Raw genomic sequence first — 144,179 nt, forward strand, 5'->3', positions numbered from 1 at the left:
GACAATTTGTGTCAGAATCTCTGAGCAGCCTGCTGTAAATAACTGCTATAAATGCTTCAGTCCAGATTTACTCATTTAGCGTCTTAGGGAGTGGGACTCAGGTCCTTAATTGATTCTGATGCCCACTAAGTTCTGAGGACCACAGCTCTACCAGACCCTTCTGATGACCCTGCTTAGAATGCCTTTCCCTCTTCTGTGTGCATCAACCCCCCACCTGGAGTTCCCCTGAATAGCAGATGCTCTTTCACACCTCAGAGGCTGAACAGGCTGTTTCCTGTGCTTGTCATGCTTCCCCCTCTTCTTGTCTTCTGAACTCCCACTGCCATCAGTCAGCTCAAAAGTCATCTCTGCAAAGACTGGGCCCATGAGGCAAAAGTTAGGTCTTCCTTCATTGTATCCCGAAGCTGTTAAACTCTTGTATCTCTTTCCTAGCGTAGAATTGCACTGCAACTGGTCTGTGTATTCTCTTACACAGGGAGTCCTTGGAGGTTGGGTTCTTTGTGTTGTCTATTTTTGTAAAATACCAAGATGATACCTGACCTGAAGTGGTAGGTGCTCTAATCATGCTGTTTGAACCATGAGCCAGTTCTGCTGTTTTAATTCTACCAAGATCATAGGTCACATACATAACTTTTTTCTGTGTGTGTATGACAGGTGACAGGGTCTCTCTCTATCGTCCAGGCTGGAGTGCAGTGGCGAAATCACAGCTCACTGCAGCCTCAACCTCAGGGGCTCAAGCGATTCTCCCACCTCAGCCTCCTGAGTAGCTGGGACTACAGACATATGCCACTATGCCCAGCTAAGTTTTGTAGTTTTTTATTGAGACAGTCTCACTATATTGTTCAGGCTGGTCTTGAACTTCTGGGCTCAAGTGATCTGCCTGTCTCAGCCTCCCAAATTTCTGGGATTACAAGCGTGAGCCACCAAGCCGGAATCATAACTTCTATTAAAAAATAATTCTACTAAAGTAGAAGAAAGGAAACAATTTTTGTCTTCTTGCACATTTATTCCATTTCTTTCTTTTCCTTCCTAAGCTTTACATATATGTATTTATAGGAAATATATGTGCATGGTACAAAATTCAAAGGATCCAAGATAGTAGACTGCAAGGAAAGCCACTCCCTCACCTACATCATCCAACTGTAGTCCCTCATAAGAAGGCAGTCACTGTCAGTTTCTTTTTTTTTTGAAACAGAGTCTCACTTGTCACCCGGGCTGGACTGCATGGCACGATCTCAGCTCACGGCAACCTCTGCCTCCCAAGTTCAAGTGATTCTTCTGCCTCAACTTCCGAGTAGCTGGGACTACAGGCACATGCCACCATACCTGGCTAATTTTTGTATTTTTAGTAGAGACAGGGTTTTGCCATATTGGCCAGGCTGGTCTCGAACTCCTGACATCGTTATCTGCCTGCCTCAGCCTCCCAAAGTGCTAGGATTACAGGTGTGAGCTACTGCGCTCAACCTGTCATTGTTAGTTTCTAGTGTTCCTTCCAGGGACATTTTAGACACATATAGGAAAGTTAGTGTGTGTGTATATATATATATATATATCTATCTCACTGTTTTGCAGTTTTTTACCTCTGTGATCTTTCTGGGTAAGTACATAAAAAGCAGCCTCTGCTTATTAATAAATACACTCTTTCATTCTATGAATATGTAATTTTTTTAAAAAAAAGACATCTCCTGATGTTTGTTACCAGTTTATTTATTTAATTATTTTTGAGATGGAATCTCATTCTGTCCCCAGGCTGGAGTGCAGTGGCACAATCTCCACTCACTGCAATCCCCGCCTTCCGGGTTCAAGAGATTCTCCTATCTCAGCCTCCTGAGTAGCTGGGACTACAGGCGTGCACCACCACACCCAGCTAATTTTTGTATTTTTAGTAGAGATGGGGTTTCACCATGTTGGCCAGGCTGGTCTTGATCTCCTGACCCTGTGATCTGCCCACCCCGGCCTCCCAAAGTATTGGGATTACAGGCGTGAGCCACTGCGCCCGGCAACCAGTATTTTTTCACCATCAATGATGCTGCAAAATACAGGTAATTTTACATGTGTGAGCATATTCATAGGATAAACTTCTAGAAATGGAATTGTAGGATAAATAGGTAGTGACAAATTTTGCCAAATGGTTTCTGATCTGCTATGGATCTGTGTCTTCACCCAAATCTTAGGTCGAACTGTAACTCCCAGTGTTGGAGGTGGGGCCTGGTGAGAGGTGACTGGATCGTGGGGGTGGATTTTCTTCTTGGTGCTGTTCTCCTGATAATGAGTGAGTTCTCATGAGATCTGGTCATTTAAAAGTGTGTGGCACCTCCCCTACCCACTTTGGTCCTGCTCCTTCCGTGTAAGTTGCCTGCTCTGTTCCTGCTTTGCTGTCTGCCACCAATAAAAGCTCCCTTAAGCGTCCCCAGAAGCAGATGCTGCCATGCTTCCTGTACAGCCTGCGGAACTGTGAGCCAGTTAAACCTCTTTTCTTTATAAATTACCCAGTCTTAGGTATCTCTTTATAGCAGTGCAAGAATAGACTAATATACTTTCCATAAATATTATATCCATTTTCACTCCCACTAGCAACTCATTCTGCTAGTGGTGTTTTCTTTGAGGTTCTAAAATGGAGAGTAAAGGAAACTCTTAAAATTAAGTGCAGCCTCATCTACTGGTCTAACCCAGAAGGCTTTTTTTTTTCTTTTTGTAAAAAACCAAGACAGGTGGTTGCTCTATAGGCCTTTTTCTCCTCCCTAGGCAGGCTGGTACTGGGGTACTCATTACTAGTCTAGCCCCAATATTATTCTCAACTCTAGAAGGCTTAGTGAGTCTTCAGAATCATTTTTACTTGCCCTAAAGTGGAAGACACCCCATTCATTCTACAAATACAATGCAGCAGGCATTGTTCTAGCAGCTAAAGCTTGAGTAATGAACAAAACAGACAAAAGTCCTTGCCCTCATTAAGATTACATTACAATGGAAGGAGGCAGATAGTTAACGCAACACACAAGTATGATATATGTTATGTTAGTTAATGATAGGTGGCATGGACAAAGTCAAGCAGGAAGCAGGGTAAGGAGTATGGGAGTCCCTTGGGAAGGATGTGAGGGAAGTCCTCCCTGAGGAGGTGACATCAGGCAGAGAAGAAAGGAGTGAGGGAATGAGCTACATGTTGTCTGAGGGAAGAGCATTCCGGGTAGTGGAAAAAGCAAAGGCTTGGAGTTGAGAGTGTGCCTGGTGCATCCCAGGAACAGTAAGAAAGGCAGCCAGTGAGAAGCCATGGAGTGAAGGGAAGAGGAAGAGGTGAGGGCAGAGGTCAGGGGGTTTGGCAGTAGGCCACACTGTTTAGGTCCTCATAGTGAAATAGGAAAGTTGTGGGGGAGTTCTAGAGGGCTACTGAGAACGCTCTATTAGCACTGATTTAGGGAAGGCAAAAACGGAAGGGAGGACCAGTCAGGGAACTTTCTTCAACCAGGTGGGAAATACCATGGGTTAGACTAGGCTGGTGGCCAAAGAAGTGTGACAGTATTTGGACTGTGAGTATATTCTGAAGGTGGAGCCAGCATGATTTTCTGTCCAATTGTATCTTGGGTGAGTGAGAAAGGAGGCAAAGACTCCAAGGTTCTTGACGTAAGTGGAAGAATGGAGTCGTCCTTTCCTCAGATGGGGGAGGGCTGCAGATGGAGCATGTTTTAGGGCAAGAAGGGGGAGCCGTTACTACACTTGTAGTTACCATGGCTTCCCAAGGTCTCTGGGCTCTCAGAAGGCCATGATTCCAAATAGATCAGTGGTCTGGACTAGGCCATGACTGAAATACCCTTTTAGGATGACAGCTCCAAGGAATATGTGCCCCAAGGGCTTTGTCTTCCTTCTGAGATATCCTGTTCCAAACCAGACTTGCAGAGATACTGCACTATATGCTTTTAAATGTTTTTTTCTCTGTGAATATATAAACAAAAGAATGACACACACATACATCCCTAAAACATTGAAAACAACTTAAAAACTTGGATTTCCTCCTACTAGAAAACTCACTGTCCTCCAAATATCAAAATTCAATTCAACTCTACATTTGCGGGGCTGTGATGTCAGCAGGAAGACACCAGTTTCTAGATAATGCCAGGCTAAGGCTGGTATAGAAACCGCATCAGGACCAATATGAAACGTGGCTGGTTGAAGAATGTAATTAGGAACTCATTGGGTGAATGATTCAAAAGGAAGGGATGCATTTAAAACAGTAGTCACTACAGCATCTGCCGCAGCAATCTGTAAAATGGAATATTTTAACAAAAATATGGAAAGGTGAAGGAAAGCAAAAAAAGCCATATTAGTGAGAGGAAAAAAGAGACCAGGAACTGATTTGTAGGATTACTTCAAAAGGCTAAGAAGAGACTGAGAAGAAATTTAAAAAATCGTGTCCTTAAACAGGAGCAAGAATCTATACAAGGCAACAATGTGAACACGCAGCTATTTTTTTATTTTTATTTTTTTGGTCTACCCAGCTCACAGGGCCAGCGGGTAGATTAGAAAGAAAACAACCAATTGCTAAGAGAGTAATCAGAACTTAAACAAGTAAGCGAAGTGGTGGCCAGACTAGGTGACTCAAGGCATGACTCAAACCCGACTCTGGAGGCTGTCTGTCAGCTCCCGGAGGCTGGGGGCCCGGCGTCTAGCACGTTTTAGGAAAGTACCAGGCTTGTGGAGGGCGACAGGAAACCTCCCCGGGAGATCGGCCTGGGGCTCCTCCTGCCCTAGACCCTGACCTCTCACTCTCCGCACCGGGAGCGACTTCCAACCTCCTGGCTTCCCCTTTGAGGCTCCCCACCCCTCGTCTTCCACCCAGCGTCACAGGGCGTGTGCGTGTGTGTGTGCGAGACGTCCGATCTCCTCCCCCGCTGCCCTCCGCCCCGTACTCCCAGCCACGCGCCCTCCCGCCCCGCCTCCGCGGCGAGCCGCTCCCTTCCCACCCCGCCCGCCGCCCGCCGCCCGCCGCCCGCCGCCCGCCGCCCGCCGCCCGCCGCCCGCCTCCCGGGCACGCGCGGCACGAACGGCGCCCGGAGCTCCAGACAAACACCTGTCCTGCTTGGGCTCCGCGAGATTTGGGGCGAAAGCCTAGGCAACAGTGGGCGCGTTCTCGCGGTGTTTAGGAAATTTCCCACGGCCGTGTTGTGTCTGAGCCGAGTAGTGGAAGGCAGTGGGAAGGAGGTGTAGCGTGAGACTGTACTGCCTGCATTGGCGCAAGCGCAGTACCGCTAGCGCGGCCGCGCCAATCCTGCAGCGCCTTCAGCAGGTTTCGGGAGGCGAATTCCAGTTCTCCGGGTTTTGGGGCTCCCTGAGGGAGGCAGTGCTGGATCTGGGAATCTCTAGGAAAGGAAAGGGGAAAGATGGGGGGCTGCAGGTAGGAGGAGGGGGCGGGGTTCGGGCCCTGCATCTTGCTGTTCAGTGCCCGGCCGGGCCAGGTTCGCCCGGGGGCTTCCGGGATCAGGCGGCCAGAAGCGCGATTCGAGCAACCGGCAGCGTCCTCCGCTGTGTCAGCCCCTCGGGAGGCCCGGCTCCCTGTGCAGTAGTGGCCCCTCACACACCTGGGCTCACACACCGTGGCGGTTGCGTTGGGGTCCTAGGGAGGCCACGCAGCACGCGAGCGGTGGGAGCTTTGATCGGGGCCTCTGGCCCGACTCGGAGGTGGGAGAATGTGGCTCTCAATTCTAAGGCAGTTTTCCCATCTGGAAAGAACTACTCCGCGCTCTGGCGTGTGTCTACGAGGTGGCCATTAGGCGTGTCTGCCAGAAGCCTTGGCCTGACCTCATTTCACACCCAAGGAGAACGCGAAGGCGAGAGAGCTCAACTGCATAAGTTTTCCGTTTGCGGAGCTCTGGAAGGGCCTCCTCATTAGCATGTGGGTGTAATGAAAGAAGACAGTTCCCGACGTGTCACTTGCCCGAACCCCAGGCACCTCTGACGCTCCGGCACCTAACGCCGAGATTAGCATAAAGGAAGCGCCCAGGGAACTTTTGAATGAATGAAAAGAGCTGGGAACCCAGAGTGAGCGGGAAGCCGCTTGGAAAACACCCATTTGAGGAGGTGTTTCATTTAGGCCTGTGAAACGCGGCCGATTTTCCCAGGACCCCTCCTCCCTTCCCCTCGGCCCCGCCTCCTGACCCCTCCATTCCCTGTCCCCGTAGTAATCCCCTCCGGTTTTCCTCAGTCTCCACGTACGTCCCTCAAGGCGCGTCCCAAAACCCGGATAACCGGAGCGCTCCGCATGGACCAAACGGAGGGCTCGCCCGCGGAGGAGCCGCCTGCGCATGCTCCATCGCTTGGGTAGGTTTCCAGGGAAGGCAGCGAGCAGGATCCCCTACTCCGCGGGCGGCGCGAGGCATCTGGCTCTTCGTGGCGGCTGCGAGGGGAAAGGGAGCGCGGGGGCTGGGTGGAATCGAGGAGTGAGGAAAAAGGGAGGGGGCGGGGGAGAGGGACCAGGGCAGGCGTCGGGGGGAATCTCGCGAGGGTTGGAGTTTTGGCGAGAGTTTGTGGAAGATGGCGCCTGTTGTGACAGGGTAAGTCTGAGGGAATCGGAGCGCTGGGAACCGGGAAAGTTGCGGGCGTCTGGCAGTCCGCGGCGGGCGGCGGGTTCGGGGGCCAGGGCGCTCTTGGCGTCCAGGGGCCCGCGGGGGCGGCGTCGCGTGCGCCGAGCGCGGCGGGGGCGGCGGCGTGTGGTCGTTCGCTCTGCGCTGCTGTGGCTCGGGCTCCGGCGCGTGAGGGCGGGCGGCGGCGGCGAGGCCGGCGGGTGCGGGCGTGAGTGCGGCCCGGGGCGCGGGGCCCGTAGGCGCCGTGCCTGCTCCGCGCCTCCCGCGGGCCCTGCCTGGGGGCCCCGTGCAGCTTTGTTCCTCGCAGCAGTCGTCGCTGCCTCGCCCCGCTGGTGCCCCCGGCCTCGGGCGCTTTGTCTTTCCCCGCTGCCCCCCGCGACTCTCTACCCCCGGCCCTTTGTTTCGCCGCCTTGGGCGCTTTGTCCGACCCGTGGCGCCCCGCATCCCATCTCCATCTCCTCCCCTCCGCTGTCCTTCCTCCCATGCCCCTTTGTTGTGCTCCACTCTTCTCGGTAGCCCAGTGACCTACCACAGCTCGGGCACCAGATTCCTGCCTTAATGGTTCTTCCATTGTCTTTCTCCTGTGGGTCCCGTCTCACCTTTCTCTGTGGTTCTGGATTACTCCCCGGGGCTTTGTCTCCCCCAAGCACAGGCTTATTCTCTCCGCATCCCCTTCCCCTCCCGTCATCGGTTGATTTATCCACTACCTACGGTGTACGTACGTCTGCTGAACTGTCTCAGCCCCGGGGACTCCATCTGCTGCCTCTAAGTGCACACAGACTCAACGGTTTGTTGTTGTTTTGTGGGTCTGAAAGATGCATGGGATACTTAGTTTCCTCCTTCGTACCCCTTCTTGCACCCCCCGATCCGCCTCCCCCACCGCCTCCCCTTTCTCTCGGGATTAAAGCGTCTCCAATTTTCATCGCCATCTCTTTAGTGCCGTGGGTTGTTTTGCTTGGAAACAGTAGCCCTGGAAAAAGATCTGGTCTCTTGGTGGTTCTTGCGCCCCCCGGCCCCCGCCCCGCTCCTGGTTCCTGACGGCCTAGGCCAAGGGCAGCTGTCTGTCGGAGCTTTGCATCTAGGTTACCTGAGGATGATTGGAGGGTATTGTAGGATGGATAGAAGGAGGCTCGAGATGTATATATACATTTCTGTTAGTATTTGAGAATAGTTTCAGATATCCACAATGGATATTCATTTGACGTGTGAGTAGGAGTTGCGTGAATTTCCATGTTTAAAACTTGTGAGTGTTGGGGCGGAGAATTTCAGCATTTTCTAGAATCTAGATTTAGAGTTTATCAGTGACTCCTGCCTCATAAGGAATGGAGAGGCATCCCGCTTGGGAATTTTTTATAAATGTTTTACTTTTTCTTAATCACTAGATAGTTTACAGTTATGTGCTTTTTGCTTTGTAGATTTGTGACAACCCTTCTGACCCACCATTGGGGTTGAAATAAGGACTGCACCGAAGAGTGCAGTTTCTGGTTGATGAATACTGCTTCTAGGATCTTTGTGGAAGATATTAATCAAATGCAGTAAAAAATAAACGTATTATATATATATAATAGCCTCAAGTGAGATTATTTTAAAGACAATTCCTAGTGTTAAAGGACCATTGAAGTGTTTCGAGTTCTTATTGTTTTGGTAATGCTGAAAGCTTGGGGTTCTGTGAATGGGGGTGGGGGTGTGGTGTGATGTATTTTAATGACTTGAGTTATTCTGGTGCTAGGAGTAAGAGGTATTATATTTACCAGGATTGCTATGTTGAATATATTCTTTAAGAGTTTGTTTTTTTCTACTGGTTGATCTCTACTTTTAGAAGGAAGGTATGTTACCCATAAAATCATTTGGAGTGTCATTTCATTTACAGACTGAAGTTCTACAATAGTAAAGTGTTGTTGATAGAGAACATACAAGATCTACTCTAACAGAGTATTGGAGAATTGAAAAGTATTTTTTTGTTTTTCTGGCTGTGATTAGAATTAGTAGTTTGAATTTTAATTAATGGAAAACCATGGTGTCATGATTGATAAATAAGCTTTTTGTGTGTGAAAATTTGCAGTCTGTGTCCCATGATTAGGTTTTACCAATAATCTTGTTTCCCTTACTTGTTCTTAGTACAAAATCGTTCTCTTAAAAGTAAAATCTTGAGCTCACTGGTTCCGACTGGGAGCAAAGCATAAATACTGTGTATAATAGGAGGTATTTTGCTCTGACTTGTACCTGTGTTTTTGTTTCTAAATCATGTAAGACTTTTACTTTGTGGTGGAATAAAACTGCTTTTAATTAAATTATAACAGCAGCATATTTCGAAATCTGGATGAGTTGTGGCTGGAGAACTTTCATTCTGAGTATTAACTGTTAAAGCTTTAAATTTATTATCCATGCGTATTACTGATGGAGCTGTGAGTATATTTTCAGAAAACAGGAGACTTGTAGTATTTTCAAATCTGTACTAATATACACTTGTAGGCATTCGATTTTAAGCAGTTAGGTTTGTTAAAGAATTACCATTGCCCTATACCAACAGATTTCTATCAATGTTTTTTTAAGTGGGTAAGATCAAAATTGGTTTGGTTGAAAGGCCGTTTTTGCCAGATGTAATTCATTAAATAACCTTTGGCACCCTTGATGGGTAAGGCATTAGGAAAAAATTGTTGTGTTTGAAAATTCTTACAAATCTCATTCTTCTGTTCATTTTTAGAAATATGACCCAGGACTTGGCTTTGAAGCATTATTTTGCATTTTGCTTCCTCCTAATACTAAATTTCGTGTTATTTCAACTAGGGGCAGTATTTTCTCATGGATTGACTAAAAGTTGTTATTTTTGGCATCTGGCTTTGTGATTATTTCCAAGTTACTCTACTTCCCCGGGCCAGTTTCCTAACTATGTAGTAAAATGGGAATTATAATAACTTGCCACATCTGCACAGGATTGCTACGCCTAAGATTCGCAGAGAGCATCCTTGGATGAAAACTGGTGAAGGTCTAGGAATTGTTACTGAAATAAGCTAATGTGAAGTAGGTCATATTTTATAGGAAGTCAAATAGGAGGTTTTTAAGTTCTTGGCAAGACACAGTGTAGTGATAGTGGGATTTTTAAAATCCCAAGTATGTATGACAGTATGGGTAATAAAACAGATACCTTTATTTCCCCCCATAAACTTTTAGGGAGAGAGACAAGTAGAACAAATTACAGGGTGATGTGTTTTGTGTGTGTGTGTGTGTGTGTGTGTGTGTGTGTGTGTGTGGGCCGGGGGGGTGTATGAGATTGAAGTTCTGTCAAACTCAAATGTAATAACATAAAATTATGGGATGCCTTTCCTCTTTTGTTTTCTGCACGTAGCAATGTTTTATTTATTATTCTATTTTATTTTTTGAGACAGGGTCTCATTGTGTTGCCAGGCTGGAGTTCAGTGGCACAATTTTAGCTCACTGCAACCTCCACATCCTGGGTTCAAGCAATCCTCCTGCCTCAGCCTCCTGAGTAGCTGGCATTACAAGCTTGCATCACCAAGCCCAGCTAATTTTTGTATTTTTAGTAGAGACGGGGTTTCACCATGTTGACCAGGCTGATCTCGAACTCCTGACCTCAAGGGATCTGCCCACCTCAACCTCCTAAAGTGCTGGGATTACAGGGCTGAGCCACTGTACCTGGCCTGCGTGTAGCAATATTTAACAAATAGTAGCACAACATGCTTTCATTAGACTCTAAGCCAAGTCTGTTAGTAGCAGTGACTAATTTTAAATATGCCTTATATTTTCTAATGCTTTCTCATTTGCTCTTAAGAATAATTTCTAATAACCATGACTATAATTTCAGACTCGACTCTTGACCTTAAAAAAGTGTTCTGCATTTGAGGGACACTCTGTAGATGCTTACTGATTGAATGAAACCTGTTGCTTCTCTGTTCTTGGTAGATGATATCATATCCCATTTGATTCCCAAAGCCAGGATTCCTGATTCCTTTCTCACCAAACCTTTACATTTAATTTCTGAGGACTGATCATTTTTCCTCCTAAAAATATCTTGAATCTCTTTCCCCCATCCTCAGTGCTACAGTTCATGCTGTCATTTCTCACCTGGTTTACTGCGACATACTGACAGCTCTTTCTGCTTCTAGTCACCTCCTTTATCCAGCTTCTACATGTAGCAGAGCAGTCTTTCTAAAGAGCAAATCTGATCACTGCTTAATCTAAAAACCTTTCAATGGCTCCCCCTAGCAGCCTTCGTTAAGAGAGGCAACAGAGTGGAGGGTTATGAGCTTATACTTAGTGTTTAATCTGAACTGGGTTCCAATTCTGTCTCCGGCACTTAAAACCCTTGCCACTTAAAACCCTTGTAGCATTGACAAGTTAATCTCTTCATCAGTTGCAAAATAATTATTCCTAACTCAGAAAGTTATTATGAAGATTAAATGAGATAATGTATGAAAGCATTTAGCAGAATACCTGGCACATAGCAGTTACTCAAAAGTTGTTAGCTATTGTGGCACATAGGATCTTCCATAACTATTTCATTTGCCTCTTCTCCAGCTGAATTGTTTGCCATTTTCTCTCTATAATCAGTGCTCCGGTCATATTTAAGAATTTTGACGTCCCTGCATGAACCCGGAGGTTTAATGCCTTCTAGTGTGTGAAAAGTAGTGGTAGGTTATTTCTCAAAACTAAGGGACTATTCTAACCAGATCTACCAAGCTACACTTGGTGCCTGGCTGTATAAATACTATATTTAATATAGTACTAAATACCGTATGTAATTCTCTTGGAAGCATGATATGAAGTTGTAATTATTCCACCCAAATACTGTTACTTAGTGGCAGGTTAATGTATGTGTTCTTATACTTAGAAGATTGTCTATCACATGGTAGAGACTCGGCAAAAATATTTTTTTAACACAGGACTCACTGCTTTGAAACATTGATACAGCGTAATTCGTGTGGCACCATTATATATATGTGTGTGTGTGTGTGTATGTATACAGTGTATGTGTGTATAATTCATATATATATATAATTTATATGTATTTGACTTTGGTTCTGTAAGGAGTAATTGCTGAAGTACCCAGAGGAATTGATATTTTCAGCCACAGGAAGTCTCATAGCCCCCGAGAACATTATAGTAAGGCTCTTAGGCAAGTGTTTAAAATTATTATTATTAGAAAATACTACATTATATTTGTACAAAACTGACAAGTTTAAATTTCACTTTTGGTTTTCTTATGATTGGCTCTCAGTGTTTATCAAAAGATTCCATTATTTTTAATTGTTTTCAGTATCTAGATAGGGATGTACATTAGATTAGACCTTAGAACACTGTAGTCTGCTTTTTGGGGACTCCATGCCATAAAACCAAATAATAAGTTGATAATCTACGGGGAGACTCAGGTCTCGTGGACGTATTACTTATAGATAATTTCTTTAAGCTTCAGGTTCTACCTCTATAAAATAGGGGATGATAATTATATTTTATCTGTCAGGTACATTGTGACTGTCAAGTAAGATAAATTTTGTGAAATTAGAAGGTCAAATGAAACAGTGTATGTGTAAGTGACTTGTAAACAGTAAAGCATTCTATACAAATATTTTATTATAAGAATCCGTTTCCTCTGGTAACCTTCATGAGCAGGGCTCAAGATGGACCTTTTTATACTGCAGGCTGTGGTTTTGTGGGTCATGTTGTAGGAAGGCAGCAGTGTATTTAGTGCAGAGGACCGCAGTCCTTGAAATATGTGCTTTGGCATTTTAAGCAGACATATTTGTTAAATTACTGCTTGACCACGGATGTTATCATTGAGTCACCCCCAGCTTTTTGGGGTCTACTTCTTACTGTTCTCTTCTCTGCTTGGGCAGCTGTAACAATGTAGGAATGTTGAATGCCCAGCTGCTACTATCTCTCAGGCACTTACCCTACCCACAGTTCTGGATGCCTCTTAGGCCTCGCACAACTTCATGGTGTTGCTTACGCCTCATTAAACCTGCTGCTTAAGGGAAGGAAATGATATCCTAATGGTCTAAAAAGGGTAATGTATTTCCAAAACATGTCACACTTACTGTAGGAGGTTGGGGAAGGCATCACAGGCACTGTAAGTGGTAGTAATTACCTATCTGTATAAATATTTGTGTAATTTTGTTGTGTTGAGACAATGCATAGTGATAAGCATGAGAGCTTTTCAGTCATATTGGTGAAGTTCATGGCAATCTTGGGAATATTTATACTATCTTACTATCTTAAGTTTACAAAAAATAAAACATAGAAAACAGATTTTTAGGCATTCTGAGTTGCAAAAGCATTGCAGTGAAAGCTGCATCTGTTTGATGTGAAGTGGAATACACTAGAAAATCAAGTTGACCCTGGAGTGTTTTCCTGTATTCAGTAGTCCTAGCGTAAGAGCTAATGATTATCTGTGCATTGTTAATTAGATGATAGGGTCGTAAGTGACTAAGAATAGTTTCTCATAAAAAGTTTATGTGACAAGAGAAAAAATGTTTACATTGGACTCAATAGCTCACGCCTGCAATCCCAGCATTTTGGGAGGCCAAGGTGGGAGGATCACCTAAGCCCAGGAGTTTGAGGCCGCAACAAACTGCACTCCACCGTGTGGGTGACAGAGCAAGACCCTGTCTCAAAAAAAAAAAAGTTTTTCACTCTATAAAACTTTTGTATAAGTATGATAAAGATTGTGTCATAGAAGTACAGTATTGCTTTATGAAATATAAATCTTGTAAATTTTTTTTAATAATGTGAGCAGCTTATTATGGACATAGCCTAATTTCCTCCAGCACATACTAGCTTTAGACTGGCTTGCATAAATAGAAAAAAGGCATTTGTTCCCTTTTGGGAAACTGCAGACCGGCTAAGATTGTGCCTGATTTTGCCAGCATACTTTTTCACATCTTTTTTTTTTTTTTAGTTTGAGTGATAAAATTTTTCATGCAAAAAATTACCTAGTGCTGGTACAAAGCTCCTAATCCATACACCATTTGGAGTAAGCAGAAACATTGGGGTCCTAAGACATGTAGGAAGAGTGTTAAGGAAAATATTAATAGTATAACCATGCTTTAATGGCTCTCCTTCTAGTATTGTTTTAATAACAATATATTTATTAAATAGTTGAACATTTATTAGGTTTAAGACACTGTTATGTGCTGGTCCTATGAAGATGGCTAAGAAATGGTTTGGTGAAGCTCATGACTTAGTAGAGAGTACACAGGTAATTATTGTGTAAGAGAGATTATGATAAGTGCTGTAACAGATACTTAGTGTTGGTGGGAGCAAAGATGTGAATGATTATCTCCATTTGGAGGGGAGTTCATAGAAAAGGTGAGAGTTGATAGGGAGTGATGGGAAATTAAACTGGAAAAGTGATTGGGAGCCTTTCGGAAGACCTTGGGTGCTAAGCTGATTATTTGTTTTGTTTGTTGTTTTTTAGAGACAGTGTCACTCTGTTTCCCGGGCTGGAATACAGTGGCACAGTCATAATTCATTGCAGACTCAACCTCCTGGGTTCAAGGGATCCTCCTGCCTCAACCTCCCCAGTAGTAGGTTTTGGTGTGTACCACCAAACCTAGGTGTGTGCCAGCAACCCCAGCTAATGTAAACTTTTTTTGTAGAGACAGTCCTGCTATGTTTTGCAGGCTGGTCCGGAACTCCTGGGCTCAAATGATCCTCCTGCCTTGGTCTCCCAACGTGGTGTGATTACAGATGGCCTAAGGTGATTATTTGAATATTAATCAGGGATTCAGAGGATAGGGGTAAGGTATTGAAGTTTTTAAGATGAGGTAAGGCTGGATGTAAACATTGTACAATAGATTGGAATTGGTGGTTACCGTAAGAGAAATATAATCAAAATCTGATTTTGGTGGTGGGCCTAGGAATGAATAGGCCAAGCAACTCTTTCTGAGGCAGGGTGATATAGGGAGCTTTAGAATAATTGTAAGTCACTAAAATAAGTTTGTGGCTATGAGCATGTCACTTAAGCTAGGTCTTTTCCTTTGCCTAAAAAATGGAAGACAGTAATATTTGATGGTATTGATGTGAGGATTAATAAAAGATAGAAAATGCCTAGCTTAGTTCTGGTAATAGTAGGCACTCAATAAATAGGTTCTCCTTACCCCCTTCTGAAGTGTAGAATTTAAAGGATAAGATGGGAGTGCGGTACACACCCACCAGAAGGGAAGGTAGAAAAAAACCTGAAATTAAAACCTGGGTGATAAAATAATCGGAAAAGGAAAAGTTCTGAGTAAGGTGAACAGATTTAAGAGAACCTACTTAACAAAGTGTTGTGCTTATTGTAGGTCTTTAATAAATGCTGAATACTTATTTTTGCATACTTCTGTTATACTTAACATTGTTCTGCAGTGATATAAATTTATCTGTAATTGACTATTTAATCTGTCAGTGAGCTTCATAAGAAAAGGAGCAATTATTTTACTTACCTTACTTGCACAATTGTGGAGCACCTACCATCTGCCAGAATGTTACTGGCTGGATGAATATGGCTTGAACAGATTTGGTAATATATAACACTTGCCACTAGGTGGCTCTTAGTCTAAGTGATAAGGCTGACATTCTGCATAGATAGGTTTTTCTACCTAGAACCCACATAGAAACTGATCCCATTTTTTGCCTTTTCTGTACCTATATTTTTTGAAGCGGAATATGAAACATATATCTTATAGAAAACTCATTTAGACTGTTGAAAATTAGAGAAGCATAATGCCATTAGAATATGTCCTGTAGAAAGAAGCTGAACGGAAGTACAATGAAATTCACAAGTGAACAAAGCACATTCCCCATCTCTGAATGTGCTTAAAGTGAAGCATGATAGTTTGATTTTAGACGGTGTTTTTTGTTGTTAAGACTGTCGATTGCTTTAAAGGAAGATATTGTGAGCATATCTTAGAGGATTTGATGAAAGATGATGAAGTGTGGTATGTACTGATGCTGAGCTATGATTCTCTGTGCTTTTATTTATATTGTACTCTCCCTGTTGAGGAGTAACATCCCATCGAATGGTAACTTACATAGCATAGAATGGTAACTACATCCTGTGTGACACATGGAAGTATATTATTAAATCAATTAGATTCAGGATTTTCAGAAATATCAGGAAGTTTTAGAGCCGGAGAAGACCTTACTAATCATATATTCTGAAAGTACCCACTCGTTTAAACATATGCACAGACAGGTTTGATAATGGCTGAGACACATTCAGGGACTGAGCTAGTTCCTGGTTTGTTTAAGGGGAGGGGAAGGCTTATGTTAGTCTTTTTTTTTTTTTTTTTAAACAGGGTTTGCTGTCATCTAGGCTAGAATGCAGTGATGTGATCATGGCTTACGGCAGCCTCAACCTTCCGGGCTCGAGGTCTTCCCACTTCAGCTTCCTGAGTAGTTGTGACTAGGTGCATGCCACCCTGCCTAGCTAATTTTTGTAGAGACCAGGTTTCGCCATGTTGCCCAGACTAATCTTGAACTTCTGGGCTCAAGTGATCTGCTGGCCTCAGGCTTCCAAAGTGCTGGGATTACAAGTGTGAACCACTGTGCCCAACTTTATGTGGTTGTTGTTGTTTTTCCATTCCTTTCTATTTATTCCACTCAGCTGCCTTTTAACATTACATTGCATTTTTAAAAAGTAGCCCTTTTTTTCATATGTGCAGTCTTAGACCAAGACTGCGGATCCCTCAGCTCCTAAGCTTTGTTGGGTAGAGTGCTGCGGCCAGTGTTGCTTCATAAAAGTTCAGCTCTGAACCTGCCTGCTCTTTCCTCTTTTGCTGTGTTCCTGTTCTTGGTGTTACTTCTGGTCTTTATCTTGTATTTCTAACTGACCAGGTGGCCTCTTTAGGAACACAGTAGTTGTCCTGAATGCACATCTCCTTATCCATTCCTCTTCAGTTGCTCCTACTCAAGAACTGGCTGGGTGCAGTTACCCCTGGCTCATTCCAGTCTCTACCTCTTATCTCTCTAGCTTCTTGGTTATGCCACCTGTAATACATTGCAGCTGGCTGTTTCCACAACCTCTGGCAGGAGGATGGAAGGACAGAGAGCGAGAAAAAGGCTGTCATACAGGGAAGAGAGGCTACAACTTGGAATTTTATACTGAAAGATGGTCTGGTTTATAAACATGATGATGATGTGTGTAGTGAATTTTTTCTAGTGTATATGCCAAGGCAATATTATTCTCTTGACTATGGAATTCATTAAGTCTGTTGTATCTGTCATTCATGCTTATCCACATGTCAAGGAAATGAATTAATTTCAGCATTCCAAAGATAGTGGTGATATAGTATATGGTAATTTACTTACAGCTTATAATAATGGAGGCCATTATTTGATTAAATGAATATTACTGAATTAATGGGAGTTGCCATGTCACTATTGTAATTTTTTTTTTTTAAAGACCTGGATTTCAAAGGTTATTTCATAATTATTGGTAAGTAAGCCATTCTTTGTCCTGGCCTTCCTCCCTTATATTCAATGTAATATGTATACTTTGCACACAGGATTTACTGACATGTCATTTACCTAAACTTACAGTTTCTTAGGTAACCTAACTCCTGGAAAGTGTCAGTTGCTTAAATAATTAAATAAAAATAAATTAACTCTCCACCTAAGCTATCATATACATTTTTGTTTAAATTCTAATGTAATTTAAAAGGCATTTATTTAATTTTTAGCTTATTTTCATAGTTACTTCAGGGAAATGACCATCTTGATATAGAAATTTTTCTTAGGAATTGATTTCACATCTTTATAAAATAATCATCTAGATTATTTTTCTTACTGGAAAAATAATGTTTGTTATAAGAAATTCAGAAGTTACTTATTTTTCGAGACAGGGTTTTGCTCTGCTACCCAGGTTGTAGTGCAGTGGTGCCATCAGAGCCCTCTGAAGCCTGAAACTCCTGGGCGCAGTCCTTCCATGTCAGCCTCCCAAATAGCTAGGGCTACAGACACTTGCCACCACTTTTGGCCAATTTTTGTATTTTTTGTAGAGACAGAGTCTTTCACTATGAAGCCCAGGCTGATTTCAAACTCCTGGTCTCAAGTGATCCTGCCACTTTGGCCTCCCAAAGCACTGGGATTACCGGCATGAGCTACCATGCCTGGTCTCAAAAGCTACTTAAGGTGAGCCACTGTAGTCTTATGTCAGGAAATAATCACTGTTAACAATTATAGGGGTACCTTTCACCCTTCAACAACACAGATTTGAACTGAGTGGGTCCACTTGTATGTGGATTTTTTCCTCCAAATTTGGATGGACAATGCAGTATTCATGAGATGTAAGAGTGGTATATATAGAGAGGTGACTGCTGGTCTTGAGTATGTGTGGATTTTGATATATGGGAGGATCCTGCAACCAATCCCCTGCAGATACCAAGGAACAACTATATATTCCTTAATTTAAAGAAATGGAAACACTGACATTCTATTTTATATTAAAAATTTAAATAGTTTCGCAAACATAATATTAAAGGGCCAGGGAGCTGATATTTTGTTGAATATCTACTCAGTCCTCAACTACATTGTGAGGGAAGTGGTATCTCCATCTATTAGATTACTTTAAATGAATTTCTAGGAAATAAACTTATTTTTAAAGTTACACTTGATTAGACTAGTCTTTGGACTCAACGTTTCTCTACTTATATCTTTAGGTAAAATTTTCTATTTAATTTTTAAAAAGTTTTTTAAATTAAAAAAAATTTTTTTTTGAGATGGGGTCTCGCTGTGTTACCCAGCCAGACTTTGAAACTGTGGACTCAAGCAGTCTTCCTGTCTCAGCTTCCTGAGTACCTGAGACTACAGGCATGTATCACTGTGCCTGGCTTGATTTTAATGTTACTTATTTCTTGGGATAGGATCTTATTCTGTCTCCCAGGCTGGAATGCAGTGGCAAAATCACGGCTCACTGCAGCCTCAACCTCCCAGGCTCAAATGATCCTCCTGTCTCAGCCTGCCTGGGACTACAGGCTTGCATCTTTTCTGCCTTTTTTTTGTTGTTGTTGGAGTCTTGCTCTGTCGCCCAGGCCGGAGTGCAGTGATGGTATCCTGGCTCACTGCAACGTTTGCTTCCCAGGTTCAAGCAATTCTCCTGCCTCAGCCTCCTGAGTAGCTGGGATTATAGGTGCCCGCCACAACGCCCAGCTACTTTTTGTATTTTTAGTAGAGATGGGGTTTCACCATGTTGGCTAGGCTGGTCTCGAACTCCTAACTTCAAGTGGTCCGTCCGCCTCCCAGAGTGGTCCGCACAGCCTCCCAAAGTGCTGTGCCTTCATTTTCTGTTTTTTCCTAATATTCCTTTTTTTTCTGCAGACCAATTTTTAGGTTTTAAATTCTGTATGCACCCTGTGTGGCCTTGGGCAAGTTAATTGCATTGCAACTTAAGTTTCCCCTTTTGTACAAAGGAGAGCATACATCAGAATTCTTCTGAGGATCAAATGTGTGTATGCAAAGGGACGGCAAGACTAGGCCTGGTCTATAAGAATTGGTTAATGTCCATTTCCTTTCTTTTTTCTTTCTTTCTTTTTTTTTTTTTGAGGTGGAGTTTGCTGTTGTTGTCAAGTCTGGAGTGTGATGGTGTGATCTCGGCTTATCGCAACCTCCGCCTCCCGGGTTCAAGCTTTTCTCCTGCCTCAGCCTCCCTAGTAGCTGAAATTACAAGCATGGGCTACCAAGCCTGGCTAATTTTGTATTTTTAGTAGAGGTGGGGTTCTTCCATGTTGGTCAGACTGGTTTTGAACTCCCGACCTCAGGTGATCCGACTGCCTTGGCCTCCCAAAGCGCTGGGATTACAGGCCTTGAGGCACCGTGCCCGGTCTCATTTCCTTTCTTACCTCTCACTTCAAGCTACTGCCATGTCTTTGATTCATCACTTGACTTGGTCTTGTTTTTACTTTCCCTTATGCTTACATATTAAAATCTGATTTTTACCCAGGCCATCAGTAAATAACCTCTTTTCACCAGATCCCCAAACCTCACTTCAGTCATCAGCCTATTTCATTTTTCCGCATCATATGTTTTGTTATGTTTTGTCTTTATTCTTGACTAACAGGCTACCATCTTCACTACTTACTCTCCTTTCAGTCTTAAGTATTGTGATTTGCAGTTTTTGTCTTCCTCTTGATATATTTATTCTTCGACTTTATGTCCGTGTCATTAGTGCGGATGTTTAGATCCGTATTTTAAAAAATTCCTACTGGTTGTTCCACAGGCTCATTAAACTTGGTTTTTCCAAAACAGCTTGTTCTTTTTACCACCAATATCTGTGATACCGTCCTATAAAATAGACTTGATATCCGTTAAGAATGCTGTTGTCCATCTGGCTGCCACAGGTAAACATTAACTTTAGTAACTTCCTTATTCCTCCCACTATCAGTTGTTCTTTTTTCTTTTCTTTTTCTTTTTTTTTTTTGGAGACAGAGTTTTGCTCTTGTTGTCCAGACTGGGGTGCAGTGGCATGATATCGGCTCACTGCAACCTCTGCCTCCCGGGTTCAAGAGATTCTCCTGCCTCAGCCTCCTGAGTAGCTGAGATTACAGGTATGTACCACCATGCCCGGCTAATTTTGTACTTTTAGTAGAGACAGTGTTTCTCCATGTTGGTCAGGCTGGTCTTGAACTCCCGCCCTCAGGTGATCCGCCTACCTCAGCCTCTCAAAGTACTGAGATTACAGGTGTGAGCCATTGCGCCCAGCCAGTTTTTCTTATTTTATTGGTGTCCAAATCTTTCCCTTCTGCATTCTTTCTTTTCTTTTCTGTTTTCTTGTCTTTTATTTTCTCTTTGTCTCTTTCTCCCCCCTTCTCTTCCCCTCCTTTCCCTTTCTCCCCCCGCTCTCTTCTCCACCACCTCTCTCTCTCTCTCTCTCTTTCTCTCTCTCCATTGCATCCATTATTTGTTTGTTTGTTTTGTTTCTTTTGTTTTTTTGAGATGGAGTTTTGCTCTTGTTGCCCAGACTGGAGTGCAGTGGCTTGATCTTGGCTCTCTGCAATCTCTTGGTTCAAGTGATTCTCCTGCCTTAGCCTCCTGAGTAGCTGGGATTGCAGGCACCTGCCACCACACCCAGCTAATTTTTTGTATTTTTAGTAGAGACATGGTTTCACCATGTTGGCCAGGCTGGTTACGAACTCCTGACCTCCGGTGATCTGCCTGTTGGCCTCCCAAAGTGCTGAGATTACAGGCGTGAGCCACCATGCTCGGCTGCATCCATTATTTCCTATCAGATATTCTGGGTTCTCTTCTCTTTGCTTACTGCTGTTGCCTTACTCTCCAGGCTGCTTCATCTCATAGACTATTGTGACAGCCATGTCAACTTCCCCATTCCCCATTTGCTTACTTTTTTAGTCTGAATGTTGGTGTTTGTCCCGCCTGTGAGTATTTGGGGGTTTATAGGCAGACCTGGTCACCTAATTTTGTTGTAAATGGTGCCCATGGATTTTGATTTTGCTATCTTAGTTTAAGGCTGTTTTATGTGGGAGAGATTGGAAAGCTATGCTGCTGCCAATGTTACCCTAAAATCCTGTCTAAATATCATCAGACAAATACAAATTAATTGTAAGCTAAATCAATGCAAAGTGAATAAGACAGTTCGCTAGATCCCAGTCCCCAGAGATATACATGCATGTTTACAGTGGTATAAATTTCCTTCCAAACTCAAAATTAGTTCTTTCCTTGACATGCTCATGTCTGTTTCTTGCATTGAGAAAGGAAGAGTCATGCTTACTTAGCTATGAAATATTATTTAGAGATCTAGGCACTGTGGCTTATAATCCCAGCTACTCCGGAGGCTGAGGTGGAAGGATTGCTGGATGGCAGAGTTGAAGGCTGAGGTGGAAGGATAGCGGGAGGGCAGGAGTTGAAGACCAGCCTAGGCAACATACAAAGACCCCATCTCTTAAAAAAAAAAAAAAAAAAAAAAAAAAGCGTCAAGTGTGGTGTGTGTCTATAGTCCTATCTACTTGGGAGGCTGAGGCTGGAGGATTACTTAAGCCCAGGAGTTTGAGTCTGCAGTGAGCTGATTATACCACTGCACTCCAGCCTGGGTGGCAGAGCAAGACCTTGTTTCTTTTAAAAAGAAAAAAGATTCTTTAGAAATTCAAGTAAGCTTTTGGTGTTTTTGCGTACATTAAACGATATGGGTAGGTTTTGCTTTTTAAAATGCTGTACATATAGTTTTTTTTCTCCTGATAACAAAAGTAACAAAATATAAAAAGGAAAGAAAGCATAAGTCTATTAAAACACGTTAACATTTTAAGGTATATTTATCCTTTCAAACTTAAAAATAAGTTTTACTACCTCCCAGAGTAATTATAAATATATTGTAAAAAAAAAATGCCTAAATGATAGTATAGTGCTTCCTTGCTTCTGCCACAGATGGTCTCTGTTTAACATTGTTTGTTTGTTTGTTTGTTTGTTGAGATGGAGTCTCGCTCTATTGCCCAGGCACTCCTGCGAGTCTCTGCTCGCTGCAATCTCTGCCTCCTGGGTTCAGGCGATTCTCCCACCTTACCACCACATCCAGCTAATTTTTGTCCTTTTTTTTTTTTTTTTTTTTTTTTTTTGGTACAGACAGGTTTTGCCATGTTTGGCCAGGGTAGTCATAAATTCCTGATCTCAGGTGATCCGTCCGCCTCAGCCTCCCAAAGTGCTGGGATTACAGACGTCAGCCACTGTGCCCAGCCTGTTTAGCATTTGATGTGTAGCATTTTGTAGATGGCTATTGAATGCATGTAAATGCATATGTAATCTTTTTTTATCTTGTTCTTCTATCTGTCCTTCCTTCTGTTGATCCTTTCCTCTATACAAATTGAATTATATCAATGAAACAGCATATTGTTCTTCATATTGCTTGGGTCATTAAACAATATCTGTTGTGTAGTTCTGGCTGTCAGTAGATGTGGCTCCCCATGCTTATTGGCTGCTTTGAGGTTGTTTCCAACTTTTTGTTTTTTTACATTGCTGCCACAGACGTATCTGTGCATGTGTGAAGGTAACTAAATATTGCGATACCTTTTTTTTTTTTTTTGAGATGGAGCTTTGCTCTTGTTGCACAGGCTGGGGTGCAATGGCGTGATCTCAGCTCACCACAACCTCCACCTCCCAGGTTCAAGCAATTCTCCTCAGCCTCCCAAGTAGCTGGGATTAGAGGCATGTGCCACCATGCCCGGCTAATTTTGTATTTTTAGTAGAAACAGTGTTTCTCCATGTTAGTCAGGCTGGTCTCGAACTCCTGAACTCAGGTGATCCACCTGCCTCAGCCTCCCAAAGTGCTGGGATTTCAGGTGTGAGCCACTGCACCCAGCTTTAACTTGATATCTTTAAGTGGAATCATTGGTTTTTCCATGAGGTTATTGGCCATTTGTATTTTCCTTGCGAAATATATATGTATAAATCTTTATCCTTTTTTTTTTTAAAAAAAAAGGACAGATTCTCACTCTGTCACCCAGGCCGGAGTGCAGTGGTACACCATAGCTCATTGCGGTCTCAACCTCATGGGCTCAGGTAATCCTCCTGCCTCAGCCTCCCAAGTAGCTGGGACCACAAGCACATGCCACCCACGCCTGGCTAATTTTTAAGTTTTTGGTAGAGACAGCAACTCACCACATTGCCTAGGCTATCTATTCATTTTGTTTATTGAATTATGTATTTTCTCATTTTGTGTAAGAACTTTTATTTTCCACATACTACTTTTGTCAGTTCTATGTTTTTTTCCCCTTGTTTTTCATTTGTCATTCATTTTTATTTTTTGTCATACAGGAATTAAAATTTTTTGGTAGTCAAATTTGTAGTTTTTCCTTTGGCTTTGTATTTTTTTTTTTTTTTAATCTTCTGCACCCTAACATGATGGAAACATTCTTATATGTATTTTTCTTTTGTGTGTTCTTTTATATTTTAAAAATCGATGTATCTCTTTAACCCTTCTTGGAGTTTGGCTTTTTTGTTTGTTTTGGTGCGTGTTACATGATGTAGGCTCTAACTTTATTTTTTTAATGAATAACCAAGGGGTTCAGCATTTGTACTAATACTCATCTTTTCTGTCTTCCCCTCTTTTGATACAGAGCAGTAGTTCTCAAAGTAAGGTCTCTGGACCAGGAGCAATGGAATCATCTGGGAACTTGCTAGAAATGCAAATTCTTGACCCACAGGACACCTTTTGTGTCAGAAACTCTGGAGATGGGGGTCCAACCATCTGTGCTTCAGCAAGCCCTCCAGGTGATTCTGATGCCTGCTGAAGTTTGCAAACCGCTGTGAGAACTTGCTTTGGGCAGCCTGGTTTTGTACTAGATTCCATCCCTTCTTGGCTACTCTGTGACGTTGGACTAGCCAGCTAGCCTTTCTTCTCTCTTGTCTCAATTTTTACCTTTCTACTGAAACATTCTTGACAATATACAGATGTGCTGGTATTTTTCCTTTGGGCCCCACAATCCCTTCTAGTTCCCTGTTTCCCTGTGTCCTTTTACAACAAACCTCTGCCGAGTTCTTTCTCTGTCTTTAGTTAATCTCCCATTCCATTTAGGTATTTGTCTCCATCACTTCAGCAAAATTTACCAGTTCCCTCTATGCAGCTAAATGTAGTAGTCAGTGTGTTTCGTTTTGTTTTTTTGACGTAGTCTCACTCTGTCAACCAGTCTGGAGTGTGGTGGTGCAGTCTTGGCTCACTGCAACCTCCACCTCGCTGGTTCAAGTGATTCTTCTGTCTCAGCCTCCTGAGTAGCTCAGATTACAGGCACATGCCACCATGCCCAACTAATTTTTGTATTTGTAGTAGAGGCAGGGTTTCACCATGTTGACAGGCTAGTCTTGAACTCCTGACCTCAAGTGATCTGCCTGCCTCGGCCTCCCAAATGCTGGGATTACAGGTATAAGCCACTGTACCTGGTCAGTGGTCAGTTGTTATTTACCACGTTATCTGACTTGACTTACTTGATTAACAGCATTTGATATCTTGGATTACTCCCTTCTTGTAGAGACATTTTCTTTATTTGACTTCCAGGATACTACACTCCTGTTTTTCTTCCTATCTCACTGGCACCTCTTCTTCATTCTCCTTTTTAGTGTTTTCTCATTTCACCACATTTAAACTTTGGAGTGTCCAGAATGTAGCCTCTGGATCTTAGCATTACGTTGTCACCAACACAGATCTTAATGATTATGGCTTTAACCACTATTAACATGCTGATGACTCCCAAATTTTTATTCCCAGCCTTGACCTCTTTTCTAAACTCCAAGCTTTACATCCATCTGTCTCAAAAGACATTTCCCCTTGTGTGTCTAAAAAACATTTCAAACTAGCACATCTAAAATGATTTTTTTTTCCTTTATGACGCTACTTTTTCCAGGGTTTCCCATCCCGGTTAGGAAATCCATCATTCCAGTTCTAGCCAAAACCATGACATAATTTCTTACTCCTCTCTCATATGCTCCTTTTTTTTTTTTTAACTTTACTTTTTTTTTTCTCTTTTTGAGACGGAGTCTCACCCTGTTGCCAGGCAGGAGTGCAATGGCACGATCTCCTCTCATTGCAACCTCTGCTTCCCAGGTTCAAGCAATTCTCCTGCCTCAGGCTCCTCAGTAGCTGAGATTACAGGCTTGCGCCACCATGACCAGCTTATTTTCTATATTTTTAGTAGAGACAGGGTTTCTCCATGTTGGCCAGGATGGTCTTGATTTCCTGACCTCGTGATATGCCCGCCTTGGCCTCCCAAAGTGCTGGGATTACAGGCATGAACCCATATGCTATGTTTCTTACTATCAGCATCATCTCTAGCTTGGACTGTTGCAGGATCCTCTTAACTTTTCTTTAGTTCTGCTCTTGTTCTTAGTGAAGTTGCTGAGGGATCCTTCTCAAGATCCTGCAGTAGCTACCCATCTCAAAATAAAAACTAACTTCCTCCTTATCTAAGAGCTTATACACTTTGGACTGCCATTTTATCCTTGACTTCAGCTCTTACTGTTCTTCCTCTTACTACTCTGCTCCATCCAGGCAGGTGCTGTTCCTTTTGTGTGGAATGCCGTTCTCCCACATACCCACAGGAATCTCTTCCTCTCTCCAGGTCTTTCTCAGATATCACCTCTGTGAAGCTTTCCTTGAGCGTCTTTGCCTGCTTTTTATTCCACATTTTATGCTCTTTCCCCGTTTTATTTTTCTCAGTTGCATACCTCACCTTCTAACATAATATTAATTACTTTTAAAATTTTGTCTTTACTACTACTTGGTAAGTAGTGTGTATTCAATATGTATTTGTTGAACAATTTTTTTTTTTTTTGAGATGAAGTCTTGCTCTGTCGCCCAGGCTAGAGCCCAATGGCGTGATCTTTGCTCACTGCAACCTCCACAACATGGGTTCAAGTAATTCTGCTGCCTCAGCCTACCAAGTAGCCGGGATTACAGGCATCTGCCGTCATGCCCGGCTAAGTTTTGTATTTTTGTAAGAGACGGTTTCACCATGTTGACCAGGCTGGTCTTGAACTCCTCACCTCAAGTGATCTACCTGCTTCGGCCTCCCAAAGTGCTGGGATTACAGGCGTGAGCCACTGCACCTGGCCTGTTACAAAGTTTTAATGGGCCTCTGCTATTAATTCAGATTGTGTGTGTGTGTTTTGAGACAGGATCTTACTCTGTCTCAATCTCAGGTCACTGCAGCCTCAACCTCGCGAGTAGCTGGAACTACAGCTGTGCGCCACCATGCCTGGCTAATTTTTTGTATTTTTTTTTTAAGAGGCAGGGTTTTGCATGTTGCCCAGGCTATTCTCAAACTCCTTGGTTTCAAGCCATCCGTGCACCTTGGCCTCCCAAAGTGTGAGAATTGCAGGTGCGAGCCACCATGCCAGCCTACAGTGTGTTTTAAATATGATCTGTTACTTGAATGTACTGTTTAGTAGCCAGGAGGTCTCCAGTTGCATTTAGACCTTGCTATAGTTTGGCGAGGGAGGTAGTATTATCTTATTTTACAGAAACTAGTCAAGTTTACTTGCTAGTTGGTAGGAGAGTTGGAATTCAAACCCGTATCTCCAGATTTCAATTCCATTGCAGTTTTGTAGTCTGAACATCTGCTAACAATAGTGTAATTTAGTATGTGGTGATCCTACTAGCATTTCCCCTCCTCCTTCCTTTCTCCCATGCATAGTTAACTTAGTCATCTGACAATACATGATTGAGTGTGCTCACTAACCAGATGAGCCTCTCTTAGTTCAGGCAGATTATAGATCTGAGGCAGGAGAGTAAAGTTGAACAGGGAATAGGCTTATGTGGAATTCTTTGTCTCCGCATTTCACTATGCACCTTGGAAGAAGGGTTTGTGCAGAAAACACAGGCTGCTGGTCTTGAAACACATTCTGCTCACCACTAAATAATTTGGGTAGTATCTCTGCTTCACTTTTCTTCAGTGTAAATGATACCTCTGACATGCTAGGGAGCTTAGGAAAATGATTCTAGCATTATATAAATGACAGGTATTGCTATTAACAGTGACTCAAGATTCTCTCTTTTTTTTTTCTTTTTTGTATTCTACGTGCCATTCATTCTTTCTATTATACTGGTGTACTTTTAATTTTGTTTTATGTAAAACTGTTGTATAAATGTCATTTAAAAGTCTCTGCTGTCAAATTTTGTTGTTTTTCTAAGACAGCAGCTGTGGATGTGGCTTAAAAACTGATGAATATCTACAATGATGAGCCTTTATGGAGCAATGAAAGGCTGCTTACAAATTGTAGCCACAGTTGCAATGAATTCTGTGTTTGTTATTGTGAATCCCTAAGGGTGACTGTTTTTTCAGCAGGGCGAGTTAGGTACAACTTGAGAGTTACTATTCTGGTAATCTTTACTTCTTATGACTTTGAAGGAGTTTGGAATATTTTTGCTTGAGTGTTGCAGTGATTCTCTAAACATATTATTTGGGTATGTGGGAAGGTAAATTGTAAGATAGGTTATAGACATGGTTTCTGTCATCAAATATTTTTGCTCACAGTAGCTACTATGTGTAATAGCACTTGTAGTTGATGCTTTACCTCTAGTTACTGTCTAAAGATATAAATGTTGGGTTATTTGAAGCTACACATTTCCAGCTTATACATACGAATAGCTTTAGGCATGATGTATGTATACCCACTTTTATTTCAGAAAAATATGGTTTGTTTATTTATTTATTGTTTTTTTGAGACAGAATCTCATGCTGTTGCCCTGACTGGAGTGCAGTGGTACGATCTCAGCTTACTGCAGCCTCCACCTCCTGGGTTCAAGCAATTCTTGTGCCTCAACCGCCTGAGTAGCTGGGATTACATGTGTGTGCCACCATGCCTGGCTAATTTTTTTGTACTCCTTTTCTTTTTTTTCATTCTTTCGACGGAGTTTTGCTCTTGTTGCTCAGACTGGAGTGCAGTGGCGTGATCTCGGCTCACTGCAACCTCTGCCTTCCAGGTTCCAGCTATTTGCCTGCCTCAGCCTCCCAACTAGCTGGGAGTACAGGCACGTGCCACCACACCCAGCTAAGTTTTGTATTTTTAGTAGAGATGAGAGTTCACTATGTTGGCCAGGCTGGTCTCGAACTCCTGACCTCAAGTGATCTATTTGCCTCAGCCTCACAAAATGCTGGGATTACAGGTATGAGCCACTGTGCCCAGCCTATACTTCTTTTTAATAGAGACGGCATTTTGCCATGTGGGCCACGCTGGTCTTGAACTCCTGGCCTCAAGTGATCCGCCCGCCTCAGCCTCCCAAAGTGCTGGGATTACAGGTGTGAACCACTACGCCTGGCCAAGAATATGGTTTTAATATGTTATTGAGACATATAGCTAACTATAATTATTAGAAGTAGTTTTGCTCTGAAAGACGTCACCTGGAGCTGACCTACAAATAATAAGGCAAATGTGGTATTTTTTGAATCAAAATATACCTAGAAGATAAATTTCTTAAAAGAATCTTAGGAACTGTGTATTTCTTTTAAAGCAGAAGAGGAAAAAGGAACGGTAGAATAGCAACAATGGAAACAAATGAGGGTCCCTGCTCCCCACCTTACCCCAAAGCCCCACTGTATATGTGGGGTTATAGTCAGTATTTCTGGTGTTAGAGTATATATTTGCAAATCTCTGAATTATGTATATGTATAAATCTCATAATAGATTCATATTCTGTTTAAAGGCAATGTGTAACATGTTTCCTGATCATAAAATGTTGATATTGAAGAAGTTCAAAAAATACAGGTTGAATGTGCTGCTTAAAATTAGCTGCTGCTTTATTTTTAAACATTTAAAAAATTTTGTTAAATTTAGTCTCATTCTTCCTAGTATTTAAAAGAGTTTAAACTTTGACAGTAACAGCTGTTCTTTTGTGTGGGACATATTTTCAGGAGGATTTTTGTGCACATTAAAAATAACCATTTTTGTGAATTGTAGTTATTATTCATAGTCATTTTAAAAAAGATATAAAAGCTTTCCAGTGAGTTACTTCTGATTCATAACCAAATTTTAGCAGAGCAGATGTAGACTACCAGTGGAATAATTAGCCAAAAAATATTAGGGGGCTAGAGATTCCTTTGTGTAACATTTAACTTTAATTTCTTGGACAGCTTATATGAATAATTAAAGCGTTGAGGCAGTTAAAATTTATTTTCTTCTCTTGGGATTTCCCAGTTGTCATAGATAGCTGTAGTCACCAGGGAAGTAGGAATATTATTTTCAGCAAACAGATGGCTTTCCTATTATTGGTCCCAAAAAGTGCCTACTGAGGTTCATGTTTATGTTGGATAATTTCCTAATCACACCAACTCAGTATACTTTTGAAAGATCACACCTGGTAACAGAATATGATGTAGATATTAATATGACTTAGTGAACTTGAAAGCTTCCAAAACTGTAAGTGTATATAGTTCCCACATCCCTGGGGAGAGTAGTCCATTCCAATGAGAAGAATCGCCTGGTAGCCAGTGCTTTCCTTTTCTTATCACGAGTCCCCTTTTCGTATCTTTCTGCCTCAGTTGCAGTCTCAGGGATTCCTTCGTTGCTACTTCTCCTTTTAAACTCTCATTAACTCTGTCATCTACGTACTCTTTTCATTTCTGCTTAGTCAGATGACTACGCCATCCAGTACTTTGAGGCATTGGTAGATTTCGTTAGAATTAAGGGTAGGATTCCATTGTGTATGGGGAAGACTTTCAGAGAATACAGTGATGCTGGGGCTTAAAATGACAAAATCACACCTTTTCTAAGCTCTATAATAAAGTGTTTTTGGAGATTTCACTTGTTACTAATAGGGTTACTTTCTCTTTTTAAAAGGTCTGTTTTCCTTCTCCCATTGGAAATTAAAACACACACACAAATACAAAATTGGGAATCTACATGTATATTTATGCTAGTGAAATTTCAAAAATAGTCAATTATTAGTGGAGCGGGTCTGTTGTCTGGGGTAAATACTTGGGGTTCATCATCTCACATCAGGAAAATTTAGGACATGGACACACACGAGGAGTTTAGGAGTGGAGGTTTAATAGACAAAAGAAAGATAAAGGAAAACAGCTTTCTCTCTGGTGAGAAAGAGGGGACTTCCCAAGAGGAAAAGACCAGCCAGCTGCGGATGCACTGGATTTTATGGACACACTGGATTTTATAGGTTTGAGGCGGGGATGTCTGATTTACATAGGGCTCACAGATTGGTCCAATCAGATATGACGCTTACAGTGGGGAAGGCTGGCTGTCCCACCCTAATTTTATTATGCAAGTAAACTCCCCCCTTGGCAGGTGCATCTTATCTGCTCCTTACTGTACACATGGCTGACAAAGAGAAGGGAAGAGGGAGCCGCCATCTTGAACATGATTGGCACAACTGCTGGCATCTATGACTGTAGTTCGATTTTACAGGCTGCTCTTTGTTAGAAAGGAAAATGATTTGGGATTGCTTTTCCTTAGAAGTAAACAGCGACGCTGAGATTCGTGGCGCTTTTTTGCCCAGGAATCTCCTGGCCTGGCTCCCTGTTTCAGTCCCCTTTTTAATCAGATGAATGGGCAACTCTGTCTCCCAGGAGCTCCAATAGCCAGCTAAAACGGTGCCCAGACCCGTGTATTTTGGATGGAGAACCGCCACGCTGGGGCGCTGGCAAAACAGCCACGCCAGCCAAAACAGCCGCGGGGGCCAAAGCAGCCGCGCTGGCGACCCGTGGGGCTCCTCCGCCTGGGAATCTCCTGGTCTGTGGGCAATAAAAATCCATCTGGAAATGCGGCGTCCAGGCACCCTCTGCGCTTTTGCTGGGAGCTGCAATCCTGAGCTGCTTCTAATTGGCCATCTTGGATCCCTCCCAAGAGATTTTCATGGTTACTTTCTGTCTCGTGATGATGTATTGTTTTATAATACTAACCATATCTATTACATCAGCAGTACTTTGTGCCATTCTGTCTTTATAATTTCTTGTCTTGTTAATGTAAGATGGAATGAATGAATGTCTTGTGTGATGGAATTTCAGTACACTTTCTACAGAAATGTGTTTTATTTTGGTTAAAGCAGCCACTTGCGTAGCAGATAATGCTCTCACTGTTTTTTCATAAAATGCTTTTATTAAAGAAGTCAAGAAGCTCCCTCCATGAAGACAGAGACCTTATCTTTTTGTTCAGTGCTCTAGCTCTGAACCTACAAGAGTGCCTATCATGTAAGACATAGTAAATTTTAACTGTGGAGTGAATTTGTAGTTAAGAATACGTTTTCCTGTAGATATTTTCTTACAAATTTTTACATTTCATTAAGAAGCAAGCAAAGACTATCAACTAAGATATATTAGAAAAATGATCTGTGCTATCAGCTTTATGGCAAATTTCTCACACTATGTAATTTTTCTAATATTAGTTTTCCCCCTCTATGATCTTCAGCAGCTTTTAATGTGCTTATTTATATGGTAATTTGCTGACAGAGAGATACATTTCGGTTTATGTCCATATTATCTCCCAACTCATATTTCAGTTTTTCTGTCATCACAAGAAAAACAAGTCTTTCCTCATGGTATTTCGCTACTTATCTTACACTAGCATAGAGAAGAAACCTTAAAAAAGACATCTGAACGTACATAGTTAAATTTAGTGAAGTTTCCTAAAGTACTGAATTGAAAATTATGACTTTAAATCTTGCTTGGGAGAAAAAAACCTACAACCTATAGACATATGATAGGTGACCAGTTGAGTAAAGGACATTAAGAAGGTGAGGATGGACAGCATGTAAGGGAGATAACAATCTAGCTAGAAGAAACAGCAAATGTAAAGACCCGCAGGCACAGTATGCCTGGATTAGATGTGGCATGTGAAGTAAAGACAGGATTCAAAGATGACTTCCTGGTTTTTGACTTGAGCAATGGTAATTATGGGGTTGCCATCATTTAATATGGGAAACAGGTTTAGGTATGAGGTTGTGAAATGAGGCTACATATAAATGAATGATTTGCTTTTTTGGCTTCTGGATTTTGCATTGTGACAGGTTTGAAAAATCTTAGGTTAGTCAATTCTTGGTAAGAAACATGGTTTTAAATCATTTATGCCAGAGGTTGCAAATTTTTTTGTGTGTGAAAAATCAGACCTTAGTGGTAACCTTGAGCAGTAGGATAAATAACTCCCACAAGCTTAGCGTTCCAATAATGGAATACTGGGCATAAATGTGTTAAATAACTGTTTTACTCTATTGATGATACTTAAGGAAGAGGAACTAATTTATTTGCTGAGGCTAAACATAATTATAAAGGAAGAGAACTTTCCTGGAGTAAACAGACGTGTTTTTATACGTTAGATTTGGGTTACCAGAAAAAAATTACTTGAGAGTATTTTGCTCTGCCTTTTAATATGCCAACTCCCTGCCCCATCCTGTGGATTTCAGAAGTACATGTGGAAATATTGTGTACATCAGTACATGATCTCTGACACTCGAGGAACATAAATACCTAGAATATGGAGATAATAAAAGGGAATTAGGGAGTCCTGAAGTTAAATATTAATCCTAATAGGAAGAAGACACAGAAGTTTTTGATTACATACTTATGTCTCCAGGCATCATGAGAGAATTTTTCTGAGAATGCTTTGTTTATTTTTTGGCTTAGGTGGGTGGGTCTCGCCCTGTCACCCAGGCTGGAATGCAGTAGCGTGATATCGGCTCACGGTAACCGCTACCTCTCAGGGCTCAAGCAATTCTCCCACCTCAGCTTCTTGAGTAGCTGGGGCTACAGGTGTGTTCCACCACACCTGGCTAATTTTTGTATATTTTTGTAGAGAGAGGGTCTCACCATGTTGCCCAGGCTGGTCTTGAACTTGTGAACTCAAGTCATCCGCCTGCTTGGCCTCCCAAAATGTTGGTATTACAGGCCTCAGCCACCATGCCTGGCCTTGAGAATGCTTTTTATGTTATGGTATGGTACTATACGCGACAATGGTGTCTATCAAAATAGCTGCTACATGTTACCTGTTTTCTCTACAAACTATGTGTATCTTCCTGTATGAGCTTTCTGTTTCTAGTTGATACAGATTATGCAGTAGGGTCACTCTCCATGACTATTAACTTCTAGATCTTCTACTAAGAAACAGTGTGTGCTAAGAGCTGCTTTGTCGGTGGGGGGGTGTGTGGTTGTCGTGGGGAGTTCCCTTTCATACCTACCTTAGGATCACAGTGAATTGACATTGATCTTTGTATATTTAAATTGTTTTCAATTCAGAGTAGCATTAATGTATACTTCTGTGTCTTTGTCCCAGTGCTAGCAGTTTTAGCTTATGTTCATTATATTTTCTATATAAGGGGAATTTACCTTACTGTCTTTGTCTATTTGGGCTTCTATAACAAAATACCATAAACTAGGTATCTTATGAACAATAGAATTTATTTCTCACAGTCCAATACTAAGGTGCCAGAAGATTAGTGTCTGGTGAAGGTCCTAGCTGTGGGTCACAGATGGTATCTTCTAGCTATATTCTACACATGGTAGAATAGGGGGGCAAAGGATCTCTCTCAAGCCTCTTTTATAAGGACACTAATCCCATTCATGAGAGGTATGCCCTTATGACCTAATCACCTCCCAAAGGTCTTCCCTCCTGATATTGTGACGTTAGGGATTAGAATTTCAACATACCTCTTTTAGAGGGGGCACAAACATTCAGACCATAGCACTTACATCATTAAAAAACTCAAGACTAGGCATGGTGGCTCACGCCTGTGTCAGCACTTTGGGAGGCTGAGGCAGATGAATCACCTGAGTTCAGAAGTTCGAGACCAGCCTGGCCAACATGGCAAAATCCTGTGTCTACTAAAAAAAAAAATAGAAAAGTTAGCAAAGTGTTGTGGCTCATGCCTGTAATCACAGCAACCTATGAGGCTGAGGAAGGAGAATCACTTGAACCTGGGAGGCAGAGGTTACAATGAGAGCCCAGATTGCACCATTGCATTTCAGCCTGGGTGACAGATTGAGACACTGTCCCAAACAACAACAACAACAACAAAAACCTCAAACAAAACGAAAGCTGTCCGTGGCATTCTGGTAGGACCATGGGTACTGAAGGTTCATAGGGCATGTTTTGTCTAATGTATACAGAAGTATGGTGTCATATAAGTCCTGGAAGGACATTGCTTCTTGAGACTATTTTCATTAAAATTAAAATCTAATCCAGCATGTAGCCTTCATCATTAATCCATTGTTTTAATATAGGTTTGTTTTTGTTTTTGTTTTCTAGCTTCTTATGTACTGGTAGCTTCGTGAAATAGTGGAAAGTGTAGCAATGAAAAACCCAGTGGAAAGTATAGCAGTTCCTGAAGCTACTACATTAGCTACTTGCAACAAAGAAAGGCACTTGTATATTTTCAATCTTTTTTCTTAAAATATTCATCTGTTGCTAAGGATTTTTTCTTTAATCATGAAAAGTTTATTTCCAGTTGCTTCAAAACATTAATATGCTAGGAAAAATTGTCTATGAAATAACATGATTTTCATTTACGTCAACCTCATTCCCCTATTAGTAGCTGCTTATGAAGCAGATCACAGCGAAGAAACACATATTGTATCAGAAGAGACCTTTTGTTTTGATTTGATTTGTTAAATGCATACAGTGGTAGGTATTTGGTTTTGGAATCAGAGAGACCAGGCTTTGAATTCTGGTTCTGCCATTTAAATATCTCTTTGTGAAAGTTACTTGATTTCTTTAACCTCAGTTTCTGTGTCTATAAAATGGAATTAAATATTATGCCTGTCTCATAGGTTTGGTAGTAAATAAGTGAGATATTTAAAGTATTTGACAATCTTTTTATACTTCAAAATACTATTAAATCTTATTTGCTGTTGTTATTATAATTCACAGTATTCTTTAGATCATGATATAACATATACGGCCCCCAAGAACTGTTTACAGCAAGCAAGCTTAATGTTTTCACGTTATTTTTATATCCCTATTTAAATACAAAATATTTACTAGAAGGCAGGATTTTTGTTTAACATCAAATGTAGATCACAAGGAACACATACAAAATGGGATAAATTAGAAATTTGTATTTTTATTTATTGGAAAAAAGTTTTGTTTTTTTTTTTTTTGAGACAGAGTCTTGCTTTGTCCCTCAGGCTGGAGTACAGTGGTGCTACCCAGGCTTATTGCAACCTCCGTCTCCCGGCTTCAAGCGATTCTCCTGCCTCAACCTTCCAAGTAGCTGGGACTATAGGCTTGTGCCCCTATGCCCAGCTAATTTTTGTATTTTTAGTGGAGATAGGGTTTGTCCACGTTGGCCAGGCTGGTCACGACCTGCTGACCTCAAGTCATCTGCCCGTCTTGGCCTCCCAAAGTGGTGCAGTTACAAGCATAAGCCACTGTGCCCAGCTGGCAAAGAGATTTTACATGGGAAACTGATCAAATAATTACAGTATACAGAAACTGTAATTGTATTTAGATTCTTGTGATGTAAAGGAGATGTAAACAGGCTTTTTTCCTTTAGGTACAAATAGAGATAGACTGTTTTCTATTTAAATGCCATTTAAAGTTTTTATACTTTTCTACTTTGCCTGTGACATGTATTGGTTTTTCAGGCTTATATTCTCTCTTCCAGCTCAAAGCTCTCATTTAATGAAATAATTTGAAATAGAAATTCATTTAAAATTTACTGTTTTTCTTATTTCATTTAATATTGCCTCCTGCCATCTTTTTTTCATCTTGTTCTGTTGTACAGGGTTAGAGTACAGTGATGCAATTGTGGGTCACTGCAGCTTCAGCCTCCTAGGCTCCAGCAGTCTTCTCACCTTAGCCACTTTCCACTCACACCCCCACCCCCGCCCCCACCAGCCCCAACTCCCCCAGTAGCTGGGACTATAGGTGTGTGCCATGTGGCTTGGCCCTCTCTCTATATATATACTTTTTGTTGCCTAGGCTGTCTACTGACATTTTTATTTTGAAGTTAAATACATCCCATCTGTGAACTTGTCAAACATTATGCACGGAACTATTTTAAGCAAATTATACTCGAGAAACATTTCTTAAAAACCTGTTGTTAGAAGGCTAGGTGTAGTAGCTCACACCTGTAATCTCACAAGGCCAAGGTAGTATTGCATGTGTTCAGGAATTCGCCACCATCTTGGGCAATATAGCAAGACTTCATCTCTACAAAAAAAAAAAAAGGAGGGGGTGGGGGTGCACACCTGTAGTCCCAGCTACACAAGAGGATCCTTGAGCCCCAGGAGTTCAAGGCTGCAATGGGCTATGATCTATGCTACTGCACTCTAGACTGGGCAACAGAGCAAGAGCCCATCTCTTAAAAAAAAAAAAAAACCACCAAAACCCTAACCCCTCCCCCCCAACAAAAATGCCCCGTTACAGATGAAAACTTTGAACACCTTAAGTTATGTAAAGGGTAAGTGAAGACAGTCTGGCTCTTGGGAGTTTGTGCCTTATTGGGGAATCCAGGTACACTTGAGGAAACTCTAAGGAAGAGCACCATAGCTCATATAACAGGCATTTCCCAAGGAGCATTGAGGTACCCAAGAAGAGGAAATGGTTAATTCAGACTGGGAATTCCAATGAAAGCTTCAGGAAGCATTTCTTTTTCCACTTCTCAGTTTTAAACTTTTTAACTATGTTAGAGGAAGATGAATTCTGGAAATTTGGGGGCAGGAGATTTTAAGGAATACCTGACTGCGGACTGTCCTCTGAGCCACCTGCCAAGTCAGGATGTGGTTCTTGTAAGAGATGAGTTTGTTAAAAAACCACGAGAGCCCAGTGTTGGTAAACATTGCTTTAACTGGAAGAAAACAGAACATCAGTAGAAAGGTAAGCCTGAGTTAGAGGCCCAGTAAGAATGCGGCTATTTTCTCACCTTTGCCAGAGCTGGACCTGCAGAGTATGTCACTGGCAGCTGTGAGTACTTTTAGCTAGGGAGCCTGTGGCCAAGGTAAGTCTGTGCCAAGACAGGCTGCATATGTACTTGGGCTCTGTGTAGCTATTGTCATTTGGCTAAGTTCTATATCAGTGGCTAAGTAGAGTAGGAGCTAGATCAGGCCACATAGATTTGGAGTGAGAAAGTAAGATAATGAGTCTGTGTGGCTTCTTCCTGTCTGTAACCCATTTGAAATATTGCACAAATTTCATTTCCTTCCCCAGAGATAACTGCTGTTAAAAATTTGAGTATATTCTCCCAGACAACTTTTTTGTGTACTTAAATATACATAAAAGTATATAAATACAGTTTGGGTTTTCTTCAGGGCAGATGGGCTCATATCATTGTATATTATGTGTTATATATACTCTTAAAATTTATAATTCTTCTTTAGTTCTTTTCTTATCAGCATGTATTTCAGGTTGCCCCCATAATGATTTTGTGTAGTATTCCATATCCATAATGTAGTTGTAACAATATATTTAGCCAGTTCCCATTTGGTGCCCAACTAGATGTTTTTCTCTTTTAGAAACAACACTGTAGTGAATATCTTTGTGTCCTGTATGTTTGAGTATTTCTGTAGGACAGATACTTAGAAGTGAAATTGCTGGTTGCAAGGATATGTGCATTTATACTTCTTTTAGATACTGCCAAATCGTTCTCATGCTTCTATTAACATGTAGTAGTGTCTGAGAATTGAATAGATATCAATAGGAGTTGGGAGGAAGAGGATTCCACATACAGAAGTGTGCATTTGAGCATGGAGGTAGGAGAGCCTAGTGGGGATGGTGAGGAAAGAGGGAGTAAAGAATCTGGCATAGCATATGGGAAACAGAATGGTCTTGTGAAAGTGAGCCCAGAAAGGTAGGTTAGATCAGACAAAAATATATTTTTTAATATTTTGCTTAGAACTTCAAATTTGAAGAAACAATGGAGCCCTTTGTAAAGGTTTTAAAACAGGAGCTTTATTTCAAGAAAATAGCTAGTAATAATTGTGAAGACTTGGCTTTTGAGGATAGGTGATTTGGCTATAGGGCTATTACAGTGATTCTGTAAGGAAGAACTTAAGGAAGACCGAGGCATTAGAAATGAAAGAACAGCATCAGATTCAAGTAGCGTCAAGTAGTCTTACAAAAATCAGTTTGTAAGACTTGGCTTAGGATAAGAAGGAAAATGGTTGAATGTTGCAGCTGTCTGGGTGGATGAGTAGTGCCACTTAATGAAGATAGAAATAGGTTCCATTTGTAAAACAAGGGAAATATTTAGAAAATTTATCAAAATAAAAGAAAGTTCCTATCTACTATGTATCTTATCAGCTGTGTTCAGTTTATTGTGGCAAAATATACATAAATAAAATTTACTATTTTAACATTTTTAAACTGCACAGATTAGTGGTAGTAATTACATTAACGCTGCTGTGCAACCATCATTACCATCTATCTCCACAACTGTTTTCATCTGCCCAAAGTGAAACTCCAAACCCATTAAATAATAACTCCCCATTGCCCCCAGGTCCCTGGTAACCACCATTCTTTTTGTCTCTGTGAATTTGACTATTCTAAGTACTTCACATGTAAGTGGAATCATGTAGTATTTGTCTTTTTGCGACTGGCTCACTTCAGTTACCATAATGTCTTCAAGGTTAATCCATGTAGCATTGTCGGAATTTTGTTTCTTTTTAAAACAGAATAGTATTCCATTGTATGCATATACCACATTTTAAAATCCATTCATTGGTAGGTAGACATTTGGGTTACTTATGCTCAGGTGTTTTCTGTATGTTTTTGAGGGAGATTCTTGTATTTTTTTTTTTTATGATCAGAGAGTGAATTGCTTAGTTATTGAACAGTGAATATAATAAAATTGGGTTTGATAAAACTACCAACCAGTGCACTCTTATATAGATCCATTGTTACAAAATAGTGTTGGTTGCCAAAAGGATGATTACAGAAGACTGTACATTGTACGGTGCAAATTAATCAAAACCTTTGGAAAAATAGCATAAAATATGTTTCCTACTAGTGGTAAGTACCATAATGGTCAAAGGTATAGTATAAAGTTGATAGAAGACTTGGGGTTCTTAATATATGGTGATTGGATTATTGTGAGGAAGTATAATAGGTACAAAATTACATATACTTTGAAAAACAGTGATGGTGTAATATATGTTCTAGTCTTCGAGTTCCCACACAGGTGACTTTACTAACATTTCTTTCTATATTTTTAAAACAGTCCCCTCAGTTCAGAGGCAATGGGTCATGCCTATAATCCCAGCACTTTGGGAGGCCAGGGCAGGAGGACAGCTTGAGGCCAGGAATTTGAAACCAGCCTGGCAGCATAGTGAGACCCCATCTCTGGAAAAAAAAAAAAAAATGTTGGGCATGTGGTGCATGCCTATAGTTCCAGCTACTTAGGAGGCTGAGGCATGAAGATTACTTGAACCCAGGAGGTTGAGGCTGCAGTGAGCCCTAACTGTATCACTACACTACAGCCTGGGTAACAGAGCGAGATCTTATCTCTTTAAAAAAAAAAAAAAAACATTTATTCAGGTTTGAGGCAATGGGTTCACTGCTGCCTGCTTTCCCAGTTCACTGTGTCATCACTGTGTTCCAGATTACTGTTCTAAATGCTTTACATGTATTAAGTATTCCCCCTTCCATTATTTCATTTTCATCCCAGTTTTTCTTTTCTTTTCTTTGTTTGTTTGTTTTTGTTTTGAGATGCAGTTTTGCTTCTGTTGCCCAGGCTGGAGTGTAATGGCTCTCTATTGGCTCACTGCAACCTCCGCTTCCTGGGTTCAAGCGACTCTCCTGCCTCAGTCTCCCAAGTAGCCAGGCATGCACCACCATGCCCAGCTAATTTTGTATTTTTTAGTAGAGATGGGGCTTCTCCATGTTGGTCAGGCTGGTCTCGAACTCCTGACCTCAGATGATCCGCCTGCCTCAGCCTCCCAAAGTGCTGGAATTACAGGTGTGAGCCGCTGCGCCCAGCCTTTTATCCCAAGGAACGGGAAGGGGCCAGAGGGTTGGACTAATGTGCTAAAGTCATCAGTTTGAAAATATGGTTGTGGCTACAGGCAGAGATGTCATTGGACCAGGTCCCTTGTTTCTGTTCTTCATTAGTTTCTTCCCTACTTTGGTAGAGTTCTTTCCTATATGTAATTCTGTCACCATTATAAGGTTTCTAAAGAGTGACCTACATTTTGTAGTCTACATTCCCTACAATCTACAGTTAATCTAAATGTTAAAAATATGTAATTTTTCTGACAGTGGATTGAAAGATTTTAATCAGTTACATCTACCCTTTCAACTAGGAAATAGTTTCACTTTTTCCTTAACACATACATTTTAGCCCTAGCTGGGAAACTTTTTCATCTTCCATTCTTTACACAAGCTGTTCCACATGCCTAGAGTATAACAGAACCTTTCTCATCTTCTTTCTTAGGAAGCTCTTTTTATGGCTTGCCTAAGTTAAAATTTGCCTTATCAGTCATCCTAAAGTAATTTAAATTGCTTTATGACAGTAAATATATATATTTATTGATCAGTTATCAGTTTTACTTTCTTTGTGTAGCTTTAGTGTTCTTTCTTGTAGCTACATGATGCCACACTTGTAGCAAAAACAGTGTGAATTCTTAGTAGATTTCAAATGTGATACATACACTTCTTACTATATCATTTCTAAAAGTGAATTTTTTTTATGTTTTTATGTAAGAAAGGTGGGGTAGAGTGTGGAAGACAGGAACAGATACCTGCCAAGTCAATCACAGAATGGCAGTAAAACTTGATGGTAGCCATCTATCTGTTCATTTTTATGAATGCCATTATAGAAATAAGCTTTAGAAACTGGAGCTGTTTTCAGTTTAATGATGTCCATGGAATTAACATGATTCAGTAATATCAACATCAGGAGGAGCGTTGTTCGAAGGATCCTCTGCCTAATCTATTATCAGTTTCCTTTTAGATAGGTGTATAGGTGATTTCTGGCCCTCATCCAAACAGAAGAGGATAGTGGTCATTGAAAAGTGAACCTAGCACCTAGCAAGTCTTCAGACCAATCTTTTAAGTAATTTTTTTTTCCTTGAGAAGAAAATTAAAGAAACAATTGGGGCAAAGAGATTTGTGGGGTTTTACTAGAAAGATAAAGCAAGGACTGTCACTCTGACTTGTATCCCTCATTCATATGAGGGTTCACATAAAAAATGACAGTGTTACACAATGGTAGCAGCTGATTTTTGTTTTTCTTAGTCATGGCAGCAGTTAACACAGTGCACTAATGGTTTAACATACCAACACTTAAGGCCTTATTTTTTGTTTTTGTTTTTAAGTCATTGAAATTATGAGACTATCATTCAAATGGAAGCATTATAGTTCTTCGGAACGATTATGATCTCAAAACGAAAGGAGAATGATACAGATACACTGGCTGAGGTGTTTTGAGGTGCATCGAAGTGTTCCAAGCTGTGACTTACCTTAACATGTTCTTGAAGTACCATGGCGTGGATTAAAAGGTATGCTTTAGAAATCTCCCAGTGACTCCAAGGTCATGGATAGAATGAACACTCATGATTCTGTAGTTATTGCATATTTAAGATATTCTGTATTTACTTATTGCATATTTAAGATATATAAATATTTTGATTATAGATGTGGTTATGGATTTATGGTAGTATTTTTTGTTACAAAAACCCATGGATTTTCTTTTTCCTTTTTGAGATATAGTTATGGAAAATACTGTGGTAAATGTTTTCCCTAGGTTTTAATAGTAATGAGCTGTAATTTCATTCACCAAATAGTTTAGGGATTATTCATGTATAAGTCTGTAATTATCTTTTACATCACAGACTAGTTCTCTACAATACTGTCATTTTATGGTAGCCTGAACAGGAAATAGTTGGATTAAGTCTTCAGTTGGGGTACTAATTTGACCAAACAAAACAATTTTTACTTGGACCTTTTAGTACAGTTTTATCGTTTACAAAGAATTTTCACATAAAGGAAAATGAATAATTTATGTATTTACTTTTTTTTTTTTAATTGAGATTGAGCCTCACTCCGTTGCCCAGGCTGGAGTGCAGTGGCACAATCTCAGCTCACTGCAACCTCCACCTCCCAAGTTCAAGCAGTTCTTCTGTCTCAGCCTCCCAAGTAGCTGGGACTACAGGCACCTGCCACCATGCCCAGCTGATTTTTTTTTTTAAGTAGAGACAGTGTTTCACCATATTGGTTAGACTGGTCTCAAACTCCTGACCTCAGGTGATCCACCCACCTCAGCCTCCCAAAGTGCTGGGATTACAGGTGTGAGCCACTGTGCCCGGCCGAAAATGAGTAATTAAAAAAATTAATATTGTGATTATTATTTGTTTACCAATGTATTTATGCAGTTAATCATTCATGTGTTTGTGATATATAGCCTTGCTGTTACTTGTAGTTACTAGTAGAGTAATTCTAGTCTTCATAATACCCACTTAACCATCAAAAACCTTTGACGTTTTTATTTTTGTAAAATTTTGAGTGATTTAATAAAAAGTTTCTTAATTATGTGAAATGTTGGAAACCTAACTTTTGTACTGTGTGATTGGTATTAATTGCTCTTTTTAAAGAGTGGTAAAAGTGAACAACCCAGAAAGAATGCTGAATTCATTGCTGTTACATTAGGTTCAGAACTCTCTTTTAGGTAATAAAAGAAACAATATCGGGAAGACAGAGGTTTAACTCTATCATGGGTAGATAAATTTAATAGAAATACTGGTACAGTCCATGATTTTTATCAGTTAGGCTACCTCATGTTAAAATCCTTTTGGTGTATGTTAGCAGTTAAATTCTTAATGGAATTTAGTTGTTAAGATGAAACTGCTTTATATTAAACTCTTTTAATTCATAATGACGGTGGTCTAATCAAGTTCCAAGGTAGAATCATCTGCTTATTAGCCAAAGCAATCTATCTATAGATAGACATATTTTTTGAGATGGAGTCTTGTTTTGTCACCCAGGCTGAAGTGCAGTGGAGTTATCTTGGCTCACTGCAACCTCCGCTTCCCAGGTTCAAGCGATTCTCCTGCCTCAGCCTACCGTAGCTGGTACTACAGGAGCATGCCACTATGCCTGGCTAATTTTTTGTATTTTTAGTAGAGATGGGGTTTCACCATATTAGCCAGGATGATCTCGATCTCCTGACCTCATGATCTGCCTGCCTCGGCCTTCCAAAGTGCTGGGATTACAGGCATGAACCAACGCGCCCAGCCTGCCCTGGTTAATATTTAAAAGTTTATAAGTAAGAAATTTACAGTACATGCTAGTTGTGGAAGGACTTGCCCTTGCTTTGCATTGATGGAAGAGACCCATGCAGTTAAAAAAAAATACAAATAGGCGGGGCATGGTGGCTCACGCCTGTAATCCCAACACTTTGGGAGGCCTAGGTGGGTAGATCACCTGGGGTCAGGAGTTCAATACCAGCCTGGCCAACATGGTGAAACCCCATCTCTATTAGAAATCCAAAAGTTAACCAGATATGGTTAATCCCAACTACTTGGGAGGCTGAGGCAGGAGAATCACTAGAATCCAGGACATGGAGTTTGCAGTGAGCCAAGATCATGCCACTATACTCCATCCTGGGCAACAGAGTAAGAGTTTTGTCTCAAAAAAATAAAAAATACAAATCTCTCAGTTTATTTTTTATTCTTTATATGTTAGGACTTGTTTGTATAATAGATGCTTCTTTAATTCAGAAGGTAAATATAAAATTAAAGGTTGCAAAAAATTAAGCATAAGTTAGATACATTACAAATATTGAAGGTAGTTAAATGTTCAAATATTAAAGATTCTGTTTTTGTGAAGATTTCTATAACATTTAAAATTTTATTTTTCTTGGATTAGTTCCTGTGCCTGCCTCAGTGTCCTTGTAACAACAGATGTTTGCTTTGTAGATTTATTGAGGATGATCACAGAGTTTCTGGTGAATATTTTAAATTAAATAAGCCTTCAGAGTAGGGCAGTATCAGCATATGTATGTTTTAAGATTGTCTAAAATATAGTTTCTTCCACCTCAGAAAACAGTAAGAGGATGATGACTTGTGGTAAATTGTTTCATAGCAGTGGAATTTGCACATTAGTTTTCTACACTTGGGAGTTGAAAAATGGAAGAATTCTTTGCCAAAAGAGGAGGACAAAAGATAATACACATAATTCATCTTTTTCTGCAAGTTCTTGGAAATTGAGTCAAAGTACATAGTTCAGTTCTCTGAATTGGGCATGATATGCTCTTTAGAAACCATGTTTTGAAATTAAAGAAGATAAATAATCTCTCCCAATCAGTGTGTTAACTACCCTGATGATGGTTGCTTGTCTTTGTACAGATGTGTGTAGGCATATGTCTTTAGTGGTGGAGGCAGTAAATGAAAACATATGGAATCAGAGTATGGAAGAGTTGAATTCTTTTTTTTCTATTCCTTTGTCTCACCAGATTCTCCCTATTCCACATTAACCCCTTGTCTTCTCCCAGATTATCCGATTCTTCCTACTCTTTTCCATAGCATTGTTTGGCGTTTTGTCATTATAAAAGGATTGCTTCTTTTTTTCCTTAAGTCGCATTTACTCACTTCAGTGTCACTGCTTTCCACCTCATGCTGGTTATTCTGTTGGAAGCACAAGGTTTCATGTTGTCTCTCTGGAATTTGTTTCTTGAAAGCTGTGTCTCTTTGGTTGTCATCATGTATGATAGTGGCTTGTATTCTTTTTCTTTGGTAAATTTCTCCTCCTAGAGTGTACTTTAGAAGGAAACTAAACTGCATTTTAGTTTAGTTGGCCCCAAATGGAGATCAGTAACCAGAGATGGCACCCAAGGGTGATGAAGGGATTACAAATGCCTTTAGAGGCCAGGCGCGGTGTCTCATGCCTGTAATCCCAGCACTTTGGTAGGCCGAGGTGGGTTGATCACGAGGTCAAGAGATCGAGACCATCCTGGCCAACATGGTGAAACCCCGTCTCTACTAAAAATACAAAAATTAGCTGGGTGTGGTGACACTTGCCTGTAGTCCCAGCTACTCGGGAGGATGAGGCGGAAGGATCACTAGAACCCGGGAGGCGGAGGTTGCAGTGAGCCGAGACTGCACCACTGCGCTCCAGCCTGGCGACAGAGCAAGACTACGTTTCAAAAAAAAAATGCCTGTAGAAGTGTTGGTGGCAGCAGCTAGGCAGCTAGGTTAATCAAATGTGCATGAAATTTAACTTTAAATAAACTCCTTTATTGTTGAATTTTCTGTGGAAAAATTAATTTGAGTGAGAAATTCAAGCCCTGGGGCAGGGACAGGCCAGAGACAACACACATGTGCTGTATAAAACAGGGGTGACTGGGTACAGGCAAAACCCACTGAAGGTATTCATATTTGAAATAAACAGTCTCTCTCTCTGTAGGGAGCCAGTTTTCAATCCTTGGTCTACTTTCCAGATCTATTCTTTCCCCCACCCCCATTAACAGATTTTGCTTATTTTCTGACTCCTGTATCTTCATCCCCTGGGTCAGTGAATAGTCATAACAGGTATTCAGCAAATATTAGTTAAATGAATGAACTTTTGATAATACTATGTTCTTCAGACATGCATCTATTCTGTCATGGCAGAACAGGTAATAGTCTTATTTACCAACCTTTTAATTTATAAATGGAGAGAATAACTAGATATATAAGAAGGTAGTCTTATTTTGAAATGATTTCAATTTCTAGAAAGTTGTCATCATTGAACTCTTGTGAGTTGGGGATTGGTAAATCTGAAGGCCAAGAAAATCTGAGTGTGTATGCTAACGTTGAATCAATGCTGCACTTAACAGATGTCCCTCACCAGGTGATTTACCTAGTCTTCACAGCAGCTCTCCAGATTGCTAACAATTAGCATTCCTGTTTTACAGAAACTGATGCTCTAGAATAACTATAAAAGTGTTGGGGGTTTTTTTGGTTTGTTTTTGTTAGAAAAACCTGGATTTTGGGGAAGCAAAAGATGGAAAGAGTTTATGTAATAATTCACCAGATTTTTCTCACAGTGGTAGATATCCAAATGAGATTCCTCATTTATAAGGAAAGACTGATTGTGATCTATGCTCATATTCCATAGAAGAAAAGCTCTGCACATTTCCATATTTGGGACTGACCAGATTTGGTTTGTTAGGAGGTAGACAGTTGCCCTTTTATGGCCACTAGATACTCTATTGCTCTCTTTTATTTCTCTTCAACTTGGTGGCTCTGACAACTCCCTCAAACAATCTTTTCTCTCTTTTTTTTTCACTGCTCTTTTGTACTCCAGTGTTCTCTGCTTTCCTCCCTCTTCTTTCTTCCAGTCTTCCAGCCCCTTTCTCTCTCTTCTCCTACCATCCCTCATTTACACACAGCCTGAACAAACAAAAGAGTTTGCTGTGCATTCTGCCTGTAAAAGAATAATATGTGAACATTGGTTTTGAGTCAGTGAACTGGGTAGGTTAAGTGAGAAGTGATCTGGCCTGCGAGGCTGAAGTCAGAAGGATGCTGTGAAAATAGCATAAATCTCAGATCTTAGGAGTTGTCCAAAAAAGAGAGAGCTGATCTAGAACAAGTAGTATTTCTCAGAATAAAGAGCTCGTTGAATATAGTGACTGGACCAGTGGTTTTAATTTTGGAGAAATACTGTAACCAAACCAAAACATCGCTGGATAGTAGGAAAAAATTAACAGTTAGAATGACTCCCCTTCAACTTGATTTTTGTTCCAAAGTTCAAGTTTTTACTTAGAATTAAGGATTTCTTTTCAATCTGAAACTTATATCCCGAGCTGCTAATATTTTAAAAGTACAAGTAACCAATTTGTTAACTAATAACATTATGTTTAATAATATTGTCACTATTTTGTTAAACACAATGGCTTATTAGTTTATTGTTATTACAGGGAAGAATTGTCTGGGTGTAATTGCTGGAGATCTGAACTTGGTATATCACATTTTCCCATAAATTAGTTTTAGACTCAACAAAACTACGTGAGGTAACGTATAAGGTGTATTGAGAGACTCCCTTTTAGATCTTGGTATCACTTCTTTATAAAATCTGTCAGAAATGTGAATTATCATTTTTTTGAAGTGGCAACATGCTTCAAAAATAATTGAAGCTTGTGGAACAAGTAATAACAGTAACCTGTAGTGTTGTATCTTTGTAGGGCATTCTCCATGAGAAAAATAGTTCTATCAGTTTTAGCTACCTGAATTTGGTAAAGTATTTCCCTTTTCTCTGCATTGTAAAATTTGAAAATTTAGTATCACTTAGTTTTTTTCTCCATTGCGGAAATTAGACATTACAGTCAGTTTTCTAAATCATCATTTAATTGTGCTTTAATCATTGTTAAATTGTAATTGATCTAAATAATATAGTTTAATAGCTGAGATTGCATAATCTTTTTGTTTTTGTTGCATGTGTTTTAACAGATGACTTGCTATTATAGTTTATTCATGTAGTGGGTACCTACTGCTTACAGATTTGTATTTGAGGACTCAGTATTAATATTGTACACACTTGAGTCAACTTGAATGTGAATAATACAAGCTTATAACTTCGGCCATATGTCTCTAATGGGCATGTGTGCTAGTAAGAAAAAAATATTGGCCAGCATTAAAAGTTATAGCCTAAAATAGTTAGTGTGTATTTCCAGTTTATTCTGGAAGCAAGTTGGCGTTTTCTTTTCTTTTTTTCTCAGCAAATACAGTGGTATGACATTTTCTTCATTGCTAGGTTATAATCCTTTAGGAGTCTGAATTTGACTGATCCCTAGAGCTGTTAACACAAATTTCCCTGGTTTATTTCACCTTATGGTATTGCTTCATATTCTCAAATTGGAATATTATAGTATTTCATCCTTGGGATTCAACAGTTTTGGTTTGCTGAGAGATAGATTACAGGTTAAGAAGTGATTTCTTTGAAACATTAAATAATAGGTGGTTTGTTTACTGGGAAAAGAGAATAAATGTTTTCAGAGGATTGAGATAAAGTCATTATTTTGGAAAGGCAAAGAATATAAGTAGTTTACAGAACAGAATATGGTTTCCTTATTTGTTTTATATGTGGGGTTCATTATCTTTAACCTTTATGGATCATTGTGGCATCAGAAGTGAGGGAAAGCCTCACCTTATGGCTTTCTGACTTTCATTTTTCCCTTTTAAATTAGAAATAATGCTGACCTCTCAGGATTGTTAATGAGACTTAAATGAGAATATACATAAGGAGATGTATTCTGCCTATTGCTGTCTCTTTTACTTTGCTATATGAAGCCAGTTGAGGGAGCTACAAGTATAAGTGGTAGTGAGAGCTTCATCTGATCTACGGATTTAGAGAATGGAGATAGAGAAGATAATTTGGAAATACAGTTGATGGAATTTGTCAGTGAATTGCTTGTGGTGGAAGGCAAGATGAGGGAGGAGGTCAGTAGTACTGGTGCTGTAGACAGTAGAGACTGCACATGACTATAGGAAACATGCCTGTGCATAAGTTGGTGAGAGAAGGAATATTAAGAATTAAGCAGCTACAGTGGAGCTCATCTTTAAAGAAAAACTAATCTCCTGTTTCCTAATTAAGCAATTTGACATAGGGCTGTTGACTAGACAGTTAACTAGTAAATTAACTCTGTAACACAACACCTTTGCAGCTTGTACAGTTTAAGTTCATACATAGCATAGCAAAGGACTGAAAACTCTGAAAATTGTGTGCACTTACTAGGGGCCTCGTTCTTGTTTTCTGCATTGCCATCCCGACTCTTATTCCCAAGGCTTTCCCTCATATACTGTTGTTTCCGTAAGTTACTGATGATGCATACTTTTTAGTCAGTGCTTGGTGATCTGGCCAGTCTCAGTTCCAAACCTTTCCTTTGCCTGTGTTGAGCAGAGGCAAATGTTGTCAGATGTTTGTAGAAGCATTAATCAGCCTGTAGTATCACCCAAGGCAAAGCAGCTTGCAGTTAGATCTTGCACCATCAAGCCCTGTGCTCCTGTGCTGTTTATTTTCCTTTCAGAGCCCCATGGCCTCCTGTGAGCCTTGAGTGAGCAGATACTAGCTGGTGGGCCTGCTCTTTTGGTCCTAGCAGTGCATGAAGGCAACATGACAACTTAATGGCTCAGATACACTTTGGCAGAAAGCCATTCTTTAAGCTTTGAATTGTGGTTAAGACCGCTTCTTCAGAGTGGTTTTCATTTTTACCACAAGTGTAGGTTTGATCCTTATAATATGATATGTGATAACAGAAAGCTAAGTTACAATTTAAAAGAAGAAATATATTGTTTTGTATTAACACTCAAGCAAAAAAGGCATTTCCTTTTTCATGAATGGTGTTACAGAAAGTGTTTTGGAAATCTCCTCTCCCCCGTTCTGAACATAGGAATTTTGATTCCTGTCATTTTATTTTAGTTTATTGGGTATGTTTAAACTTGTGTATAGAATATCTATAATGTCCTATTTTATATGTATTTAAACATGGGAATTGCTATCTTTAATTTTTCCTTAGGGGCAGGCTTCTCTGAAATAGCTTAACTCCTTATAAACCTGACTCATAGTCTTTCCCTTGTGCATTAGACCTTATCTCGTGGGGCTCCGTAAATGCTCTGGTCTGTGTTATTGAAGAGGAAAGATGCACTGCTGGATTCAAGTACGTGAAAATACCAAACTGTGTGTCAGAGACTTAGCTGCTTAAGAAATTGGCCAAAAATGGTTTGATGGAGGCTAGGCTGGTACTGTGACTCCGTAATTTCTACCAACAGAAAAAAGAACCCAAAACCTCTTAGTTAAATGAAAGTATATGTAGATCTTCATGTTCTTTTTCAATTTAGAAAAAAAAGTTCTTTGCAGAATTCTGATTGATAGTGTAAGCCATACATTCAGAAGACTCTCACAGTCCCTATTGCAGTTGTAATGTAGTATTCTTGTGCTGGAAAAATGCAAGAGAAATTTGTTTCAGAATCGGATTATGAGATATATGTATATATGTATGTAGTAGTCTAGGTGTGGCTCCCATAATGGATGTCTTTAGATTTCCTGAATTTTGTGTTTACAGCTTTATTTATTTATTTATTTTTGAGAGATGGAGCCTTGTTTTGTTGCCCAGGCTGGAGTACAGTGGCATGATCTCAGTTCACTGCAACCTCTGCCTCCTGTGTTCGAACAATTCTCCTGCCTCAGCCTCCTGAGTAGCTGGGATTACAGGCACCCGCCACCACGCCCAGCTAATTTTTATACTTTTAGTAGAGACGGAGTTTCACCATGTTGGCCAGGCTGGTCTAGAACTCCTGACCTCAGGTGATCCACTTGCCTCAGCCTTCCAAAGTGCTGGGAATACAGGCATGAGCCATGGCACTCGGCCATATTTACAGCTTTAGAAAACATTTTCTTACTTCTAGTAATCAAAGAAAAATTTACTCTTTACCCTTATAAAATTTAGTCAGTAGCTGAAGGATTGGGAAGGTAATGAAAGAAAGTTTCATTTCAGATTTTTTGTTGCCCCCCTCACTCACACCCAATCAGTGCTATATCATCGAAAGTTTTAGGTCAGTTGTGCACTTCACAATCCTGTCATAAAAATTCATATCCTGTCACCCTCTATTTTTTTGGAGATGGAGTCTCGCTGTGTCACCAGGCTGGGGTGCAGTGGCACAATCTCGGCTCACTGCAACCTCCACCTCTTGGGTTCAAGCGTTCTCCTGCCTTAGCCTCCTGAGTAGCTGGGACTACAGGTGTGTGCCACCATGCCCAGCTAATTTTTGTATTTTTAGTAGAGATGGGGTTTCACAATTTTGGCCAGGTTGGTCTCAATCTCTTGAACTTGTGATCCTCCTGCCTCAGCCTCCCAAAGTGTTGGGATTATAGGCGTGAGCCACTGCGCCTGGCCTTCGTCACCCTTTTTACAATGTGGTGTCCATAATTGAAATGCAATTAAATTCTGTCCTAATGCAGAGTACATAGAAAATCATGAACATTGTAATATAGTTAACATTTTGAACCGAATCTACCAGTATATGAACTTGTGCAAGGTAGTTTCTGAGCTGGTTTCCTCATCTGTATGATGAGGATAATAATACCTACCTGGTAAAATTGATCCGGGAGCTGGGCACGGTGGCTCATGCATGTAATCCCAGTACATTGGGAGGCTGAGGCAGGAGGATCACTGGAGCTCAGGAGTTTGAGACCAGCCTGGGCAACATGATAAAACCCTGTTTCTACAAGAAATACAAAAATTAGCTGGGCATGGTGGCTTGCACCTGTGGTCCCAGCTACTGGGGAGTAGGATCACTTTAACCCATGGAGATTGTAGTGAGCCAAGATCACGTCACTGCACTCCCGCCTGGGCAACAGAGCAAGACCCTGTCTCAAAAAATAAAGATTGATACGGATATGATGTGAGATATGCATACAAAGTATGTAACATAATGCCTGCTCTCCAGTAGCTGCTATTGTAATGCTTCAAGTTTCTTATTTGCTACTATCTGTTCCAAGTGTCTAGTGTGGTACCTAACACCTAATGGGCACTTATATGTGTGTTGAACAGTGAAAGGGAAAAGGAACCAAAATCTAGTAGAGCAATTAATTATTACCATTCTCCCACCTTCCTCTTCATCTTAGTTTTAGGTGAAATGGGCAAAAGAATTCCACTACTTAACAATTTGAAGTGAGGGTGAGAAATAAGAGGGAAAGTGCAAGGAAGAAAACTGTGTGACATCTTGTGTGTACAAGCCAGTTTTCCATAATCATATTGTGGATTTTCCATGGAATATGTTCAGTATCCAGCAGTATTTGTTGGGACACACACAAAGCACCTACAAAGCCTGTTATGTAGCAAGTTGGAGAAAGGGATGCTTGCAGTGTGCTGTCTGGCTGCCCTTCCTAGGGAGGTGTGGATTCTAGAGCAGACTTCACTATGCTTCTCTCTCCTTTTGTATCCTTACCCTGATGGTAATAGGAACCATTTATATTCATACATATACTCCTCAGGTTCCTTTTTATTTTTATTTTTTATTGCTAGTTTTGGCACCTACTTGTCTGTGTTTTCTGTTACTGGGCAGCTGCTGCCACTCGACCTGGCACTAACATAGGACCCCTCAAAGCTGAGCTTAGAGCTTATCCCTCTCTAAGCCATAGTTTAAGGAGAAACTAAATATATATGTTTTTGTGGTAAAATATACGTAATGTAAAATTAACCATTTTAACAAAGTTTACAGTCCAGTGGCATTAGGTACATTGATGTTGTTGTGATTGTAGTTAACCATCACCACCATCCATCTCCAGAATGCTTCATCCTCCCAAACTGAACCTGTGTACTCGTTTAACAATAACTCTCTATTCCCCGTTCTCCCCCAGGTCCCTGGTAGCCACCAATTTTTCTGTCTCCATGAATTTGACTACTATAGGTACCTCATATAAGTGGAATCCTATAATGTTTGTCCTTTTGTGTCTGGCTTATTTTGCTTAGCATATCTTCAAGGCTTATTCATGTTGTATCATGTATCAGAATTTCCTTTTTAGGCTGAATAATATACCATCATATGTATGTATGTACCACGTTTTTGTTATCCATTTATTCACTGTCAGTGTACATTTGAGTTGTTGCCACTCTTTGGCTATTGTGAATGATGGTACTATGAATATTAGTGTACAACTGTCTTTTAATCCCAGCTTTCATATTTTCTGAGTATATGCTTAGAAGTGGAATTAATGAATCGTGTGGTAATTCTGTGTTTAATATTTTGAGGAACCATACTGTTTTCCATAGCAGCTGTACCATTTTATATTCTCACTAGCTGTGCACAAAAGGTTCCAGTTTTCTCCATATCCTTGCCAACCCTTGTTCCTTTATTGTTATTGTTGTTTTGTTTTGTTTTGTTTTAAATCAGAGCCATCCTAATGGGAATAAAGTGGTATCTCATTATGATTTTGATTTATATTTCCCTAATTAGTGAGGTTGAGCATCTTTTCATGTGCTTATTGGCCACTTGTATATCTTCCTTTGAGAAATGTTTATTCCTTTGCTCATTTATACATCAAGTTTCTTTGTTGTTGAGTTGTAGTTCTTTATAAAATCGATATTTGATCATATGTATTTTGAAGGCAATATAAATATATACTTGTTTTGAAGGGACCATTTCAGTTTCACAGTATTTATTAGATTAAATATCATTCAGTAATCCAGCCTTGAAAGAGTAGTTGTGGACTTACTCAGTGATGGACACTATTACAGGTGCTTTACATATATGAACCTTTTTTATTGGAAGTACATTTATCTGTGTTTTCCATTGAAGAAACTGAGGCATTGAGAATTTAAGTAAATTTCTTGCTCCAGGTCACACCACTAGTTTGCAATAAAGCCAGGATTTTAATTTAAACAACCTAGTTCCTGAGTACATGCACTTAGCCTGTATGAGAAACTTCGTGTGTGCTCTCATCAAGTGACACTTTTCAGGTCTTGAACATGCTTTCCCTCTCTCAAAGGTTTATCTTACTTTTCTCCATTGGGTAAGGGCATAGGAGAAGTCCAAACTAGAAGGCAGACAAAATCATCAGGAAACTGTGACTGAAATTCATAAAGGCATGTGTATAATTTTAAAGGCAGTTCATAAGATGAAGTGAGGTGTCTGAAGGAGTTATTGGTAACAACTGAATAAACACTTGGAACGTCTTTAAAGTTTCATTGTATTTCTCTTTGTGGAACACCCTTAGGTTTGATGTGATTCTTTGAGTCAAGCATATATTTTCTAAAATGGTTTTCCTAGTGAAATTTGCTTAATGAGACTATTTTTTCCTGTAAATTCTTTACTTGTCTGCCTTTTTCTGTTTTTATTTTAAGCCACTTATATTCTGGAGTTGGTGCTTGAGTGACCATCAGTTGATGTCTAGAGAATGCAATTTTATCTTGCAGTTTACCTAAGCCAAACTTAATTGATACAACAAAACACAACCTTTTTGTCAAATTATATTATGCATTTTAAAGCAACATGCAATATTTGCTGCTTCCCATTGTCATTAATAATCATGTGTAGGGTGTGTGTGTTTTATGTATACACTGGGGAAGGGGAGATGAGAAATGGAGATCTCATTTTCTCTTTCAAAATTGATGTTACTGAGTGACTTTGTGTGTGAGTATATAGGCATAACTGGGAGGTACTGTGTTAACTAGCAATTTATTCCTCGTTGTACACATGGATGTTTTTGTTACTACAAATGTTGCTTTGTTGGACATCTTTGTATGCATGTTTTGGCACAGTAACAGATTATCTACTTGTATAATAAATTTCCAGAACTGAAATGTTTAGTTCAAAAGAATGCACATCTTGAATTATGATAGACATTGGAAAAATGTTAAAAGGGTGCCCAAGTTTAAACTCCCAACAGTGTGTGCCAGTTCTTTTCTCTCCACTTGCACATTGACACTGAGTATTATCAAACTTTAAATCTTCAGCAAGAAATTCTTCAATAATTATCTTAACATGTCACCTCCCATGAATGTTTTTTGATAGACTTGTCCCAGCTGGGTTCTGTAGCAAGCAGAGGTAGGCCAACATCTTGATTAAGAAATGAGTGCTTCTCTATGTATTTCAACTTGCAGAAAAGTTGCACAAATATTAGAAGGAAGTTCACCCAGATACCTCAGTGTTAACATTTTACCACATTTGCTTTATCCTTGTGTATATCTATACGTACACATGTGGATAACCATACCCACACGCATGCAAACTGTTTTCCCCTCTTAAACCATTTGAAGGTAAATAGACATCATACCCTGTTGTTTTTAAGTACCACAGTGTGTGTTTCTAAAAGTAAGGATGTTCTCTTCCATAACCAGTGTATAGTTATCAAAATCTGGACATTTGAATTGCTAAAATCCTATTATGTAATTTACAGATTTTATACAGATTTTGTCAGTTGAATGTCTTTTATAGCAAAAGTAAATTCTGGACTCTTCAGTTGCTATGTGTCCTTAGTCTTCTTCAATCTGGGCCAGTTCCTCAGTTTTTTGTTTCATTTTGTCAGCTGTTCCACAGTTTGGCTTTGTTCCTCAATTTGGCTTTATTCCTTATGTTTAGATTCCGGTTCTGCATTTTTGGCAATAATAGAGTATCAGAGAAGTGATGTTGTGTCCTTCTTCTTCTTCTTCTTTTTTTTTTTTTAAAGACCGAGTCTTGTCTGTTGCCCAGGCTGGAGTGCAGTGGTGCGATCTCAGCTCACTGCAACCTCTGCCTCCCGGGTTCAGCCAATTCTCCTGCCTCAGCCTCCTGAGTAGCTGGAATTACAGGTACCTGCCACCACGCCCAGCTAATTTTTGTATTTTTAGTAGAGACGGAGTTTCACCGTGTTGGTCAGGCTGGTCTCGGAACTTCTGACCTCGTGATCCGCCCGCCTCAGCCTCCCAAAGTGCTGGAATTACAAGATGTTCATTATATAGATGAACATCTTTGAAGATACATCATTGTTCATTTGTCCTAGTGGCATTTTAGGTCCATAAGGAGATAGATTTGTGTGTCTTATTCATTGATGTATACTAGCTACCTATAATTGTCTCCCTACTCAAGGTGCTCAATACGTATTTGGTGAATGAACAAATCTGGACACAAGGAGCAATAGTAGTCTTACTAATGAGCCTGTTAAGTATTTTTTTTGTGTTTAAATTACTAAGCAGCTTCCCAGTATCATTTAACTTTTCGTACTATCTGTTATCACAGAATATAGTAATAATGTATATCACCTATTTGTTTTCTTCTTTTGTTTCATATTTGCCTTGGGGGCGTGGATCAGGTGGCCAGATTTTTCTCCAATCAAATGCTGCTGAATGGTTCAGAAATCCGAGTACTTTTGAGCTGCATAAAATTTATATACTATTTACAGTACATTGGTGTAAAGTTTGGTTTGTGAGTTTGGATTGTTGATGCTTTTTATAAACTCCTCTCCAGCACATAACTCACCATGTTTCTTGTCTTGATTAATTTTGATCCCATTATTTTATCTCAATTTCTGTGTTAAATAAAAGATTTGTGAAATAGAGAAAAAATAAATTACTTCCAGTTTCACAACCCAAGGGGCGGCAAGTAGGGTGTCCCTACGAGTTTGTTTTTTAAGTCAGCTATGTTTTTCAAATCAAAGTCCTAGTAGTGTTACTAGACAGCATTCTAGATAGATTTTTCCTTTTTTTGGTACCAGTGTAATTACTATATTTTTCTGTATTCAAAAAAGTTTTTTCTTTTTTTTGTGATTTTTGATTTGCAGTTTTTATGTGAAACATCTGTTAGCCAGAAAAGGTGTTAAGATAGTGTAGTTTTGATAACTTTTATCACATTTGTCCTCAGTACACTTGTGGTCATATTCACCAATCTGTTAAGGACGTATGTAGAAGCAAATGTATCTGGTTTGGGAGAAAACAATACCTCCTCTGTGAGCAAAACAAAAATGTGTATGCAGGTTTTTTACTTACTTAAAAATTCTAATGGACTGGAGGATATGTGGGAACCTCAATACTATTTACAGGTCAGAAGCACTATGTTTAATGATAGATTACAGCTTAAAAAAAGAACCTCATACTTCCAGGTGTATGAAATCAGATTTACCTACAGTAACTAGCATTTTCCCTAGCTTTTCTTACTTTGAATATAGAATCATCGTCTTCTTAGAAGAAGAACGCTAGTGGAATTGAAGTAAAATAAATTTGCTAGTTTTACTTACGACATATATATGGTAAAGAATGTAAATTTTCTTGAGCCATACTCAATGAGTAATGCTCATTATATGAGCATTACTGGGTGGTGATGGTAAGCAAATGTTTTCTTCATTCTCACTATCAGTCTGAGGGAAAAGTATACAGAACATAGAGCAAGAAGGAAGGAGCATGGTACAAATCAACTATATTCTGGCTCATTTTTTCTTTGTTTTTTTAGTTGTTGTTAAAGCCCAGAATCATAACCTTTTTCCTTTAAATGTATGCCAGGATTATTACATTTAATATAAACTAGATTGCATATAGTATGTAGAAAATTTGAGAAACCTACTCATGCAAATGAGATGTTGATAATCTATACTTAGCAAAAAGATAAATTGGGTAGTAGCAGTGATTCTTTGTTACAAACAGGAATTAACTCATTATTTCATGAAATTAAAAGGGCCCTTAGATGCATAGGAACTGATTTTTTTCCCATTGTTAAATACGCCATATACCTATTATCAAAAATGTTTTACATAATAATTGTCTAAACATGGTTGGTCCAACTTATTTTTGGTTTGATTCTCAACATAGATCATGTCAGTAGACATCTTATCTTTAAAGATAAAAACGTGTACTTCCTTTCCCAGTGTCCTCATTGCAAGGTAGAGAGACAATATAATCAATCATTGATTTATAATTTATTAAAATATAATCAATCTGTGAGTAATTTATAGCTGACTTCTGTCGTTTTTCTGAGAAGTCATTATTTTGGTTGCATGAAATAAATATTACATTATGAATTTTGTTTAATCAAATTAGTAGTGGAAGTGGATTTTGGTAAGTGCAGGATGCATGTAGTAGCTTAGTATAACTTGACAGTTTTTAATGTGTAGCCCTATGGAGATTTATTAAATAATTAGAATTTAGTTTGATTGTGAACTTCAGAATTATACATTGTCTTTTTTTTTGTTTTATTTTGTTTAGTTTGAGATAGGGTCTTAATCCTTTTGCCCAGGCTGGAGTGCAGTGGCTTATTCACAACTCACTGTAGCCTCCATTCCCAGGCTCAGGTGATTTCCTCACTTCAGCTTCCAAGTAGCTGGGACAGCAGACTCCAGCTGCTACACCTGGCTATTTTTTGTATTTTTAGAAGAGACAGGGTTTTGCTCTGTTATCCAGGCTGGTCTTGAACTCGGGGACTCAAGCTATTGACCTGACCCGGACTCCCAAAGTGTTGGGATTACAGGTCTGAGCTGTCATGCCCAGCCAAGAATTCTGCATTGTCAACCTGCCTAATTCCTTTTGAGTTTTTTCAGAAAACTCATTTTCTTATTCTTTTCCTACTCCTATTTATATAGTCGCCATTAGTTTAAATGAGATAAACAGGAATATGATTGCATAAGCATTAAAAAGATTAAAAAGGATTACATGCCAGTAGTAGAGATGTTTTATTATATACAGAAGAAGCAATTTGATCTTACTAACATTTATGAGATTTCTAGACTTAGGATGGCACCTAGAAGGATGTATTGTTTTGTATAAAATGAAGTGAGGGAATCACCTGAGCCTGGGAATAGAGGCTGCAGTGAGTTGTGATTTAGCCACTGCACTTCAGCCTGGGCAACAGGATTGAGACGCGATCTCAAATAAAACAAAATAAAACAAAAAACAAATATATTGAGCCCTTTTGCACATACTTTCTGTGGGGCAGGAGTGTTGTTGCACAGGCATGTTTTGTAATTGTCGACTTGATCTAATGGATACTTCAAACAAAGGACTTAGATATTTTAATTAATATTTACTTGTTAATCTAATATTGACAAAATTTCAGAGCATCAAGGAGCAAAATTTACAGTTGAATTTTGAGTGCGATGAATCTCTTACTAGTCATGTAATAAATCTGTGTCAGGTCCTGTGTTACATACATCCCAAAGGGTACTTGCTGGTTACAGATTTAGTATTTGTAGCTGGTATGAAGGGTGGCAGCATCATTCAAATGCTTTATCTCATTTGTTAACTGTGTGTTTCTAAATTTTTTTTTTTTTTATGATTTTAAGCTCTTAGGTAGAATTTGGTCATACCTCACTTTGCCTCTGTTTATAAAGCATAATACGCATATTCAGATATGTCTAAGTATCTATATCTAAAGAAGTATTTTAAAGAGTAGCTTACATTTTTGACTTTTGTAAACTATTCTATATATAACCTATTAATGCAGTTTTATTGTAATCATATGTTACAGTGTACATTTAATCAGTGTAAACCTTTTTTTTTTGTAGAAAAAGATTTAGGAGCAGAATTTTTGCGTTTAATTCCATAGCTAATCAGTGTTTTGAAATCCGTGTTCTTCAGCCACCTTGCTGGTGTTACCAGTAAAACATTGTATTTTGTTTCTTTCTTTTTGTTTTTAGAGCAGGGTCTTGCTCTGTCACCCAGGCTGGAGTGCAGTAGTGTAATCTTGGCTCACTGCAGCCTCAACTTCCTGGACTCAAGTGATCCTCTCACCTTAGCCTCCTGAGTACCTGGGATTAGGGGCTCATGCCACCATGCTGGACTAATTTTTGTACTTTTTGTAGAGGCAGGGTTTCGCCATGTCTCAAATTCCTGAACTCAAACAATCCACCCACCTTGGCCTCCCAAAATGCCGGGATTACAGGTGTGATCCACCATGCCTTGCCTTGTTTCCTGATTTTAGAAATTGAATATTAGGTATGACAAAATTAAATAGAACTAATCATAAGTAATTCTTCTTTCAAAAACTTGGGTTATTTGCCCATTTTTTTGTGCTATTTCTCCTCCTCCCCAACCCCACCATGGAGTTTTGCCCTTGTTGCCCAGGCTGGAGTACAATGGTGCGATCTCAGCTCACTGCAACATCTGGCTCCCAGGTTCAAGTGATTCTTGAGATTCTCTGCCTCAGCCTCCCGAATAGCTGGAATTACAGGCATGTACCACCATGCCTGGCTAATTTTGTATTTTTAGTAGAGACAGGGTTTCTCCATGTTGATCAGGCTGGTATTGAACTCCTGACCTCAAGTGATCCACCGGCCTCGGCCTCGGCCTCCCAAAGTGCTGGGATTATAGGTGTGAGCCACCGTACCCAGCCTTTTGTGCTATTTCAATTAAAGCCGTTTTTCAGTATTGCAGGTTTAATGAAAATACTAAAATATTCCAGTCATAGATACTTATTGCTTATGAATTATCAATTCATAAACTGTGTCTTAGGATATTTAACTACTCAACAAAATGAACTAAGTGGGTTCCTGTGACTTTTATCATCAAAGTTACTAATCTTGTGAAACATTACAAATACAGTAGAGAAATCTTTAAGTAAATAAGACTTCATACCCTATAACTGTGTTTATGAAAAAGTCACGTAACTGTTGATAACTACAATCTTGCCTCAAAATGAAAAACAACTTCTGTTGGTCTTGTTCAAGTGCTGTGCCTTCACTGTCTCTTTTAGAAGTGTATACTTCCTATTTCAGAGGAAATAACAGGTTATCACATAGAAACCACAGTTTCTTCTTCATATACTTATTTATCTCTATTAAAATCATATTTAGTTCCTTTAGTTATTTTGGCTTAACTACTTGTAACTAAAAATGATAGTAATTACTGGCTCTTATTGAGTACTTACTGTGTTTCATGCACTACTCTATTTTCTTCCCTCTCTCCCTCCCTTTCTTCTTTCTTTCATTTTCTTTCTTTCTTGACGGAGTTGCACTCTGTCGCTCAGGCTGGAGTGCAGTGGCATGATCTTGGCTCACTGCAACCTCCATCTCCTAGGTTCAAGCAATTCTCCTGCCTCAGCCTCCCGAGTAGCTGGAATTACAGGCCCGTGCCACCACATCTGGCTAATTTTTGGATTTTTAATAGGAAGGGGTTTCACTATGTTGGCCAGGCTGGTCTTGAAATCCTGAAATCAGGTGATCCACCCTCCTCAGCCTCCCGAAGTGCTGGGATTACAGGCATGAGTCACCGTGCCTGGCCTTATGTGTTTTCTATATATTGATTAATATATTTAATTCCCTCAACAACTCTTTGAAGTAAGCACAGTCACTGTGTCCTTTTTACAGATAAGGAAACTGAGATCTAGAGAGTCAAGTAACTTGAGGGTTACACAGCAAATAAATGCCAAATCATGGATTTGAACCCAGCCAATCTTACTCTGAGCCTTTCTCTTAACTGCCAGGACTCAAGCTGTTGACTCTAGCTTGGTACTCTAGTTCCAGCCTGAGTTGCACTTTCTTGCCTTTGCTCCTGCTTTTCTCTTTGTCCACTCCCAACCAGCTGAAATGCTTCTATGCTAGGCCATTTTAAAGGCTATAGACTATAGGCAAATTAAATAGTTAAAATCTAGGAAGTCTGATTTCTGCCTAATGCTTACTTTGTGACATTGGGCTTGTTGCTTTTTACGTCTTTAAAATAAGGCCTGTTTATACCCAATAGAATTTTCTTCTTGCTTTTAGCCAGAGTCTTGCTGTGTCATCCAGGATGGAGTACAGTGGCGCAGTCATGGCTCATTGTAGCCTTGAACTCTTGGGCTCAGTCTGTTTTGCTACCTCAGCCTCACAAGTAGCTGCAACTACAGGCATACACCACCACACCTAATAGAATTTTTTTTTTTTTTTTGAGACAGGGTCTCACTTTTGCCCAGACTGGAGTGCAGTGGCCTGATCTTGGCTCACCGCAACCTGTACCTCTCAGGCTCAAGGGATTCTCCTGTCTCAGCCTACTAAGTAGCTGGGATTACACATGCACGCCACTACCGCTGGGCTAATTTTTGTATTTCTAGTAGAGACGAGGTTTCACCATGTTGGCCAGGCTGGTCTCTAACTCCTGACCTTAAATAATCTACCTGCCTCAGCCTCCCAAAGTGTTCGAATTACAGGCGTGAGCTGCTGCGCCCGACCAATAGAATTATTTTATAATGATTACATAGGTTGTATAACAGATGTATAGCGTTGTGCCTCACACATGATAAACTTCGTGAGGGTCTTTGGTTAGTTTTTTTATTGGTAAGTCATCCATAAAAGATACCTACCCTCCCCACGTAATCAGTGTGCTACTTGTTCAGAGTGGGTCCATAAGGCTTACTTAGGGTATGTTGTTTGTGTTTAAGAACCATTTTTAAATGTGTATTTTGTAATTTTGGGATACAAATGCTTACCAGAGGATTTCTGTCTTCATTGTGTTTCAGAGACATTGAAGTATAGTCATAACGGAGATTTTATGATGCCTGAAAAGCTTACTGTAGAGTGTATCATACGGCTTACTTAATTTATTTTCTTTATTTTTTTTCCCAGGAAATTTGGTGAGCGGCCTCCACCTAAACGACTTACTAGGTGAGCATTATATTAGTCAGCTTTTTAAACACACATTTTATGAAAGTATGGATCCTGTTGTTTTAGAAATATATTATGTACTCTTGAAGTCATTCAAATATTACTATCTAGAGTATAAACTTATTCTCATCTTCCCTTTCCCTCCTCTTTCCTCCCCTCCCCGACCAAAAACAAGAATAAAAGGATATAATTGAAAAGGGAAACTGAAACCTGAGAATTAGTCTTGACTCTCATGTAGTGAATACAACATGGATGGCAGGGTAGAGATAGCTTTCTATATCACACTATGGTTAGCCCATCACAATTTGTTGATTGTAGGTGAAATTTGAAAGTAAATGCTTTTAGGAAAGAATTTTAAGGAAAACAAAATTTTTCCCATTTTAAGAAAACACAAGTTTTATCAATTCTTGAGTATAAAAAGTTGTACAGTATACATTTTGAATATGAATGTTAAAAGTATTAGTCTTAAATGATTTAAAAAATTTCCAGCAGCCAGAGTTGTAAAATAGAGATCTAGTTCTATAGCCATTTCCTATAGTCAGTACAAACCTCACATCATTAGCAGTTTATTTTTGGTGTCTTTGAAGCAAATTGTATGTATATATGTATATGCCTGTCCTTTTTCTTCATAAACTCACCTGAGATCACACTCTATCATTGTTCTACACCTTTTAACGCCACTTAACAGTACATCTTCTACCTTGATATTTCCCTTTGATGGCTCCATGGTTTTTCATTGTTTTCATACAATTTTTAATTTAATATTTCACATTGATGACCATTTAGGTTATTTCCAAATTATTGCTATTATTTTAAAAAGCTGTTACACTTAAGAAGAATGATGGCGACCTACAGAAGGATACAAAGGACAGTTTGAAGGGGAAATCTGGGACACTTTGATCAAGATAAATAATAATAGTAATGGATTAAAACCCATGTAATAAAACAACAGCTTAGAAGTCTATACTGAGATAATTAATCTCAGGATAAATATTATTTATTTATATAAATAGAAATTATTTGTAATCAATAAATGGGGTAAAGAGGATAGCTTTTCCTTACAGAAGCACGTTGCCTAATAAATGTAGAAGGAATGTAAGGTTTTGATAACCTGCAATAGACAAAAATCATCAGTGGATGCTTCCACGACTGGATTCATGTTTGATGATAAACACAATATTTACAGAGTCTCAAGGTATATCCTCACAAAATATGTATTTAATGATAATAGGGAAAAGTAATAACATGACAGTGGAGAAACCTGTCAGACATCACCTTAATTATGTAAATTATTATCACCAGTAATGGACAAATAGATATCATGTGCATCCCAAGAAAGACACATGATCACTTTTGTGGTATTCTTGCCAAAATTACATAAGCTAAATCTAACAATAAGGAAACGTCAGACAGAAATAAATTCAGGGACATTCTAGAAAATAAATTTTTATGTGTGCTTCCTAAATTTTAAGGTTATAAAATACAAAAGATTGAGAAACTCCTCTAGATTAAAGGAAACCAAAGACACAGAGCTATAGTTATCCTAAACCAGGAAAAAAAATTTTTCTTTTGCTGTAAAGCTGGAGTTGCCAAATGTTTTCTGTAATGGATCAGATAATAAGCATGTTAAGTTTAGAGGGCCTCACTAAGTGTGTTAGGACTTCTGGACTCTGTCCATGTATCCCCAAATCAGCCGTAGACAGTTTCTAAAAGAATCGCATATCTGTGTTCCAGTACAACTTTATTTACAAAAACTGGTGGCCCTCCTGATTTGGCCTGAGGACAGTGGTAGTCTCTCAGAATACCTACTCCACCCACCAGGGGTCCCCATAAAGGATTTCTGTGGGACAGCTGGCAAAATTTGAATAAAATCTGTAGATTAGGTATTAGTATTGAATCAGTGATAATTGTATGAAAAAACGTACTTGTTGTTAGGAAATAAATGCTGAAATATTTTGGATAAAGTAGTACTATATCCGCAGTGTGCTCTTAAATGATTTAAACAACATAATATGCAAATAAGGTGTAAAATGTTAGCCTTACGGAGGTCTGAGTGAAGGGAGACTAGGAATTCTTTGTACTACTTGTACTGCTTTTACAGCATTTCTGTAATCTCAGTATTATTTTGAAATTTAAAATATTTTTTTGAAAAAGCATTACATAAATATTCTAGGTTAAGTGAACTAGGAAAATATAGCTTGTCTCACAGGGCATGTAAATATATTTTTAATTACTTGTTTATATATATATATAATATATATAAAATCTGTTGAGTAAATTCTGGTAAGTGGAATTGCTATATTCATATGTGTGTAAGCATTTTGAAATTTAAAATTTAACATTTTTATTTCATTACCAGCAGCAGAGTGACTGCTAATGATATATTTTGATGAGTAAGTTAGTTAATGTAAAATAACATTTTCTAAAAATAACAATCAATACAGTAATAAACTTCATGAAGAAATTTGCCTTTCTTTCCCCCTAAATATATGCAGTAACTCCCATTTACTTTATCAATATTTTCCATTGTTTGCCTTTTAAACAGTTTCCCCTCTTTGGAAAACTTTAGTAGCTTTTAAGACTTTTGCCTCTTGCCAAGATGGAGTAACATGAGGTAGAAATACTCTCTGGCTTGGAACAAAAACCTGGACAAAATATGTAAAACAACAATTTTCCAGATATTGAACATCAGACATGGAAGGATAAGTGATTCCTGAGAAACTGGGATTCCACAGAGGGCAAGACAGTTAGTAGGGCTGCAAAGTGGAGAGAAATGAACTGTACAAACAGTTCCAGAGATCTGCAGAGGTTTCCTTTCAGTCTTCAGCTGAATATTGATCAGCATGCTTGTGTAAGGAAACTACTCCGTGGTGGGGACTGGGGAAAACCATCCAAAAAAAATTAGGGGGAACAGTTTCTAAAGTTCACTTAGGGCTATGAATTGTGCCTGTTAACAGTAGCCAGAGTGGAAAATCTCATAATTTATAGGGCATTCACTAGAGTGCTTAGAAGGGTTTTGTTTTAGTAGTAATATAAAATTGGGTCCAGACTAAAGATGCTCTGTTTTTACCTGGCAAACTTAAAGAAGGATCGAAAGAATCAAACTTAACTGTGTACCACAACAAAGCTCAAGACCATAGGAATAGAAAAATATCCAGCACTTAGAAGGGCAAAATCGAAATATGCCGGTCTTACAAAGGAGCAAGAAAATACCCGTAACAAGAAAAAAATCAGTGAATCAAAACCAACCCACAAATGACATGAGTGATAGAATTATTAGATAAGAACATTAAAACAGTAATTTTTTTGTTTTTTGAGATAGGGTCTCACTATGTTGCCCAGGCTCATCTTCAACTCTTGGCTTCAGAGAGTCCTTCTGCCTTGGCCTCCCAAAGCGCTGGGATTATGGGTGTGATCCGTGGTGCCCAGCCTAAAACAGTTATTATATTTGTGTTCTATATGCCCAAGGGTGCCAAGATTAAGAGCTGGGAAAATTTTTCTTTAAAGACTCAGATGGTATATATTTTAGGCCTTGTTGCCCATACAACCTCTATCATACTACCCACCTCTGTTGTAGTACAAAAGCAGCAGTGTGTAAACAATTAAGAGTGTCTGTACAGTGAAGTATAACTTTATTTGTAAAATAGGTGGTAGATAGGATTTGGCCTATAGGCTATAATTAGTAGACACCTGAGCTAGAGGAAAGTTTAATAGAAGACATAGAAGATGACACGCACACGCGTGCGCGCGCACACACACACACACACTCTCTCTCTCTCAAATTAAATCTCTAAAGATGAAAACTACAATATTTAAGGTGGAAAAAGGTACTTAAGATTAATTTCAGAATGAACAAAGTAGGTTAGTAAACATAAAGATACAGCAATAGATGAAGCACAAAAAGAAAAAGTGAAAAAAAGTGGTGAGCATTAGTGAGCCATGGTTTATTGTCAAGTGGCCAAATATATATGTGGTTAGTCATTGAAGGGAGAATATGATTAAAACAATATATGAAAAAATCATGGCAAAAATGTTCTAACTGGGAAATGAGTGAAAATGGTAAAACCATCTAAGCTGGATGCTGTGGTTCATGCCTGTAATCCCAGCACTCTGGGAGGCTTAGGTGGACAGATTGCTTGAGCTCAGGAGTTCAAGATCAGCATGGGCAACATGGAGAAACCCTGTCTCTATCAAAAAGTTTTTTTAAAAAGTTAGCTAGGTGTTGTGGCACATGCCTGTAGTCTCAGCTACTTGGGAGACTGAGGTGGGAGGATCACTTGAACCCAGGAGGCAGAGGTTGCAGTGAGCCAAGATCACACCACTGCACTCCAGCTGGGTGACAGAGTAAAAAAAAAAAATCAGGTAATCCTGAGTACAAAAACTACCCAGAAGCACTCTAATCAAATTGATTAAAGTCAGTGATAAAGAAAAAAACAACAGAAAACAAAAGACAAATTACACACAGAGGAACAAAGAGAGGAAGACAGCCGGTTTTTCATCTGAAACCTTGTTATGGATAAGACAGAGCAAGTGCTTTGAAGTGCTCAAGGGAGACCTATACTTGTCAACCTAGAATTCTACACCCAGTAGATATAGACCTTTTTATGCATATTAAAAATTGAAAGAATTTATTGCAAATAGACCTTAGCTACAGTGTTAAAAGAAATTCTCCAAGCAGAAGGACAATTATACTAGATAGAAATCCGATTCTGTACAAATTACTAGTATCAAGAACAAGAAAGGTGACATCACTACAGAGTCACAGATATTTGAAGGATAATAAGCAAATATTATAATTAACTTTTTGACAGTAATACTCAACTTTTGAAGAAATGCACAAATTTCTTGAAATTAACAAACTACCAAAGCTTACTCAAGAAACAGGTAACCTGAATAGTCCTATATCGTAGGAAATTGAACTTATAAGCCTTCTGACAAAGAAAACTGTAGGCCCAGATGGCTTCACTGTTGAATTCTATATATTTAAGAAAAAAAATTTTCTTGGTTCTATACATAACTCTTTCAGAAAATTGGAGAGCAGGACATACTTCTCAGTTCATTCTGTGAGCATAGCATTACCCTGTTGTGAAAAGCAGGCAAGAAAATGAAATTACGGACCAATATCCCTTGTGAACATAGATATAAAAAGTCTTAACAAATTTTCAGATGGAATCCAACAGTATATTAATGGGATCATACGTCATGACCTAGTGAGCTTTATCTCAGGAATGGAAAACAGTTCATGTAATTCAGTGTATTCATGGAACAAAAAAGGAAAATCATGGTTATCTTAGGGGATTTAGAAAAAGCTTTTGACATCCATTCTTAATAGAAATTCTCAGCAAACTTGGAGTAAAAGAGAATTTCCTCATTGTAGGGTGCCTATGAAAAAACAGCATTTTACCACGTGCTGATGGTGAAACACTGAATGCTTTTCCTCTTCTAAACACTGAATGTTTCCTCAGGAACAACACAGGATGTCTGCTTTCACTGCTTCCGTTTAACACTGTATTTGAGGTTCTAATTGGTACAATAAGGCCAGAAGAAGAAATGAAAGACACCTAGATGGGAAAGAAAGAAGTGAAACTGTCTTTATTTGCAGATATCATGATCATCTATATAGAAAATGCAGCAGTATCTTGCTACTAGAACTAATGAGTGAGTTTAGCAAGGTAGTAGAATACATGATTAACCTATACAACTAAATTGTATTTCTGTATACCAGTGGGCAATGGGAAATTGAAATTTGAAAGCAATACAGTTTATACAGTAGTATAAAAAAATATGTAATTCCTCAAAAATATGACAGAACGTGCAAAAACTCTACACCGAAGACTACCAAACACTACTGGGAGAACTTGAAGTTCCAATTAAATGTTCTTTAGGTAGAAGACTTAATATTGTTGACGTGGGCTGGGTGCGATGACTCACACCTGTAATCCCAACATATTGAAAGGCTGAGGTGTGAGGATCACTTAAGGCCAGGAGTTTGAAACCAGCTTGGGCAACAAAGTGAGACCTTGTCTCTACAAATAATAAAAAAATTAGCTGGGCATGGTGGCATGGGCCTGTGGTCCAAGCTTCATTGGGAGGCTGAGGCAGGAGGAATGCCTGAGCCCAGGAGGTTCAGGCTACAGTGATCCATGTTTGCACCACTGCATTCCAGCCTAGATGGTAGAGCGAGACCCTATCTCAAACAAATATATATAGTTAAAATGTCAATTCTTCTCAAATTGATTCTATGGATTCAACACAATCGCAGTCAAAATCTCAGCAGGCTTTCTTTGTAATAGTTGATAAGCTATTTCTAAAATTTATATAGAAATGCAAACAATCTTGAAAAAGAGCAAAAAGAACTTATACTGCTTGGTTTCAAAACTTATTATGAAGCTATGGTAATTTAAAGTATTGTTTGGGATAAAGATAGCTAAGTAGACCATTGTGTTAGTGGCCAGAAATAGTTATTCAGATATGGTCAGTTGCTTTCCAGTCAAGGTGCAAAGGCAATTTAGCTAGATTTTTAAAATGATAGTCTTTCTAATAGTTGATTGTGGAACAATTGGATATCCATTGGTCCTTTAACCCCCTCCCCCACACACAAAGTAACTACAGTCTATACATAGTACCATATTAAAAAAAATAGCTCAATGTAGACCTAATTATAAAACTTTAAAGTATACAGCTTTTAGAAGAAAACATAGGAGAAAATACTGTTTATTAGGCAAACATTTCTTAGATACTAAAAACACAATCTGTGGAAGAAATTAATAAATTTTACTTCATCAAAATAAAGAACAAAGATTAAAAGACTCTGAAAAGTAAATAATAAGGAAATAATCAATTTTTAAAGGGCGGAAATGATCTGAACAGATACTAATCCAAAGAATGTGTGAATATGACAAATACCCATTAAGGAAGGGCAAATTAAGACTACAGTGAGTGTGTTAGTCCCATTGGTTTGCTGTAACAGTGTACCATTAACTGGGTAGCTTATAAACCACAAATTTATTTCTTATAGTTCTGGAGGCTGGGAAGTCTAAGATCAAGACACCAGTGTGTTTCATGTCTGTTGGGAGATGCTTCCTGGTTGATAGATGGCAGTCTTTTTTATGTGTGCTCACATGGCAGGAGGGACAAGGGCACTGATCCTATTCTCGGAGGCTCCATCCTCATGACCTCATTACCTCCCAGATGCCCCACCTCCTACTACCATGGCATTCCTGATTAGGTTTCAGCATAAGAATTTTGGAGGGACACATAGAGTTTCTAGCAGTTAGATACTATTAATATTATATAGCTGTTAAAATGTCTGAAATTTAAAGCCCTCATCATGTGGAACAGCTAGTACTTTTGTACATTGGCAGTGAGTATATAAAGTGGTACAATAATTTTGGAAAATAATTTAACACTTTCTTAAAATGTTAAACCTCTACCATAAGGCCCAGTCATTCCATTTCTACATATTTAACCAAGGAAAATGAAAACATCTTAATACAAAGGCCTGAACACAAATGTTCATATTAGCTTTATTATAATAGTCACACAGACATAACCCCAATATCCAGCAACAGGTGAGTGGATCAACAAATTGTAGTGTGTTCTACAACGAGTTTCTATTAAGCAGTAAAAAAGGAATGAACTTGATACATGCAACAATATAGATGGATCTTAAAATAATTACACTCAATTTTCTAAATGTATCAAGATAAAAGTATATATACTGCATGAGTCTACTTACCTAAAATTACAGAAAATGCAAACTGATCTGTAGTGACAAAAAGTAGATCCATGGTTTCCTGGGGCAAGGGGAGGCAGGAGGAAAGATTACAAAGAGGCAGAAAGGAAACTCAGAATTGTGAATATCTTTATTTTGATTTTGGTTATGGTGTATATACATATGCTAAAACTCGTCACATTGCACACTTTAAAGTAAGTGTATATTATTGGATTTCAACTAAATCCCAATAAAGCTGTTAAAAACTTAGAAGATTTTACACTTTAAAAATATTCTAAAAAGGATTAGTGTATGTTCCTGGGAAAATTAAGGTACTTTTTTTGTTTGTTTGTTTTTCTGTTTTTTTTTTTGGGGGGGTGGGGCAGAGTCTTGCTCTGTCGCCCAGGCTAGAGTAGAGGTGCCTGCCACCATGCCCGACTAATTTTTAATTTTTAGTAGAGGTGTGTTTTCACCACGTTGGTCAGGCTGGTCTCAAACTCCTGACCTCAAGTGATTCGCCTGCCTTGGCTTCCCAAAGTGCTGGGATTACAGGTATGAGCCACCATGCCTGGCTTCAGGTAAGTTTTATATCTATTTAAATCTCTGAAAGAGAGCAAACTACAGATTTATATTGTTTATTATTGAAGCTAAAATAAGGCAAATTTAGCAAAAAGTTTGTATAACAGCAAATGGAAATGTGAAATCAATGACTAAATCAGTGATAGAAGTTTATTTTATTAAGCACAAACTTGGAAATCAGAAATTTCCCTTTTGATAGATAATATGTTACAATTTTAAGTACCATCTGGCTTTTTTTTTTTTTTTTTTTTGAGAGAGAGACAAAATCTGGCTTTATCACCCAGACTTGAGTGCAGTAGTATAATCTTGGCTCACTGCACCCTCTGCTTCCTGGGTTCAAGCCAGCTTCCCACCGCAGCCTCCTGAGTAGCCAGGACTACAGGTGCACACAACCATGCCCTTCTAATTTTCATATTCTTTGTAGAGACACGGTCTCCCTATGTTGCCCAGGCTAGTGTTGAACTCCTAAGCTCCAGTGATCCCTCTGCCTCGGCCTCCCAAAGTCTGGGATTACAGACGAGAGCCACCGCACCGAGCCTTGAGAATGCTTTTTAAAATAGTTTTCTCTCCTTTTCCTTTAAAGAATATTCAAGTTAAGAAAATTTTAGTATCTTTTATTTTGTTTGATGAAAAACATTTTAACATTTTCTCTCTCCATTGAGGTGTAGAGAGTTTAAAATTGAGCAGATTTTATTCCTTAAAAAAAAAAAAATTCTTACTCCCATTTTCCCAATTAAGAAATATTGAGAAAGTATCCTGTTCCAAGGTCATCTTTTAGATAGTGTTCTAAACATAGTTCTGCTGACACAGAGTTTAAACTTTTGATTAAGGCTAGTTAATAATATATACTATTCAGTGTTACTGTGGATTCACTTTTTTAAAAAAAGTTACATTCTTTTAGGATATATATGATAGGAATTGAGTGTTGACTTTTAAGGGCATCCCAATCTCTTGAAGTACTCTCTTTAATGTGGCCCACAGGTATAACTTGACTGTCAGTTTAAAAACAACAACAAAAAACCCAAATAGAATAATCAGATGTTATACTAATGCATAGAACAATTATTCTTGTATTGTTGAAGCTTTTAGAGCCTCAAATCATTTTGTCATTTAGAGCCTGAAAATCTTAGTTGCAGTGCACTTAAGCATTGGTCTTCAGGAGTGCTTAGTGTGTCGTGTTGAGGTGCCTGTTCCTTAGATATGAGTAGGCCTGAGCTCTGAAGTGCTTTTTTTTTTAAAAAAGAGATATTACTCAGCTTAATACTCTGTTGTACTATGTGACTCTGTTCTGTTGTTAATAACCAAAAGGTTAGGCTGGAATCCTGAAGACTTCTAAAGAAGGTAATCTTAACCTTCTTCTCTCCTACAACACTCCAGACTAGTAGCCATTAACTCATGCTTTTGGTTGAATTTGTTTAATGTCATGAGGTTTTCTTCATAAACATTTACCATTTCTTCAAGGTTTATTGTAATTGTTCTAACTATTTTGTAGTGTTCTCGCACTCAGAATACCTTTTCTCTGTCACTTGGCCTAATACTTTTTGCAAAGCCCATCTTCTGTTGGTCTCCCTGCTGTACCTCTCTGTTCTCACATATACCTACATTGTGGCCATGGTCTTATATGGAAACAATCAGTTTCTGAAATTCTATTGGGCTTGCTTTGGAGGTTGCCTCAGAGTAAGTAATAATACCTTAAGGTGAAGGTTAAGAACTAAGCTTCAGGCCAGGCATGGTGGCTCAGACCTATAATCCCAGCATTTTGGGAGGCCACGGCAGAAGGATTGCTTGAGCCTAGGAGTTTGAGACTAGCCTGGGCAGCAGAGGGAGAATTACAAAATATTAAAGAATTAGCTGGATGTGGTGGTGCACATCTGTGGTCCCAGCTACTTGGAAGACTAAGGTAGAGTGATCCCTTTACCCTGGGAAATTGAGGCTGCAGTGAGCCGTGATTATGTCACTGTACTCCAGTTTGGGTGACAAAGTGAGAACCTGCTTCAAGAAGACAAAAAAAAAAAATAGCTTTATATCTATTGTCCAAGTTGACATGGGTACTATGGTTTGGATATTTGGACCCTCTAAATAGCATGTTGAAATTTAGTCCCGAATGTTTAAGGTGGGTTCTAATGGGAGGTGTGAGTCTGGCACCTTCCCTTTCTTCTTCCTTTGTTGCCCTGTGATCTCTGCATGCTAGCCCCCCATTAGCCAGGAGTGGAAGCAGCTTGAGCCTTTCACCAGAGGCCCAGTCTTCCAGTGTGCAGAACTGTGAGCCCAGTAAACCGTTTTCTAAAATAAATTACCCACTTTCAGCTATTATTTTATAGCAACACAAACGGACTAAGATGATTATATGTTCATATTTGTCTACTAACTTAGGGATTGCATTGTCTTTGGGAAAACCCCTGTTTTTTTTTCTTTTTGTATATCTTCTCTTCCCTATCCATAGCATGTAATTTTTAGAAGCATTTTACCAGTGCCTAATGAGAAACTCTTAAAACAATGTATTTTCTTTGTCTACTCTGGATTATGGTTAAAGTTTGTTTTCTGTACCTGTTACTCTTTATGATCCATCTCCTCACTTTGAAATGGGAAAGCCATCCATTTTTAATTGTTAACATTGGTCATATTAATATGTTTCGGCCCTTTTCTGGTAGACAGGTTTCTTTGCATGACGGGGTGCAATATTCATGTTTCAACCTAGTCATGTATTATTTTATTTCATCATAAGACCCCTATGAGTAACAAACATCATGTAAAGTAGGTAAATGTAAAATGAATTTAAATTGATACTCAAATTAAACCCTAAAGTTGATCTGCTACGTGAATAGTAATAAATGACCTTTGCTGTATGTAGTTTGTTAGTCAACTTATCAGTCCATATATCGGTAAATAATTTATACTAAAAAGTGGTTGCAAATGATATTCAACTTTACTTAGACCAGTCGCATGTTTGTAGGGTATCTTGAGGGAATAAGAGAATGGAGTAGAGTAGGAAGGGACTCTGTGGTCTGATCCCTGGGATTCGAAGAGTCAAGTTTGCATCAACCAGGATTAGAAATAGAACCAAGGTGGTGAACCTGCCGTTGATTGTCATCACCTTGTGCTGTTTTATGTTTTCAAATTCCTCTAGTTCCATATTTTTCTCAACATAAGATGTAAAACCTTAAGTAGCAAAACGGTTTATTTGTACAATAACCTTTTAGGCTTATTGTACAAATATGATGTATTACAGATGTGTTGATGACCCATTGCTCTCAATGTCACGACCTATGCCTGTTTGGGAGTAGGGAGCGGGGAGGGGAAAACCAAGAGTTGTTCAGAATTTGAAAGGATGTGTCTCATAGCTATGTGGCAGGATTCAAAGCAATTTACTTATTTATCTGCAAAAAACTTTGTGGAATTTTGAGACATTTTTACTTTTATCACAAAAAGAGAGGATTGAAGTGAGATTTGCAGGTGTTTCCCTTGGAACAGGACCTGTACTGTTGTTTGGCTTTGGTCACTGGTAGATGTCCACTCATAGTATAGCAGCCTCAATGTTTTGTTGTATTACAAGGGCACCAGGACTTTGTTGACTATTGATAGTATCCCTAGATTGTCATCTTAAAAACTGGCCCTCAGGCAAATAGTAGTTCTCAGAAAGCTTCCTTGGGGGAAAAACAAGGAGATCTTAGTCTGGCCTAATAGCTTGGAAAAGGAAGCCTACAAATATCCTCCTCTTGAAGATTTGTTTAAGGCTCTGAGTAGTCCTGTCATTAATTGGTTTCACTTTATTTTATCTGATTTCATTGAAGCGGCTTTGATTGAGACAGTCTCCTTTGTAAACCATAGCTATTGTGGAGCTCACTTTGAGAAAAAGTGTCTGAGACAGTGTGAAAAGCGAGACTGCCAGAACAGAATCTGACAAAAATAGGGCATTTCTTTGAGGTTTTGTGGGGGTGCGTATAAATCCGGATGCCTTTTGGCAGCAGCCCAAAGTAAACATGAGAAGTCGAGCTGAGCTTTCTGAACTGTCAGTTGTCCCTAAGTCCAGTTTTGAGGAAGAGTTTTATTTAAAAAAAAAAAACAAAAAAAAAACTTGATTGAATGTCAGCCATGTAATATACTGAATTGATTTAATAATTAGAATTCTGTTTTACAACTTTTCTTTAAAAACTTTTACTTTTAAAAATTGTCTGCAGGGATCGGCAATCATTTTCTGTAGCATCAAGTAGTATATATTTTAGGCTTTGAGGGCCACATACTGTCTCTGTTGGGTATTATTAGTCTCTGTTCTATAACTCTTTAAAAATGTAAAAGGCATGCTTAGCTTCTAGGGGGTACAGAAACAGGCTGCTTCATGATTTGATGACCATGGCCTGTAGTGTTTCTCAGTTTGGTCTTCAGCTCTCTAAAATGTATACTTGTGTGATATTGTGTGTGTGTGATTACTTTGAAAATTCTTGATACGACAAAGATAAATTTCTTTACTACAAGACAGAGTTCGTTTTGGAACTTTTATTATTTGGATTTTACAAGTGACAGTAATCCAATTTGAGAAATGCAGAGAGTGAGCCTGAAGGTAAGGATGACTGGACCTCCCATCTTTGTGGTGGTTTTCTCCCATTCCCTCTCCTCTACACTCACTCCACTCACCCCTTGGACCAATCACAGAGGTGTGTAGGAGTACGGGAACAAAGTAAGGAAGTCTGTTTTCAGAAGAATGGCGGTTAGCACCATAAGGACACCGCAAACTCTCACTGCTATAATTTGTGTCCTAGAGGGAGATGTGGTATGTAGTGTTTTCCATATGTCTTGGACCTCAGAACTCCGTTTTAAGGGGATCTTGCCTCCAGGAATTTACTTTGAGAACACTAACCTATAGATTAAATGTACACTTTACTGTCATGGCATTTAAGGCTTGAGCCGATCTTACCCCACTCTGTGTTTCCAATCTCGTCTTTCAGAATTCTGTGTTACACTTCAGCTACTTAGCAGGTTTATAGATAACTAGTTTTTCTTTTTGTTTTTGTAGTGCATCTTTACATTTTCTTCTTGGCTTTTTTTGTTTTAACAAACTTAGTAATTAAAATCTTCCCTTAGGCCGGGCGCCGTGGCTCATGCCTGTAACCCTAACACTTTGGGAGGCGGAGGCGGGCGGATCATGAAGTCAAGAGATAGAGACATCCTGGCTAACACAGTGAAACCTCGTCTCTACTAAAGATATAAAAAATTAGCTGGGCATGGTGGTGGGTGCCTGTATACACCAGCTACTGGGGAGCCTGAGGCAGGAGAATCGCTTGAACCTGGGAGGTGGAGGTGGCAGTGAACCAAGATTGCACTATTGCACTCCAGCCTGGGCGACAGAGTGAGATTCTGTCTCAAAAAAAAAAAAAAAAAACTTTATATCCAACATTTTTAAAATCCTGTAAAGAGACAGACTTTTCTGCCTTATCCTTAGTTATTCCTTAGTTATTCCCTTTTCCTTAGCAACCAAGAAGCATATGTTCATTGCTCTTCCTTCCCTCCCTTTCATTTTGCAGGTGACTTTAGTGGTGTTGCCTAACCACCAGCTCACTGAGAAGATTCTAATTAAGCTGTTTCATTTATGAACTAAATTTCAAATTTATGAAGACTTTCTAATCTTTATCTTCCTTATCTGTTCTGTGATATTTAATACCATTGATTATGTTCCCTTACCTGAAGGGACCAGGTTCTTCCTTTACGCTGGGACCAGGTTCTTCTTTTACACTGGGACCAGGTTCTTCTCTTTATTTGCAGACTCCCATCGCCTCCAGTGGCATAACTGGTAAAAGTAGATCCATTGGAAACAGCAGCACATGAGCTTATCTTACCATTCATGGATGTTTCACTTCAGCATTCTCTTCGTGGGTTTTTTTTTTACTGTGTAAAAAAAGTTTGAATTTCATAAAGCAAACCACAGTGAAAAAATTGACAGAGGTATTCACAGATTAAACATGTTGAACTAGAATGGCATTTGCTGTAATTTCATGTTAGTAAAATTATTTTTGATAAAAATAAAATCTTTTCAATCATTGGAGCGTCGGTGTTTTGAGTAAGCAGACTCCTTTCGAAGTAATTGTTCCATGGTGTTCTTCAAATAGTTTTTTTTTTTTTTTTTTTGAGACGGAAGTGTCACTTGTCACCCAGTGGCGCGATCTTGGCCCACTGCAACCTTCACCTCCCAGGTTCAAGTGATTCTCCTGCCTCAGCCTTCTGAGTAACTGGTAATACAGGTGCGTGCCACCATGGCTGGCTAATTTTGTATTTTTTGTAGAGATGAGATTTCGCTCTGTTGGCCAGGCTGGTCTCAAACTCCTGACCGCAAGTGATTTGCCTACCTCAGCCTCCCCAAGTGCTGGTATTACAGGTGTGATCCACTACTCCTGGACTCTTCAAATAGTTTTTAACTGGTTTTCATTTAGAATGAAAATTTTATCTAAGGAAATTAGTAAACAACAGACTTCAAAATTTACAATGTGTTTTAAAGTAGCTATTCAAAAAATTGAATTTTAACTTTTTCACTAATGTTTTTTAACAGTTCAATAATAAAACATAGTAATTCTGTTGGCAAGGATTCTTCAGCACCTGTATGTTTTTTCCAATAATAAAATTTTCACTATTTTCTCATTTTGAAAAAAGACCCTGGATGATTGTGATACCTTACCACTGGAATTTTTTGGGTTTATCCCAATAGTTTTTAACTCACGTGACCACCATCCCACTCCACCCTCTTTCCTGACATTTGGCACCATCTGGAGACACTTTTGCTTATCACAGTTCAAGGAAGGGTGCTACTGGCACCTGCGGGGTAAAAGCTAGTGATGTTGCTATAGTCTTACAATGCACAGCGCAGTCTTCCACAGCAGAAAATGATTTTCCCCAGGATGTCAGCAGTGCTGAGATAGAAATCCTATTCATTGACACAGCCTTACTCTATTTGAATGAAAAGCATATGGGCTATTATTTGGCGGGCTTTAGTATTTATTGTACTTCTTTAGAGTATACTGCCTTGTTTTATGGCTCCTTAAGGTGCAGAAAGTCAGTGATCAAGCTTTAATTGACAGAGAACATGATTTTTAATGTTTAGCATTCTGTTTAATAAAGCGAAGTTTGTTTTTATTGTTGAAAGAAGCTATTTGGCAAATTACTCTTACAGGACAACTATTATTCATGATTACCTTGAGGCTCTAGTTACTTTTTCAGGAATTTGTATTCTAAATATGAAGGAAAACCAGAGCTGTTGCCCTGCATTCATCATAAGTACCTTGAGATCTTAGACCTGTGAACAGTTACATCCAGTATTAGAAACCAGCAGAATGCCCAGTGCCAGGAATAGTAGGCTTTCAGTAAATCTTCAGTGGGAAGATGGATAAGTGTGCAGTTTACCTAGTGTACTTGCAAAATTTGTGCTTCGCACATTGGGTAAGATGCCTGATCATTCATTCATTCCTAGGTCATTTTTAAGTTTGTTCTCAAAGCCTCAGTGGAAGTCCCATTTTCTCTCCCCCTGCCATCTGTGTAGTTATTAACTATTGAAGGTTGAAGTCTTCTTTCTAAGAAAATAATTGTAATAGCTAGAAGTTACTCTGACACTTGCTTTCCTCAGTTTGTGAGACTAACTTACTTTAAAGTGTGTGTGTGTGTGTGTGTGTGTGTGTGTGTGTGTGTTTTTCCCCACAATATGAGGTATTACTGTCTTTATTTTACAGGCTTAGTGATTGACAAACCCTTATTAACAGACCCTGATCTATTTCACACCAAAGCTGTACTCATAACCATTAACAGTATAATTTTGTCCTCACAAGCTAGACTACCTAGATTTGAATCCTCGCTCTTCAGTATCATCTTAAAAAAGTTACTTCTACCCAGTTTCTAAAATGTACATAATAGTATGTTACCCTCAAGGTTGTTGGTTATGTTGAAAATTGCTTAGAAGAGTACTGGCAGAGTGATTGCTTAATTTTAGCTCGTTTAATTATTATAATTAAAATCTTTGTAGAAAGGATTTATGACTGCCTCGGATATTATCAAATACCAAGTTTGTGTCCTGTTTTACCTGAGTTGTCATGAAAGGGATAGAAATGTAAATAGGGTCTTGTTTTTAAAGACTTTGTTGTCTATTTGGGAAGACAAGAAAAATAAACATGAAATCTGACAAACACAATGAAGTTACTGCTACATGATGTAGTAGAGACTACAAATGCAAATAGAATTTAGTATCGGGAAATACACTTAACAGCTTAAAATTACAAATGTATAACAGCTCTTCAAGTTTTGTGCTGGGAAATTTTGTGCCAGTTTTGTCAGGATATTGGCCTTCTCTTGGTTTTACTTTTGTTTTCTTTTCTGTTTTTTTTTTTTTTTTTTTTTTTGAGATGGAGTTTCACTTTTGTTGTCCAGCCTGGAGGGCAGTGGCACAATCTCGGCTCACTGCAACCACCACCTCCCAGGTTCAAGCAATTCTTCTGTCTCAGCCTCCTGAGTAGCTGGGATTACAGGCATGCGCCACCATGCCCGGCTAATTTGATATTTTCAGTAGAGACGGGATTTTTTCATGTTGGTCAGGCTGGTCTCAAACTTCTGACCTCAGGTGATTTGCCCACCTCGGCCTCCCAAAGTGCTGGGATTACAGGTGTGAGTCACCGTGCCCAGCCTGCTTCTGTTTTCTTATTCACCCTGAACTTTATGTTCAGTCACCTGACTTTATGACACCTCACATCCCTCATCATTGTCACCCTCTCCAGGCTGCATCTCTAGTACCCAGCAGGTTTGAGAGCATGCAATCCCTGTTCCCTCCCTTGGAATGTTAGTGGGAATCAGCACCATTATTTTTGGATTCCAGCATTAGCTGGTCCTTTGATACCAATCTTCAGTCATTCTATTTGTCTATAGTTAGCTTCCTTTTCCATACCCTGGAAGGGATTTCCAGTATTTACTGCTGTTTTCTTATCCATTAGACATCATGATGGCCTCTCATTTTACGAATAAAATAGAGGATTTCAGGCTTAACTCCTGCTTATGTCCTTCCCCCAGCTGGCATCTGTTAGACTTCTTGCTGGAATTAAAGTGCTCTTGACTTCTGCAACATCTCACCTTTGATGTGTGAAAGCCTATTTATTTGTCTTGTCTCTCTGCTTTTGAATCCTTTCTCTAGAAATAATAAATAACTAAACAACTAAAAAGTAAAATTAATTACATACTATTTAATTAATTTATTTATTTTTTGAAATATAATCTCACTCTGTCACCAGGCTGGAGTGCAGTGGCGCGATCTTAGCTCACTGCAATCTCTGCCTCGTGGGTTCAAGCGATTCTCCTGCCTCAGTCTGCTAAGTAGCTGGGACTACAGGCATGTGCTACCACGCCCAGCTAATTTTTGTATTTTTAGTAGAGACAGAGTTTCGCTATGTTGGCCAGGGTGATCTTGATCTCCTGACCTCGTGATCTGCCTGTTCCGGCTTCCCAAAGTGCTGGGATTACAGGTGTAAGCCACCATGCCTGGCCTAATTACGTTATTTTTTAAAAACCTTAATAAGATCTCTCATTGCCTTTAGTTTAGATTGAAAATTCAGTTTCTACAGTATTGATTTTCTGTAATGGAGTTGAGAGAAAATTGACGGATGATCCTGTCCCAATTCACAAAAGGATGGATTTTTTTTTTTTTCATTTTGAGTTCTTCTCTGGATCTCTAAAAATTTTACTACATGCTACTACTTTTTTTATACTTAAAGGTTTAATCATAATGAATAACCTAGGTAACAATACTTCTCCTAAAAGTACTTCATGTATTTTCCAGGATATTCTTTTTTAAGTTTTATTTTAGGTTCAGGGTTACATGTGAAGGTTTGTTACGTAGGTAAACTCATACCATGGGGATTTGTTGATTATTTCATCACCCAGGTATTAAGCCCAGTACCCAATAGTTATTTTTTCTGCTCCTCTCCCTCTGCCCACCCTCCACCCTCAAGTAGACCCCAGTGTCTGTCATTTTCTTCTTTATGTTCGTAAGTTCTCATCATTTAGTTCCCACTTGTAAGTGAGAACATGTGGTATTTGGTTTTCTGTTCCTGCATTAGTTTGCTAAGGAAGATAGCCTCCAGCTTCATTCATGTTCCCAGAAAAGACATAATCTCGTTCTTTTTTATGGCTGCATTATATCCCATGGTGTATATGTACCACACTTTCTGTCATTGATGGGCATTTATGTTGATTCCATGTCTTTGTTATTGCAAATAGTGCTGCAGTGAACATTTGTGTGCGTGTGTCTTTATGGTAGAATGATGTATATTCCTCTGGGTAAACCCAGTAATGGTATTTCTGGGTAAACCCAGTAATGGTATTGCTGGGTCGAATGAAGGCTCTGTTTTAGCTCTTTGAGGAGTCGCCATACCGCTTTCCACAACAGTTGAACTAATTTACACTACCACCAACAGTGTATAAATATCCCCTTTTCTCCTCAACCTCTCCAGCATCTGCTATTTTTTGACTTTTTAATAATAGCCATTCTGACTGGTGTGAGTGAGGTGGTGTCTCATTGTGATTTTGATTTGTGTTTCTCTAGTGATCAGTGATATTGAGCTTTTTTTCGTATACTTATTGGCCACACGTATGTCTTCTTTTGAAAAGTGTTCATATCCTTTGCCTAATTTTTATCGTTTTTTTTTAAGGAATTTGTTTAAGTTCCTTATAGATGCCGGATATTAAACCTTTATCAGATAGATGCACAGTTTGCACATATTTTCTCCCATTCTGTAGGTTATCTGTTTTCTTTGTTGATAGTTTCTTTTGCTATGCAGAAATGTATTACCACTTTTATCATCACCTGTTAATGGGGTGATATTTGAAATAGCTTGAACTTTTATACTTAGTATTTAAGTATACAAATGTCAATTTTCAAAGCCTTTCATAGTTTGACTCTATCATTGTCAACCTTATTCATGGCCATGGCTCACCTTAGAATCTCACAAAATTTGTTTCAATTCCTGACTGCCACTATTCACTGTAAGACCTTGGGCATGACAGTCAAAATGGTGTTAGCAGTACTTACCTTTTCGGATTATTAGGATTAAATAAAATAATGAAGTTAAAGTGCTTTGTTCAGGGCCTGGCACATAGTAAACACTCAAGAAACATTAGCTACTCTTGTGTTATTGTTGTGGCTGCCTTACTCCTTAGCCTGAATGTGCAAAGTTATTCATGCCTTTGTTCACTCTATTTTCAGGCCCTGGAACACCTTATGCTTTCCTCCTCCCACTTCTTGTGCCGACTTCTCTCTCGGAATTAGAGCTTCTAAGAAACTTTTCCAAGCATGTAATCCTTTACCATCCACCCCTGTCTTTACATAGGCATTCCGTCATTGGTGCTTTTTGTACATATCTCTACTTGGATTATTGCATTTCATTACACTTTGGACTTTGAGTTCCTTTTCAGTGGTAGGGACTAGTTCTCAGTCTATTTATATCCTGGTGTTACTGTCCTGCCTTGCAGCTAACAGGTTTTTTCAGTTGGTAAATATAAATGCTGTCATCTAGGTTATCTTATTTAATCCCCTCAGCCACCCTGTGAAAGGGAGGTGTTACTGTCTTCAGTTTCCAGTTAAGGAATCAGGCTGGTTGAGGTTAAATGATTTGCCCCAGGCTACTTAGTGTGTAAGTGCTGTAAATCTAGAAGTCCTCACATTTAATCATTTATTACTATTGTATAGATAGCCTCTTACACCTGATGTTCGTCTTTATAATATCAGTAGAATAACATTTAAGTTTGAGATGTGTAAGACATCCTAAGGAATTGGGATTCTGCTGATTCAGAATCATTATAGTTTCATCTGTGTAGGCATTGCTTTCTTTTTACTATAAAAATTGCTTATTTAATATTTCTTAGCAAAACAATTGGGTATATAAATGCATTTAAGATACTGAACTTTGTATAGAGCATTTGCTCAATAAACATGTAGAGTTGTTTATACTTAAAAGAATTGACGTATTTTTTTCAAAATTCCTATTTTCACTGATTTCAATTAGCCTTTATTAAATTTTATTTATTTAATAATATCCTTGAGATAATTATGTATTTGTATGTGAATGATAGGCCTTTCTTGGTCCTTATAGGATTGTCATTTTAGGATCATTTGGATGACCTAATGACTTGTTACGCCCTTTGTGTTCAGTGAAAAACATTGCTTCTGATAGCTGGGGTAGGGAAACATTATTAAACTACAAAATTACTGCATTTTATTAACTTTATAATATTTTAAAGTCACATTAGCAGTGTATATGTTGATTCTAGTTATTCTGGAAGATGTAATTGTGGTTTGAGTTATATCATAAATTTCAAAGAATGTGAGACCATTTCTTATTTTTAAGGTTTGCTTATTTTAAAAAATATTTATAAGCATTCTCATTACAGAGCATAGTGATGAAAGACTTCATCAAGAATTTCACCTCCGTAACAGTAATATTTATATTTGATTTTAGGGAAGCTATGCGAAATTATTTAAAAGAGCGAGGGGATCAAACAGTACTTATTCTTCATGCAAAAGTTGCACAGAAGTCATATGGAAATGAAAAAAGGTAAGATTATTGTTTTTCTGGTGGATAGTTAATTGTAGTTACCACATGAATTATGCCACTTATGTTACCACATGTCAGAGGTTGGCTTCCATTACTGGGTTCATTTGCTAGTACGAAATAAAAAATAGAGGATTTGTCTCTGGAAGGAGAGAAACAGTGAATTGTGGTATACTTAAGACAGAAGGAGAATTTAATAAAGGTCATCTGGTTAAATCCCTGATCTTACAAAATGAAATAATTCACATTTTTTTGGGGGGGGGCGGCTACATAATATTCCCCAACTACTTGTGTGATAACGCTTATTCACAAAGAAGCTTTTCTTTTGGTGGGAAATGTAGTTGTTTAAACAAATGTGACCCGAAAAGTACCGTTTTGAAAAGGAACAGGCTAAACATGCTCTTGATCCTAAAATCCTCTTGAGCTTAAGTTAGTTGAGCTATGGAGAAAACTCCTGGCCCTGTCTCTTGATCCTATACCTGTCTGGGTTGCTGTTAAGAAGAAACAGCAAAACTGAGTTCATACTCTCATATTGCCTGAATGTGGACTCAACAGAAATTACCTATAAAGTAGATTAACCAAAATTAAATTACAAGGTGATTTTTAAAAAATTATTTCTCACAGCATTCTATAAATTTCAGCTTTTTTGTGTGTGTAATTGGGGACTTGCACACCAAGTTGTTTCTTCACTTGGTACCTGTAATTTTCTTGTGAATAGTTTCTTGAGTCTCTCTTTCAAACAGCATTTTTTGGTTAAGCATTTTATGGAAAAAGCCTGCTTACGGAGAAGGATCAAAGGTTTTTTTTAATTGGCTAGAAAGATAACCAACTGAAAAGAAAAGGAGTGAAAACTAAGGTTTGGGGTTGAGGAAACCTCAGCTTAAGAGAACGGAAATGTAATATGTATGTGGTTAAATTAACTTATATGCTAAAAGAGAATTAGGAAGTTCCTTGAAGCTGACTAGATCTGAGCTGAGAGGAAGGTAAAGCTTTTTTTTTTTTTTTGAGATGGGGTCTCACTATGTTGCTCCAGCTGGAGTGCAGTGATATGATTTCCACTCACTGGGCTCAGGTGATTCTCCCACTTCAGCCACCTGAGTAGCTGGGACTATAGGCACTCACCACCATGCCCGGCTAATTTTTGTATTTTTTATAGCGGGGTTTCACTATGCTGCCCAGGCTGATCTCAAACTCCTGGGCTCAAGTAATCTGCCTGCCTGCCTCCGCTTCCCAAAGGATTACAGCAGGCATGAGCCACCATGCTTGGCCAAGAAGGTAAAGCTATTTAATTGGTAGTTTTATCCTCAAAGATGAATAAGCAAAAACAGTATCTATTATTCATACTGCCAGGTGTTGTTATTCAGGCTTACTAAATTTCTGATTGTTTTATCTTACTTTACTAATAAAACTTAAACACTGATTTAGGGTTAAATATGGGAAGAAGTTGGTATCTGTAGTTTGGGACATTGCATATCAAATCAAATTAGTGGTCCTTCCCCCCCTGCCCATGAAATTTATACTAGAAATTCAGTATTTTTTTCCATTAATGAAATTTTGTGTTTATAGCAAGTTTTCTGCTTTTTAAGAAAAACAGAAAAAGTCAACACCCATCATTATGGAAGAAGAATCTAAAAGGCCAGCTGTGCACCTCATAGTGAATCTTAGGTAGAAGCAGTTTCATGTCTGCTCCAATCATGAGCCAGACATTGTTCTGAAAGTGCTTTATAAATATTTTAAAGTTATAATCCTCAGAGAAATTTTGTAAAGTTGTCATGTTATGAACCAAATTCTGTGGGCGAAGAATCTAAAGATCAGAGACTTTAAATGTGTCCAGGTTGACATTAGTTGGGAATCTCTGGAGCTAGGATTGGAACTCCTGAGGGCCTGATTTCAAATATTTACCCTTTTTGCTACCCTGATTGCCACAGCATTCCATTTGCGTTTGAGTGTTGGTTATCTAGAGCAGGGCTTGAGGAGGAAAAGATCCTTTAACAACATAAACTTCGTAAACTTAACTTTGCCTAGTACTATCCCTTTTACCATTACCTAGCTGAGACTGGGCTAGCTCTAACTGAATTATGAATAGATGTATGTTTATCATATAGCTTCAAACTTGGGCAAGCTGCTTTTCTTTCTCTGGATTTTTGAAGATGCATTTTAGTACAATCGAATTCACTTATTCTTTATTTATGATTGGCTATTGTGTGCCAGGTTTTATGCAAAAGGACCTTTACCAGGAGTTTTAAAAGTCACTGTGTCATTTAATAACTGAGACCCAGTAGAGATAACAAAAGGGGAAGAGCTATTTAGAAAATTGTGTTAAAGTCTAGATAAGGTTTCTGTTCGTAAATACAACCCGGCATGGTTACCCACGCCTGTAATCCCAGCGCTTTGGAAGGCCAAGGTGGGTGGATCACTTGAGGTCAGGAGTTCAAGACTAGCCTGGCCAACGTGGTGAAACCCCCATCTCTACTAAAAATTCAAAACAGCTGGGTGTGGTGGCAGGTGCCTGTAATTCCAGCTACTCAGGATGCTGAGGCAGGAGAATTGCTTGAACCGGAGGAGCAGAGGTTGCAGTGAGTCGAGATCACACCACTGTACTCCAGCCTGAGCAACAGCAAGACTCCGTCCCAAAAAAAAAAAAAAAAAGATGCATATGGAGCTCGTAGTGGTTTTTATAAAGTTAAAATGGGAAAATTTAGCCTTATCTTTTATTGTAGTAGCTTTAATTTTTAAATTGTTTTTGAGACGGAGTCTTGCCTGCGATCTTGGCTCACTGCAACCTCCGCCTTCCAAGTTCAAATGATTTTCCCGCCTCAGCCTCTTGAGTAGCTGGGATTACAGGTGCCTACCACCACGCCCAGCTAATTTTTGTATTTTTAGTAGAGATGGGCTTTCACCATGTTGGCCAGGCTGGTCTTGAACTCCTGACCTTGTGATCTGCCCACTTCAGCCTCCCAAAGTGCTGGGATTACAGGCGTGAGCCACTGCACCCAGCCTGTTTTCAATTTCTCTGTATTGTTTGGGCATGGCCTAGCTGGTCTAAAACCCCAGTCAAAAGAAAGTTTGAAGAATCTAAACTTTGAAGTTGTCTAAAAAATGAACAAAAATGATGAAAAGGCCAGAGTAACTACTTTCCTTTATTTTTACTGATTTGTTGTGTTAAAAATTTCAAAGTAGACATCCATTACTTTATAATAAAGGGGAAACCCATTAAATGTAGTTGATTGTTAAAAAAAAAAAAACAGATGTTAGTAAGGGACTGCTAATGCTAGTCTGCCCCTCCAGATGTCTGGCAAACTGCTGGATTCAGAGAAGAGTTCTGGGCTCTTACTTGTTGGTGGAGTGTCACAGTAGGAAGAGAAGATCTTCCTTCTTTCTTGGTGATCCTGGTTCAGGCCCTTTTGAAGAGATGCAAAGGCATAAGGCGTGAGGTTACCTGGGGGCATGATCACAGTCCTCTTGGCTATGCCTTTTTGGCATCAAAATAACTCCAGTGAGTAATGCTTAAAAATACTTGGTTAGGAAATTTTATCCCCAAGTTTTAAATTATTTTTAATATTAAGTATGGTAACTAATAACTAATATTTATTTGCAAGGCACATCTAGTTACTCCATTTATATTAGTGATTAATTTCTCATTAAGGTGTTCTCAAGTTAAAAAGTACACTTTTTAAAAGATTATTTTATCTAGAGGAAATGTTAATACATCATTTGACATATTAACATTCAGCTTTCTCGAAGGAAGTAGTAGCAGTAACGATTCTGTTGAAACAATTAACAGTAAAGCCATTTAGACTGATTCTGAAGTCATATTGAGATTTGTGTTAATTGGCATAATTGTGGTATGCAAAAAGTTCCTAAATATGGTCCTTGTGAACTGAATAATCATCATAGGTTAGTAGTCATTCTGCAAAGATAGCGAGATAATGCAAATGTCGTGAGTTTGGATTCTGTTAACCTAACTTACTTTATATATCAAGATGGACAAAAAACCTTCTTTGAATTTTTAAGGCAGTTTTCAGACATCATCTCAAGATCTGAGAGAAGAGTTGTTGAAACAGTCTTTGAAAATAAAGACAACTATGAAAGGAATAAAATCTTAAATGTGTGCATATCGCCACCAAGTGGCCGAGAAAGTATTGTTTGTCATAGGTGATAGAGCTGCTGGGAAAGATGAGAAAATAAAGGCAATGTATTTCATAGGATATCTTTTTATAGCAGCAGTTAAACTCTGTAAGCTAACCACTTACTGGTCAGACTTTTCACTGAGTGTCTGATACATATTGACCAACTGCCCAAATTTAAAAAAAAATGTTGGTTTCATACACCTGGCCTAAAATACACCACGTAAGATATATTTTAGGCCAGGTGCAGTGGTTCACGCCTGTAATCCCAACACTTTGAGAGGCCAAGACAAGAGGATCTCTTGAGACCAGGACTTCAAGACCAGCATGGGCAACATAGTGAAACTCTGACTCTGTCTTTAAAATTGAATAAATAAATAAATAAAGATGTATTTAAGTTTTCTTCTGTTAATTTGTTGGCCTTTTATTTTTACCCCACTCCCTTTAGTTTCTTTTGCCTGTATTCTTGCCCTTTTTTTTTTTTTTTTGTATCTATGCTTTTATTCAATCACTGTATTGTTACTGAAGTCTGAGTAACAACTTGATTCATTTGCTGTATTTTGGGGATGATGATATTGGGATGTTTAAGATGTGATTCCATCAGCAATACAGAAATAATTTCAGTGTTTAGATTATATTGGATTTGCTACTTCCATGATGGCTTTTTGAAATAATTGTGTGTTGACTTTTTTTTTTAAAGACTCAGAGCCTATTGAAAAGTCTTCATTTTTCTTCTATTTATTACATAGTTGGAGAACACTTTCAAGATAGAACCTTTTGGTCAGTGTTTTGAGTAGAGAGTTTTTTATCAACCTGATTTTTACCATTTCATGTATTTTGTCACAGTGCTTTTGAGAAAACCAGTACTATTCATTCTTTTATCAATTTAGCTCTCTTTATATTTTTCCAATGTGAAATTAAAAAGTACCATTTATGATAGCTCATTGAGATTTGATTATTGTATTTGGTATACAGGTTGTGCATTCTCAATCCAAAAAATCCAAAATGCTCCAAGATCTGAAAACCCTGGGTGCCAACATGACCCTGCAAGAGTCTCACTCTGTCATCCAGACTGGAGTACAGTGGCGTGATCTTGGCTTGCTGCAACCCCCTCCTCCCGGGTTCAAACGATTCTCGTGCCTCAGCCTCCTAACTGGGACTACAGGCATGTGCCACCATGCTTGGCTAATTTTAGTATTTTTAGTAGAGACAGCATTTTGCCATGTTGGCCAGGCTGGTCTGGAACTCCTGGCCTCAAGTGATCTGCCCACCTCAGTCTCCCAAAGTGCTAGAATTACAGGCATGAGTCACTGTGCCCAGCCTGAAGCATTTTAGATTTAGGATGTTCAGCCCTCAGTATAAATGCAAACAATCCAAGATCTGGAAAAAAAAAATTCAAAACACTATTGGTCCCAAGCATTTTAGATAAGGAATCCACGAGATATACTAAAGCACAGCTCTTTGAGTTTTATAGCTGATACACCAGTTTACTAAGGAGTCTGAACTTCAGTGTTCAATAAAATCTAACAGGAGATTTGTTTCCAAAACTGATGCCTTCTCAACCTCCTGAGAGTGTGCCAGCCTAGGTATTTGACTCTGTGCCATAGTAAGCATTGGGTGACTCCCAGCATTAAAAGCCAGAAAGCTCCCCTTTGTAGACTTGAACTGAACCCACTCCAAAACTAGCCCAGCTAATCCAGGCTTCCCTCCAAACTTAGAGTGACCTGGAACTGAGCCCTTTACCTTGGCTGTGACCTTTATATCCTTGGCCTTAGTGTAAGTATACAAGGATGAAAACTGCTCTTTACTATTGGATTAGATAAATATGAGAGGACTACAGAGGCTTCCCTCCTCACTCCATTAAATCCCTAGGGCCTCCTTGGTCCACTTGTCCATTATCTCTGGCTTTGCTGCCTGTTAATGCTCCTCCTGCTCTCTACTCCAGCCACTTGGTTCTGTTGGTTGTTTCCCCACTGTTGGTCAGTCCTTTCTACCTCAGAGCCTTTGCACTGACTCTTTCCTCTGTGGAAATGCTCTTGCCCCAGATGGCCACATGACTTTAGGTTATGATTCAAAGTCATCATCTTAAGGAAGCTTTTCCTGGCCACCTCGGGTTGTCCCCATTTCAGGTACCCCTTGCCTCCTTTATTTTTTTCTCTCCATACATATGCACATTATTTACTCATTTATCTGTTTTTGTTACCTTTCTCCTATTAGAGTGTAAGCTCCATGAGGACAGGAATTTTGTTTAGGTTTTCTTTTGGTTATTTTTACTACTGTATCTCCAGTATCTGTGACATACTCAGGCTGTAATAAATAATTTGGAGAATTAATTAATATTAAATAAACCCAGCTTACTTCTTGTAAGTCATATGTAACTTGCCTCTAAAGTAGTCTGTTTAGGGCTGAGCAAAAGGCAGGTATCATTATATATTCAGAGTCAGTTCAGTAGATAGTATTGTAGAGACTGAGGAGGAAGCAAACAAGAAGTAGATATTCCCACCTTCAGGAAGACCTGAGAGCCAGATCCAGCCTGCTGCTGTCCGTATACACATGCATATATGCACATAAAGTTTCTTTCTTTTAGTCTGCATATTGTTGGCCTACAGAGTGTTAATAAATATAAATCAGTTGCCAAATTTGAAAAAAAAAGGTATTTCATATAAAATTTGATTTCAGGCATCTATTGAACAATTATGGGACCAACACTATGCCTGCATACCCATAGTTCAGCTACGTGAATGTAAGCGGGTATATACACACCAGTAGCTGATTATCGTTGCATATAAGCTCCAGGTTTTCTTACATTAGCATTAAGAAAATTAAGCAATTTTATGTACTAATACAGTAACGGTACAAAAAGTGAAAGTGACTAGGAGGCTGTGTGTTTCAAGAAAGAAGGGAAAGAACCAACTTCTTTGGTTCTAAACTAAAGATATTCCTAACTAAAGGATATTCCTAATTATTATTATTATTATTATTGTTTTGAAACAGAGTCTCACTCTCATCCAGGCTGGAGTGCAGGTACATTGTCACAGCTCACTGCAGCCTTGACCTCCCAGGCTCAGGTGGTCCTCCCACCTCAGCCACCCTAGTAGTTGGGACTGTAGGTTCCTGCCACCATGCCCACTAATTTTTGCATTGTTTTGTAGACACAAGGTTTTGCCATGTTGCCCAGGCTGGTCTCAAAATTCTGAGCTCAAGCAATTCACCTGCTTCTGCCTCTCAGATTGCTAGGATTATAGGCATGAGCCACCGTTCCCAGCCTGGATATTCCTGTTTATTGTATACCCTGTTCACCCATTTATATTACTTATGTGGCTAATGTAGTTAATTTGAGTTTTCAGGCCCCCAGAGAGATATGACACAGATGTTTTAAAGTATGTCTAAATCAGCATTATAATTGCGCAAATGCGAATTTACACCCTATGTAAGGACTGGATTGATGGTCTAAACTATGTAAAATATGAGCCTGGAGCTAGGCTTTGCAATAGATAATATTTTTAATTGCTAAAGAAAAGATTATGAGAAAGTCATTCTCAAAAGAACTTGAGGGTGGTTTTTGACAACAGACAAAACAAACCTGTGGTTGTCTATGGGTTGAAAGAATATGGTGTTTTGTTCTTTTTGCATGAAACATTTCTCAGATATCTACAGTGCAGCAGGTGTTTCAGGTATATATAAAATTCCAAGCTATATAAAACACAGCAATTCTCATAATCAGAATATCCATTTACTTTTGACTCTTTTACTTAGTTCTATTAATATTTTGGATGTTTCTACTTGGGACAATGCTTGAATACAATTTTCCAGGTTAATTACCACATAAAGTTAAATGCAGTATCCATAACAATAATGTCACTCATTAATGATTTTGTCATTTTGAATAAGCCTTAATTAGTAATTACAGATTTTATAGTGGTTTATCATGCTTTTAATGTGTTAGAGTACACTGGATTTGCTGAATTCCAGTAGTTTAGAACTCTGAGCCATATGAAAATACAAAGATAAGTTCTGTACTCTAAAAAGTAACTGTACACGCAATTCCAGTATTTTACCTGAACAGATATAGTCATTGTAGAAGTCTTGATTTCTGTGCCGAGCGCATGATTATTTGCATTACAAAACGCTTCACCAAAATTTTTCATTGGGAAATAGGTGCATTTCAATATGATTTTGTATTCATAATGTTCAAGAAAAGGAAGTGCTTTCTTGAATGTAACTGATTTGTGCTTTTTGGCTTTTTTCCCCATTCTTCTTCAGGTTTTTTTGCCCTCCTCCTTGTGTATATCTTATGGGCAGTGGATGGAAGAAAAAAAAAGAACAAATGGAACGTGATGGTTGTTCTGAACAAGAGTCTCAACCGTGTGCATTTATTGGGATAGGAAATAGTGACCAAGAAATGCAGCAGCTAAACTTGGAAGGAAAGGTAAATCAAGACTGCTAGTTCATCAGAAAGGGGTACCATGGGACCAGAATATAGTTTTCATATTCATTTTTGTGATGGAGATTTCTTTCTTTAATAGCTGTTGGTAACAGGACCAAAAAATATGTCTCTCAGATAACTTTGGTCTAGTCATTCCTGAAGCTTAAGCTGCTGACATCGGAAGGTGGCATGCAGAAAGCTTCCTCAGCTTGCAAGCAGTTTTAGCAGACTATAAATCCGATTTCTGTTGGAAGCCAGTAATAAATTGAGGAGGCTGGATGCTCATCTTCTGTTTGACAGAGGTTTGATACTCAAATGTCAACAAAAATACACTGTTCAGTAATGTTTTACTCTGCTGTCTTAATCTTAGTTTTATACTAGATATAATGATATTTTGGGAAACATTTATCTGGGTTATAAAGATCATAAACGTTTACTCAACATCAGTGTGAAGCAGAGTGATACTCTAGACAAGAACAGCCACAGTTGGCTTTACTCAAATTTTAGTGTGTGGTGCAGGTTCTTTAATTTCTAGGGAAAACAATTTATCAACTAGTTTTACTAATTTTCTGAATTTAGAAAGCAGTCAGTCAAGCTATACCTTTTTTTTTTTCCTTTCCTAAGACGGAGTTTTACTCCATCACCCAGGCTGGAATGCAGTGGTGCAATCTTGGCTGACTGCAACCTCTACCTCCCAAGTAGCTGGGACCATAGGTGTGCATCACCATGTCTGGCTAATTTTTTTTGGTAGTGACAGGGTTTTGCCATGTTACCTAGGTTGGTCTTGAACTCCTGAGCTCAAGCAATCCACCCACCTCAGCCTTCCAAAGTGCTTGGATTACAGGCATGTGCCACCATGTCCAGCCAATCTGTACCTTTAGTATTGAAAGTTTTTTATTCACTTAGAATTTAGCTGTGATTTTATTTTTCCTTGCTACCTATAATTTGGAAAATGGTTAGTCTGATCTCAATGACTATATAAATGTCTTCTAAAATAGTGCATAAACAGCTATTTCATTATTTGATAAATCTTTGTTGAATATTTTAGTGTTTGCTTTTAGTTGGCACTAGGGATATAGGTTGGAAGTAGTGTTGAGGGAGGTGAGCTAGGGGATTTGTATTCTCAAATTCAATTTTAGTCATTTTACAGATAGTACTACAGGTCTTAATATCAGCCTCCTTCAAATTTAGCTATTTGTATGTCATTTATATCTTTATAGTTTTTGTCAGTAAGATTTGTTGACTATATATTTTAAATTAGATTTGGGATAATACTTACTACAATAAAAGTTGTTTCATCTTAAACCAGTAAAACTATTTCTAAATTATGACCCCTGAGCTAAAGTAACGAATATATTTAAGTGGTGGGTTGATCTAATAGATCTTAGTCTTGTCTCATCTGTTTTCTTGTTACCTAGGAAGTCTCAGAGTTACATGCCTCCAGGCTTCACATGTAGACATTCAGTACTGTGAATGAGTGGATCAGATAGGTAGTGAGAAGCTAGGGATTCTAGCTACCTGTGTATGTAACTGTTTAATCCTACTTCATGCTCATTTTAACCAGTTCCAGCTTCCAGTAATTTTAAGTAAAGTAATACCAAACAAACCAACCAATAGTACCACTGCTTACCTTTCGCAGCATTGTGGCTTAGTAGTGTTACATTAAAATTTTGTACTTCAGGGGCTCCCTCAACATGGAGATCTTACGGCTGTTTTTGATTATATTTTTCTTTAACTTCCACAGTATACCCTTTCCCTAAGGCCTAGAAACTGGCAGAAGAGGAATAGAATACCTGAAAGCTTGAGCATTTAACTAGTATTTAAAATACCTAGTAATAGGATAGTACAGTATCTGTAAGTCAAAATTATATGTTAATTTTAAGGAAAAATGCTAATAGGGAAGTTTTTGTAAAGTAAGACTGGTGAGAGTCAATAGAAGGCATCCCACACAGAAAAAATATATATATAATCGTGTGCTTAGAGCATAAAGGTATAATAACATGATTTTGACCAAGGTAGGCAAAGATGTCCTGAGCAGTGGATGCTGAGCTTCAGTAAGAGGCACTTTGCTCTTGTATGCCTTGCTTAACCTCCATTCACTGAAGGAAATACCATTTTCTTTCAATAGTCTATTCAGTAAGTGATACAATTAGTCATTGAGAAATATGGAAAATTCATTTTGCATTTTTTGATATTTATACTTAAATACAAAAATTACTTTTAAATATTTACTACAACAAAATTCTAGTCTATCTAGCCCTTTAAATTTATGGCTATGACGTTTGGCTGTCTGTAGGTAATATGTTGCATCTCAGATTTTGTTTAATGTTTTTAATTTGTTAAAAACTTTTAAAAATTTTATATTTTATATAGGTGTAGCTAGGTAGGTTGTGCAACAAGGATTACTTAACACACTTGTGTTTTTCTTATTATTAAACATCATATACTCTTGCTAACATTTTGTTTCTGTAATTCAAACATTTCTGCAGTATCACTTTGCAGCATTAGATTTGGTATTTCTTCTTCCTTTCAGGGCAATGTCTTTATTGCCTAAAGGTCTTGTTTTCAAAGAGTGTTTCTAGAGAGATAATTATATGCCATTTTCTCTTCTAGAATTCCATTAGCTAATTTAGCCTTTTAGAAAAGCAAGGCAAATGTAATTTTAGTTTTATTTGCTTATTTTCTATGAGTCAGTGACTTTTTACTTCTTAATGGAATTTGAGTAGTTTGTGGTCAGTGGCCTTAGAATTTTTTAAAAATAATAGTTGCCATAAAGTTATCTTGGTTCTGATTTTTGTGGATTCAAACTACTCATTGTAGCTAGGGATATATTTCATTTCTTTCCAAGGAGATATATGTATGTTAGTTTTTTCTAAACAAAATGCAGTTCTTTGTGTGTAGGTCTTATTATCCAACCTTTTCTTTTTTTCCTTTCTTGTTTGCGGATATGTACTATTTATGCTAGATTTAAGTTATTTTCTCTTTCCTGATATGGAGCTTACCTTTTAATTTTAACACTAAAAATTAAGCAATCAACATTTTTAAGCTTTCCCATTAGAATATGATTCCCTTCATTTAGATATACATTTCATTTTTGCTTCCTGTGACTGTCTGCTTTAGTACCTTGATACCCTTTTTCATAGACTTCATCTTATGGTCTAGAACAATTTCATTGTTTAGGCTTAATTTGACGTTACTTCAGTGTTGTCATTTTTAAGAGTATGGCAGACCCATGGGTATAGCAGCTCACAGATGCTGTCTCTGAATGTGTTGGAGATCTTGGGTGCAAGGAGTAATGTGACTGCAAAGTGCTGTTATTTTTTGTTTCTTTATTCATTTTGAGACAGGATGTCGCTCTGTCACCCTGGCTGGAGTGCAGTGGTAGGATCACAGCCCATTACAACCTCTGCCTCCTGGGCTCAATCGACCCTCCCACCTCAGCCTCCTGAGTAGCTGGGACTACAGTCTTGCACCACCATGCCTGGATAAATTTTGTGTTTTTCATAGAGATGGGGTTTTACCATGTTGTCCAGGCTGGTCTCGAACTTCTGGACTCAAGCAGTCTGCCCACCTCGGCCTCCCAAAGTGCTAGGATTACAGGAATGAGCCACCACCCCGGCCTGTTTTTATTTTTATTATTACCATGATTAGCTTTATCTTATTTTTGCCTTCTACGGAGCAGAATCTCTCAAAGCGTTTACCAAACTTTTGATTTTTAAAAACTTAATTGAATGTATAATGTTCAAGATGGCACCTGAATTTTCTCATATAGCTTTGCTATGAGAAATACAGTAATCGCAGTAATTTTGTCTGCTGCCAAGGCTGTCTGTGAGTAAAATTTTAAAGATAAAAACCTAGAAGGCATTAACTGTTTCCTGAGTAGCATTTGCTCTGCTTTTTAAAAGGAAGATACAGCAGAGGTAGTTGAAGAAACTTGTTTAGCTTAATTTTAAAGCAGAATGTTGATCTTTTAAAAAATATAATTCAGATATTTTAGATACTTACACTGTGTTTCAGCATCATTTATCCTATCTGGAAAAGCATAGTAATTTAGACCCCTCCCTAATACACAGGGATCAACAGAATAGGAAAGATTTTAGAATTGTCTCATATAATATAAGCAGTAGCATTTTGAAGTGTCTTTGCTGTTTGTAAAGTGCTGTAACTCTTTAATACTATCTTTTCAGTTATCAAAATTTGAATTCTGATAAACTGATGTACATAATGCCTTGAGCATTTTCTCTATTACCTTTAAATTAACTTCTTTTGGTAATACAATATGACTGGTCCTTTTGGGCAAAGTTAATCATTTTAAAAATAGTTCTTTAAAGTATACTTAAATCTCTTTCTGGTTTAAGATATTTTGTAGTCATCCACTTTGTTTTCCTCAAACTTATAAGTGATTGTTTTCCTCAAACTTAGAAGTGATTACTCTAGCTTTCGGCTATATAAAGAAAAACATTCTATGCACTATTTTGAGAACTGCTAAAATCTTTTACATAATTCTGTTGAATTCTGATAGCCATATATATATATATATATATATATATATATATATATATATATGTATTTTGCAGAAAGATAGTCATTGATTTTTTTAACTGTAAAAATTCCGCTTTTAAAAATTACTGCTGTAACATTGAGTGATAATTCCATGGCACAGTTGTAGAGCTATATAAAACAAGAAAGGACTATTTTTTAAAATGGTCTTTTAAAGATGATACAATAGATGACAGTGTTTGTGTTTTATAGACTTTATAAGGAAGGTTTTGTACTTTTCAGAAATCAATTTCAGTAATTTTTACAGTTGATAATTTTTGTAGTTGGTTTTATCAGCTATCCATTGGAATTGTGTTACTTATTTTCACTTAAACCATGGCCATTCTGAGTTATAGGTACTACATAAACAAACAAGTTTTTGCTGCTATTAAAACATTACCTTTTTTTTCCACAGAACTATTGCACAGCCAAAACATTGTACATATCTGATTCAGACAAGCGAAAGCACTTCATGTTGTCTGTAAAGATGTTCTATGGCAATAGTGATGACATTGGTGTGTTCCTCAGCAAGCGGATAAAAGTCATCTCCAAACCTTCCAAAAAGAAGCAGTCATTGAAAAATGCTGACTGTATGTATGCTTGAGTTTTCTTGTCTCCAACTCCCACCATTAATAATTAATAATAAATAATTAAGAGACTTTTTTAAATTAAAAATTGCCTTTTCAATAGCCAATTTATTCATTCTTTTTTGTTGTTGTTGTTCTTCCTTTTCAAGATTTTTTTTTAAATTGTACTTTGGGCTCTGGGTACATGTGCACATCCTGCATCCTGCAGGATTGTTACATAAGTACATACATGCCATGGTGGTTTGCTGTCTCCACCCCCCTGCCCCATCACCTACATCAAGCATTTCTCCTGGTGTTATCCCTCCCCGCCCCCTGCTGTCCCTCCCCTCTTCCCCCCTCCACCTACCCCAGTGAGTGTTGTCCCCTTCCCTGTGCCCAAGTGTTCCCATTGTTCATCACCCGCCTATGAGTGAAAGCACTTGGTGTTTGGTTTTCTGTTCTTGTGTCAGTTTGCTGAGAATGATGGTTTCTAGATTCATCCATGTCTCTATAATGGAAATGAACTCGTCATTTGTTATGGCGAGTATTCCATGGTGTATATGTGCCACATTTTCTTCGTCCAGTCTCTCACTGATGGGCGTTTAGGGTTGGTTCCAAGTCTTTGCTGTTGTAAACAGCGCCTCAACAAACATACGTGTGCATGTGTCTTTATAATAGAACGATCTATAATCCTTTGGGTATATACCCAGTAACGGGATTGCTAGGTCAAATGGAATTTCTGTCTCTAGATCCTTGAGGAATTGCCACACTGCCTTCCATATGGTTGAACTAATAACACTCCCACCAACAGTGTAAAAGTGTTCCTTTTTCTCCAATTCATTCTTTACTAATATTTTTGTGGCCCTTTTTATTCTTTTTTTTTAAAAAAATTGTAAATCAACAGTATGTGGTCTAATGAAGCAGTTCTTAACAAGAGCTGGTTCCTCAGTGCTCCCAGGGACATTTTGGGGAAATGGGAAGTTTTCTCTTTCTGTTGTTACAGTGACTACAGGGGGTGATGTTGGCTTTGGGTGTCTTGAGTCTGTGATGCTGAATTGAAATGTCCTGCAATGTTCAAGATAGTTCCCATTCCACAAAGAATTGATCTACCCACAATGTCAAAAAGCATCCCTTTGAAAAACACTATTAATTAAATGGGCTTTGGCAGGCCTTCCTGAGAATCTAAACAAAATTTGTAATGTGGTTGCTCTGGCAGAGACTGCTGTCTCATCAGACTATTTTTAGACTACCAAAGAAGTATACTGTCTGTTTGAATTATAAATTTAACCTCCACGCCCATTTTTCTTTTTTTAACTTTTTATTATGGAGACTTTTTTTTTTTTGACATGGACTCTCACTCTGTCGCCCAGGCTGCAAACTCCATCTCCCGGGTTCAACCAATCCTCCTTGCCTCAGCTTCCCAAGTAGCTGAGATTACAGGGGCCCATCATCACGCCCAGTTGATTTTTGTATTTTTCAATAGAGACACCCCATCTCTACATCACCATGTTGGCGGGAATGGTCTTGAACTCCTGACCTCAAGTGATCCACTCTCCTCGGCCTCCCAAAGTGCTGGGATTTTGAGCCAGTGGCTGGCTGAGACTTTCAAATGTGTATAAAGGGGAGAAACCATCCACCTAGCCTCAACAGGTTTTATCAATTCTGTTTCATTATCTCCATCACCACCAACACCTCTTCGTCTTCTAATTGCTAGCATATTTTAATGTAAATCTCATCCTGTCCTTTCAACCAGAATTTCTGCAATAGTGACTAATAATGCATTTTCTTTTGAAACATCATTATACCTAATAGAGTTGACAGCAGCTCTTTAATGCCATCTAATATCCTATTCCATGTACAGATTTATCAGATTGGCCAACAATGTTTTTATAGTTTTTTTGCTTTGTTTTGTTTTACAGTGCTTTGTTCAAACATGGATTCAGACAAGGTCTATGCATTTTAGTCTGTAATAGTTTCTTCTCACCCTCTCTCACCTTTGTTTTCCTTATGTGTCATTTATTTGTTGAAGAAACTGGATCATTTTTCCTGTTGTGGAATTTCCATATTCTGGGTTTAGATTACGTGTTTCTCTCTCTCTCTCTCTCTCTCTCTCTCTCTCTTATTTTCCATGAACTGGTGGTTAGACATAAAAACTTTCAGAACTAGTTGGTAAAGTATACATTCATTTCCATTGGATCAAAAGTCATAATATCTGATGATCCAATTTTTTTGTCATGTTAAGATCGATTATAGTATTTCAGCTTTTGTTAGTCTAATCCATCCATAAAGTTCCTCAGCAAACGTTAACCTAATGGTTTTAGTAGCCATTGATGATGCTTAAACCCCTTTTATTAAATGCTGCAAAATGGTGATATTCTAATTTTTTAAATTCATAACTTCTGCGTTTGTTAGCTGGAGTTTTTTCTACAAAGAGGAACTTTGCCGTATCAGCTCTCTGCTTCAATTGTAGTATGTAATGAAAAGGCAGGATTAGCTGCTTGATTGTTTACTCATTTGCAGAATAATGATAATATTCCTTGAAAGTGACCAGTGGGATTTTAGGGTACTTGTTTTGCTTGCTTTCTTTTCATTTTGTCTTATTATTAGCTCACGGGTTTTTTATATTGGTTGTATTTTAGTTCATTCAGTCCACTAATATCACTTAGTTTTTTTATGAAAAATTTTCAAACACAAGTAGACAGAATTGCGTCATAAAATGAAACTTAATGTTCATTCTCTAACTTCAACAGTGATCTTAAATTCAACCAATCTTCATCTATACCCATACTCCAGCCCCACTTTCTTCTGCCCTTATTTTAGTTTGATGCATATCTAATCAGTGTTCAAATTTAAAATGGTCTAAAATGTCATTTAAAAAATCAGATTGCTTGAATCAAAATTCAGATCTACCACGTAGTACAGTGTATATTGTGACATGTCCTTGAGTATTCTTTAGGGACACCCCCCAACTCTTGCAATTTATTCAAGTAAGTTGAGACATTTGGCCACTAGAGATTTTCACATACTGGATTTTGCCAATTTCATTTATTTGGTATTAACGTATTTTCTATAAATTGGTAGAGTCAAAAAGAAATAAGAGTGGGGGTGCTATTTGGAAAGACAGATTTCATTCAGTACTGTTGCAATAGGGGAAAGAAGACTTAAGTTCCATTTCAAAATACAACAGACAATTGGGGATGTATAGCCAAGGAGCAGAGTTAGAGGGTCAATGGATGGAAACTTACTAAAAGGAGACATCACAGGTAGGGGATTTCTTGCTGACCTGACTTAGGATTTCTGCTAAAGTGATCATAGATTCAGAGTAGGGGATAATTTAGGAGGATTCTTGCTACAACTGTGCTAAACAGACTGATGACAGGGCTCAAAGATGAATACTAGTTGAATGCTCAGGCAGCCTGCTTAAAAGTTTGGTCAAGGAGAGAATTGTCTAGAATCTTGATCAGATTTAAGTTTGTTGTCCTTTGGTTCTTGTTTTCTTGCTGAAAAGCAAAGCCTACTTTATAGGTGGTGGTGTGCTCCTGCATTTCAAATAACACAGTTTTATTAACTGCTTTAACTTTGTGGTTGTACTGAATATTAGTTTCTTGATGGCTGAGAACATATTTCACATTCAGAATATTTTTCTGCTTACATAGACTTATTTTCAAGAAATTTCATACAGTACTTTAAGGTATTTAGAAGAAAGCAGGATTTTCTAAAATCACAATATGCAGAGGCATTTGTCATCAACTTTGATAAACATCCTTCTAGTCCCTTTTCTATGCATGTATTCTGTGGAATTGGATGCAAACACATATTAAAAATATATACATTTGCCTAATGGAACTACAGTATACAGAGTATTGTATAGTGTGCTCTTCCATTCAGTGATATTTTCTTATCAGTATATTTAGAAATACATCATTTAAATAGGTCATTTAAATTTCTACTAACATTTATTATTTAAAAATTTTTTTCTTTAATAATCAGCACCACATTAAACATTCTGTGTAGCTTTCCCTTTAAAACTATTTTTATGGATGTTTGATATCATCAGCTGGATATTATTAGTAACAGTTACTTTGATTTTGTTTTTGGTATTATCTATATTGTCTTGGAAGGTGAAAACATTTGTCAAACTGTTAAATGATAATAAAGAATAATTATAAACTGCCAAGCAGAATTTCCTTCTTGTGCTCCTTCCCTACCTTCTGCTCCAATCACATAAATAAGAGCTGTTTTTTTCTTGCAGTATGCATTGCCTCAGGAACAAAGGTGGCTCTGTTTAATCGACTACGATCCCAGACAGTTAGTACCAGATACTTACATGTAGAAGGAGGTAATTTTCATGCCAGTTCACAGCAGTGGGGAGCATTTTACATTCATCTCTGTGAGTATAAAAATGTGCATTTAATGTTTTTAGTGTGAAATTGTTAAATTCTTTCGATAATGAGATACATGGATAGATTGTTTTGTCATTTGCCTTATCATAAAATGAATTCAAAAAGATGACAATTTGATTTCTTTTTCCACCCACTGTAGTGGATGATGATGAATCAGAAGGAGAAGAATTCACAGTCCGAGATGGCTATATCCACTATGGACAAACAGTCAAACTTGTGTGCTCAGTTACTGGCATGGCACTCCCAAGATTGGTATGGCTCTTCTTTTGCTTTAGTGATAACATGAAGTAAAAATTAATTCTTTAAACAGGAAAGCCACAACATTCAAATGTAAAAAACATACCTCAATTTTATGCCTTTTAATTTTAAAAAATATGTTAGTAATCACTGCTGTTTATAATTGACAGTTATACCATAACTTATTTTGAAAATGCCTTAAGGTAATTAGCCAGTTTTTACAAGTACATTCTTAATGATTTTTTTCTTAAATGATTTCCAGTAAATTTTGGTGGCAATTTCCTTTTTGGCTGTTTATCTGAAGCTGTTCAGTAGAGGGCACTATAAATTGCGTTTCTTTTCTTTACTAATGTAGCGATATACTGTATTCATTTTTTGTGGTACCTGCCATATCCCAATGTAGGACCAAGTTTTCAAAAAGAAGAAATTCTTATTCCTTTTAAAATATAAGCATAATTTTTGTTAGCTTACTCTCTCACAAGAAGATAGATTTATTAAAACTTAAATAAAATTGGTATTTCTGACTTTGGGAGAGGGGCATAAGATTTAGGGCTTTTGTTCAATAGAAGATGTTAAAACTCAGCCAGGCATGGTGGCTCACACCTGCAATCCCAGCACTTTGACAGGTGAAGGCAGGAGAAGGAGAGGTGACTAGCCCTGGTATCACTTGAGCTGAGGAGTTTGAGATTAGCCCTGGCAACATAGTCAGACTCTGTCTTTACGATAAAAAGAAAAAAAAATTAGTCAGGCGTGGTGGCGCACACCTGTAGTATCAAGTGGAAGTGGGAGGATAACTTGAGCTCAGGAGGTCAAGGCTGCAGTGAGCGGTGATTGTGCCACTGCACTTTAGCTAGTGCAACAGAGTGAGATCCTGTCTCAAGAACCACAGAAAAGGAGATCTTGAAACTGTAAAAATTACTTTTGCTAGTAAAATGAAAAGTCCTCTGTAGTGCCACCCCCTTCCCAATTTCCTTCTTCTTTTCTGAAACAATGCAATTTATTTATATTAAAAGATGAAGGGGATTTATGATTAAGTTTGATTCAAGGTCAGATGGAGGAGGTTGGGCGAGTAGAACATTTAGTATTGTTTCTAAACATGCCTATTTATTTTTTTGGTGAAATACTCCACTGGCTTATATTTTCTGGAGCTATTTCAGCAGAGGCTGGGTTGATCTACAGTTTTCTAAACCAGTGATTCATTTCTTTGTTATCGTTTTTTGTTTTTTGGTTTTTTTTCCCTCTGTCATAATTGTACAAGGTGATTTTATTTCCCATTTCAATGCAATAGGTTAGAAGACATGAAGTATAGTAACAGTAATCGGTAAAGCTTTGCAGCTGAGACAAATTATAATAAAAAGGGTAATGTTAGGGAATGAAGGGCATGAAAAACAGAGCAGAAGACAGAAGTAAGCAAAAAATCTGAATCAGCATTTATTCATTTTTTTCTCTTCTCATTCATTTTCTCTGTTCGAAGGATGATGTTTGTTTGCTTTGGTGTTAAATGCTTGTATTGCAGAAACACAATTTCGGAGGATGATTCTTCCGATCACCGATAGTTTACAATATGAACCACTTACAAAACAGCCCCAAATTTTAAAACAGTGTTTTCATTTACAGTTGTTTGTAAAGTACCAGTAGTCTGCTTTGCTTGAAAGTCATCATTAATTGAAGTTTTTATTAAGTCATCATTAATTGAAGCCACTCAAAACTATATGGCTTTATATAAAAATGTTGCAATAAAAAGTTAACTTATTAGAAAAAGTTACAGTACCATTATTAAGACGCTGATAAGTAAATCTTTTTAGGGGTTTCATGACTGAGGAATTCTGACTAGTTTCCTCAAAATCATATCTAGATTTTAGATGTCTGCATTACTTCCTACCTCCTTTGACCTCCATTTACATGCCTTTTTCAACAGAGATAGCATCCTGTACTTTCATAGGCTCTTCAAAAGAATAATCCTACCTTATTATCTGAAAGTTGCATTTAATGCTTCCTAGAATATGAACCTCATTTGAGAGCTTTGCTTGGAAAACACTCTCCCTCCAAGACCACCTTTTAATGGGATAAATGTCTCAGTAAAGTATTCTGTTTTTAGGGTGCTCTCAAAGCAGCCACAATCCACACAGATCTAGCCAGTTAATGAGAAACCTCAGTTGGCCATTTACCCCATGTACTGATCAAAGTTGTCAGATACTCGAGGAGTTGGGTGTTATTTAAGATCTGTTGTGTCACTGGTTTCACTCCACTTCTAAGGTTTGTCAGTGTTCTTCAGTGTAAGGTATAAAAGTACATCATTGCTTTGGTGAACAACCCAATAAAATAAACTTCACCAACATTTACTGAGCGTTCAGTAGGTATAGTATTTAAGAATATGAATAAGACATGTTTCTTGTCCTTTAGGGCTAGGCTATATCCACTTAACCTCAGGGGTATAGTAAATACTGTACAAACAGACTATAGAACCAGCTTAGAGCAAAGAGAAAGCGGATTGGAGTAACCCCTGATGTTTTCTGGACGCATAATCTACCACATACATAGCTTAAATTAGAGTTAGTACTACTTGTTTTCTTAAATTTCTTTCCTCCTTTTCTTAATTAGAAATCATCAAAGCAAGGTCTCGGTACAATCTTTGGACAGCTTTGGTTTCTTTATTGAGAAGAGCTAGGTTATTCAGCAATATCTATGTCCAAAGAACTATCATCATGAATGAAAAACCAGTTGTGGCCCATGTTATGTTCTCAGTGTGCTTCTTACTAGCTAGTGGAGAAACAGTAGGGCACACCAGCAACAGTTCTGTAGAAAAATTACTATTCTCCTGTGGCGTAGACTTGTAAATGAGTGCTATAGACTTAGAGGAAGGAAGCTTTAGACTTACATCATTGAGAAAATCAGTTATTTCCCCAAAATCCTAACCTCACAGAATTTAAATGCAGCTTTAAAACTTTAGCATTGTTTTGAAACTTTTTTATTTTTTTAAGACAGAGTCTTACTCGATCGTCTAGGCTGGAGTGCAGTGGCGCAATCTCAGCTCACAGCAACTTCTGCCTCCTGGGTTCAAGCGATTCTCCTGCCTCAGCCTCCTGAATAGTTGTGACTACAGGAGTGTGCCACCATGCCTGGCTAATTTTTGTATTTTTAGTAGAGATGGGGTTTTGCCATGTTGGCCAGGCTTGTCTCAAACTCCCTGACCTCAGGCAATCTGCTGGCCTTGGTCTCTCAAAGTGCTGGGATTACAGGCATGAGCCACCACGCCCAGCCTGATTTGAAACATTTTGCTTGAGTTTAATTAGTCTCACCAACTGTCTTAGAAAATATAATTGCTAAAAGTGTAATGCCTCTTTTTTAAACTCAAAAATTGGTGGTGTTAGTAGGATGACAATTCTAATAAACTACAAAGCTAAAAATGTGTAATTATAAAAAATGTTAACTGTAAAGATTGGGGCTTTATACAGTTGTGGATTAGTGGAAGCAAAATGATCTTTTAGTATAAGCAAAGTGTGACTCAAGCAATAAAAGCCATACATTGCATCATAATAGCATTATTGTAAGCATCTTTACATATTCTGATTCATTTAATTTTCACAGAGGTTACTATTAAAGATTGTGGAGGAAAGCATTACATTTGTGCGTGTGTACATGCAAGCTACAATAGTCCTGAGCACCTTCTGTGTGCCAGGCACTGTCTAGATGCTAGAGGTACAATGACATGCAAAGTCAAGTGCCTCTCCTCCTGGAGTTTATATTTTGGTAGCTTGATAAGCCAAATACCCATGTAAGGGATTTATGTAGTGATGAGAAGACAAAGCAAGATAATAAAGGCTTAGAGAATTGGAGGAGCACTTAGATCAGGGAAGTCTTTTTGAATTTCAGAATTAATTAATTAATTAATGAGACGGAGTGTCACTCTGTCCCCCAGGCTGGAGTGCAGTGGCACCATCTGGAGGGACCAGAATGAAGTCAAACAACCACTTGTAAGGCCCGTTGCCTCGCCGGGAGCTCAGACGCACATCCCCCTCCCCGCCAACCCGCCTTTTTTCCGAAAGCGCGGACATGCTCGGGTTGTTCCCTTTTCCCCTTCTTGCACAGCCTGGCTTTCCCTTAAAGAACCCAGTATGCAAGCGGGGTCTTGTGATTCTAGTCAATAGCAGCTAAGTCTTTCTAGCCAATAGCAGCCGAGTTTTTCTAGCCAATAGCAGCCGAGTAATTCTAACCAATAGTAGCCAAGTCCTGTATGCAAACAAAGGCTTGTAACCTTACCCAGTAGCAGTCCTGCTCTCCCACAACCAATCGAGCTCCTTCACTCGCTATAAAACCCCACGTCTGAGAGGAGTCCGTGCGACTTCTCCGGCCCCTCCTGTCGGACCGCAGAACCTCGCCCGGGAGCCTGAATAAATTCCTTCATATTGGATCTTCTTGTGTTGGCCTCAGTTTCTTCCTTTTAAACTCGGCAAGAACCCAAGAACAAACCTCATACCACTAACTGAGTGAGGAGCATTTCAGGCAAACAGAACTGAAGGCAGAGGATGTGTGAGGACTAGTAAACAAACCAGTGGAGCTAGAGCCGAAGGAGGAGAAGGCAAGTGGCAGGAACTTAAGCTGTAAGGTTAGCCCTAGGCAAGATTTTGTAGGATCCCTCTCTGTATCTAGGGTAAGGACTTCATGTTATCTCTGTTTGTTAGAAAGCCACTGGAGGGTTTTAAACAGGGCATGATGGCCCGTTTCTGTTTAGAAGCATACATCTGGCTGCTGTGTGAACAAGAGAGCATGGCGATGTGGCTGTGGAAGCAGAGACAGGCGTTTGGATCGTTGTCACAATGGAGGCAAGAGCTGATGCTATCTTAGACCTGGATCATAGTAGTAAGGTGGTGAGAGGTGACAGATTTGTTTGAAAGTGGACCTGGCAGGATTTGCTGACAGATTGGATGGTTGGGTATGAGAGGAAGCAAGGTATCAAGGATGACTCAAGGTTTTTGGATTGAGTGAATGCTGGTGCTATTTATTAACCTAGATGAGTTGGCCTGAAAGGATCAAGTTTAGGAGGAAATCCAAAATTCTGTTTTCGACATGGTAAGCTTGAGATGCCTGTTAGACATCAGAAGTGGAAATGTTGAATGGGTAGTTAAGTGTACATACAGATTGAATGCAAGAGAGAAGATAAGTCTGGAGATAATAAATTTGAGAGTTGTCAACCTCTAAATGTTTTAAACAGTATAGATTATAAAGAGAGAAGCAAAGGGCTGAGGACTTGGCTCTGGGCATTCTAAAGGTCAGTTGGATCAGATGTAGCCCTGAAAGCAAAATGTATTGAGAGCTTCTGAGAAAACGAAGTAAAATGGAGATAGAAAAGTGCCGTGAGATGCATCTGTCTGGAAATCCTTGGTGGCTTTGACAAGCAGTTGTAGTGGAGTCTTTGAGATAAAAGGCTGGAGAGATTGCAGGAGATTGGACAGTGAGGAAGTGGCATTTGCAGAGAAAGCAGGTAGTGAGAGGGAGAGACAGGGGCATGTAGTCAGGGTTTTCTTTACTTTAGATTTTGAGATGAGAGATAGTATGTATGTGGTTGGAAGTGATCAGTAGAAAAGGAAACAGAGTAAAGGTTTATTGTGTCAAATCTTGCTCTTCGTCATCATCATCTACTTAGCCATTACCTTCTAGGTGTCACGTGTCATGTAGGGTTTGATAGTATTATCTTTCATATATTCATGTGCTTTGTGGACTAGTTGGATTATAAGATTTTAGAGTGTAATGGGAAGAGATCAGTTGGACAGCCAGCCAGCCCTGGGATCAGGACATATTCTGGTCCTTCAGCTACTAAACTGGTAATTTTGAGCAATTTATCTGACCTCTCTAAGCCCATTTTGTAATCTATAACATGAGTTTAACTTTGTTTTGTTTTTAAATACATAAGTATTGGACAGTGAATATAATATGTGTGCACTGACAGTAGCCTTCTAGAGATTTTTCCCTTTGATGTTGGAATATTTGTCATTATATGCATATTATTGGAAAAGATCATCAGAACTTGCTATCATGATATGGTCCATAGGCCAGCGGTATTAACATTACCTGGGATTTTGTTAGAAATGTAGAATATCAGGCCCCACAAGAGTCCTGCTGGATCAGAACCTGTATTTTTCACAAGAACCCCAGGTCATTTGTGTGCACATTAACGTTTGAAAAGCACTGATCTAGAAAACAACTGCCGGCCAGCCTGATGTTTTTATTTTAGATGTTCATGGAAGAGGGTAACAATTTCTACATTCTGACATGCTTGCAATCTAAAGCTGTTTTTTATTCCTAACCTTTTTGTTTGTGAATGTTTTTATATATGTAGGCATAGGACAAATAACTGATATATTATTATATAGTATATAACTTCTGTGTACTTTTGACATTTTACACAAGGGAAATCCTTTCCATATGTGGATGACCTTTGCTATTTCTTAATTGTTAAATATAGATAATTAGGAAAGTTGATAAGCAGACCGCATTATTGGATGCAGATGATCCTGTGTCACAACTCCATAAATGTGCATTTTACCTTAAGGATACAGAAAGAATGTACTTGTGCCTTTCTCAAGAAAGAATAATTCAATTTCAGGTATGTTTTTTAATGACTGGTAAGATCTAAAATGTACAAACTGTGAGGTTAACAGCTTGGAAAAATAAGAACTTTTCATTTGCTGTTAATTACATATGCAGATATTTATCTCAGGTAAGAGCGTCCTTAGTACACAGTCCTCAGACATGTGAGCAATCCTTTCTCAAGTAAGAACTCAAAATTATGAACATGTTCTCAGAAAAACAGTTACATCTAGTTCCAGGGTTCTTAGTTGAGGAACGAAGAGCCCCTCAGGATGTCCAAAAATAGATTTTCAGTGTTCATTGAATCCTCTGAAATTGTGTGCAAACATTGTATAGATGAAGCATTTTTCTGGGAGAAGGCTCAAAATCTCATCAAGATTTACATCGTGGTTTCCCACGATAGTAATGATGACATGCTTTAAAACCTAATGTTTTACATTTACTCGGCTTTCATGAAGTTATGACGTGGGCAGATGATTTAATAAGATAGTTACAGTTTCATGTGAAACTCCTTTGTAAACGCCTGTTCCAGAGAGATGGCCACACACACACTGATGGGCATGCTGAGTCCCTGGTCTAGGTGTGTTAAGGTAGGGGTAGGGGCTTTGCCTTACCATCTTGAGTCCCTCCTGTGGAAAGTGCATATGCTTCTAGCTGTTTCCTAAGCATGAGGACTCCCATTCTCTTTCTTAGGAGTCCCTGAAGAGTCTTAAACATTCACGTACATCACAGATATTGATCTGCTATTAATGAAATTGTACCTGTACTGGTTGTTCTGAAAGGTATTATTATATGTCACTGAAATAGCTTGTATTATAACAAAAACTGTTGTCATGGGGTTTCTATATTAGTATTCTATTTGTGTTTATGTAGGGATTGGCAAAGCACCATGCTTTAGAAAGTTTCTAAGTTTTTACTGAATTCTCTTATGAACTCTTGTCTGAGGGTTACTTTGGTAGAATTTTCTTATACTATTAATACAAAGTATACAAAACTTAGTGTCTAAACTTCTTTCTTCATTAGGCCACTCCATGCCCAAAAGAACCAAATAAAGAGATGATAAATGATGGCGCTTCCTGGACAATCATTAGCACAGATAAGGCAGAGTATACATTTTACGAGGGAATGGGCCCTGTCCTTGCCCCGGTCACGCCTGTGCCTGTTGTAGAGAGCCTTCAGGTGAGACCACCTAATCCAAGTTGGCCTTTAGCTCTTTGCAGTTACTCTTAGCTATGACTTGGCATCATTTCATTTCATGGGAGTTTTGATTTTTTCCCCAATTGTGTGATTTGGGGATTTTAAGATACACCATTTGTTGATTTAAAAAAAAAAAAATTATGAGGAGCATACTTGCCAGAAAATTTAAATGGAAATAAACTTGTTTGTTAAATTGAAGTGTTTTTAGCTAGCTTTGTAATAAAAATCATTTTAATTGCCCTTTTTTTAAAAAACAAATGAAAGTTGAATGAGAATCTAATTTGTGTACTTTAATGAAAAATGAAAAGTTTTCTCAGTGTTGTGATTTTCTGTGAATTGCAGTTGAATGGCGGTGGGGACGTAGCAATGCTTGAACTTACAGGACAGAATTTCACTCCAAATTTACGAGTGTGGTTTGGGGATGTAGAAGCTGAAACTATGTACAGGTACTTGATAAAACTTTTTACATCATCCAGAGGTTATGAGGGGTGTGGGTACAGGACATTCTTTCCTAGCATTGATTACAATGTATTAAACAACCTTGCCTTAAGTCTCATTTTAAAAATGTAGTTTGCTTTTTAAAGTGCTTTTAAGTGATTTATATTTCCTTCTCAGGTGTGGGGAAAGTATGCTCTGTGTCGTCCCAGACATTTCTGCATTCCGAGAAGGTTGGAGATGGGTCAGGCAACCAGTCCAGGTTCCAGTAACTTTGGTCCGAAATGATGGAATCATTTATTCCACCAGCCTTACCTTTACCTACACACCAGAACCAGGGCCACGGCCACACTGCAGTGCAGCAGGAGCAATCCTTCGAGCCAATTCAAGCCAGGTGCCCCCTAATGAATCAAACACAAACAGCGAGGGAAGTTACACAAACGCCAGCACAAATTCAACCAGTGTCACATCATCCACAGCAACAGTGGTATCCTAACTACCGTCTTTTTGCTAGGACTTAAACTGACTTGAGTGTGGCAAACAGTTGACAAAAAAGGAGAAAAAAAATGAACAATCTTTTGTGGTTTCTTGGGAAAACTTTTCATACCAAGTGATACTATTCAAAACCCCATTATCTGTCTACAAGTGCTGATTTGACATGCAGAAGCCACAGTAAAACAAAACATCAAAATGTACAAACTATTGGAAATCAAGTTTTCAGCAGTTTTGTTGGTTGGTTGGTTGGTTTTGTTTGGTTTTGTTTAAATGGGCAAGAAGTAAATAATGTGGCTGGAATACAAGTTGAACAAACTAGAAGACACAAATCTAACATAGTTTTTATGGACCAAGGAACTTGTATATTGTATAAGCTTTAGTAAAAGGTACATTTTCACCATACCTTTTTTTATATCACGGTATTATAGTACACCTTGTTACCAAATAGGTTGTTCTCTTCCCGCCCACCTTTGAGCTTTTGCTCTAAAATACATTCAGGTTCCTGGCCTGACCGTGCTTGTTTAATCTAATTATCATACTCTTCCAGGTTTTTTTTTGGTCTAAGGCTGGAACTTTTTCTTTCTTTTTTTTTTTTTTTTTTTTTTTCAGCTGAAGTCTTACGACTCTTCGTGAGTCAAAATTGTTTGGATTTCAGCAAGTCAAATCTTGTAAAAGCCTACATTTTTTTTTTTTTTAAGATTATATGAAGTCTGTGCAAAAGCTTTAAAAAAAATGCCTCTGCCTTGCCTGCAATACATGCAATGTATGTTAACTTAGTCTCTCTTCTCAGACACTGTTGGTAGTTATTTCTGTGTTTTCCTTTAAAAAAAAAAAAAAAGGATTTATAGTAGTTGTCCAAGAGGTTCTAACATTCACATGCAATTTGGTGTGGCCATTTAGCCATTAATGAGTTAACGGCGCAGAACATGTTGATATTTGGAGTATTCTTTCCCCTTTTCCCATAACGTAAATACATATGTGTGTTCCAGGATTTGTTCAGGTTTCCCCCCTCCTAATCTTGTACATAACTTGTATTATGTGTAAGTTAAACATTTTATTTTGAACTTGGAATGTTCCCAGTGATTTCATTCAGCAGGGTATTTTCTGCCTTGTTGGCAAGTGACAAAAAATATGAGAAGTATTTGCTACCAGTTGGTAGATGGTGCCCTTATGGTAGAATGAGGAAAATGTCAGCAAAAGCATGTTTTATTATCTTTACTTTTTGCGGGGGTTGGAGGGGTAGCCTAGGCCAGAACATCATTGTAATCTTATAAGATGCTTTTATTAGATTATCAACTAAAATAGCTGGAAGACAGTACTTTAGAAACAAATAGTTGTAAGATTATAAAATGCAAATGTAACTTATGTTTTCACTTTTTTAATCTGCCTTTTTTTGTTTCTTTTCTCTTTTCTAATACTGAGCATCTCCAGAAATGTCTCCTAACTCAGAAAATGTTTCTTTTCCTTTCAGCTGAGATTTGGTTGCATTCAGGGTTGTATGTTGGCCTTGCATGCTAAACTCGCCAGTTTTACCTCGCTTTCATTCCTGAACGTTGGTTATACTTTTGTTTGGTTTCTTTGAAATTGCAGCAGACTCATTGGGCTATATTTAGTACAGGAACCACGTGTGTAATGTTTATGACACAGTCTAGTAATACAATCATTCTTCTTAGAGTAAAAACTACCTCTAGATTGTGGTAAGCTTTTACTGTCCCATAAAACAGGAGCCACAGTACCTTATGAATGCAAAACTGTAACTTCCTTCAGCGTTTCTGTACAGAACATTGTCTTTCTGGTGTCTTGGGCTGTTTTGAAAAAGTTTCCATTAATAGACTTTTTAGAAATTATTAGTAGTAGCATTTTTTTTCCAGCTTTGCTGTCTTCATCACTCACTCTTTGCTCAGACTATGCCACTGTAAATACTCTTCCTAACATCTTTAAATCGCCTTTTCCTCGGTTTTCAAGGGGAAAGTCATTTGTAAAGCATGTTAGGTGGTTAAATCAGTTATTGCGGTTTTCTCTTACTGCAAGCCTTTTTAATCACCCCCCGGGCTGCATTTTATTCTATATCGCCTTTTTTCTTCAGATCTGCTCCAGTCACTCACTTCTCTCTTATAAGCTAATCCTGCCTCACACCTTAAATCTGTTTCAGTGATCAAGGGCAGAACTCATTGTGGCCTTATCTTTCTTTGTTGTAACTGTTCACTGTCTCTTACTACAGACCACTTATTTCTGAGTAGTAGTTACTCCTCTCTGTGGAGTCATGGCAGGAGTCATTACGCAGTGCTTTTGTTCAAAGCATGGACATGTTCCTAGTGCTGCTTTTCTTTTGACGGCCACAAGTTTCCTCCACTTCCTTGGTTTGGTATTTAGTTAAGGAATCATACTAAATTAACCAATAACAAAAGAGATACTTTTGAAGAACAAATTATTCCTTACCCAGCTTTGTAGCTCAAGAATAATTTTTCAAGTTCATGACTTTATTAAAATGAACTTGTGCTTTTTTAACAAATGTTTATGTCTTATTTTGTTTCTTTCAATAAGATAATTGAAATATTAGATTGTAAACCCTTTCCTCTTTTTTTTTGAAAAGTCCAAAAATGTACTTACACAGGCATTTTTCCCCACTTATTTTTGGCCATTCTCATACCACAGACTAAAGAGTGAAATGATTTGTCTATTGTAGCTTACTGTTCATCAGTAGTTCTTTTGTCAGCTGCTTAAAATTTTCTTTTCATGGCTTTGTGAATCATTTTCAGTATATAATTTATAGGAACCTTGTCCTCTGGTTATAGTAGACTGTGTCCCTCCTCCAGTGATGGCATTATTAGACATGCTAGTTATTTACCCTCAGAAAGACTCTCAGAATGGTGAGTGCTTCAGTTATAGTATGTTTGAATTTTTAATAATTCCGTTTTAGAAATGTATCTTAATGCTCTCATGACTCTATGCAATTTCTAAACATTCACGTAGAAGCTGAGTCTCTGATCTAGTATGTTTTTATTCGTTCCATTTAATTTATCACATAGATTGGGAAGGCAAGCTAAAGGCTGTAAAAATGCCCTTTATATTTTGAGTGATTTCAGAGTTGAACACTAGTATACTGTCTAATTTGCTGCTCACTTTCTTTAAACTGTGGCAATTAAAGGCATCCTTATACATGAGTTAATCGTGAAATGTTTGTCACTCTTACTACACAGACTTATCTGCAGTCGTAACTGGTTAGTTTTTTGTTTTGTTTTGTTGTTTTTAATGAAACTGGTACCATTCTGTGCTTTCCCACAAAACTTCTAATGCCATTTTTGAGAACTAACCTAACTAGTCATGCTAACCAGAAGATCTACTGGGGAGGAGGTTCCTTTTGAAACAAAATGCTGTTAGTAACCAAGTTAACTTTGATTTCAAAAGCAGCTGTGTTTCTGATGAGTACTGAACAAATGTGTGTAATTTCTGTGCCAGACTTATGACTTTGTTTTTAAGCACTGTAATGTGGGATGGATGGTTAGAAACAATAATATATTAGGGTTTCTGTTTAACCCTTTCAGGACTGAACTGTATCTCCTTTTGTTAATTTTTCCCTGTGTTGTGATAAATGTTTGCCAGCATTCAGTACTGTGTTGGTCCAGATGTAGGTTTATATGCTCATTTTTAGCTTATTTCTTGTACCTTGCAGCATGCTCTACGCATTCAGTCCTTAAGGGGTTTATTTTACAAACTGTGCGCCTGTAAGGTTTATTAGCAATAAGATAGAAAATTGAGCAAGTTTATACCATAATTTTGTAGAAAAAAAGAATCTGCTCAGTTCCATATTTCATCCATGAAAAACCTGCAATACGAGCAGTTCCAAGGAATAAATAAAAAGGAAATGTAAACCATTGTAGTCGTCTGTCAAATGTGCCTGATGCATGTATTATATCGTCTTTGATATCAGAACACTTCATAAAGATAAAATTAAATTCTATATTATAGTTGGTGTATTTACAGCCTTACCTTACCATGTATATTACATCAAAGTGGTAGCTCTGCTAATTTAATTTCCTTGTCAGTGTTTTTAACTATGTAGTGCTTTAAAGAGATTTTTTTTCCCCCCATGTAAATGGTGACATGGGCTTTGTCACTCCAGGGGCATGTCTCTCAGTTCAGAATCATTTAAAGCTGATTTCTACAAAATGGGAGAATATTACTCAGCAATAACTTGCTTTTCCAACATGAGGTTGTCATTTCATCTGGTATAAGAAGGAACACATAATAGTTTATCTTTTGGGTGGCGGGGGGGTGGGCCCTAGAAGTGGGGATAATATTCTTTTAATATGAAACACAATTAAATGGGGAAGTTACATAATTTTTTTTTTTTTGAGACGGAGCCTTGTTCAGTCGCCCCTGAGCTGGAGTGCAGTGGCACAATCCTGGCTCACTGCAACCCCTGCCGTCTGAGTTCAAGTGATTCTTCTGCCTCAGCCTCCCCAGTAGCTGGGATTACATGCACGCGCCACTGCGCCTGGCTAATTTTTGTATTTTTAGTAGAGACAGGGTTTCACCATGTTGGCTAGGCTAGTCTTGAACTCCTGACCGCCTGGATGATGATCCGCCCACCTCTGCCTCCCAAAGTGCTGGGATTACAGGTGTGAGCCACCGTGCCTGGCCCATAAGTTTTAAATCATAGCAAGTTCAGTTGTTACTGACCCCGCCAAAGAAAGAATCTAAGTTATGAGGATTTTGCAAAAGACATCTTGCTGTGAATACTCATTGTTAGGTTAGAAATAAACATTTAGTTGGGGTTTGAATTGTGAGGCCTCCAGAGGTTGAGACTGACAGTGAGTCACTTGATTTAGAATTTAGAATAATCTTGTATTCCTTGCTGTAAGTACTACATGGTCACATTAAACTTTAAAAAAAAATTATGTATTTGTTGGGGTAATTGAACCCCTAGATGGCCACCAGTTATGATAATATGCAAGCCAATTTCGTTTCCAAATCTAGTGAGTGAGCACAGAATGAAGTTTCCTCTTACTCTAAAACAACAACAAACTAGAAAGATACACTAAAAAGGAAACCCTAACAAAGTTTGGTACTAGAAAACATTTAAGGAAGACAGATGAAGCTGTTGTACATAAAGTGCAAATGAGACCATTTCATCAAAGAGGTAGAGCTGTAAGCCTCAAGCCCTGGCAGGACTTACAAGACTGGATGTTTATGCCTGTGGTTCTTTGTGTTGAGAGTAAGGCTGTCCATATGCCTGGCACTTAGGTATTCAACAATTAGGTGAAGCTGTAATGTTCACCTATGTAGAACTCGGGTCTAATCTGGGTTTATAGAAAAGCAGGTAAATACTCCAATACAGAACAATGAAAGGGTTGTAACTAGTTTCTTGTAAGAAACATACAAAATGCAAATAGGTTATTTTATAACTATTGAAATTTACATGATGTTTTGCTTTGAGGGAGGCACTTTAAATTCTGATGTTCTATGGAAATGTTTTTAAAAGGTAAGTATGAGATGTAGGTGTATTTGCCATTTCTAGCTTTTCATCTCCTTCCAGTCCACTGTCCTGTCATTCAGTATGGGTGAGCATATAAGTCAGTCAGTTTCCTGCTGCTTTACCTGTTTGATAATTTCTACTGGTGCTGGGCAGAGTTGGGATGCTCATGTTTACTTAAATTTCAAACTATCTAGAAACACTCCCACCTTCATCATATAAAGGAGTAAGGAGTGTGACTAGGTCATTCCTGCAGTGGCCTGGAGCTGGCTTTGGCAGCTTTTCTCTTCTAGAACTTTTTCCTCCCTGCAAGGCTGCCCTCCCCTTTATTCTTCCTCATCACACAACTCAAAAATCAAGGGTTCTGTTTTTCTCCTACTTGTTAAACCTTCATGACTGAGTTCTTATTATGGTGGTCAGATGTTTCTATTTCAATGATACAAGGAAAAGTTTGGGGAACAAATATGACCTATTTGCTAACATTCTTAGTCCCCCTGGCCACTTGAATATGCACTAGATTACAGAAAGTTGGGGAGAGTGATTGTGGACCCCTTAAAGCAAGCTTGTTCAACCCGCAACCCAGGACGGCTTTGAATGTGGCCCAACACAAATTTGTTAACTTTCTTAAAACGTGAGATTTTTTTTGCAAGTTTTTTTTAAGCTGTCAGTTTTAGTGCATTTTATATGTGGCCCAAGACAATTCTTCCATTGTGGTCCAGGGAAGCCAAAAGATTGGACACCCCTGCCTTAAAGCATTTTTTCATCTTGAAGGTAATGGATCTTCATCTATAAATAGAGCTAATAGTCATTTCTGACTTCAGATTAGACCTCATGTTTCTGGCCCTCACATTCACTTTAGGAAGACCCAGACTCAGAGGACCAGAGTATGAAATTGTGGCAGAGATTTGTGCTCTAAACATAAACACTATCCTGCCATTGATTATCGTCCTGGTGGCTGATTGTGCAGCTCTTCTTTGCTAATTTGTTTCATTTAAGTGGGGGAATATGATGCATAGTTAGGAGAGGACACCAAAAGCTCCTAGCTGTGTTTCTGTCCTGCCTGACCAGCGCTAGTTTAGCTTCAACGTCCAAGTATCTGCTTTGGCAGTCCTCAGGTTTAAGGATCTTTTTATTTGATAGTCAGTGCTCAGGCCTGATTTTTGCGTGATCTTTCAAGAAAACAGTGATATGGTTTTGAATGTAATACTTCAGAGGTTTACAAATAGACCTTCACTGTGATAGCCATCATTGGACACTTCAAAACATTTTCCATCTGAATTTTGTCCTGCAGGTTGGGAATCTTTTATTATAGGAGTAGCCTATTGAGGGGACTGGAATGTATTCCCTCTTTTCTATATTTAGATACCTGATCAAGATTCCATGTTGCAGGTGAGAATAATGGGTCCTGCGAGCCTGGGTCACTTGCCTTTCCCTGTACATTTTGAAGAGTCAGTTAAAAGGAACCTCTAGAGGCTCTTTAGTTTCTCTGGATAGAGGTCTGGAAGTTGCTAGAATGGGAGAAGAGCTGCCAGCCAGCCATTCTAGAGGACTACAAGCAATAGGTTCAATAATAAACTCTCTTCTGTGTGCTAAGAGAAATGTTTCTTACATGAAATATTTCTTACTCCTCAAATTCCTATGAGCTGATACACTGGGAAGCTTTTGGAAAGGATGCCCAGGTCATGAGGCACAAAGCCCCGGCCATCTCTAGCTTGCCAGTCTTCTCTAGAAAGGTCCCTTCCATGTACAGGCTTCACTGCTTTTCTCCCTGCTGTGACTCAGACTCAGGGTTGCTGAGAGACTTCTGGCGGGCTCTGCTGGCCACTGGGCAGAGAACAAACTTGGGAGATCCCATCGGCCTTGTTTTGCCATGTGAACGGAGGATCAAAGTGAACTGGTTTGCATCGAGAAGAATGAAGCAGACACTCCGCAAGAAGTGGGAGCATTCCCAGCGCCAGTCCTTCTGAGACTCCACTGTCCTCCTTGTGGAGGAAACTTCCATTGACATTTGCTAACATTCTTGGCCTCTGCCTTTTTGTTGTTGTTTTTGAGACAGTCTCACTTTGTCACCCAGGCTGGGGTGCAGTGGCACAATTGCAGCTCACTGCAACCTCTGCCCCCCAGGTTCAAGTGATTCTCTTGCCTCAGCATCCTGAGTATCTGGGATTACAGGTGTGTGCCACCACCCCCAGCTAAGTTTTGTATTTTTTTTAGTAGAGACAAGGTTTTGCCATGTGGGCCAGGCTGATCTTGAACTCCTGACCTCAAGCTATCCACCCACCTTGGCCTTCTAAAGTGCCAGGACTACAGGCATGAGCCACTGCACCCAGCCTTTTTGGTTTTTTGAGACACGGTCTTGCTTTGTTGCCCAGGCTAGAGTGCAGTGGCACAAACATGGCTCACTGCAGGCTCTACCTCCTGGGATCAGGCAATCCTCCCACCTCGGCCACCTGAATAGCTGGAACCACAGGCATGCCCTACCATAGCTGACTAATTGTTTTGTATCTTTTGTAGAGATAGGGTTTCTCCATGTTGCCCAGGTTGGTCTTGAACTCCTGGGCTCAAGCAATCTATCTGCCTCAGTCTCCCAAAATGCTGGGATTACAGGCGTGAGCCACCACTCCTGGCCATTAGCCTCTGCCTTTGGCAAGATATTAATAACTTTGCTGAATTAGTTAATTTAGCTCCTCCACAGCCAGAAACTGGATATGGCAATAAATAAAGGCCTGCTACCTGGAGCTTTTCTTCTAGTGGAGAGGCAAAAAACAATATGGATGCATGTTTACCTATCATCAAAGGGCTAAGAGATAGATGGAATCTGACCATCCAAGGACCTTAGCAGCATCCAGGGTGAGAATTATGTCCTTAAGGTACTGAGTATGCGATGTGCAGCATAAAACTCTGCTGCCTCCCTCGTTGCTGTTGATTGCAGTGGAGGTGCTCTGCACACATCACAATAAGATGAAGTTGGTTAAGTAACTTAAGCCTGGCCCAGCTGTTTTTCTCTGGGTCTGATTCAGCCACCTTGGGGTAACCAACCCCTGGGTATACCATTCATCAGGGTAGAATGACCCCTGTAAACTGTGCAGGTCGAGAGAGGAGTAAGAGACAAGGAAAACCCACCAGACATTGACACAGCCAACTGTGACTCTGAGATTGCTATATGCCAAGAAGGTGCTACTTACAGGGTCTCTGAGGAGTTTCCTGATAGAAAACCCCACCTTACAGTAGAGTCAGACAAGCTGGAGGCAGGGACGGAGAAGCCAGGCTGACGAAAGGCGAGGGAACTCGCAGTTGGGCTGAGGAAGCAGCCTCCCTGTCACTCTTGGTTTGGTTCAGGAATGACCTCTGTCTACCACAGAATGCAACTAGATGAGTAACAGGAAGGCTGAAGGGGGAGGCGGGTGGAAGGAGGAGCAAGCTGGGGGTTGGGAGAGGAAATCAAGAGTTTGTGCTATGCTCATTTTGAGATGCCTGTTAGACTTCAAGTTAAAACAAGTAGGCAGTTGGATCTCCATGTCTGGAGCTCAGGGTGACGTCTGTGCTGGACAGGGACATTTGGGAGTCAGTCACTTGGACATGATATTTAAAGCCATCATCCTGATGAGATCACCCAGGGAGGGGTGTGGGGAGAAGAGATGAACCCAGAGAAGGGTGTGAGATACCAAATCTGACTCTCGGGTCTTCAGTGTGACTCCCGAGATTCTGTATTTTCCAGCAAGCTCCCAGGTGACACCGATGCTGCTGGTCAAAAGATCCCCCACTTTGTGTGGCAGAAGTGAGAGTGATTGACAAAAAGTGAAAGAGTGGCTTTGCTCCACATAAGTAATTATTTTCAGTGATTGTTACTGTTTTCCAAATGACTGTTAACTAATAGTCATAGAATTTGCCACCTTGTTTCTTTAAACACAGTTACAATTTCTCCTTAAACTTGAGAAGGCCCATGTACCAAATTACAAATGAGCTAGTCGGATAATGTGATACTGTGGCTCATCTAAAAGCCAAAATGTTCCCATCCAACTGTAGTCACGATACAGAGGCCTGCATTACCTAACTGTGCATATAAACCCCAGAGCCTTTTGACATCCAAGTCAAAATTGCTGTATGCAGAAGTTAAAGGATTGTTGGGTAACTCCAAGTTTTAAAAACCTTTGGTTTGGGGGAAAAGAAACACCTCAGTTTCAATTAGTTGGGAGTGGTGACACATGCCTATAATCCCAGCTACTTGGGAGGCTGAGGTACGAAGATTGTTTGAACCCAGGAGGCGGAGGTTGCAGTGAGCTGACATCACACCACCGCACTCCAGCCTATGTGACAGAGTGAGACTCAAAAAGAAAAAAAGAGAGAGAGAGGCTAAATTACCACAAAAACCTATTAAGAGGCATATCTGTGCTGAGACTCAGAGAGACAATCCTCAGAGCTGTGCATGGACCTCCTCACTCTAAACTGGCCAGGCATATCTAGAGATACGTTCCTGTGGCCTGGCTCTGGAAAGGCCATGCTTTCTTTTCCACAGTGTGATTTGAGATCTAAATGACACCAACAAAAACACAAGTGCCTTCTAGGGAGGGGATTGTAGATGGAAGGTGAGCAGAGAGCAGCAAAGTAAAGGGAGAAATCCCAGAAATGTGGAGGGCCCAAAGACGAACTGTCAGAAGTGAACTGAGATGCACACTCCCCTCACTAATGAGAGCTGGAACACACACACACGTGTGCAGGCGTGCATCCCACCACCACCACACCGCAAACCACCTGCTCTGAAAATGTTTCAACAAAACCAAGGAGACTCTTTTTGGAATGTGATGTTTAGCATTTTGTGTCACGTGATTTGAACATCAGCCAAGCGTGTGCAAAGAGCAAAGCTTCGGGCACAGTTACTGGAGTTTGACTCATCGTGGACAAGTGGAGAGAAAGACAACTTTGTAGGCTCCAGAGCCCAGGCAAACTTGAGGCTTTGCTTTTATTTTTTGTGTTTATTTGTTTTAACATTTGTAATTTATGTAGAGGTATTTTAAAAGATTGAAAGTAGCATGTTAGGGCTATGAAACACTGTTGTCTGAGATGTAAAAAAATTGCAAACTCACATTTTGTTAATTAGATGCAGACCACCTCATTATAGTGTGGCTTGAAATATTGCACATTCTAGGCTTTTACTCACTGGACGCAGCTCATCACCCTCTCATGTTTGAAATTCTTTTCACGTGGCTTCCTGGACACCAAGCTTTCAGGCAGCTCTTTCTCAGTCCCCCTTGCTGGTTCCTTCTCACCTCCCCAACCTCTGCACCTTGCTCAGCTCCACAACAAAGTCCCATCCCCTGAATTCTGTTAACACAAAATGATGCCATGTGATTATCTTCTCTGAAAGTATTACAAATCCCGCCCATTTTCCATATTGATGGAAATTATCTAAAATGAATTGGGGAAACAGACCATCTGTGTTTCCAGTTCCTGGGAAGTTTTACCCACTTCCTTTAACTTAATAACAAAATCACCAAAGCAGTAGTGCTCCCCAACTGTGTTCCTCCTGTGGTGACCTCTCCCCGTCTCACATTGAAACACCAGCTATATGGAAATGATTCAAAAATTCATATTTCCTGCCCAGACTTCTTACTTGAACTCCAGAAATGTAAATACAACTGTGTATTTGACATCTAAAGTCTATAGGCATTCCAAATTTCTATTTAAAATGAACTCATGATTTATTTCCCCTTGCCTCACCCTAATCCACTGTACCCAGCCAGCCTTCGCCTTTGGGTAAATAATGCCTCATTCTTCCAATTGCTCAGGGAAGGACTGTGAAGGCAGCCTTGATTTGGTTCTCTCTCTCACATGCTACATCCAGTCATTGAGTCCTTCAAAACATATTCAGACTCCGGCCACTTCTCATCACCTCTGCCACTACCACTGTGGGCCAAGCCACCATGGTCTCTCACATTGATTATTACAGTATCTTTCTAAGAATTTTCAGGGAATTGGTTTGTGTAGACACTAAGATGGGAGAATTCGTTCATGAGAAACCCATCTGGGCTTGCTAACTGGTCCAAAACTGCTTCTGCAGCTTCCTCTCTTCCCATCTTAGGGTATATTCAGACCAGTTTTCTGATAATAAGTCCCTCTGCTGCTTAAAGCCCTTCATGGACTTTCTGTCTTGCTCATCGAGACCATCCTCATGCCTCCTACCTTTGCCTTCCTACTCTCAGCCTTCCTCTTTTGCACCCCTCGCTGGGTTCACTGTATTCCCAATACTCTGACCTTCTTGAACTCATTAAACATGCTCTCACCTCAGGGCCTTTGCACTTGCTGTACCTTATGTCTAGAACACTTCCATCTGTCCTTCCTGAAGGTTATTTACATAGACATACAAAATTATATTTCCACTCCCATCGGTTTCTTTACCCTTGACCTGCTTTGTTTTTCTTCGCAGCACTTAACGTCACCTGAAATTTTGTGTAATTACTTGGCCACTTATTCATTTCTGCCTCCTCCTACCAGCATGAAAGCTCCTTGAGACTGGGGACATTGTTTTGTCCTTTGCTGTGTCCCTAGACCCTAGCACAGTGCCGAGCACTTGTTAGGTGCTCAATATTTGCCAAATGGGTGACTGTGTCTGGGATGTCGTGGCCAATCTGCCTTGACACTCTAGATCCCTGCTTTAATTCAGAAATTTGATAAAGAACAACATACCCTGGAACACGGCAGTGACGGAAGTGTCTAGAAGTGACAGCAACTACCCAAGACCAGAGATCCAACATGGAGACAAGAATGGAAACATTGGGACTGAAGAGATTCTTGGGATTGTAAAAAATCCGTCATGTTACTGCCACGATAGATGAAGATTTTGCTTGCCTACATCTTGTTGCTATTCCTCTCCTCCTTTCCTCTAAATACACTTGCAGATAGAGTTTTCACTTAAATTATTGGTGAGTGCTTACATTATTGTGCTTATGTTTTACAGTTCGTTTGTGAGAGTATACAATGTGTATAGTATATTGTATTTCTTTTTTGTACAACTGTTTGTTTTTCTTGGAATTAATTAGTTCATCATCTTCCCCTACTTAGTTTTCTATGCACCTAATCGCTTTTTAATTTTAAATGCTCCATCAGATTCATTCATTCTAAGTTTCCAGTATCCGCCAGGCACTGCTCCTGGCACTGGCAATCAGCACTGAACAAATGACAAAATCTCTGCCCTCATGGAGCTTATACTTGGTTGAATTCCTATCAGTTATTTTCCAAATACTTGGACATATCAAATAATCATTAAAATAATTTTTTATCTTAAAAATCTTCCTTCCAGAGACCTCTGGTTGACTGCTGTTTGTTCTGTGAGTTTTTTTCTTTTATATCTATCTGTTCCCTTACAGCGTACTTATTTGGATCTATTTGATTTTTTACTCTGTAGAAGATTTTGGGATTACAAAATCCCTGGTTTCTAAAATTTTACCCTGATACATACGTACTATTGTACCTTTTTTTTTTCCCCACACACAGATGCTGAACATTCCACTGGGCTCTTCCAAAATGGATACTTGGGAACTTCAGTGGAGTTTTCTAGTGTTATTTCTTTGAAAGTTTCTTCCTTTCCACTGCCTCTATCTTTTCTTTCTAGAATTTCTACCAGTCAGATGACCCTACCACTCTGGATTCTTTAATTGTCTTTTATCATCTATTTTCCATCTCTTTACCCTTTCTTCCCATATTCAGAGAGTTTTGTTTCAATTTTTCTTTTAGTCCTCCCTTTTTCATTTTGGATCCCATGTATTTTTCAAAAAGTATGAAGGGGTTAGGGAAGAATTGGTCCATGAGAAACCCATCTGGGCCTGCTAGCTGGCACTGGACAGAGACTGAGAGATGGGGGCCCTATTTTTGGGTGTTGACTGGCATAAACTAAGTTTGTTTGGAAGCCTTGAGTTTTCTAAGGCAGGCACTTTAAGGGAGGGTATGGTCATCCTAGGGATGTGTTCTTGAGCTGTTAAAAACTGTGTTAGTGTTTGTGCAAATCTTTATAGGCCAAGATTGAGATCTAGTGGAGAAAGGGGTGAGAGGAGCCTGGCTAGAGTTTGGTCAAGGAGAGAATCCTTGTACCTTCACTTAATCCCTGTTGGCAACTTTATGTTCATGCCCTCCTCTCCCCACCCTTCTCTCAACTTCTTAACTACATTTCAAATAAATGCAAACTTGAGATTCATTGTACAAGACATCATCAAAGCATATAGTCATCATACTATTTAAAGTCAATGTGAAGGAAAGAATTCTAAGAGCAGTGAGACAAAAGTATCACATAACCTATAAAGGAGAACCTATCAGATTACTAGCAGACTTCTCAGTAGAAACCTTACATGCCAGAAGGGCTTGAGGTTCTATGTTTAGCCTCTTAAACAGAATAATCATCAGCTAAGAATTTTGTCTCCAGCAAAACTAAATTTCATACATGAAGGTGAAATAGTCTTTTTCAGACAAGCAAATGCTGAGGAAATTTGTCACTACCAGACCAGCCATACAAGAAATGTTAAATAGAGTTCTAAATCTTGAAACAAAAGGTTGATATGCACCAGAATAGAACCTCTTGAAAGCATGAAACTTACAAGGCCTATAAAACAACAACATAATGAAGAAAACAAAGTATCTAGGTAACAATCAACATAATACCTGGAATGACATCTCACAACTCAGTATTAACATTGAATGTAAATGGCCTAAATGCTCCACTTAAAAAATACAAAGAAAAAAAAAATCACAAATCAAATATCTGCTGTGTTCAAGAGACTGACCTGAGGTATATTATAGACTCAAGGTAAAGAGGTGAAAAAAAGATATTCCTGGAAAATGGAAACTAAAGGTTAGCAAGAGTAACTATTTTTATATCTTACCTAATATCTGATTTTAAAGTAAAAAATGACAAAGAAGGTAATTATATAATGATAAAAGAGTCAACCCAACAAGAATATATTACAATCTCAAATATATATGCACCTAACTCTGGAGCTCCCAGATTTATAAAACAATACTACGAGACCTAAGAAAGGATATAGCAGCAACACAATAATAGTGGGGGACTTCAGCTTTCCACTGACAGCACGAGACAGATCATTCACTGAGACAGAAAGTCAACAAACAAATACTGAACCTAAACTACACTCTAAAATGATGGACCAAACAGATATTTACAGAACATTCTACCCAAGAACTGCAGAATTCTTGCAGTCCCTTAATTCTTATTTACATTCTTCTCATTGGCAAATGGAACATTCTCTAAGATAGACCATATGATATGTCACAAAACAAGTCTCAATAAATTTTAAATAGAAATCATATCAAGTATCTTCTCAGACCACAGTGGAATAAAATTAGAAATCAACCCCAAAAGGAATCCTCAAAACTATGGAAATACATGTGAATTAAACAATTACTCAGGAATGGTTTCTGGGTTAACAATGAAATTAAGATGGAAATTTAAAAATTATTTTAAATAAATGATAATAGTGACACAAATTATCAAAACCTCTGGGATACACCAAAAGCAGTGCTAAGAGGAAAGTTTATAGCACTAAATGCCTACTTCAAAAAGTCTGAAAGATACAGGTTGACAACCTAATGCTTCACCTCAAGGACCCAAAGAAATAAGAACAAACCCAAAGCTAGCAGAAGAAAAGGAATAACAAATATCAGAGCAGAGCTACATGAAATCAAAACAACAACAAAAAATTACGATCAATAAAATGAAAAGTTGGTTCTTTTAAAAGAAAAACAAAATCAATAGACCATTAGCTAGATTAAGAAAAGAGAGAAGATTCAAATACAATTTAAATGTTAAGGAAACATTACAACTAACACCACAGAAATACAAAAGATGATTCAAGACTACTATGAACACCTCTGTGAACACAAACTAAAAACATCTAGGGAAATGAAGAAATTCCTAGAAACATAAAAACCACCTAGATTTAATCTGGAAGTAACAGAAATACTGAACAGACCAATAACAAGCAGTGAGATTGAGTCAGTAATTTAAAAATTGCCAACGACAATAAAAAAGCCCAGGAACAGATGGATTCACAACCGAATTCTACCACACATTCAAAGAAGAATGGGTACCAGTCCTCCTGAAACTTCCAAAAGCTTGAGAAAGAGAGAATCCTCCCTAACTCATTCTGTGAAGGCAGTATCACCCTGATACCAAAACCAGGAAAGGACATAACACAGAAAACTACAGACCTATGTCCCTGATTAACATAAATGCAAAAAAAAATCCTTTAAAAAAAAGATACCAGAAAACTGAATCTAGCAGCACATCAAAAAGATAATACACTATGATCAAGTGGATTTCATCCCAGGAATGCAGGAATGATTTAAAATATGTAAATAAATGTGTTACATCACATAAACAGAATTAAAAACAAAACCCAATAGGTGGGGGAAAAGCATTTGATAAAATCCAGCATCCCTTTATGATTAAAAATGCTCAGCAAACTAGGCACAGAGGAACATACCTCAAGATAATTAAAGCCGTGTATGACAAACCCACAGCCAATATCATACTGAATGGGGAAAAATTAAAAGCATTCCCCCTAAGAAATGGAACAAGACAGGGATGCTCCCTTTCAGCATTTCTATTCAAAATAATCCTGGAAGTTCTAGCCAGAGCAATCAGTCAAGATAAAAAAATAAAGGGCATCCAAATTGAAAAAGGAGAAGTTAAATTATCTCTGTTTTCTTTTCTTTTTCTTTCTTTCTTTTCTTTCTTTTTTGAGACAAAATCTTGCTCTGTCATCTAGGCTGGAGTGCAGTAGTGGGATCTGGCTCACTGCAACCTCCACCTCCCAGGTTCAAGAGATTATGCTGCCTCAGCCTCCCAAGTAGCTGGGATTACAGGTGCCTGCCACCATGCCTGGCTAATTTTTGTATTTTTTGTAGAGATGGGGTTTTGCTATGCTGGCCAGGCTGGTCTCCAACTCCTGACCTTAAGTGATCCACCCACCTTGGCCTCCCAAAATGCTGGGATTACAGGCATGAGCCACCACGCCCAGCTTGATATGGTCATGAACCTAAAAGACCACAAGACTCTTCCAAAAGATTCCTAGATTTAATAAATGAATTCAGTAAAGTCTCAGGTTATAAGATCAGTGTGCACAAATTAGTAGCATTGCTATACACCAATGATGATCAAGCCAAGAATCAAATGGAGAAGTCAATCCCTTTTACAGCAGCTGAAAAACAAAAACAAAAAACACCCTAGGAATATACTTAACCAAGAAGGTGAGCTATCTACAAGGAGAAGTGCAAAACACTGCTGAAAAAGAAATCATACACAAAAAATGGACATCCCATGCTCATGAATAGGAAAAATTAATATCATGAAAATGATCATACTGCCCAAAGCAATTTAGATTCAATGCAATTTCTGTCAAAATACCAACATCATTTTTCACAGAATTAGAAAAAACACTCCTAAAATTCATATGGAACCAAAAAAGAACCCAAGTAGCCAAAGCAATCCTAAGCAGAAAGGACAAATCTGGAGGCATCACATTATCTGACTTAATTATACTGTAGGCTATAGTTACCAAAACAGCATGGTATTAGTATAAAAGTAGCTACACAGACCAATGGAATGGAATAGAGAACCCAGAAATAAGGCCAAATACTTAAAACCAACTGATCTTCAACAAAACATACAAAAACATAAACTAGGAAAAAGACACCCTATTCAATAAATGGTGCTGGGAAAACTGGATCCTTGTCTATCACCACATACAAAAATCAACTCAAGACGGATCAAAAACTTAAATCTAAGACCCAAATCCATAAAAATTCTGAAAGAAAACCTGGGACCCTAAAAGCAAATGCAACAAAGACAAAAATAAATAAATGGGACTTAATTAAACTAAAAAGCTTCTGCATAGCAAAATAAATGCTCATCAGGGTAAACAACCCATAGAATGGGAGAAGATTGTCACAAACTATCCATTTGACAAAGAACTAATACCCAGAGTCTTCAAGGAACTCAAATGAACGAGAAAAAAAAAATCTCATCAAAAAGTGGGCAAATGACATGAGTAGACATTTCTCAAAAGAAGATAATACAAATGGCCAATGAATGTGAAAAAATATTCAACATCAAAATCAGGGAAATGCATATTAAAACCACAGTGAGATACCCTTACCCCATCCAGAATGGCCATTATTAAAAAACAAAACAAAAACCATAGATGTTGATGAGCATGTGGTGAAACACTGCTGGTGAGAATGTACATTAGTACAGCTGCTATGGAAAACCACACGGAGATTTCTTTAAAAACAAAAAGTAGATCTACCATTTGATCCAGCAATCCCACTACTGGATGTCTACCCTAAGGAAAAGAAGTCATTATGTCCAAAAGACACCTGCACACATATGTTTATCACAGTACAATTCACAGCTGCAAAGATAAGGAACCACTCTAAGTGCCCGTTGCCCACTGAATGGATAATGTGGTGTATATACATCATGGACTAGTACTCAGCCATAAAAAAGAATAAAATAATGTCTTTTGCAGCAATTTGGATGGAGATTGAGGCCATTATTCTAGTAACTCAGGAATGGAAAGCCAAATACTGTATGTTCTGACTTATAAATGGGAGCTAAGCTATGGGGACGCAGACAGAATGGGATAATGGACATTGGAAGCACAGAAGCAGGGAGGCTAGGAAGAGGTTGAGGGCTAAAGAGACTACATGTTGGGTACAATATATACTACTCAAGTGATGAGTGCACTAATCTCAGACTTCACCATTATACAATTCATCCATATAACCAAAAACCACTTGCACCCCAAAAGCTATTGAAATAAAAATAATAATAATAGACCAACCCAAACCAGAAGTCAGATTTGGGATGAGATTTTTGCAAGAAAAATCATGGAGAATGTAAATTAGTGGGCACATTTTCAAAGAAAAGGCCTTAGTTGTACATCAAAGATCAAACAATTACTATTTCCTGTTTTTATGAATAGTTCACTTTAGCTGATTTTTTTTTTTTTTTTTTTCACTCACTGACCCAGGATCCTGATTGAGGTGTGGAGGACAAAGGACAGAGGGTTTCTCCTGGAGTGAATGTATCATTCTTGTCCTGTAAACTAGGCGCTGAGTCAGGGGTTCTACATGTATCATCTTATTTAATCCTCCCAACAGCTCTGAGAAGCAGGTGTTATTATTTCTATTTTACAGGCAAGAAAATGATGCCTTAAGTGACACATCTTAGATTCCACAGCTCAAAAGCATCAGAACTGGGATATAAACCGAAATCTGTCTAATTCCAAAAACCTGTGTTGCGCCCCTTCCACCTAACAGGTTTTCGTTGTTACAGGGGGAACTAACAAGTTGGATGAGGCTGGAGATTCTCCCAGGGCCTCTGAGCTGGTCCACAGCCTCGCTGCTGATCAAACCCAGCCTCGCCAAACTCAACTGCTCTCCATGTTTGTTTTAGTTTTGCTTTAGCAAGGGAAGCCCAGACCCCCAAGGAGACAGGGGACAGTTGAGAAAACAGTTCGCGGAACAGGCCCAAATCTGTACCAGGCTCTGGGCTTGAATATGACTGCACAAATGTCAGGAGTTGCTTCCAGAATGGATAATTGAGTCCAGGGAGGTAACGCGTTCTCTGTGCGGATGAACACGTGACCAGCTCCAGTGTCTCCCCGTGGCCCGTAGTGGTGATGGTTGTCAGGATTGTTGTGTGTCAAGAAGGAACATTCTCAGCAAACTAACACTGGAACAGAAAACTAAACACCGCCTGTTCTCCTAAGTGAAAGTCAAATAATGAGAACACATGGACACAGGGAGGGGAACATCACACACCGGAGCCTGTGCGGGGGTGGGGACAGGGGAGGGAGAGCATCAGGACAAATACCTAACGCATGCAGGGCTTAAAACCTAGATGATGGGTTGATAGGTGCAGCAAACCACCACGGTGCGTGTGTATCAATGGAACAAACCTGCACGTTCTGCACATGTATCCCAGAACTTAAATAAAAACAGGATTCAGAGGCTGCATCTGTGGTTAGCTGAAGGACGTTGCGAGCAGTCGTGCCTGGTGTGTGAGACGGAGACGGCCTGCTCAGACACCAGGTGTTTCCATCCTTGGCCTCAGGGTGATGGTTCACTTGATCTTACAACAGAATCACCTGAGGGTTAAAACTCAGATTACCCTCTCCCAGAGTTTCTCATTCAGGATGTCTGGATCAGAGCCCAAGAAACCGTGTAAGAAGTTTTCAGGTGATGCCGAGGTGAATTCAGAGACCCCTCTTTGAGAACCAGCAGCCTAGGGTGTTAGCCTGTAACTACCTTTCCTTTGCCACTTTTTTTTCAATCGTGATTTGTGTCTTCCTGCCCTCACCGCCAACTCCCCAGCCCAAACACCAAATAAAAAAAAAATAGACCATGCGACCCAGAATACAGCTAGGCAGTTCAGAGGACAGGCGGAAACAGTGTTTTCTTTTTCCCAAGTCAGACCGGCATTTCAGCCCCTGACCCCCTGACCTTAGGAAAGTCAGCTAGACTCTCTGGCCTCTGTGTCTTCTGTAAAGTGGAAGATTGTGCGACATGGGCTCAAAGGTGACTTCTGGCTGGAAGTTTCTATGATCTTTGACTACCATCAAAAGCTTCAATGCTGCTACTAGAAAATAATCATCATCGCTACTTGCTAAACATTGAGGTGCCAGGAAGTGCGCTAAATCCTTTACCTGCCTGATTGCATTTCTGAAACTTACAGCAACTCCAGAGTGCAGGAATTCTTATTCCCATTTCATAGATGAGGAAACTGAGGCACAGAGAAGCTAAGTCAGGTGACCAAGGCACATTGTCAATGATGTGAGAGCTGGGGAGTTGTAGGGGCAGCTGTAGCATGATATGGGAAAAGAACAGGAACCCAAGAGGCACGAATCTTTGGACTTTACCAGATTCAAGCTTTCTCACTCCTAGCTCTGTGGTCTTGGACAGCTCACTTAGTTATATTTCTCTAACCCTCAGTTTCCTCCTGTAAAATGGGGTCATGTTATCTGCCTCATGGAGGTTTGCTGATGAACATTAAAAAAACTGAATATGAAAAGTGACTGGCATGAAGCTGACCCTCAGCTAATTCTAGGTTTGATCTGGGCAATGCGGAAACTCAGCTGTGTTTTGGGGTGGAAGGCAGACCTACCTGCACATGGGAAGGAAGCCTGCTGAATTTTCACCCCACCGAGACTTTTCTCTTGGTAGAAGGGGCTTCACCCATGTCTGAGCAGCCATCTGTATTCTCTAATAAGAAAGGTGAATGCTCCCTGTTCTCAGCCTCCCAGAACCCAAGTTTGTCATCATGAATTAAGCTGCATAAAATTCAGAGAGCTAGCTCCTGGGGTAGCTGAGAATATCAAAGTTGAGCTGGGAGGAAGTTAGGATGTATCTCTGCCTCTTCTGTAGAAACAGATGCTCTGCTCAATGGAGATTGTGCTAGGAATTTGAATCCCTGCAAAACACGGAGGCATTTCAAGCCATAGATGGCTAGAGAGGGGGATTTTTAGTGCTGGGAATGAATCCTGGGGAAAATGATAAAGTGGAGCCTTCCATGATACACAGCACAGTCAGGCTGAGTTACTGCTGGTGTTGCAGCCAGAAAGTCAAGGACAGAATTTAAAGAGCCCTGAGTCAATAATGGACTGGAATAGAGGATACATCAGGGCATATTGCTCTCCCGCCTCACTGCCCCACCGCCGACCCCACCTGCCCAGTAGAAGGCAGCCATCCCTGGCGAACAGGTGTGGTCATCAGCAAGCCGTGTTTCTAAATAAGCTCACTGACTCCTTCCTCACCGGGATGTGCCCTAATTAGCGTGAGACAAGTCAGAGTTTGAGGGTCACACAGGTGTGCAGGATCTCACAGACGCGGAACCAGCTAGAAGAGAAGGGTGCCTGTGCTGGGTTTTTCTCACGCAAAGCAAGGACAAGCAGAAGCAAATAATGAAAAATAAATACATAAAAAGGTACAAAAACAAATGTTGACATTAAACAAGACTCCTTTGAACCAACAGGAGGGACATGGATAGCTAAACACAAGCCAGGTTCAAGTTCCCTGTCTCAGCAGGGGAGTACGCTGAGATCAGCGGTATTGATTGTTCATTTATTTTTGAGATAATCAAGTTACAGGCTGATTATAAAATTGCATCTCGGCGGTGTGCCTTTATTTTTTTTGTAATCTCCTATCAATCTGTCTGGGTCAGACTGGCTGTGGTCACAGCGGGGCTGGCAGAGGCCCACACAGCAGCATGATGCCCCTGTACCCGTTGCTTCCTGAGGCCACCAAGGACTCATGAGTCAGGGCTTGTGACAAAGAGAACCTGCCACATCTGAGCCTGAACCCTGGCACACAAGGAAGCAGGTCCAGGAAATGAGATTCAGCCTCTGTTCCCTTCTCCAGCCCCTCCTTGGAGAAGCCCATTTATGTAAACGGACGGTGCTGGACTGTGGAAGTGCAGGGGTGTGGGGCAGGAGCAGGGGCAGCAGGGCAGGCAACTGGACCTGAACATGCCTGAAGCCAGGGTAGGGAAGAAGTGTGCTAAGAGCTGGGGGAACCAAAGCCCCAGGGCGAGGCCACTTGGGATGGACAGAGAGAGGTGGGCCGCTTCCTTATTTATTTATTTTTTTTTTTGAGACGGAGTCTCGCTGTTGCCCAGCCTGGAGTGCAGTGATGCAATCTTGGCTCACTGCAACCCTCTCTTCCCGGGTTCAAGCAATACTTATGCCTCAGCCTCCCAAGTAGCTGGGATTAAAGGCTTGCACCACCACACCCGGCTAATTCACTTCCATTTTTTGCAGCACTTTCCTTGTATGTTACAGAGTGAAGGAATGCCTCCTAATCCCACCACCAAGAGAAATGGAAACATGGGTTCCTGCAAAGACCAGTGGATGTTTAGAGCAACTGTATTTATAATGTCCCCAAACTGGAAATAACCCAGATCTCCCTCAACTGGCAAAAGAATAAACAAACTGTGGCTTATCTGTGTATGGTGGAGGGAGTGGTGGCTCTCCCCAAAGTTCTATCTGCGTGCTAATTCCTGGAAGCTGTAAATGTGACCTTTTTTGGGAAAAGGGGTCTTTGCAGATATAATTAAGGCTCTTGAGATGAGATCATCCTGGATTGTCTGAGTAGGCCCCAAATCCAATGACAAGTGTCCTTACAAGAGGCCCACTAGGGAAGAAGAGGAGAAGGCCATGTGATGACAGACGCAGAGGTGGGAGTGGTTCAGCCGCAAGCCAAGGGCCCCCTGGAGCCACCAGGAGCTGGAAGAGACAGGAAACTGAAATCCCCCCTCGGACCTCTGGAGAGAGCACAGTCCTGGACTTCTTCCTAAAGCTGACACCTGGACTTCCACCTTCTGGCCTCCAGAACTGTGAGAGAATACATTTCTGTTGTTTTAAGCCACCAAATTTGTGGTAATACATCTGCAATGTGGTGCAACTCAACAATTAGAAGAGTGAACTACTAAGACATGCAACAGTCGCACTGATCTCAAGCGCACTGTGCTAAGTGAAAGAAGCCACATGCAAAGGCCGTGAACTCTGTGTTTCCATCATATGACCCAGGAAAGGCAAAGCTTGAGGGACAGACATCAGAGCAGTGGTTTTCAGGAACAGGGGCGAAGAGAGCGTTGAGTGTGAAGGGGCTCCAGGGGACTTTTTGCAGTGAGGGAAATATTCTATATCTTGATTATGGCCATGGTTATATAACTATATGTGTTTGTCAAATGCATAGAATTATGCACCCATAACAATTTAATTGTACTTAAATGATACCTCAATAATTTTTTTTTTTTTGAGACAGAGTCTCGTTTTGGCCTCCCAAAGTGCTGGGATTACAGGTGTGAGCCACCACACCAGGCTAATTTCTTCATCTTTAACATGAAGATCGTAGCAGTAATTCTTAGGATCTTGGTGAGGATACATTGAGGTCATGCATGAAGAAGCACTTTTCTCTGGTTTCCTGAACGTGCCGAGGGGTCCCTGTCCCTGAGTCTTCGTGCGCACTTTTCCTTTTGCTTGATTTGCTCTTCCCAGGTTCTCTACATGGTGGACTCCCTCACCTCATTCAAGTGTCGGCTCAAATGTCACCTCTCAAAGACAACCAGCCTAAGAATTCTGTCTCCTCCAGCCCCCTGGCTTATTCACTCTTCTCTCATTCCCCACTTCGTTCTCCGTGTAGCGCTTGCAGTTCCTGCATTTGTGCCCGTGTTTATTGTCTTTCTCACCCACCAGAAGGCAAGACTCAAGAGAAAGGAAACATCTGTCTCCACTGCTGTATTCCCAGAGCCAAGTGTCTGTAAAGGCTCCATATATATTTACTGGATGAATTTATAGAATAAATGAGTTCTGTGGGAACTTCCCAGCAGGTCACTTGGGGGATTGGAGGGTTTGTGTTCCCTACCGGTGAGAAGTTGTCTAAAGGGCAACCATTAAACACACATACACACACACACACATGCATATGCACAGACAGGCACGCACACCTGTTCTTAGGGACAAATATTAATTCTCAGAAAGTTTGAATCTGCTTTCAAGGAAAGAGGACATTTCCTGGACTACAACAGAGTCGGCCTGCCCGCCCCCGGCAGAGTGAGTTTTTAGTGATTCTGTGAGGCCCTGGCCACTCCGATCAGTCTAAAAAACCACCTGCAGTGGCCACTGTGATCATTCTAAAAAAGCTACCTGCCAGGCCTTAAGTGTATATGCATCAGGGCCCATTCCAGAACCGGCAGCTTCTTGATGACCGCTCCTGAGCCACACTGGGTCTTGCAACAATCTTTGACATTGAAGCTATCTATTTGCTTATGTGTCTGTGTGGTTTTCTCTGCTGCGGTCTCTGGGTGTTTTCCTTCTGCTTCCCTCAGAGGAAAGTTGGGCCAGACTTTTCTTTAAATACGCGGTGTGGGGTAGGGGGCAGTGTGAAGGGAGCTGTTGTTCTTCTCTGCACGTTCCCCTCCATGTCAGTTGCAGATATTTAAGAAGCATAGCAAGCACACACACACACACACACACACACACACACGCCAGATTTTTTTGGTAGGGAGTGGGGAAGGGGGACTTGGCATATGCTCCTGAGTGGGCAGTCCTACCTTCCAGGCTTTTCTGAATCTCCACTTTCCAGACCTGAACATCTTCAGGAGACCGTCTCCATCTTTCAAGCTCAATTTGCTTCTTCCCAGAATCACAGTCTATGAAGAAGTAGCATCAAATCTAGCAGAAAGAGCACTTCTTTTAAAGGCGCTGACACATAATTTATTGGTTAGAAATTTTATTAAGCTCTAATTTATCATCTAAGCTTTTTTTTTTTGCAAGAATGGTCTGGGAGACATATATTTTAACATATATATAACATATATTATAATCTTTTAAAACACTATTAATGCAAAAACAGTAGTTTCTGTTCATTCTTTTAAAAATAGAATACTACTGTCAGTTTTTTTTTTTCTTTTTTGACATGATGTCTTGCTCTATTGCCCAGACTGGAGTGCAGTGGTGCAATCTCGGCTCACTGCAACCTCTGCCTCTTGGGTTCAAGTGATTCTCCTGCCTCAGCCTCCTGAGTAGCTGGGATTACAGGCATGCGCCACCACTCCTGGCTAATTTTTGTGTTTTTAATTGGGACAGGGTTTCGCCATGTTGGCTGTGCTGGTCTCAAACTCCTGACCTCAGGTAATCTTCCTGCCTCAGCCTCCGCAAATGCTGGGATTACAGACATGAGCCACCATGCCGGCCTCAAGTCTTTATAGTAGATTATGTTTCCACAATTTCTGCAAATGTTTTCTGTTTCACTCAGGAAGTAAAAATTTAAACATATGCCAGTAAGGATAATTTTAAATGTTGGCCAGTAGATGGCAGTAAGTTTGAACTTGGCTTGGGAAATGAATTTTCTGTAGTTTGATGTGATAGAGCGCGCAAGTCAGCCTGAGCATGGTATAGGCTTAAAGGCAAATGATTTTCGACAAAAACATGAACTGAAATATGGCTGCCAATTGTGATCGAGATAGCATCTTTGTAAAGTCCGTTTGCACCTCTATACTGTATTGAATCTGTATTGAAGGCCCACTTTGTGCCAGGAGGGGCAGTTGTGGCACGCAGGACTGTTGCCATTATGAAAGTTACATTTTAGTACAATCACTTCGTTTACCATCCCCATACAAATGGTCTCTAAATGACCCTTTGAAGCAGGTGTACTGAGGTGCAAAGCAAAGATGGTAAGGTTTTAGTAACTTTCTCTTTTGACTCTTCTAACAATTCCATATGGGTACAGTCACCAAAAATGAAAAGCAGTGAACCCGAGGCGGAGGTTGCGTTCGGCTGAGATCGCGCCATTGCACTCCAGCCTGGGCAACAAGAGCGAAACTCTGTCTCCAAAGAAAAAAAGAAAAAGAATGAAAAGCAGACCCTGTGGCTCACCAAAATGACTTCTGCATGATCTAAGAAAAGAAAGTTTAGTTTCCAGAAGGCTGGATCACCTCTTAGATATGAAAAAACAAACTTTTAGGATTCCTTGAGCTCAGAGTTGATGAATCTGCACAGATAGGTCTGGGTAATGTTTCAGAGGCTTGGAAGAATGTGTCCTCTTATTCTTCCGTCTCTAGGGGTTATGCGGTGAATAATTCCAAAAGGAGGACACCGTTCACAGTCAGAATCCTGTTCTGCTGTGTTTTTCAGGTACAGCAGGTGGTGGGGGGGAGCAGCTCATGTCTGTAATCACAACACTTTGGGAGGCCAAGGTAGGAAGATTGCTTGAGGCCAGGGGTTCAAGCATCAACCTGGCCAACATAGCAAGACCCCATCTCTATAAAAAAAAATCTATGAACTACATGCTGTAATAGGCATTGGGGGCATAAGGTAAGCAAAATAGATGAGGCTTTGCCCTTGTGGATCTACCAGCTTATCAGGAAAAGTGGGCATTTAAATAAGAAATGACACCACAGAGCAAAAACAGATCTGAAACCTTCCACCTCTCACTGTGTCCAGTGTTGCTGTCTGTTTTCCTCCCTCATCTCTTGCCTGAAGGACTGCGATGATTTTCTCGCTTTTTTGTCTAGAATACTCTTCCCCAGATCCTTATGAGGCTGATCCACTCCTGTACTCCAACCTCACCTGCTCTGTGAGGCGGTATGTGGGGCAGCAGGTGACAGCGTGACTCGTGGTGCTAATACCTGGGCCTGCCGTCCAGCTCTTCTGCTTTTCAGCTGTGTGAAGCAGGGCGAGTTGCTTCACTTTTCTGGGTATCACTTTTCTCATCTGTAAAAGGGGAGGTAACAGCTTCTACTCCATAGGGTTGCTGTGAGGATTAAATGAGTTAATATATGTGAAATTCTTAGAATGGTGTGTGTCAATGCATAAGCAGCATAGACACTTCTGCCTCTGTTATTCCCTACCCACCCTGCCCAGCTGGGACACACTCCCTTCCATTCAGGTTTACCACATCACACTGTTATATTTTCTTTATAGTCCTTGTGATCAAACCATCTGTATGTTTATTTGTGTGCTGTCTGTCTCTCCACCTTTAGAATCTAAACCAGGAGACCTGGCCATTGTCTTGTACGCCATGCATTTCCGGTTCCTGGAGCTGGGCCTGGTACATCATAGGTTCTCAAGAACTATTTACTAAAGGAATGAATGAATAGACATGAGACATTGCGGTGCTATGGGATACACCACATATAGTTATGTTCTCCAGCTCAGGCCAGGCTGTCAGGGAATGGCTTCCTGATGTAGTGCATGACATTGACTCCATTATACAGTGTACCCCAACCCAAAAAAGCTACAGGAACATCTGCCATTAGGAACAGATGATGGAAACAAATGGATGGACTCTGTTGGCCTCTGCTGACTTCTTCCCTGAGTGGTTTGAGCCTTCTTGGAAAATCTTTAGAGGCTTTATGCATGGAAGTCAAGACTTGAAGAACTTCTAGTTATTGAATGTTAAAGTCAACAGTCTGTCTTGGATCATGTTGGTTTGTGTCATACCTTTGGCATTATATTTAAACATGGGTCTTTATATTTAATAAACAGAAGGGCCTGAGAGATTTTCTGGAGCCTTCTGCTCACATTAATCATCTTCTTGAACACATACTGCTATTTGGACTGGAGATCTGGCCAAACTTTGAGGGAGGGGGGAAGAGGAATAGAAGTCCTCATACGCCCAGCTAGAATTGCCCACGGGCTTCAACTTTCCCTGAGCAAATGATAGAATGAAACAGATGCATGGCTTTTGCCAAGCCCTTCTTGCAGGATTTTGAGCCTTCCTGAAAAATTAACTCTATGCTGGGGTCTGCCTCACTCCAGGCTGCTGGAGTATGAAACCAGGAGACCCAAAGAAAATGTCCTCAGCCTGTAAATGTCGTTCTCATGAGACTGCTGACTTCTCAAATCCTAACAGCTAAGTCTTTGTTTTTGCAAAGAAACAAGTGACTTGAAAAGCACATACGTTTGGGAGGAGAAAGTTTGTAATCGAAATTCATCTAAGAAGTGGAGCTCGACTCCAGACTTTTAGGTTGAAAAGTTTTGGTAGGGAGAAGGCAGAGGAGAATATTGGGAGACATAGAGAGAGGTGGAAGGAAATAAAGAAAGGACAGAGTATCGGTCAGCTACCGCTAGAGTAACGCTGTGTAACAAAAACGTCCAAAACTCAGTGACATATATTGAGCATTTATTTCTCCCTCACATGGCCATTGGTCAACTCGGGTTCAGCTGATCTGTTCTAGGCTTGTCTCCAAGCTGCAGGTAAGATCTTTATCTGGCTCCACGTCTCTCTTCGCCTTCTTGGACCAGCTTCATACTGAATGAATGGAATGGAAACACTCATGTCTTTTCAGTCGTAGGCTCAAAACTTGCCCACTGTCACTTCGAATCCCCATTCTTTTGACCAAAGCAAGTCACATAGTCAGTCCCAATATCACTGGGACAGGGAAGTATATGCCTCCCATGGAGGTGCTAGTGGTGATGTTTGCTGGGCAATAATGTAGTTTTCCACAGGCAGTCTGCATATCAAAGGCCACCTTTACCAAACTCACAATGTATCTTGCATTTCATTTGTTCCTTTTAGTTTCCGTGGGTTCTCACAGAATTAGCACATTGAACCTTAACTAAGGTCGGAGGTCTTTACATGGTGTTGCTCCTGCTACCCCGTCAATACATTATAATTTTCTTCTCTCCTAAATACTCTTCTATTTCCACCTCTCACTCTGAACTCTAGGACATCAGGCCCCACTTACTCTACTTCCTTGGGTTAAAACTGATCAGATTCTCCTTCCCTCGCTGGACCTTTATATTTTTGGTTTGAATACTAGGGGCCAACCGCCACCCCCATAAAAAACCTAACTGTTGCTTGGTATACTGGAATTTTTCAAAAATCCCCTTAAACAAACAGGGTTCAGGGACCCGGGAGCTAGAGTTTCAGACGCCTTAATGAGATTTTCCTTTCCCTGCAGGAAATTCAATAGAAAGGTTATTTTCATAGTTAATAAGTGCATTTTGTTACTGCCAGGCTAAAAATCAGAAATTGATAGATCAAAACTGACAACAGCAAAACCTAAACACATTTTCCTGTTTGCCCTGCAGCGCACATGCGCAGTGCCGCTCACCTTTGGCTTTGATCTTGCGATTTGCAGGCAGCTGGGTTCACAGGCAGCCACTTAGGTAAACAGGAGGAATGGGAACCGTAAAGGGCTGTGAGGCGCCCTTTCTGCTTCCCCAGAAGGTGCTGGCTCCTGATTACAGTGGGCAAGAGCAGACCTTACCCCTAGTAGAACCAGTAGGACCCAGCTCATGTTGTGCAAATTCACTCAGTGGGAGAGCCTGGGCCGCATGGATACCTGCCCTGTACATTGTCTGTGAGAAGCAGAAACAGGCTTTCCATCTTCTCCAACAGCAGATCCAGCCTGGTGCCCCTTGGGGACTGGGTGAGAAAGGAGGGGAGGGCCCCATGTGTTTGCAAGTAGAGTATTTAGCGTAATGAAGGAGTCTCCGAGTGAGGAATTAGTGACACTGAATGTCCACTTTTATAGGGAAGGAAACCCTGGCAGCCCACTTTCAAAGTAGGAGAGGAAGGTTTAGGGGAAGTGATGTAGCTGTCTTATGGGATCCATCTCTCTCTTGCTTTTGTTCAAGTGATGTCTGGGGGCTGGTCCGTGACTCACCCTGGGGAAACGCTGTGCTGAGGACCATGGAGAAGATCGAAAGGCACTGAACCTACTCCTCCAGCTCTGAACCTAAGGTGGGAGACAGGAAGAACAGGCAAGGAAGGTTTACAAACATGCAGACAAGCAGGGCACAGCTGCAAAGCCGTGCACTGCAAAACCACAAAACTGCAAAATTCGAGAAATATTTATTCAGCATCTCTGCTGTGCCGCGTTCCTCTTAATGGGCTTGCCAGAAGCAAAACTGGCAATTTCAACCATGCCTTGTCTCACTGGCTAGGAATTTTAGTTAGCTAATTTTTTGTTTGTGTTTTGTTTTGTTTTTATTTTGAGATAGTCTCCCGCTGTCGCCCAGGCTGAAGTGTAGTGGAGCGATCTCGGCTCACTGCAACCTCCGACTCCCGGGTTCAAGTGATTCTCCTGCCTCAGCCTTCTGAGTAGCTGGGATTACAGGTGTGAGCCACCACACCCCTAATTTTTGTATTTTTAGTAGAGACGCGGGAGTCACTGCGCCCGGCACATTAGCTAACATTTTTGAGAACCTTTGATATGTAGGTCCTTTTTGAAAAGATGATGTCATTGATTCTCTGCAATTCCCTTTGAAATAGACACTGCTCTCCTCCCCGCACTTCACAGACAATCAAATGGAGACCCAGAGAGGTTATTAACTTGTCCGAGGGCTCACAGTCAGCAAGGGTGAGCGTCTGGGAGTAAACCTGGTAATCTGGCTCTGGAGTCCTGTCTGTAAGTGCTGCATCATGCTACCTGTCCCCTTGTCACCGCGGGAACGCTCTCTACATTAGCTAGGATAGGGCCTCAGCTTGCGGTGGGGTCTCCCCAGCCACCCCACCATTACTACGCCGGTCTTGGCGGTTTGGCAATGGGCATCTTGAGTCCAGCCTGAGAGGGAGAGGCAGAGGCTGGTGCTGGGAATATGGTTGACATCATACATCTTGTGTCCCCCCAAATCCATGTCACCTGTCTCACAAGCAATGCCACCATTCCTCGTCTGTCCCATAATGTTTAGGGAATAGGAAGGCTGGTAAGCCTTCCCTGCCCTTGGACCACTTTGGTCCAGGGTCAGTCCCAGCCTGTGACTCAGAGGCCCCTCCAGTGGCTCACAGGCAGGGGGCGGTAGTGAGATCCAAGACCCCGTAAATCCTCCTCTTGGGAAACAGGGAGTCAAGCCTGCTGAAGAGGCTGGGCGAGGCAGCTCACGCCTGTAATCCCAGCACTTGGGGAGGCTGAGGCGGGTGGATGACCTGAGGCCAGGAGTTAGAGGCTAGCCTGGCCAACATGGTAAAACCCTGTCTCTACTAAAGATACAGAAATTAGCGGGACGTGGTGGTGCACGCCTGTAATCCCAGCTACTTGAGGGGCTGAGGCAGGAGAATCGCTTGAACCTGGGAGGCAGAGCCTGCAGTGAACAGAGATCGCAGACACTGCACTCTGTCTCAAAAAACAAAAAACAGACAACCTGCTGAGGAGCAGGAAGTTCCAGAACAGGAATTCTGAAGGTGCACCCAGGAGCCACCCGCATCCATGTCACCTGGAAGCTTGCTAATCATGCATATTCCTCAGCCCCATACCAGGCCCTAGGGATGAGGCCCAGCAATCTGAATTTCTATTAAGCCCTTCCCATGCTCTCCGTGCACATTCATGTTTGAGAACGCTGGTTTTCTTTTGTAACTTTTACCAGGGAGTCCTTGCAATGCTGCTTTGGTCTGGGGAAGCAGTGCTATTTGGTCCCATTCACTCAGGCTCCCCACGTGCCCACTCCATAGTAAACTGTTCCCTGGCGGGCAGTGCTTCTTGCACTTCAAAGAATTTGCTAGAAGAGTCCAGACCCAGGTACCTGCTCAGTTCCTTAGAGGGGAGTCAGGTCCCTGCAGGGGGACACCATTTGGTGAGCCCCCTTCCTGAACCTTGCTCATTTGTCCCTCTTCTGGGGGTGGGGACAATGAATACATGTGTTCCAAAGGTGTAAGTTCCTGCTCTGCCCTCACCAGGGGTGTGACTCTGGGCAGGCTTCTCAATCTCTTAAAGTCTCAACTATAAAATGAGGTTAACAACACTCATCAAAGTCAGGACCTGGATTTGCTGCACTGCCCTTGTAGACAACTAGGAGCCAGGGACCCTGGTAGAACTGTTTTTTCCTCACAGCAGCTTTGACAGGTGGAAAATGTCACAGGAGAGAAACAATGTTGGAAGATAGAATAGTGCACCCCCTGCCAAAGATGACCACATCCGAATCCCCAGAACCTGTGACTGCTGCCATTCTCCAGACAGGCCAGTGTCATCAATCACAAGGGTCCTTATGGAGGGAGGCGGGAGAGTCAGAGTCAGAGAGGGAGATGGGTAGATGGAAGCCCAGAGAGAGAGAGAGAAAAGAAGAAGAGGAGGGAGGGAAGGAAGGAAGGAAGGAAAAAAGAAAAGGAGGAGGAGAAGAAGAAGGAGGAAGGGGAGGAAGAAGAGGGAGGAGGAAATGAAGGAATGGAAGAGAGAGAGACTGAGGAGAAAGAAAAAGAAGACAAAGATGAGGAAGGAGGAGGAGGAAGGGGGGATGGGAGGAGGAGGGGAAGGGGAGGGGAAGGGTTCGGAAGGGAGGAGAGGGATGGAAGAGAGAAAGATTTGAAGATGCTGTGCTGATGTGGCCTTGAAGATGAGAGAAGAGGTCACAAGTCAAAGATCCTGCGAGAAGCCTCAGGAAACTGAAAAAGGTAAAATGTGGATACTCCCCTAGAATTCCTAGAAGAAATGCAGTCCTACTGACGTCCTGAGGTTAGCTCACTGGGACCATTTCAGACTTTGGAACTATAAGATCATGAATCTGTTTGAAGCCACCAACTTTGTGTCATTTGCTGCAGCAGCTCTAAGAAAATGCCACAGCTGGGATTCTTGGACTTGACTCCAAATGAGGGCCTCTGGGAAGGAGTCAGACCCATTGCCGAGAGGCACTCCTTTCCTTCCTTCCAGATGGGCGCAGTGCCTGTTATGTGAGCATCCTGGTCGTGTCCTCTGCATGTGCAGCTGTAGTATGGTCCTCAATCATCTCTCGGTCTTTCTTCCCTGCTGCCCTATGCCTATCTCACTGACAACTCATGGTTAGAGTACACAAAAAAACTACAACATTGCCCAAGATGTGCGTATACTAAGACACTATTCACTGTTTATCTAAAATTCAAATTCAGATGGTGTTTTGTATTTTATCTGGCAACCTGACACCTGGAAGGTGCCCAAGAAAACACCTGCAGAATTAGGTCTTGGGATCTGCTTGCTCCACCCCTGGAGAATTTTTCAGCTGGGCTAAAAGTCCCTTAGCTATGTGTGTTCTCTCTTGCCCAGCTCATTTATTTGCCTCAACTGGCTGTGTTCTTGTGGCAGCTGAGCCTTTGTGCTTGAGGAACATCACTGAAATTAGAGGACAGGTGAGAAAGAAGCAATTGAGGGAGAAGAGATCAAACAATAGATGTGAGCACTTGGCTTAAGTTTTCAGTGGTTCTGACTGGTGCCATGTAAGGGGCATTATTAAGGTTCCATCTTCTCTGACCATCTTGGGCTGGTTCTGGGACTTTGGAATGAGAGGACTTTTGATTCCTGCACCCTGCAGGGAGCAAAAGAGTACTGTGGGTGGCTTAAACAACAGAAATGTATTGTCTCACAGTTCTGGAGGCTGGAAGTCCAAGATCAAGGTGTCAGCAGGGTTGGTTTCTGGTAAGGGCTCTCTCCTTGGCTTGCAGTTGGCCGCCTTCCTGCTGCCTATTCACATGATCGTCTCTCTGTGCATGGGTGTGCATGAGGCCATCATGACACCTTCATGTATGATGTCCTATGCTAGATTTTGGGGTTGCTCGTTATTGGAGCACAAGGCAACAAACACTGATGAATAAGCCCAGAAACGTCAAGCAGCCTTCTTACATTTCATTGGCTCGAGCCAGTGGTGTGCTACAGTTAGCTTGTATTGACTTGCAAAAGCCAGTTGTTAAATTTTCAGAAAACTTGGTAGTTGATACTCAAAATGCATCCCATATTAGGCCATTCTTGCATTTCTATAAAGAAATATCTGGCATGGGTAATTTATAAGGAAAAGAGTTTTAATTGGTTCATGGTTCTGCAGGCTGTGCAGGAAAAGCAAGAGCAAGAGAGAGAGAGATGCAGGGAGGTAGGTGCCTCACACTTTTAAATGACCCGATCTTGTGAGATTTTACTCACTATCATGAGGATAGCACTAAGGGGATGGCGCTAATCCATTGAGAAATCTGCTCCCATAATCCAATCACCTCCCACCAGGCCCCACTTCCAGCATTGAGGATTACATTTCAAGACGAGATTTGGGCCAGGGCAAATATCCAAAGTAGATCAGCATCACTTTTTAATTATTTTACTACATATAGCTACTATCTGTACTCTTGTTATTTATGTTTCTTGCATCTGCGTGGTGAAAATACTATAAAATGATGTGCTACAGCACATCTTTCCCGGCTCCCTGTTCAATGAGGTCATGCTGGGGACTTGAAATGGTCTGTGATAGTATTTATACAGTAAAAATCAGCAAACTTGTGATAAATTAGAATTTTTTTTCTTTTTCAATTTCAAACATTCCTGGCCAGACTGGGACCCAAACCTACCTCTAAACCAATACTAGCAAAAGGGAATAAGATTATCATGTCTAGCTCAGATGTATAGTGATTTATCTTCTGGAAGTGG

The 144,179-nt window shown here is 39.6% G+C and overlaps 1 protein-coding gene across 3 annotated transcripts; it reads left to right on the plus strand.

The window, feature by feature from the left end:
* The first annotated feature begins 6,462 nt into the window (after positions 1 to 6,462).
* RBPJ (recombination signal binding protein for immunoglobulin kappa J region) lies at positions 6,463 to 113,690 on the plus strand. Of its 3 annotated transcripts, XM_012472430.2 has the most exons (12): positions 6,468 to 6,542; positions 41,252 to 41,434; positions 61,905 to 61,943; positions 82,710 to 82,805; positions 91,193 to 91,358; positions 96,310 to 96,484; positions 100,713 to 100,850; positions 101,003 to 101,115; positions 107,564 to 107,704; positions 108,712 to 108,867; positions 109,228 to 109,331; positions 109,501 to 113,690. In XM_012472430.2, the coding sequence occupies exons 2-12, from the start codon at positions 41,418 to 41,420 to the stop codon at positions 109,814 to 109,816; spliced, it is 1,461 nt and encodes a 486-aa protein (XP_012327853.1). In that variant the 5' UTR covers positions 6,468 to 6,542; positions 41,252 to 41,417; the 3' UTR covers positions 109,817 to 113,690. The 3 variants fall into 3 exon arrangements, with proteins under 3 accessions (XP_012327852.1, XP_012327853.1, XP_064222277.1); XM_012472429.2 differs by lacking the exon at positions 41,252 to 41,434 and having other exon boundaries at positions 6,463 to 6,542; XM_064366207.1 differs by lacking the exons at positions 6,468 to 6,542; positions 41,252 to 41,434 and adding an exon at positions 49,532 to 49,566.
* Positions 113,691 to 144,179: the final 30,489 nt, after the last annotated feature.

Source organism: Aotus nancymaae, unplaced genomic scaffold, assembly GCF_030222135.1.
Source record: "Aotus nancymaae isolate 86718 unplaced genomic scaffold, 86718_ANA_hifiasm-v0.15.2.pri h1tg000006l, whole genome shotgun sequence".
In the NCBI taxonomy this organism is placed as follows: Eukaryota; Metazoa; Chordata; class Mammalia; order Primates; family Aotidae; genus Aotus; species Aotus nancymaae.

Excerpts from the sequence above, each read along its gene's own strand:
- RBPJ (XM_012472429.2), top strand. The coding sequence starts at position 6,523 with ATGGCGCCTGTTGTGACAGG. Across the intron at positions 61,944-82,709 it reads CCACCTAAACGACTTACTAG|GGAAGCTATGCGAAATTATT; the intron begins GTGAGCATTATA and ends ATTTGATTTTAG. Across the intron at positions 91,359-96,309 it reads AGCTAAACTTGGAAGGAAAG|AACTATTGCACAGCCAAAAC; the intron begins GTAAATCAAGAC and ends TTTTTTCCACAG.